General features: G+C 42.4%; 1 protein-coding gene across 1 annotated transcript; it reads left to right on the plus strand.

The window, feature by feature from the left end:
- The first annotated feature begins 12,607 nt into the window (after window positions 1-12,607).
- On the plus strand, window positions 12,608-96,406 carry dchs1b (dachsous cadherin-related 1b). The gene is made up of 29 exons (XM_071506037.1): window positions 12,608-13,212; window positions 26,625-27,464; window positions 27,572-27,769; window positions 28,229-29,002; window positions 74,156-74,344; window positions 76,033-76,264; window positions 77,112-77,348; window positions 78,231-79,289; window positions 79,535-79,722; window positions 80,105-80,201; window positions 80,331-80,488; window positions 82,539-82,979; window positions 83,074-83,369; window positions 83,492-83,607; window positions 85,776-86,015; window positions 86,606-86,731; window positions 86,888-87,097; window positions 87,664-87,920; window positions 88,058-88,264; window positions 88,392-88,788; window positions 88,896-89,009; window positions 89,126-89,337; window positions 89,476-89,627; window positions 90,118-90,248; window positions 90,446-90,732; window positions 91,255-91,396; window positions 91,546-91,717; window positions 91,804-92,213; window positions 92,330-96,406. Exons 2-29 carry the CDS (start codon window positions 26,643-26,645, stop codon window positions 94,375-94,377), a joined length of 9,912 nt encoding a protein of 3,303 aa, XP_071362138.1. The 5' UTR covers window positions 12,608-13,212; window positions 26,625-26,642; the 3' UTR covers window positions 94,378-96,406.
- The last annotated feature ends 24,968 nt before the right edge of the window (window positions 96,407-121,374 follow it).

Here is a 121,374-nt window from a genome sequence, read left to right on the forward strand (position 1 = left end):
GACCGTCACGTCTAATCTTAATCTAACTGTTTATTATTCCTTACAAGCAACTTCCACCCTCTCCATGGAAACGCTTACTAGCCCTGGCAATTTGCTGTCTAATCCATAGTCAGATTGCACCAAAATAGTCCTGTGTACGGTTGATTACAGAGCTCAGAAATCAGTGGTCACTGTGATGTGGACAGCCGGTGGGTAACCTAAGCGGTGCAGCAGATTTTCTGGTCGCGGTTGCAGACACACACACACACACACACACACACACACACACACACACACACACACACACACACACACACACACCACCTTGCTTTTCCATTTAGGGCTATCTGTGTGTGCAGAGAATGATGGGAAACACAGTGACCACTCTGTCCTCATGTAAGCCCCACTCACAACCGCCTCTATGGCATGGACATGATGGTGTGCATGTGTATGGTGTGTTTTAGTGTGATTGTATTAAAGCTGCTCTAGTTGAATAATAACTGCCTAATGTATGGAAAATTTGGGAATAAAACAGTGGTTGCCTGGAAGACAGACGAACGCGCCCCCTTTTTACCACAACCTCAATATCCCCCAATCTCGACTCCCCTCACCCGACACACTCCACCAACATAAAACACACTGCCTCTCAGAAAAAAGCATTAAGTCAGGGCTCTGAGGTAAACTCAGGGAGAAAAGCAACAATTAGTTTAAGAATGGAGGGGAGCAACAGAGATGGAAAAGAAGTTGAGAGCAAAACAAAATAAAGAAAAAGGGTGCAACTGAGGCCACGTGGGTTGTATAAAATACGTCTCCACACTCCAGCATCCAAGTGTACAGATTTCTCTGACTCTGACCGATTTTGAAAACCAGAGACAAGGCAAAAATGAAGTCATGATGATCTCAACCGTGTACTCAAAGGTGCCTGGCAGCCCACTGTCTGCCTGATAGGCACCGTTACTGCAGCACAGGGAACGGGGTAATGAATACTGCCTCATTAAGTTTCACGGAAGGTGCTGAGAAATGGGTGGCTTTCTCCAGAAGCACTCAGAATAAATAAAATGTGGTAGTTTTCTCATAAAGTAAGCATTTGAGATCACACACAAGGACACACATGCGGAAACTACAGAGCAAAATTAACACATTTTATTTATTTTTTTAGTCAACTTCATATTTCACGCCAGCATCAGAGCTGGCAGCTTCATCCCTCTGTGCTCAGTCGTCACTGTGTAGTGCAATGCTGAACCCTCCGCTAATCAAACACAGTGTACCTAAGTGTTAGCACGCACTGTAGTGATGTGGACTGATAATGAAAACACAGAGGTGGAACTAAAACCGTCCTTCTTGTCCTGCACCACAAATCTGATCAAAGAGTGTCCCTGCCAAGATGTCAGAAAACTCCTTTAAAGCAGTATTTTACTTTTGCTGAACCATGTAACCACATGTATTATATTCCAAACTCATATGAGAGCAGGCATGCTGGGGGGGAAAAAAAAGAAAAATTAGCTGCCAGTGTTGGCATCCTTTTACATTCATAGTGATCTCACTCATTTACTATTATTTAAAAGAAGTATTGTTAAAAAACATGCAGACACAGATTTTTTCTTTCAGGGTCAGGGTTGTGAAGAAGTGTTTTGGAGCATTTGAAAACATCTATACTGCAAGTTAGAAAGCTCACTATGTTATATCATGGCCTGCCTATTTATGAACTTGTGGAGGTATGCATGCTAAAATAACAAATGTTCAATAAAAGAGAAATATAGTTGTGAATTGGAAAATACCTCCCTTGTGGTAGGTAACTAGTAGCTCATACAGTGCTCTTTGTAAAGCCAAAGGCCTGCTTCCAAAAAACACCTCACTGCACTGTCGGCTCCAAGCAACGTACCTGGACCTTGACTCGTGCAAAAGTAGTGTTTATGATTTCCTCACCAGTCAAAATGGTTTACAGAGAGTATTTAACAAATGTCATACATGCATCCAGAGTTTCTCTCGGTCTGTTTTGAATCAAAGCCTTCGGGACTGTGCAGTTGTTGGTGGAGAATGCTCACAACTTGGCCGAGATCTGCAGAGCTCTTTTTGTCTCTGTGAAATGAAGCGTAATTGAATAAATATGTCATATAGAGAGGGTGTTTCGATGGCAGACAAGGCACTGTAAATATTTGGGTCTTACTGACTGCCGAGCTGCCAGGGGACAAGAAAGTTATATCCTCAGAGCGCGGACTCACCGACGGACAAAACCTGACCTGAGCTCAGAGTGGTTTTGAAGAGCATTGAAAGAGAACTGATGTTAACCTTGACTAATCATCATTAGAGTTTTATTACTGTATGTCTTTCCTCTTGTTTATTTCCTCCTGATAGAAAAAAACACAAAAACCATAAAATAACCCATAAAGAAGTGTAATATATGACATATACAGTATGTCCCCCATATCAAGAGTGATGTTAATACTATAACCCAACATAGGTGATATAATGTCATCATATATAGGCTACACATAGAGAACATAACTAAACATAAGCTATATGAATACCCATAGTAAAATGGCTATATGAATACACATAGTGAAATGTGTATATGTGGCCTCCATAAATCATATATATATATATATATATATATATATATATACATATGTGTCATTATATGAAATTGAACCAATTTGTAATAGCTTTGTATATGATTTTTACATATGTGTTTTTATCTTATTTGTACATATATTTCATGTGTATTAAATATATGTACATATGTCACATTTGTGTGTAGAAGGAGGACAAGGACAGTTAGCTTGAAACTGAGTTTAGAGAGTTCGTTTTGGGAAGAAGCACTGACTGTCAATCTGAAAAACACATGGTACATCATCAGTGGCTCCTGTCCGTCTCCAGCTCTTATCAGTGTGGAGTCTAGACTTAACCTTATTTACTTTGTTTACTATGCACCCAGGTCTCTCTAAATGTGTTTACAAAAATATGTTTGTCTGTGTGTGTGTGTGTGTCCCTTTCATGAACCATTTACTGAGGGGGACTGTGGATGATGTGGGCTCCACGGTCCAGGTCACATGTTGAGGGACAGCCACAGGTTACATCTCTTACATCAGCGGAGATAAATAACCCCCTGTGCAGTGGTTGACACGCATCGAAAGCAAAGTAGATCAAATAGAAACACTGCAGTGCTGAAGGGGTTTCAGAACCTGAAGTAAACCAGCTCTCAGCTTGTTATTTAGACAGTTGGAACGGCCTTTGTGGGTTTTATTTTGTCCTTCTCTTTTACCTCCACACGCAAACTCTGTTAATGGCTGCAGCAGTTGAGAGCAAAGAGGACTTTCTGTAACAGTCCGGTCCAAAAGAGATAAAATATGCCTTTGAACTAACATCCAGTGATCAGTTCCCATGGAAATTTACAATACTCATGTACAGAACCTGAGGTGCACCGGTTTTTCCTGTTTTTTTTAAACTGTGGCCTTAACTTAACTTCACTGTTGCTCCCCATCTTTCTCCAAGTCTCTGTATACATTTGTCATTTTGCCAAACTAGCCCAAACATCCTTATGAACAAATATGATCTTTGTTGGAGACTTTCCATCCCCTGGCTCTAATCCCTCTAAAAGCTCAGACAGCCCTTTCATAATGTAAACATACTGTGACCTGTACTGTGTGTGGCACCGGGGAAACGAGCATTACCTTATCTTGATTATTGTCCTACTGCAGCCGGCAATTTATTGGAAAGGAAAACCTAAACTCCTCCAAAAAAACAAACAATCAAACACAGTGGAAGCAGTGGGAGAAGACTGGACTCGACATAAATCACACTCTAGGAAGGACGAAGAAAATTCTCCAGCTTCTGCCCTGGCTCCAGCCACAGACAGCTGTGAGAGTTACAAAGGCGATTTTGGAGTTTTTCTTGACCATTTTCCAAACTCAAAGTGGCCTTAAGTTCCTGCTCTCTGATTCCAAGAAGATAAGTAAAGTTTTCAGAACACTGTATCGTAAAACCTTGAATATGATCCATCGGCTCCTTCTGCCTTCATGAAAACGTACACCCTTAGTTTTATTGAAAGAAAAACAGATTGTGCTAAAAGGATCGTTTTGTGCTCTGTATGTTAAAGCCAGATGACCAGTTGAGTTTTCAGAAGCATTAAAAGATCTCTTTGGGTAAAGACAACCAAACTGCATGAATTCAAACAAGCTGTGCTCGTTTATTTCTAAATGTTTGGGGATTTAATGTGTTAGGTTTCTACCTGCGGTGCTTTTGAGGAATAAATGGGGTTTAAGTGTTTGCTGTAAACCATTTATTCTACATCCAGCTTATTGTAACCATGCCCGCATTCGAGCAATGTTGGCACAGTTGAATCACGGATGGGGATGAATAAATGAAGTAATAATAATGACAAGGTACATACCTATTTTACAGAACAGCCATTCAGTCATAATGCTGCACTGTGACCCACTATGACGTAGAAACTGCCCAAATGTGAGTAGATGTGCGGGTCACAGTGATGAGTATGTGACAAAGCACCGAACAATATGGCATCCGTCGCAGGATGTGCTTCTATTCCGCCGGAGTCAAAAGTCAAAGCCTTGTTATCTTCATAGGACAACACTTGAGTGCAACAATAAACAGGAAGCAGCTGATCCAGAGGGCCCACAGGAGGGACGACTTATCTCCTCCCTACGCACTTGACCTTCTCATCTTCCTCTTCCTCTGAAGTCTCTGACATACACGTTTTACAGGCTGAGCCAAGGTTAGGACGTCCCATAACACACGCACCACACACGTATAGACATAAACAGAGGAGAAACCGCTGTCACATTAAGCTGCAAATTTTATTTTGGATGGACAAGGGACGGTAGAATAAGGACAGGGAGTGTGTGTGTCAGGTTTGTTCGAGGGACATGCATCCGGGCCAGAACATTAACCTTTGGCTTTCAAAGAAAGATCAGGTTATTTATGTGTAATGTGACAAAGCAAGATCCCTTTTTTCATCTCTTTTTTTCATTCCTCCCTGCCCAAAACACACAGACACACACGCACACACACACACACACACACACACACACACACACACACACACACACACACACGTTATCAATGTCATTCACTCTAAATATGGAATCATTAGAGGCACAGAGTCCAAACAGCACAAACACAGCATCACATCTGGCTCACAACATCCACTAAATCTGTCCCCGCCTCTGCTGCTTTATGTGTGTGGTGAGTGAGCGAGCGTGCAGTGCAGAGGTGAGACTCACTGTTTCCCACGATGCTGTGCAGCAGGCAACAGGAGGCTAAGGGTAGGGAAGGAAGCAGAGGAGATGGAATGCTGAATGGCACACACACACACACACACACACACACACACACACACACACACACACTGACGACACATTCAGGAACCCTGTGTGCCCGTAGTACAGAAGCTGGCCAATAGATGGGCTTATACAGGAAGTTCTCAGCTTTGGCCACTTCCTGTTTGCTAGACGCTTGTATTAGAAGCACATTGTGAGGTAGGGAAACCTTTCAGCAGCTATTCACCAAGTGTAATGAACCAGTATGAGAGTACTGGGAACAGGTATTCTCTAGCTGCTGTAGCTAATATTCTGCTTTCTGCACACATATAAGAATTTTTAGTAACAGTGACATTTCATTTTTTTCATTTTCCATTTCATTGCTGCATATTTGCATGATATACACATCTATATACCTTAATAAAAACAATTTGCTCTAACCACACACCACTGTAAAGTTGATATAGCAATCATACATATGGGGTTTTATATTTTTTATCAGTGGAACATATAAAATCAACACAAAAGCTGTTTTGCAATAATAAATTAGATCACATCTCTGGAAAAGGTTCATTTTAATTAATTCTAATCAATCCGTCGCCAAGATTTTATAGCACTATCAGCCAGCAGATATCGTTTTCTCACATCCTAAATAATAGGATGTTGATATACTGAGGCCATCTTGATTTATAATCTATCTGCCTGCTTAATGCATTTTCTTTGTAACAATAAAATATTCTGATAGAGGGAGGAAGAAGGAGGAAGGAAGGTGTCAAGGAGAGATAAATTAGTGAGGAGAGGAGTAGTGTGACAAGAGTGCCGAAGAGGAGGATGCAGTCTGCAGGTATTGTGTTGATATAATGTCCGGCTCATGCAGAGAAAGAGATCAGGATAGTGACAAGAAGAGGAGGGAAAGGGAGATTTGTAAAAGGTGTCATCTTAAAAAAAAAAGAGCCCTAAGCGAAGGGATGTACAGTGATAGCAGCCAAAACACGCTCTGGATCCTAAATTATACACACTGATATTTACACCAGCTGCCATAGCTTTTCGGAAATGATGTGTGATGATGTTGGAGAAAATCCCTGAGGCAAAATTAAGATTTGTGTCCTGGGTCTTGTGCAAGAACGAGCGGGATAACCACACTCATCAGAACTGTGATGCTGCTTTGTTTTCAACAAGTAACAGGGACAATGCAGGGTGAACCAGGATAACACCTCATGAGTTATATTCATGAGAGATATGACAGAAGTCAGTGAAACGATATTCCCAACGGCATGAGGAGCCTCAGATGGACAAATTTCCTCCTTTGTACAAAAGCTGGAAGCTCGTCAGAGGAACTGTTTAATCTCCTTCTCTGATATCAGCCTGTGGAGAGAGCAAAGGGGCATTACAACTGCAGCACAAAACACTGACCGCTGTTTTCCTGATTTCCCTCTTTACCTCAAGATCATTGCTCGATAAGAATAAAGTTATGACCTTCCTGCTTGAACATGTAAGATTAGTTTCTCAGCAAATGCTCTGTTAAATGGTGGGAGGGTATGCTTGTGAGAAACTTGCCAAGTGGAAATAGGCCAGCTTTTGATGTAGAGGCTCAGAAGTTATAGCAGTTCAGTCAGAGAAAGACAAGTTTTAACACTTCTTTCAACTCTAAGCATATTATGGAGATGACGTCATCCAAGATAAGGCTGAAATATGAAGCTCAGAAATCTTAGCTGAGTGAAAAGGGGATTTCAGGATGGATTTTGAAAGTGCTGTACCGTATGCAGCAGGTATTTCAGGGGTAAGTAGCTGCCATGATGATATCACAACTCAAAACACTTTATTTCAGATGTAATTTCCGTTTTGGATGTTGAACATTTTGTGTGATTTCATTTTACACAAGCTCTGGGGAAGCACTATCGCTCAGAGCTGAGCTGCTGATAACAATGCCCTTTTCCTGCTCTGTCGTCCTTCACTCTATTTATCCTCACAGTCTCCACCGAAAATAGTCCAAACGCTGCACATGTCCTCACAGACAACTCACACAAACAATGCACAAAATCACTGAAACGGCTAAAAAGGTCTGGAGGAAACCACACATAACCAACAGGAAATGTGATGCCAACACCCAACAAAAGGAAGCAAAACCTTTTTTTTTTCTTCTGTTGGCAGAACAACTTTGCCTCTCCCATAGATTCACATTCAACACAACCTTACTCCTATATACTTAAGTGTTGGTTCCCTTTTACTGACATCTGCAGAAACGCACAATGTAGTAGCTTTTGAAAGAACAGCCAAAGTCATTGGGCCAGTGTATGGATGGTAGGCAGAGTGGCCTCAGAGTAAAGTAAGCTATAATAATCTCCCTAAGAATACCCTGCAACCACAGATGAAGACAACTCTATGTGTTGCCAGAGGCATAGAAAGGTACTTATGAAGAAACAAAAGTGTCCATAGTTATAATAAATATAGTGATTTTGTAATGTCCAAGATTTTAAAGCTGCAACTGATTAATGGCTGTTCAACTTTCCTGAAATTAACAGCTAACAAGATTTTAAAGGCATTATTCTATATTCTGCATATTATAATACCATGAAAAGACCCAAAGCAACAATGTGCTATAGTCCACCTCTGAATACTTTCTGACTTCCACGCCCTGCCTGTGGCACTCAGCCCATTCCCACTGAAAATGCCCCTGTTTAAAAATGAATCACAAATACATAGTTTCACTTGATTTCACTCCATTTAAAATAAATGACAGCGTATGTGTGTTCATTGCAATGATAGAACGTGTCACCCAGTTCAGCCGTATGGCTCAGTGATGTGTTTTTAGTAGCTTTTGGGGCAACAGTGGAGGTCTATGTTATCAGGTTATGGCAACACAGGGAACACATTTCAGTAAGATCAATTCATTGTCTATTTTTCTTTTCATTAGATTTGTTTAAATAAAAAAAAAAGTCACATATTTTCCAGGCTTTTCATTAAATATATTAACTGTGAATATAAGGTAACAAGCTGTCTTCTCCTACAAGTGCTAGAGACTTATTTTTTTGAACGAAACCCTAATTGATGACACGTAGTGATATTTTGGCCATGGGAAAGGAAGGTCTGATTTAAGCCGCCACTCCTTCCGTTCTTGGCAGAGAGTCACCGAGTGGAGCTGTGACCTCATCGCATCCTGTCGCACAGGAAAGGTGGATCAGAGAGCAAAGGGGCTGACACCTGGATGGACACAAGGGTCAAAGTGTGTGCATGGCCGAGAGAGAAAGAGCGGTCAGAAATAAGAAAGTCAATGTATGCACAGCACTGGAGGTATGAACTCATGTGTCAGGAAAGGGACTGGATCCAAAGAGATGAAGTGATAACAGTTAAATGAAATAAGACGGGGTGGAAACAGGCACATTAAGCCCTTTCTTGGGATGAAGCTGCCAACACATATGGAAGTAGGATATTGCATTGCCTGCCAGTCAAAGACATATTTTCCAGGGGATTTTGCTCAGAGGAAGAATATTTGTTATGTTACAATATTCACCAGCTTCTTTTTTTTAAAGTGATGAAATCAAAAAATTTGTTTCAGACCACTGCGTATGCAAACATGTCAATTTGGCTAATTTACTGCCTCAGAGACATCACATTGCTGCGGACAACTGTGCGTGTTTTTGTGTGTGGGAGCGAGCGAGAGAGGCCCAGCCTGCAAGTCCATTTGTACGGCCAATGTAGACAGGCCCCTCCATTAGCTCCTAACGATGCATTTCAAAATGACCTTGCAGCTACTAGCTGTTAGGTAACCACCTCATTTCTTTGTTGTGTTCATGATGGACCTAAGCAGGGTCAGCTCCAGTATAATTCACATCAGTACAGAGTATAAGATGATCCTGTAAAGGCCAGGTTAAAGGTCCCTTGTTTTCTACTTTGTTTTGATATTCATAAGAGGATATATTTGTGGTTGTAAGTACCATATAAGTAAGTACATCTAAATGTAGTTTTACATCTCCTCTCTCAGCCTTCTCTCTGGAGCTCTAACAGCAGGTCAATGAGCCAATCAGACAAAAGGCTCAGAGTCTCTCTTCTGATTGGCTGACTGTTTTCTGAATGCTTGAATAAAACTAGACAAGATTTCAGGTAAACACTCAGAGAAACCAAATCCTGCAAGGCTGGAAGGTGGGTTTGGGGTATGGCTGAGAGTGGTGACTGTTTTGTTATGACATCACAAAGTTACAGAAATCCTGACGGCTCGTTTTAAGGCTCAGTTTCTGAATACAGGCTGTGTGTGTTTCTTTGCTTTGATACTTTCACAGTATTAATATAGAACCAAGACCTGCTTTATAATAAAAAAAAGACACGGAAATCTCACTTTATACAGTATGGGACCTTCAAGTAATTTCTAAAGGTGGAATTTACAGCTCTGTGACTAATGGTTTTGTTGGTTCATTTTGTTATGAATTCGTGGGGTTGGAATAAATATAAGGCTTATCTATGACTTGACAGAACATAAATCTTGGAGGTGTGCTAAAGGTTTGAGATGTGGAGCGGGGTTATCATGGTCAGGCTGTGGATTTTGAGGTTAGAGGGAGGAAAACGACAAACAGGATAGACACAGGAGCCAAATAAATCCTTTGACGCAACGCCATGTTCGTGATATATGTTTGTGTGTGCGTACATGTGAGTGTATGTGTATACATGTGTGTTTGTATTTGACAGAGAGGCGGAGAGAGATTTCGCGTTTATGAATGTGTGCGGCAGCGATATAAATCTTGCTCTGGTCTCGCTCCATCGTGGGGAGCCCCACCAGAAGTGTCACTCCTCAGCCATCTGCTCCTGGTTAAAGCTGTGTAATTGCTACTCTGTGGCAAGTTTTGACACAGCAAGTTCGATGCCGAATAAATTCGCTCACAAACACAAACATATGCAACACATTTACACACACGCAACCACACACCCACACACACATACACGGACAAATGCTCACAAGGACACAGATAAAATTTGAGAGTCTTACAGGGACTCTGGGGGCAGGAAAAGACATTTTATGTGTTTGCTTATCTATTTTTTCATTCACTCATTTTGGTTTTAGTGGCTGTTGAAACAAAGATATTTTCCAAACCTCAAAAGAAATGTGTTTATTTTCGATTGACACAGGTATTTCAGCTGTAAGGTCTTTTCCTGCCAACCACCCTTTCAGCAAATAATAGTCCTCATAAGTCACGCAGCAGGGGAAAGGCACAATCAAATGCTGGATCATTTTCTATCTCAACTAAAACCTGCATCTTTTCATGTTAACCCTGTGGTATGTTATCAGATACGCAAGCATATCTGAGGCCTTGGGTTCAGACGGGAGGTGAGAAACAAAGGGTGGGAATAGAAGTTGGATTTCATATTGTTTCAACTGGAACTCTTTTTAAAACACATGCAATGATCCAGAAAAAAGAGTAAAATTTTTGCTATGATAACAACAAAGACCAGCATTATAATGTTGGTTCAAACTGTGCTGTTGACAGGTTGTTTAAAAAACGGAAAAGACTTAACTAAGCTAATAATTTACAGCACAGAACATGAAAAACAAAACCAATAACAATGGCGTCTTTATGGCTTTGAGTAGCCGAATGGATGAAGTTATAATGACAGTAGCTTGGTTAAAAGTGGAAAAAGTGAAGATTTACAGCGCGCAAACAAATTGGACCTTTAATACTCTTCTCCTCTAGAGTTGTCACTGTGAATTACTCCAAAGTTGCACAGTTTATGACAACACTTAGCATGTTCTCAGCAATAAAAATGGGATATTTTTAGTTCAGCGACACACAGGCCACACAAAATATCTACTCAGTTACAGAGAGGGTAATAGATATCATTAATGTATGCTAACCTTTATAATTTTAGAAAAACAGTAATTGCCTCTCACTCCTCTTTAATTGGCTTGTTGCTCCCCTGGGATTTGACTTTATACTTTGCTCATTTTAAGAGGTAGCACATGGCCCTAAAGCTGCCATGGCCGGTGGTTCAATCCTCAAGTGACCACTGTCACAGTATGGATGGGAAAACAGGGACATGATGTTTGTTTTTCATAGATCATTGCTGTCTGCGTTCATTTTCTTTGATGTAAAATTGGTCTCCTGTAGAGTTAAATGAGCCTGAGTCCATCGTGTCTGGTCATCACGTCACGGCCAATTTGGGTCAATATATACACTCACAGGTAAAAGTGTGGATGCATCGTTCCCCATTTCAGTGACTGCAACGTACACACTCACTGGTCACTGGCCTCCAGGATTGATTGCTGTCCTTGTTCACTGCTCCCATCAGCCCCTCACCCCCTCCCTCCTCCGTGTTCACACCTCCCACGTCCGCACCATCTCTCCCTCCTCCACATCTCCTCCCCTCGCTCTGCAGCCATGCAGGTGGATGCTTGACCTAAAATATGGGGTGATGCATGACTCCCATCTTGCTGATGCTAGCAACCCAAAAGGGTGTGTGTGTGTGTGTGTGTGTGTGCGTGTGTGTGTGTGTGTGTCTGTGTAAGTCTGAACCTCAGCCGAGCCTCCTCTGTTGCTCCCTCTCTCTGGCTGGTTGCAGCCTTAAGCTTTAACATCTAGATACTGAAGACCTTGTTGTAAAATGAATAACTTGAATACAACTTAAATATTAGGCTTATTTTAAATAACTGTAAAATGCCTGTATGAAGAAGTTGCTGATGTATCGCTCTATCAAATCACCTTCGTACAAAAGAGAATTAGAGCCTGTGTTGTAAAATGTGCAGTTGACAAACTTTATGCATAAACCTACATTGTTATTCATATTACTTCATTTTCATATAAATGTCATAACACAATATACCACATGCAACATAAACATACTTAAACTTAAAATCTAAATGTTATATACTGTAGGTATAATTTATTATTATTATTATTAGGCCTATTCTTATGATTCTTTAATAAATATAAACTCATGAGATCAAATTCTGAATTCTTTAACTGTTAATAGGGACTTTCATGGTTTTGTGAGATTTCTGTGATGTCCTTCTGAATCATATCTTAATGTTAAGAGTCCACGAAGAAGGAGAAGGTTAATAATGTTTGCTAATGAGTCACATCCATGCTGTGCTGACTTAAACTCCTCTTTTGATCGTGCACGGTGCGCTCCTTTGTCTCACACACTTTTACTTCCACTGAACGGAGCTGGGGGGCACCAAAGTCTGCTCTCCAGCCTCCTCTCACTGCCTACTGTATCCCACAGCCCCCCTCTCCTCTGTCCCCCCCTTTTGTGTAGCTACCCGAATAAATTAGCAGCCCAAGTCAGTAAAGGGAGGAGGCGGAGGGGGAGGAGGAGGGTATGGGGGAAGAGTAAGCGGGGGGGGGGGCTGGGCCTTGTGGCGGAGGAGTCGGCTTTCAGTCTGTGAGGTGCACGGTGCCCTGAAGCAGCGGCTCTGTCTTTAGCGCTCACACACACACACACACACACTTACACACACACATATACACACACACACACACACTGTGTCTGAGTGACTGGATGCTGAGAGAAGGAGAAAGAGAGGAGAGGAGCGTTTAAGATCAGCGACAGGCAGAGCACCACTGCGGGGCTGGAGACGGCTCTTTTCTCCCGCAGACTGCAAAGACACCATTGAGCTTTCCAGCTGATCCAGACGCGCTCACCTGACTCCGGAGCGAGGACGCGAGGGGACCGGAGGAGTAATCTCATCTGGTGGCGGTCTACCGGATTAGAAAATCTGTGGAATTGACTCAACTGTCATTTTTGTGGATATTATGTAAAAAAAAAAAAAAAAAAAGAACAAAAAAAAAACCCCCAAACATACAAAAAACCTCAGTCCAGCTGGCCAGCAGGGCTCCATTCAGCATTTTGTCCTGGTGGCTTGTCTGTCGTTGAGGGGGGGGGGATTGGAAAAAACCGTTTGCATACTAATCAGTTTTTGGAGAGGATATCTACAGCGCACATCCAGAGCAGCGGACTGGCTCAGATGAATGTAAGTGACAGCTCCTTTATTCCCATCCTCACATTCTCTGATGCGTCTGTTCATGTGAAAGCACAAACGCACAGAAATGAGCTCCCGTTGGGCGGAAGCTTCTGGCTCCTCACATACAGAGGGGTGCACCCTGCATCTGCACCTTGCATGCATGAGCTGGTAGCTGGCCGGGCTACTGAGATATGGGGAGACCATACTGGAGAGACTACAATAGTATTACACGATCAATTAATCATGGTGATGCGGCATAGCCACATATTGATTACTGATTACCATTCACAGCCCAGTCAGCTAAACAGCCTGGTTGCAAAAAGAGAAAGGATTCCCATGTAAAGTCTTTGCTTTAACATGAAAGGGATGTTAGTCTAATAGGCCAGTATATAGGCTTATTATGACTTATGGAACTGTTTTATAAGAGCAAGTCAGTGATTTCTTCCCCAGGGTTTGGAAACTAAGAGTGAATACACTTTGCTTTGGAGGGAGGACAGAACCACTAAAAGGGAAACACCATCATGAAGTGCACAAAGTGGGCCAGCACATTTAGAACTATTTCCTGGAGAGACCGACTGATGTGACAGTGTGGGGTTTTAGAATGAAAGCATGGCATGAAGTACTGTTGTGAGCCTTTGAGCAAGGCATTGGACCAGTATAGCTGCAGCTGATGGTCGAAGTTTCCTCTTTTCTGTATGATTAAGAAAACAGAAGAAAAAGATCACAGAGGGGCTGTTTCAGTGGAGAGTCCAAGAGGATTTGAGGTAGTTTTGATATCCAGCAAATAGATTCTGACACAGCTATATGTTTTTTCCAACATGAGGTATATTTATAGCCACCACTTCTCTCTGTATATGTTTACATGGCCAAAATCTAAAAATGGGAACCCAGGGGCATATTTAAGCACCTCGCCACAATAGTTATTCTAGTCATATCTGGTGTCCGCTGGCGTCCACAGCTCCTGGTTTTCTACTGTAAGGAGGGATACGGATCTTTGCATTATTACACTATCCACTTACATGGTCCCGTGTGCTCCAGCTCTGCAGTATATACCGGCCTCAGCAGCCTCAGCCGTTGGTTTGCATTGAAACCAGTAAGAGTTTGGTTTCTTGCGGAGTGATGAGGCGTGCAGCGAGATGTTCTCTAACAGGAACCATATGGATATCTTTTGGTGCGCCTGCAACTGAGTAGAGCTTATGTTTGTACAAACAACTTATAATTACTCACATCAGCTGCTTACAGGAACAGGTTCTCTGCTACAGGAGCAGGGCTAACAAACTGAGGATACTTTCACGGTTGTGGAAATAAAAACATTCTGTCATATTTAGTATTTATCTTGGTTTAATTCATGACGTCCCAGTGCAAATTTTTAGAGCATAAAAAAGTGGACTGAGCCAAGACTAGAAGTTAATCTGCTCTGATGGCTGGGTTGGAGTGTGGCAGCTGTGGTGTCCACCTTGACCTTTGACCTCCCCATGAAAGATCTTCTTATTCATCTTCATTTATTTGTCAATAAGGTTCTGTGATGATAGATGTTGCTATTGCCGTTTCTGTCTGTGTTTTTAACATTATCAATCCTAAGTGTGTCAGGGCAGAGAGGACTGTTCATCCAGTCCAGTGACAACTCATTTTGTCAGGCTTATCAACAATGTAAACAGAGTGCTGTTAACCTTGCACTTCAAGTGGTTCTGTGCAGCTGAATGGATGAGCATGATGCTGACTCAGCCATGGGCCGGGGGCTCGATTCTCATCAGGGCCGCCCTCAAAACACATGCACTTCTTAGACAACAACATCTGCTGAATGACTTTATATTGGGGGAGGTGACTGAACAATACCCAGTACCCTTCAACCCCCATTCCCTTTAGTATATATCAGCTTATTTGTGGGTCAATGTTGGCATCACATTTGGCTTGGTTTCTGCATCTTGTTCTTCAGTTTTAATCATGAAAACCTACATCTGAATCAGGCTGAGATAAAGGCAGATATGCTTAAATCTTAGCTTTAAGTTTCCATCAATTTTATGTTCTTTTTGGGGTTTTTTTTCAAGACGAAATATAACACCACCATCCACAGTCTTAAGGGGCTTTTTTGTTGTTTATTCGAATGGCTGTACTGTAGGGAATGTCCAGGCTGATGCTTTATTCCTTTGCAAATCTCAAGCAATCTTGAGAGTTTACTTTAAACTCTGCAGATACACAGTGTAATCAAACTGCGTATTCGCCACCCACATTGACACTGAAATTCTGCTTGTAGTGTATACACCGTTGTCCGCTCTGTGGCTCCCACAAAAGCCACATAAGAGCAAAAATTTGTCTTTTTCCGTCAAGTTATATTACGTACATGATTTTATCCTCTAACTGCCTTGTCACAAAGTCAGATGTACAACTCCGACTTGTTAATTGTGAACACAAAGACACGACAAGTAAAATACAGAGTAAAGGCTTTTGTGTGATATCAAATCATAGAGTGCTGCCAACAGACAAAGAGGGTGAGGGGAAAAAGCAGAAAGCATCTTCCCACCCAAATGTTGCAGTTCAAACAAAAATCTCTCTAATTGTATCCCAGAACTGTTTCTTCCTGGGTTTTGTTTCTTGTGCATGGGAAATCAGCGTCTGAATACAAATATCGGAAAGTGACTCACAGACCCCCCCCCCCCCCTCTCTCTCACTCACACACACACAACACACACCCCTGCCCAACCTCGCTCAGTTATATTCCTAACCGTGACCTGTGCCCCAACCCAAACCAAATCCAGACTCTTTAAGTGCTAGAAATGCTAACCTTAAAAATAAGTGAGGCAAAAGTGACCATTTGTCCTCAAGTATAGAACAAGTATAGAAATATAACACACTCACTCATCAAAGTGTTGAATGGGTGGCAGATGACAACCAACTAAATAACTGAAGTAACATAAATAAGATTGTTTTCCTCTTCCCGGGCTCCACAAGTAGCAAGTGGAAATATTTACCCTAGCTCCATCTTTCACGCACTGCTCGCTGTTGATGCCTGGGATGCATGTTGGTGTTTTTATTTACCTCCCAGACCACCATCTGAGACATAGCGTAAACCAAATAGTCAATACTGAAGGGAATTTCATCGGATTTTGAGTTCGTAAGTCAGCATGTAAACTGTAACCGACGCTGTGGCGCAGCAGTGCGGGAGGGAGTAGCTTCGGTTTCCTGGAAAGCCAGTTGTATTTTGCATCATCCATCCACAGGAAGGCCTGGCGGTTATTAATAGCTTTAGTAGTAGAGTCGGAGAATAAGATTCCCATTGATAAGGAATCCCCCACTTTTTCTGATTGCGCCACATTTCATTAACTCCACCCTGAGGGCCTCTTGGTTGCCATGACAGCCACAATCACTGTGTCTGCCATCTTGCTGTGATTATAATCGTGAAATTTAATTACAACACTGAAAAATTGGAGTAGTGTCTGTGCTTACATGCAGGGAAAGTGGCATCTGAAATCACACTAGAATTAATATACAGCTGTGTCAGGTTGGTTTTTCGAAGACTTACTGTATGTAGAAGAGCTTTAAGCTTATACCCACCCATAACAACAGGAATTCCTAGTTTCTGCACAGTTACCATCCTTTCTTGCTTTTTTTTCTTCTTTCCAGCTGGAGCCACATGAGGAGATAATGTTTGAATTATGGGGCACAGTGTCATACTTTGAAATGTGCGGCCACAGGAACATGTTTGTGTTAAATAAATTCTAGCAGACCCTGATACATAATCATCCAAAGTGATACCTCATCTTTGAGCTCAGGCTGAGGCCTTTCCCTCGGGGAAATACCGATCTCAACTTCTCACGTACCGTATGAAGAGCCATGTATTTGCGGCTCTGGAGAAGATATTACTGCATGATTGACTCACCCAATCAAAGAAAATGACTGGACTCTGCTGTCAGATGCCGAATGATTGACTGGCTGGGGCTTGTGTCGGTGCAATTCCATTTTTTGTTTGTTCTGAGGCCCAGTTCTGAAGTAACCGCCTCCATCGTTTTTCATGGTTTTTATCCAGGCAGTGGGGATTCTGATAGTGTAATGATCAGGTCAGCTGGATGGAAAAGACTACAGACACTGGCCAAATTTAAGAAAAAAGCATCACTGCAGTGCAAGACAATAGCTACTGGCTGCAAGGCTGAGTGGAGACTCAAATGGCTCAAACTTGCTTCAGTGTAATCTTCAAATTTGACACCAAATGTTGCTCAAAACTGTCCAGCGTAGCCAGACCAGGCCTTTAGCAGGCTCATGATTAAGATGTGGGATAATGGTGGCTGGAAACGGGGGTTGTTTTATTCCTGGAGGAAGCTGCAGATGGAAGTCCTCTAAAGACTGCTGTTGTCTCGAGTTTCCCCCATCCTGTGCTTCTCCGCCGTGGGTTGGACCTGTGACACTGGCTCCTGAGTGCCAAAGTGTGGCTGGATCGTTGGAACTCTGGGTTTCTCATTATTTCAGTAGAAGCGTGTCTGTTCCTCTGCATGCACGTGTGCACGTGAGCCAATGTGTGGCCTGTGCCGTTGACAGAGATATGACAGTGGGACTGTAATGACAATTTCCAACAGCGATCAATCTCTCAGTTACTGTCCTGACTAATGGATGAACTGTTTAGACTACATCATGTCAAAAATGAGTAAAATGCTCCTCATAATTTCCCAAACCCAGTCCAAACTCACACTTATTCCATATACAACTACAGAGAACACAGTAAATCATATTTGCAGCAAGCGTTTGCCATTTTTGCTTGATAAATTAATTGTTGACTAATTTTCAATGGACAGACTAATCGTTTCTGTTCTTCCAGATGCCAGCAGGGACGGTCCTGCTCTGATCTTTTTTTTTTTTTTCTCCCACCGAGATGACAGCGATGACTGGCACAGGCATATGTGTGCCGTACACGCTCATGTTTCTGAATGAAGTGATGTATTAATTTCATTACTCACATGAAGATACAAATGTGGGAAAAGGCTCGGAGCAAAAGATGAATGAAATGCGGTAACTCCTGCCCATCTGGGTGCTTGATGGATGAGAGGTGCCTAAGCTCTAAAAAGCGAGCTGAGAGAGGAAGAGAGAGAGAGAGAGAGCGCCTGTCTGTGTAGCTTCTCATGTGTTTTTAATGAAGTAACCGAGATGATCTGAGCTTCTGGTAACTTCAAACACTCGCACAGAGCTGAGAGCTGCATGTAGGGCACCGCGGCTCAGGTAGAGCAACGTGTTATGCAAGTTAAGGGATTCAGAGGCTGGATATGTGTGGGTGGTGGAAGACAAAAGAGGGGGAAAAGAAAAAATTGGCTAGAAGAAAGTTTTTCTTCTTGGTACCTTAGAAACTGAAAGAAGTGACCTTTACTCATATCAAAAAAAGTTACTCTGTGAATCAAAGCGGCCCAGAAGTCAATCTCTTATTTCAACCCATCCAAAACCCATCTATCCCAACTCTGTCTTCTTTGTTCTTATCATGATTTCATTTGATTGTTATTAACTGATGAGTATTGATGCTGTGTTTGACTCTGTAGAACAAATTAAAACAAAGACAGACAGACTTAATTCCCAGGCTCACCACAAGAAATATAATGGCGTAATGTGATACAAAGGCATTCTCCTGGAGAACAGCTGTCGGCGCGCCACTAACCAGAGAGCTGATGGAGAATTTAATAACTAATAAGCCAAGTCACTGTCCTATATTCTGAGCTAGAGATGAATAATTACAGATTTTTGATAGTCTCTCAAATCTGTCAGCCAAAGGAAAAAAAAAACAAAAAAAAACAAACCCCCAGTCTCTCCCAGTGTGTAGTATTTCTCATAGGAAGATGCCGACCTCTTTTCACCCTGAACAAATTGTTCTGTTCGCTGGCAAAGTCTTCAACGAAACATTTGATCACTTTGATTAATATTTATGTGTTTTATGAAACAATAACATGACCTGATACAACTTTGTGCCATTTTCCCTGTCAGGCCATGTTGCTGATTAAAGGGTATGCTTGCCTGTGTGTGTGTATATGTGTGTGTGTGTGTGTGTGTGTGTGTTGAAGTTACAAGATGGATCTTTGGTTTCTCTTCTCCTGACCCTGTTGTGGCTATCATCTGAGTGTTTTGTCTTTGTACCTTTCCTCTGTTAGATCATTAACAGTTGCAGAGACTCTTCCATGAATCTCTCTCTCTCTCTCTCTCTCTCTCTCTCTCTCTCTGTGTGTGTGTGTGTGTGTGTTGTGTGGCTATCACATTGTGGGGATAAAAAACTCTTTATACTGCCCCATGTGGGAACCAGAATCCAGTCCCCACGGGGTTGAACATTCACTTTAGAGTTTTAGGTTCAGAGTTATGGCCGGGTTAAGGTTGGGGTAAAGGTTGGAGTCAGGTATTTAAGGTTAGGTTAACCCTCCAGGGAATTAATGTAAGTCAATACACTGTCAACACTGACAAGTGTAAGTGCTACAAAACCATGCACAAAATCCCAACAAGTAATCTAATAAATATCACCATGGAGATTTCAATTGATAATTTAATCATAATTTCAAATATAATTCTAGTACAATGTCTACATTACATTAACATCTGAATAGAGTGAGTTCGCAAATGCCATCACTAGAACTAGCACATAGCAAATACCAAAATAGTAACTAATAAATGACTTCAACTGTTAGGTGTGCAGCGCGTTTCCAAACAGTATGGAGCCAAAAGGACCCATTAAGTACTTGTTTGTACATTTTGACATTCAACGCTGACATGAATATTTCCTCACATTTAATTGCCTCCAGTTAATGTTCTGCTTTTCACTACTGAGGGCTCAAAGTGTGTTCTTAGACAGAACTCCCCATCAAAACCATGAGCAGACGAATAGTTTGTTTGAGCCACTACGAGGGTATTTATCTCAGTTTCACCACTGAGGTAATGATGTTTGACAGAGAGGCACGGACAATGGTTCGGGCTCGACAACTTGCCCTTGTGGGATATTAAACACGCTCTGATGGGGAGGGAGGGGTGATGAGTGATGGTGGATGGCAGCTGCTGCTTCACCTTCAGGGACATCTCGCCACGACGTCCCTTTGTTTTGTTGTGTTGTCTCACTCTTTCTTGTTCTCATTTTCTTTGAATTCCTACCTGCTCTCCCTCTCTTTGTCTCTTAAAAATAAAAGTTCCTACAAGCACACACACACAAACACACATACACAAACACACATAGTCATCAGAGAAACACAACTCACTGCACACTGACTTGGCAGCATGGCCTTTAAGGTTAAGAGGTCAGTTAATCACCTCCGGCTATGTTGTAACTTGCCCTCTGATGGTCCAGAGGGTACATTATTTATGTGTGTGTTTCAGCACTCATCCAGACTTTAACTTCATGTTTCTGTCTCTTGTCTCTGTATCAGGGTTTTTTTTTCTTAAGGAAACCTGACTCACACTCAAACTTTCCAGTAGTTGCACTTCTTCCTCTGCTCCTTCCATCCCTCCCTGCATTGTTCTCTGTCTCCCTCTGGCCTGCTGGGCACTAAAAATCTGGGACGTTTTGTCACAGGGGACCCGGTGCAGTTTATAAGTGTGTGTGACTATTCCAGCTTGACAGCCACTGTGTGGGTAAATAAACAAATCTGAGTCATCACACCAGCTTTGAATTGTCGCTGCTGCTGCGACTGAGTTTCAGAGTCTTGTGCAGTTGTTTTTCCTCTGCTAATATCCCAGTGGATTCAAGTAAGAGTGTTAGCAGAGAGATACAAAAATGAAAGCATGGTCTTGCAGCAGTGTGGTGAATTGGGACTGATTACAGTATAAATTAGTCAAATAAAGTATATAGCTCAATGCACAGATGAATTAAGATGCACTGACCCCAAAATGAGGACACATAATGTACAACTAGGACTGGTCTTTTATGATGGAGAATAAAAGAAAACTTAAACAACAAGTCAGCACTTTAACCTCATTCTCATCGCATCATTTCTCATCCAAATGAGAGTGTGGAGCCAAACCATGAAAAAAAAAATCTCACTCTCCAGATACCTTTGGATTGGAGCAAAAAATTACTCACATGCAATCAGCATTAATTTCCCTGATCAGGGAGTAATGAGAGAGAGAGCGTCTTCCATTTTCTTCTTTTGGATTCGAGCTCTTTTCAACTCTGCAGAATAGAAAAATAGAAAAAAAAAACTGTAATATGAAAGCAAAGTGTGGACCTAAGCCTCAGACTTTTGGTCTCGGTAGGGTCCTGGCACAGACGGTCCCTCTCACTGTGAACTGACTAGTCTCTGCGATGACGTGGTCCCCCCCCACCCCCCCACCCCCCCCAACACACACACAAACACACACACAAACACACACACACTTTCTGCAGCCTCTCTGATGTCACTGACATGGACGTTTATGTAGGAAATAAGTAATAAAATAAAACCCCAGAGCAACATTTCATGGACAGAATTAAAAACAAAAGCTCTCGCACAGTTGAGGTAAACTGGGAAAAATGTTACAGCTTGGTTCCTCTTTACCAGAGTTAATAATCACAGGTATAGCTCTGAAGTAGATAAAAAGAATGAGATAAACATCCAAAAATTCAAGTAATGATCAGTTTTGAAAAACAATGTTTTATAAGGCACTTGGATGAACCTCAGTCCAGTTTTACCGACTTCTTCTTCACCCTCCCTTATTTGTGGCTGGTTGAGTTGTCACTCTGTGTCAGATCAGCCCTTTGAACCGCAGGGAAAAGCAGCCAAGGAACCGGTCCTCACTTGATCATAATTAATTCAAACTAACTTACTTAGATTCTATCAGTCTCCACAAACCAGGTAGGTTCACGGGTCGTGAGAGCTTTTACGTCTGCAGGCTTCCTCTGGGTGACACAGTCATGAACTCTCTCTACTCTCTTTCAAATTAATATTGATTGTGCTTTGGTGCAGCACATGCATGTATATTTCAGTGTGTGTGTGTGCGTGTAACTGTGCAGACAGTAGTCGTCTGGCTGTCTGAGGGTCTGGGTGCTGCGGTGCTTCAGATCAGGGTTGATTCCGTTTTAATTGAGTCAGTTAGGGCAATAAATTGAAACTGATATCCACCTTTAGTGTAGAGTCTTAAGCTGATGGAAAAGGAAAAGAGGACCCGAGGAAACAGATGTATATGTGTGATGTAAATGGGAACTCAAATATACACACTGACGACACACACACACACACACACGCATATGCTCACTGCGCTGGTGACAGCTGGGTTTAGAAGTGGGATGTCTATATCCAGAGATCCGGGGAGAGGCAACTGAAGGGGAGACAGGGGGGTCATAGATGTCGTCCCCCTAAACACACACACAGCCCAAATGACATGAAAACTGAGATGCAAAGCATTCCGCCATCCTCTAACCCCCACCAGGACTCCCAGAGAAAGCTTTTTTACCACTGCAGACCGCTGTACCCAGTTTCACCACAACCTGTCCTAACCTTTCATTCTCAGTCATTTAAAGATTCGGCACTGCTCCAGCCACTCTGTAATTATACACTTGCTGGGAGCAGTCTTGAAAAAGAATTTTTCACACTTCTAAACTACAACAGTCTTGTATCTTAACACCATACTTGCACGACATGGATTACAAGAGAGCTGTTGCAAGATGATGAGAAAATTCCTCCAGAAATGAGATTTTTCCAGCTGGAGTCTTGAATATGCAAATGTGAGGTTGCATCCATTGTAGTAGGCATATTTCTGATCTTAACTTCTCTGTTTCATTTTTTCACCCTTCGCCTGTCTGACTTTACTGCGAATCACAGGATCAGGCCAGCCTTTGTTCTGGGTGACACAGAAGCAGTTGCACGGCTGAATGAGCGGCTGCCAGCTAGCTACGTGCAATGCCAGACCTCCCGACCTCTGAGGAACTAGATGAACACAAACTTTTGCTGTTCCATCAAAACACAAGAAACTTAACTGAGATAGAGGCGGTATGGAGTAGCCATTTTTAAAAATTCTTTTTACTTGGAACTTCGTGACTTTGGGTCCTGTTTAGCTTGGCCACGGGTAGCGATGGCATGCCCAACTAGATCTGCTAAATCCATTAGAGTGGATGGAGTGAGGGAAGGTGGGAGGAGGGGACACAGGAGGGATAGGAAGATAGAGGGGTCTGTTAAGAATTGCCACTGCATGAGGAAAAGCTGTTCCTCACAACTGTAATACGACAGCATGAACACACTCACACGGATCGTCATGCACACACTCTACTAGTACTTTAAATGCTCACATCCTATAGAAAACACTATGGTTTCCTATTATATGGTAACAGCACTTAAGAGCGGAGCCCATGTATTTGAGGCTTTGAGGCTTGTGCACAGCAGAAGCAGATTATGGGGGTGCAATGCCAGATATAATGTGGCTGAGACTGCATGGAGCCCTCTGGGTCTGTCCTGGCTGTCAATGTGGTCGCACATAGATGATGTCACTTTCTGCATGCGTTCTGCAGGCGTACAAAGACACAGACATATAAAAACCCATGTAACCAGACAGACAGGTTGAAACCTGTTTTTTTTTTTTTTTGTATTTTACTTATTCTATTTGCATTTCTTGCATGTTAGATGAAATTAGACACAGTCTTAATTCATTAAAACTATAGTAGAAACATAATTTTTCATAATTAGCAGAATGTTATCAAGAGTGCCACTAGAGGGAGCGTCTTTTCACTCCACTGACCATCTGTTTAAGCCAGTATCCTTTCAACATGAGCTAGATTTTAGCCCTTGCTCTCTCTCCATTCCTCATCAGCTCGTGTTATCCAGGACAAACACAAGTGTATTGCAGTACACGTCGAAAGGGAGATGATGTCATGGACCGACTGTTCATTGACAGTGACAGATCGCAGCCGTGAGATTGGTTCATCAATATAACCTTTCACTGACACTCGACTAAAACAATGAGGGGGGGAGGACACACACGTACGCACTCGCACTCTTTGGACTTTATTTTTCAATCAGAAGGTTCACCTACACAGCCTTGTGCTCCCTAAAGACAATAAGACCGTCAAGCCAAATCAAACTGTAATCATACCTCAGAATGTAACTTCTTCTATTGTTGCCTAAATCCACTCATTTCCATTCCTCTGCTTTGTTCTTTTTTTTTTGCTCTCAATGGCTGCATTGTGGTACCGTGCTCTGGGCTCATACAGTCGGAACTGGGTCTCAAAAGGGCCGAGCTCTGTCTCTGAATTCCCCTTTTAGCACAAGACAGTCTTCTTTTCATCATCACACCCTTAATTATCCCTACCAGACCTCTTTTTTTTTTTTTTACTTTTTTCTTTTCCTCCAGCTCTATTGAAGATAGCCCCATAGACAAACACTCGCCACTACACAGAAAACACAACAAAAGAAGGGTGTGTACTCTGCCTGTGCTCACTCTTAGCTCCACTTCCCTCTTTGTGTAGGAGTGGAGCAACTGTCCAGAGCAGCCGTCTGGACCAGATGTAGAGGTCAGTGACTGTACCAGAGGGTCTAGTATCCGTGTCCCTCTCCCTGTCCCAGTGGAGCTATAGACTTTATTAATCTCTCCTCCTCAGAGGCCTCAGAAACTACCGCAGGAGGTCAGGGTCAGTAGAAAGGCTGTTGGCTTGGGTGATTGCAGTAGGATTTATTACATATAAAATGATATTTTTTGAATTTGCTTTGTGTTATTTACACTTTAAAAAAACCTTTTAGGACCGTAAAATGATTAAGAGAGGTATCAATGCAGTCTTGCCATCATTCTGCCATGTCAGTTTATGACTTTAAAAAAAATTATTTTTTTTAAATTTGTGAGTGTGAATGCTTCAATTCAATGTATGTGCAAATACTTCAGCCGGCAGCAGACTGGTTTTCTCTCTAGAGGTGGCAGACATTCCTAAAGTTAACTGTCCAGATTATACATGCACTGTGGGAGTGATTGTCTGGGTGAATATGGCTGGACAGCAAGGGCCGACACCCTCCACTGACAACTAACCTCCTCTCTGCTACTGGCCCTTTGTCTGCAATGCAAATTTTTTGGATCATTTGTCCCAAACGTTAGAGTTTAGCTATTAACGTTCAGATCACTGTAGAAGATTGGTGCAAAAAAAGCATCCCTCTCGTCCCAAAGTGCCATGAATGAGTTATGCCAGGGCTGGATGGTTCTTCTCATTGTAGGATGTTTTGAGGACTTATACGCTCCATAAATCTTCCCTTATAAATACTAGAGGAACATGCATAAACAATTGGTCTCATTTTGAACATAATGTAAATATTTGCAGACCTCATCAAGGGGTAAAATGAGCATCTATCTCGTGAGAGTTTAGTGCAGCCGTGCAGGTTAATCTTGCCAGAACAGTTATGAGTGTATTTCCAGAATTTTATGGTAGTGTGCAAAAGTATGTGTGTCAAACCTGGGTCAAATACCATTTGCAAATAATTATTGGTGTTTGTTTTAACTTGCTGGAAGAACCAGATGGTGGCTTTGCTGCAGGATAACTCACATAGTGTCAGGTGAGTTTTAGATCCCCTGTTAAACTCTTGTGATTAACTTCCTTGCAGTCAGTGTGCCATCATGTGAGGCATCTCAAAGTGACACGCCAGGTTAAAGAGAATATCAAAAACTTTTTGGCAAGAAGTGTTTGACCCTGGACTGGTGCACAACTGTGTGGATAGTTACAGTATGTGTATCTGTTCATGATTAGATTCAGTCTTTGACTGATAAGATTGATTTAGCATTAGCATGAGGAGGGTATTATCTTTATGGATATGTCTATGATTTAGAGTTTGGGGAACATAGAGGCTAAGCTTACAGTCTTAAATGACTGCTTTTCCCCATGAAGGCCCAGCTGAAGCAGCTATATACTTACTTTCCCATGCATTCCATGCATTTGTGTGTGTGTCTGTGTGTATGTGTGTAGACATTTGCTATCGTTATCTGTGTTTGATATAAAAATCCTACAAAGGATCTTGATGCTCATTTCGGTGACTTTAATGTATTTTCTCTTGGGATTTCAGTGTGTGACCACTCTGGACACTTTAAAATGTTCTCACCCAGCAAATAAAATTTGTGATCCTTAGGATAAATATAGTTTATGATTCTGTCCTCAGTGTGGTTCAAGCCAATGTGGATCCTGGACAGACTTAGCCTTCCATTTTAATGTTTTTTCAGATCTTCCTGATCCAGCTGAGGAATTCTTTCCAAATCTTATGTATAGACATTTTATGGGGAGAAAAAGCTGAAATTCATCAGGCAGCGTCTTTAATACGGGTTTTGGATAGTAAAAGTGTTAACACATTGTCATGCAAGGATTTAAGATACAGGCTGCACAAAAGAACAGTTTGTTTTCATTTTGTGCTAACAGAGGAACCGAATTTTCAAGATGTTTCAGGGAGAGAATGAAAAAAAGTGACTCAGTTGCTCAATTCAGATATCATAAAATAGATGTCTTGTCTTTTCTCTTTCTCCAATTTTCTTTCTCCCAGGTGTAGCACAACCCAGCCATGCCGATAACAAGTAAAGGGTCAAGACGGAGGGCTTGGGTCAGCGGACCCTGTGTGTGTCTCTGGCGGCGGAAGCCACTCTTTTATTTCTGCATCATCCTTGTACTTATTCAGTCTACAACTGTCCACGGAGCGCTGGAGCTCCAGCTGGATGAAGAGCAGCCTGCCGGGACCATCGTTGGGGATATCAGTGCTGGGTTACCGCCTGATGAAACTGCAAGTCTTTACTTCATCTCAGACCATGAGGGCACAGGCGTTGGCAGCGATCTCAACATCGACGAAACCACGGGCATCATTACCACCGCTCGCCGTCTGGACCGTGAGCAGAGGGACCACTACAGCTTCATTGCTGTGACCATGACGGGCATCACTATCGAGGTGTCCATCACCGTCAACGACATCAATGACCACGCACCTGTGTTCCCTAAAAAGAAGGCTGTTCTCAAGATCCCAGAACACACAGCAGTGGGGACGAGGTTTTCCCTGGACCCTGCGACAGATGCAGACAAGGACCAGCTGACTACCCAAGGCTACGCTATTAGAGAGGGCAATGTAGGCCAGGCATTTAAACTGGAGACCAAGAGAGCTGCTAACAAGGTGCTGTATCTGGACCTGGTGGTCAGTGGACTGCTGGACAGGGAGAAACGCTCATCGTACAGCCTCGTCGTGGAGGCCTATGATGGGGGCTCACCTAGAAGGATGGGAACCATGAGCCTGGAAGTGATAGTGACTGACATCAACGATCATGCGCCGGTCTTCAATCAGAGCAGATACAGCGCTATCATCTCTGAAAGTCTTCCACAAGGAAGCAGCATCCTACAGGTCAGCCAAGTGTTGTCAGTGTTTGTGTAGTTTCTTATTACTCTGTCTGTCAATCCAGACTCACAGGGTCATTTTAATTCCACCGTCTGACTTTCTTGTCTTTGCAGGTGTTTGCAACAGACGAGGATGAGGGTGATAATGGTCTGGTGCTTTATGAAATCAACCGGCGTCAGAGTGACCCTGATCGCTACTTTGTCATGGATATTAAATCAGGGGTCATCACTCTGAATAGACCCCTGGACTATGAGCTAAAGAGGGTCCATGAACTGGTGGTCCAGGCCAAGGATAATGCCAGCCACCCAGAGGTAATTGCATTGTGGCTACATTATTACAGTGCAGTAAGCACAATATGCAGCATCTTTTTTTTCTTTATTTTATTTTATTTCATTTACAGATTTTGACACAATACTGAATGATTTTTTTAAAGGAGCAGACTGGTTTATATTGATTTTCACCTGTGTTTTATGTTACCATAAACCCCAAAATTATGTTTCCTGCTGCTGATCACTGAAGTTCATGGTAAACATAGTTGTCTTGCAGCAGTGACAGCACAGGAAATAAACATGGAGAAATATGAAAAAAGGGCTAGTGAGCTGAATGAGTGTTTAAATGTTTAAAATGTTTAAAATTGTACTAGGATTTCTGTTTTATTGATTATTTAATCCAATTTTCACTGCTGATAAAAGCTGTTTCTTGGAATATAAAGAACACAAATTGATTTGAGCACAAAGTAACATGAATCATGCGCCATTATTGTTTCCCAGGTGACCAACGCGTTTGTGACCATCCATGTTCGCGACTACAATGACAACCAGCCCACCATGACCATCATCTTCCTCAGTGAGGACGGTTCTCCAAGAATCTCAGAAGGAGCCCAACCAGGCCAGTACGTAGCCCGGATATCTGTCACCGACCCAGACTATGGAGAGTATGCCAACGTGAATGTGTCCCTTGAGGGGGGTGATGGGAAGTTTGCTCTTACAACTAAGGACAGCATCATTTACCTGATATATGTAGACCAAGTCTTGGATAGAGAGGAGCGGGATTCATATGACCTCAGGGTGATGGCCACAGACTCCGGCACACCTCCCCTCAGGGCGGAGTCATCTTTCACCATCCAGGTCACCGATGTTAACGACAACCCCCCTCTGTTTGACCAGCAGGCCTACAGACAAACTATTCCTGAGGTTGTGTATCCGGGTTCCTTTGTTCTTCAGGTCACTGCAAGGGACAAGGACCAGGGCCCCAATGGAGACGTCCGATATAGTCTCCTCAAGGGCAAAAACTCTCACTCTGATTGGTTTTCCATTGACCCGGACACGGGGATCATTACCACTGCAGCTGCTCTGGATTTCGAATCAGAGCCAGCACCTAGTGTGACTGTTGTTGCAACGGATAACGGCCGCCCGCCGATGTCATCCACAGCAAAGGTGGACATTGTGCTGCAGGATGTTAATGATAACACGCCTACATTCTCCAAGAGCCTCTACAGTGCCTCCATCAAGGAGAACACCCCAGCTGGGACCTGCTTCTTGGAGGTAGGAGAAACCCTGAAAAAGTTTTCTCTGTCTTCATTTATCTTCCTCTTTTTCTCCGTCTCCACTGTACTTGTCTTTAGCTTGAAGGGGAACTGCTGTCTTTAATTCTCATGGTGCTCAATCTTGCTGCGTGTTGGCCACAACACTACTGTCCTACTTACGCAGCCAAAACCAAGTATTCACTGTCTCCGTTGTCCTCTCATCTCTTTATTCACTCTCTCTTTTCACTCACACCCACCCCTTAAGCCCTCTCTGATTACTCCCCTGGCAAAAGCCTGATTTATACGTCAATGTAAATGAGTCTGGAAATCAAAGTCAAGTCTGAAGTGAAAAGCGGTCTCGAAGTTCTATTTCAGAAAAGGATGGTGCACTCATACATACACTGACGTTTTGTGATGTGATTCATAAAAACTGGGCTATAAGAAGAGAAGAGAGAAGACGTTTTCTCAAGGGAGGAGAAAAAAAAAAAGAAACATAGAAAAGCAGGGAGTGAGACTTCACCTGCATTCCTTAAGCTACTGTGAGGAGATTTACTCTGGTGCTGGTATGTCCTCTCTCTCACCTCGTAGGGTTGCCATGGTAACCAAGCCAGCAGCGTAGGGTGAGCCCTTGGTATCGGCGCACTATCTTGCAGCAGCTTGACTGGTCTCACTTTTATCTTAATACTAGCAACTCCTATATATGTAAGGAGGACCTCTCCTGAGAAATGAAAAAAGGATGAGTGGCCTTTTGTTTTCCAGGAAGGTCTTAACTTGGCACCATGCGCCGTTTAGACCAACTGTTTTTACAGGTTGTTTTTACACCTCTGCTGTAGAGCAGATGAGCAGAACAGTGTTTCTGTTTCTCAGCATTTTTAAGAAAAGCCGCTGCCTAAACTTAAAAGTACAGCCTTCCCTTGGACCTCTAATCATGCCAACCGAAGTGGAATTAGATAAATAGTTGAATTTCACATTCTTGCAGGTTCATTTAACATGTATTTGGAAAGGATGGCTGGTTGGTATTCAGTGGAAACTGGCATATGGGCCTGCTCCTAAGGGAAGATGAGAGATGAGAGAAGTAAGGGAATGTAATAAAGAGGAGTGATATGAGACGCAAAAATGAGGACTGGAGCTTGACTGAGCTGTGGAAGGAGTGAGAAAGACCTTGACATGATTTATTGTTTCTTTTCTATAGATACAGCCCGTCCGTTGCTCAATTCTTGAACCCTGTAATTTGCTCCCAATTAAACTGCTCTGTTAAATTATCATATCCTTCAACCAACTAAATGACCCCCTTGGACCACAATTCCAGTTGTTGCAGCAGTTGTAATCAAATGTTAGCCGTTTTTTTCTAATCCTAGCCAGCAGTTATTCTGGCACTTGGTGCAGGCGTAATCCCGTGCCAGACATCACGGGTGGTTTTCCAGTTTGCCAGAGCGGAGTGAGTAAGACTTGATTTGCTCATTCCGGCACGTTCCTCAAGGATTGCTCGGAAAAGAGTCAGGATTCTCCAGGCAGGGTAATGGTAGTCGGAATAAACTTTTTTTTTTCTAGGTCAATGACATATGTGTGACTTCTCAGACAGGACACACACACACACGCATTACGTTAGACCATAGCCTGATGGATGCCGTTCAAGATTTGCTCTGTATTTTCTCCATTTGCCTGCCAACCCACTGTCGAGATTGTGGAGCATTTTGGTATTTTACTCTGTCAAGATAGTGACAAAGTGAAGAACTGGGTCAGCTGGTCCAATAAGCCCAGTTTACATTTTTGTGTGATGTTACTTGGCATTGACGACTAGGTAGTGAGATTTTGTCACGTTCCTAACACAGTCGAGACGGAGAATGTTCTCAGAATTGTACTAATATTTACAATAGATAAAAATCACATTTGGCTTTTGGATATATTACACTGGCCTGACTGGCTGATTAAGATTTTGGATACATTGTGCAAAAAAATGGAGGAAAATCAGCAAATGTTTAATATCTAAACAAGGAAATGTGCTGAAGGAGTGGGACATGTATATACCTACATAAGGTAAGGACCAAAACCAAGTTCCAGGTTTGTTCCTGTCTCCATCTTTTCTTTCCCTCTCACTTGGTCTGTTTTTCTTTCATTTCTTTGTATCTTTCTCCTCATGGCATACACACACATATACATGCAGTGATTGTGTGTAGGAAGCTTCTTATCAGTTTTCGCCACTATAGTAATCTATAGTGTGCTGCACTGTTTATGTAGCCGCGACACAAAGGGGTTATTTATTTCTTGGTTTCCCTGCTTTCCTCTTCCCCTGCTTCCTTAAAGTATTTCCCAGGCAGGAGAGGTTATGGTGCCTGTGTGTGTGTGTGTGTGTGTGTGTGTGTGTGTGTGTGCACATTCTTCTGATTCAGGTTCATATCCTGAGAAGGTAGGGGTCATGAGAACTTGTGAATTGTGGCCGGTGATGAAAAGTGACGGGCACATTTAGAGTGGATCATGTTGTTTGCTTTAAAAAAAAACCTTAGCTTGTAAATGCTGCTGAAATCTTCTCATCTGTGTGGGGCCTAACTGAACGACCACTGAGCTGATTGAACGACTTTCAGATCCCTTGCTCTTTGTCTTGGGTATAATCTGTATGTTTCAGAGTCTTTTCCTGTGTGGGTCGAGCCTTGCCGACTTTCTGTCAAATCCAATGACATGCTCACTTCCAGCATGACCTGACTGCTGTGAAGCCGCTGCTGATCTCACAAGTGGCGACATCCATGCTCTCGCAGACGCTCAAACGCAGCAACAACACACATCAACAGACGAGCTGCAAGCTGGAAAAAAAAAAATGCGTTTGAATAAAAATAAATTACAAATAAAATAAATGCACCCTTACAAAAAGGAGAAATGAAATAGCTGAGATAGTTGAGCACAAGGCAGCAAAAAGGAAAGCAAAAAAGTTTGCATGTGTGCTTATACGTACATGTGCATGCCTGTAAGTCATACATCTGTGAACTTGTGTACACTGATGGAGCCAAGGACTTACTTCGACCAGGTGATGCATCTCCCCTGTGATGTTCAGCATGTGGTTTCCTGGTCAAGCCTGTTAAACAGCACTCAATCATCTCGACAGACACACACAGATGTGTTCAGCTGGGAGATACACAAAGAAGTGGAGAATAGCTTACTGGCATAGTATAATGGTAATGCAATGTCTGTTGTTAGAGTGCAGTTTAATACTGTGCTTTAAAAATGTTGTTGAGTAAAACCTGGATCATAGCAGCTTCGAACTTGATGATAGTGATGACTTTGCTATGAATGCACCCTTGCTAACATTGGGTATAAGATTTCTTAAGATTTATTGTTCTGAGGATGGTGCGAGCAGAAAGGAGCCATTAAACCTGCAGGTTTATCCCTGAACATGAATGTGCCACAGATTATGATATAACCTACAAATAAAGTCGACATTCTAAGCTGAGACTTGTCTAAGAGTGGTTCAGGAGAATCCAAAATAGAAAAGGTTCATCCACTGGGGAGCCCTGCGGTCGAGCCATGCAGAGCTTAACATTTTGAAGCTGATTGCTGCTGAAAATATTCCAGCAGAGAGAGATGGAGAAACTGAGCAAAGATGTGCTCAGTACATGTAATAGAAATCTGCCCATAAAATTAGAGCTCCCCATTTGGAGACCATGACTCTCCACAGCTCTCATACTCATTCAGCCAACTGCTGGTTAAGGGGAAATTTTGACCTGATGGTGGTGATTTCAGTCCAGTCTGGTGTTATCTTGATTTCACCTACTGAGCAGGCCTTGCTGTTAAGCATGTGAGAGCGGTGTGGCGGTGACTGAAATAGAGCAAAAACATAAAGAGACAGGTTTCTTTTGACAGGTGGAGTTACTCCTCCTGAACTTCCCACAGAACCACTTGGATAAACACAGCACGTCTGTCTGTCAGAGCAATCAGCCCATTTGGTGTGAAGTCCAAAGTTGGGGACCCCGTGGCTAAAGTCTATACGGCTCTATAAGGAAAGACTAATCGTATTTAAAACGCACACACACGCATGCACACTGAGACTAATCACATTTGATAAACCAATAGAGCCAGAGACATATGGTGACACACTCAAAGCAGGAAGGTGTTCAGTTCAAGCTTCCTGTAATTCTGGACCAGTCTCCTGCTGGTGTTGCGCAGAATCCGACCCCTGTGGAAACCAGAGCCAGACCAAACCACAGCTTCCACTTGGAGCTCACACGCTTCCCTCCAGCCCAAACTCACAACACACACACTCTAGTTTTTATTAAGCTTGAAAATGTGCGGGGAAGATGAAATTTATTGTCCGCTTGATGTCTTCCCTCCTGCTCGCTCTCGTACGGTGGCAGCTGCGCGTCAACGCGGCCCTGCTCTGTTGAAACTTTGTCTTGTGTGTTTTAATTAATCTGTCAGTGTGTTTAATTCGCCAAGATCGGTATCTGAGTGAGGGGGGACTGCAGGCCGGAGCGGTCCCTGTCACCACATGCCGCGGTTGCCTCTTAACAGGTGATCAGCGATGACAAACGGTCGGGCTCACACACAAACAGACACCAGCAAGATCGAAAATTCGGTGAATCGTTTCATGCTGTTAACAGCTGGCCCCTGTTCTGACACGCTCACTCTCTCATCTCTTTCTCCCGCTCTTTCTCTCTCTCTCACCGACTCACACGTCTCTCAGCTGCCAGTGTTGTTGACAGGATGGGTGTGACGAGGGCTCGGGACGGCGTCTCTGCAATGCAAACTATTCTCATAACATCCATCAACGCTCTCTGTGAATTCATCACCTGTTTGCTACTAGAGGCTCTGGTGCCATGAACGAAATCCATCTTGGTTTTACGGCTCAAGCCCTAAAGGTCCTAGATAATGGGATTGGCTTTATTTGTTAACATTATGGTGGTAATGGCTTTTTAAAAAGATCAGAAGGTCTTAACCTGTGTGAGAGTTTTTAGAAATGTTAAGGTTATAATAACCTCAGTTTTTGGCCATACTAGCAGCGTAGCTTGTGTCTGTCAGTCCGCTGCTTTGATCGAGACTCAAATATTTCAATAGTGCATGAAATCTTCTACAGACATTCATTATACATAGATGATAAATCCTACGGAATTGTAGATCTTCTGACTTTTCCTTTTTCCATCATGATGTGAACCTTTTTTTTGTTCTGACTGCACCTTTATGTCCCTGGATGAAGGATGCATTGTAATAACTGTTGATATCAAGACGTTTCATATAGCAGCATCATCAGGTTAAGTTTTCATTCGTCCAATCATGTGATTGATGACCCAATACCTGCAAAGAAAAGATCTTTTTGTTCTTTTGAATATCTGACTGAGTACCTTCAGAAGGCTTGCTGCCTCCAGTGGCTGGGGACATTATTATTATTATTATAATACATCAAGACTTCAAGTTTAATTTTTTTGGTGGAGGCAGCAGTTCAGAGCCAAGATTCTCTGCTGATCTTGACCATATCTCTTTCTGCTGGAATATTTTCAGTAGCAATCAAAATGCTTCAAAGCTTCAAAATGTTAACCTCTTATCAGACAGATTTCTCCTTGCAAGAGCATTTTTCAGCTCTTTGGTGGCTGGAGGGTTGTGGCCCCGGTTGGGTAAATCAATCTTTCTTCTTTCCCTTTTCCCTCAGAAGCAGTAGTTTGGTTCCATATCACTAGCTGTTGGCATATGCTGTGTTTTAAACCTATCAGAGTGTTCATTCATGTGTGATCTGACTGGCCGATGCCTCTGTGGAGAGGATGGCCTCACGCCTCATTAAGCCCAATACTCTGTACCATATGGCAGTGAGGGGTTTTCTTCTCTTACTCTCTCTTTCTGTCTCTCTCCAGTATGACTCCATTCCATTTCTTCATCTCATCTGTTAGTGAGTATCTTGCTCTCCATTCTTTTTTTTTTTTTTTTTTCCTTTGTTAAAGTTTTCACCTCATGTCTCGGGGCTGCTCTTGCATGCTCTTGGCAACTTTATCGTTCCCAAGGAATCAATCTCCAGTCAATCTGTGAGTGAGACTATCAAGTATGGAAAGTATTTCCTTCTTTGTTGTGTGTTGCTGTTGCCCATTTCTAAGCAGCAGAGCTCTGTGAGCACCAAAACATGCCAAAGTTTAATAACGATAATAATAAACATCATTTATAGATGGATACTCAAAGACACTTTCCAAAACAAGTTAAAAAGATTAGACATGCTAAAAGCAGGAGGTAGCACAGGAAATTAAAGGAGCTATATGTAAGTTTTGCTAGCCAGTATTAGAAGTTGGTGAAGAGGAGAGGTGGCTGTCGGGAGTAGTGTGGCAGTGGATCAGGTGAATAAGGTTGGAGGGGGCCTAGTTGTGGAGGTGCTTTGTGCGTGGGGTTAATGACCTTAAACTGAATGTTTTGTGGGAGCCAGTGGAGGTTCTGTGGGACAGGGTGTGATGTTGCTATGGGAGCGGGAGTGAGTGAGCTAGCAGGGAGCAGAGCTCTGGATGTACTGGAGTTTATTAAGGACTTTGGCTTATGTGTTGTAGAGAACGCTATTGCGGTGGTCGAGTCTGGATGTGATGAAAGAAAAGGGATCAGTGTTTCAGCAGCGGAGAAGGAGAGTTATGGGTAGAGAAATACTAAACTTAAATGATGAATCGTTTCAGGAATAGTGTAGATCTAACCAGGGAACACTGTTGGGTTCATGTGAGTTGCTTAATATCAGCAGATTTAGCTTCTCAAAAATAAGTACAGAAAAGACATTGGTGAAGTGCAAAGCTTGTCTTCCGTGCAGAGGGTTTCTTTCTTTCCACAGTCTGCAGCTCGCAAGGTGCACACATTCACCTCAAACAAGAACACAGCTGAGATAGCTCCTCTAGTCTGTGGAACACACAGATATGAAACAGCTGCAGGCTCAGGATCCTCCATAGTGAACCCAGACAACAGCATACATTCACACTCTTTCTATCTGTCTCTTCCCTCCTGCCTATCTCTCTGTTCCAGCTCTCCTGCGCTGCGTTTTGCATTGTGTCTTTTTTCAGTCGTATCTGCCCTCCAAACCAGACGTCCGTCCTCTCTATCTCTATTTAGGCCTCCACTTTGTTCCTATCTCGTGACTTAGTGCTTGAATCCTCCTTCTTAGTCGTACAAAGGACCAAACCCACAGGCATGTTCACACACACAGAAAGTGCACATACACACCACCACTACGCGAGCGGCAGGTGATCCTGCCGACCTTCCACAGCTCATCGGGTCACGCTAATCTAATTTCATGACACACTGAGTTAAGTTGGTGTAAATTAGTATGCTTCCCGTGTTTCTCGGGGTTGTATTTGCTTTGGGAGGGGTTCCACAGTTTGGGACAGCAGGTGGTCAATAAGTTTGGGGTGAAGGGTGGTACAAGAGCGTGTTTCCCAGTGTATCAGATTCTGCAATTTTGGCTTTGCAGGGAGTTCGATGTCAGGTTTGAAGTCACAGTTGGATGCGACCGAGACATTTCGCGCTGAGAGAAAGATATGAGTGATTTAAGTCGTTTGATTCATTTTTCTTTGTTGTCCTTTTTTCACTACTCTAGGCCATGATTTTCCGTTATTGTTTGTGTATATTTGCGTGTGTGTGTGTGAGTGTTGTAACAGCAGCAGCCTTGGAGCTGTTATCTGGCTGACTCCGCTCCTCTGGTGTTGTGTCTGTGTCCCAGCTCGCTCCACACTATTTATTTTCCTCTCAGGGGTCAAAGACAGTGCAGCTACAGATATTTGTGTTCTCAAATGAATCATCCATTTAATCATCTCGCTTGTCCTCTTCTTTTTCCTTCTCACCTCCGGAGCTCAGACGTGGAGAGATGCTGAGAGAGGCAGAGGGGGACATACATTACTATTCCAGATCTAGTGTTGCATCCGTTGTGCCAAAAGACACAATATTAAACAATGCTGCTGATCTCGCCTGGTCTATATGAGATCACAGAAATGGCACTGACCAAGTGAAAGGCATTTTATATTCAATATGGTCCACATCATGTCTCTCGCTTTCTTTACATCTCCCAGATGCATTTCTGTCATGCGTGCACCTCATATTGTCTTTTCTTTGGACTCCAGCTTTTATAAGGATAGTTCTCACCATGAGATGTCTATTAAAGGTTAGAGCAACATCAGAAAGAGGGAAAGAAAGTTTCCATTCCCCTATAGTGGAATCTTTTACAGGAGAATCTCTTACTACTTCCCACCTGCCCACACTAACCTCCGCTTCCTTTTCTCCCTCCTGTTTGATTACCATCTGGTGTCGCTGAGTGGTACTGTAGGGCATCATCCTGTACATATATACAGTATCATCTCATGCGCATTTGCTGTTGGATCACACTGAACGTACAGTTCATATTTAAATTCAAATAAATGCATGCACAGACGAGAAAAGAAGCACAGGATTAAACATGGTGCAGGGGCTTATGGGATAAAAACCACAGGAAAGTCGCAGACTTATTTTCACTGTGGGCCTCGGTGCATGTGAGCGTGCGTGCATGTTTGTGGTTGCTGGCTGCGGTCTGTCAGACAGGGCTTGGAAGGACTACAGGAGTGGAAATAACTTTACTGTTTGCATGGGCAACTGCTGTGATTTGTTTCGATGAACTGTACAAATCTTGAACTGCGAGGGGCGGCATTGAAAGAGCGATGACAACAAATGGAGAGGTGATCAGACAGGGGATAAGAAAAAAAAGAAGGTTGGAACACAAAATCAATTGACACTACAAAACTTGATTCATAGAGCTCGATTATTAACTTTTCTTTTTCCCTTAACACAAGCAGTTCCATCCTCAGACGTGTTTTGGAGATTCCTCTGCACTGGACTCAGTGACCCTGTACATGCAGAACAAGCAGAATATTAATTTAATAAGCAGCTTTCAGATGAAGAATAAACCTCAGTGTGTTATTTTCCTTTAAACTTAAAACCAGCTATCACTGTGTTTATTGCAGTCTCATACATTATCTAAATTTATACCTATTGGGCCAAGGTCTCATTTATCAATCATTTCTGCACAAACGGCTATTATATCCTTTTGAATGAACACTCGCTGTAATAATTGTAAAGCTCCACTGACATTAACTCTAATAATAGACCTATAAGTACAGTTTGCCATTCATCAATATGGCTTTGATTGTTTCTCTAAGCTCTTGAGTTTTAACGTTGTCGACAAGCAGTACTGGTTTCACAGTCTGGCCGTTCAACATCTTGCTTCAAGCCACATTCAGCTGCTTCAGGGTGGTCTATCCTTTTCTGACCAACCATACTGTAACTTGTTATTAGGGAAAAGAGATTCTTCATCTCTCCTGTCACTGTGACTTACAGTATTCCCACACTGCAATTTGAACAAAGCTCTTGTAAGGACTACGACAGAAAGTTTTTTTGTTTTTTTGAAGAGGGGCACGTCTTACAGTCAGATCACGCATGAGGTGTTTGTTTTGGAGTCGTGTAAGGACTCCAGGATGAATCCCTCTGACATGAAACAGTAGTCGCTACGTGTTGTTTTAACCTCACACTGAGTACATTCACAGGCATTTGGCCTGGGTGATAGGTGTTTGGCCGGGGTTAGGTAAATTAAGACAGACTTGGTCTGTCTCGCTGTTGTAAGTGATTTAACTGTTAGAGTAAGGATGAGTCAGATTTAATGTCAATTTAGGAGAACCAACATTTGTGGTGCACGTGGCCCAAATTCAGCTCTGTGGTTTTGGACCAAATTTACTGCGGCCTAACACACCCTGGTGTGCAGTTTAGGAAGTTCTTTGTACTGCTTGGAATAAATCTCTTGGTTCTGAAATAACACGTCCATCTCGCAGAATTTAGCAGTAAAAGTGCTACTAGACGATGTTCTCAAGCCAAAGTGCACAGGCGGGAGAGACAAAAGCAGGTGTACGTTACTGCAGACGGAGGAGCACTCTGCTCAGACTTGTGACAGAGACACATTATTGCCATCAAAAGCTCCACAAGCTGCCGTTGCTTGAAGACGTTGCTCTTTTCCTAAGGGATCAAAGGAACTGACAACAGGAAAAGTAGCGGGGAGTTGCACGAGCCGTTGTTAAATGTCAACATCTGGAGTCCTAGCTGCTGTCACTCAAAGCGGCTTAATGTTTTCACATCATGGCTCAGCAGAGCGGGACTGTTGTGGTAAGCAGGAGCAGTTGGTTGGTTGAAAGATGAAAAGAGAAGCATTTCTTTATTGAATCTGATATCCTACTCACTTGTTTTCCAACAGGGAGCCATGTTGTAATAAAGAAGGAACAAGGAGGGGATTCGCCTTGGTCATTCCCCTCGTCACCTTATAAACCTATATAACTATAACTATGTAACTATAGATACAGATATTAGTACAGGAGATACTTACCTGAACCTGGATGCCAAACATACAATATTGTATGTTTAATGATACACATACATGCAATGCAATGAATACATATCACAACTGTGGGTGTAAAAGACCCTCTAAAATATTATGTGGAGCTTTTAAATGAGTTCTTAATCGTGGTCCACAGGTGATCCAAATGTATCTTATGTGTGATAAGTGGAAGAACCAGTGTAAACACAGCCTGCCTTCTAATGTCTGCTAATGATTGTAAAAATCATTCTTCTAACGACTGAGTCAGGCTTGATTATCAGTGGAGGAAGCCTGTTCTGTTGGTGATGAATGGGATATCTACATCTGTCTGTATCTTTAGTAGAGGCAGATATTGGTATCTTGGCTAGCGTCCTACTCTCTCGAGAGGAATAACAATTTAGAAAGCTGGAAGTGCTTTCTACACATATACTGTGTATATATATATATAGTGTATTCAGACACACACATACACATTTATGCATGCATGGACTACAAACCCACAGACACATCCACAGTGGTATCCCCACAACACTGGGGGGCTGGTTGGGAGTACTTTGTGCCCTGCTCCAGGGGATGATTATACAGGAGCTGCTTGATTGCACGAATCTTGGAGTGCCGGATCTGCTGCTCTAATACCGGATACAAGGGCTAATGTGAATCCATCGAAGGATATTTTCTCCTCTCGAAGCCTTTGTTTCTTATCTAAATAATGGTTCTTTCAAGTCGTGCAGATGGAGAAAGTGAGATCACAGTAAGTGCCGAACAGATGATACTGTTTACTCTGAATGACGTGTAACGCAATGCACACTATATACTGTGTGTGGTAATGAAGCGTGCAGTGATGGTAAATGAATTGCAAAAGTCTCATCCGAACTTATCAAAATTTGGTATCTTACCATATACTTCATTTGTCATAACTGCATTTCATTTTAAGGAGATCATTGTGCACATGGGAGATTAGAGAAACACATTTACATCAGTGAATAATAGACCTATAAATGTACATTTTTTTCAAAGCAATTTGCAATTTTTCAAGTTTTTACACATTGAAGTTTTACATATTTTCATCAAGTATCTCCAGCATTTTGTATTCTCTTGATCCATGTGATGCTCCACATCATGCTTTTCAAAATCTAAAACTTCACATTTTCTTCTTCTTCTTGACTGTTTCTGTTTCATTTTCCTGTTAGGTGCAGGAATCAAATCATAATGCTTGTTAACATCATATATATGTAGCATGTTAGAATGCCATATATATTGTAGTGCACCATTGTGGGCATAATTGCCTTATTGCACTGCATAATTTGCAGTGGGATACTGTTAATCAGGGAGTAAAAGGAACAACAGTTCGTATTGAAATCACACCTCACTCATGCTGAATACTGACTGATGCTATGGCAGACAGAGGAGGTGAGGTCAGTGTGGCAGCAAGGTGCTATTACAGACCATTAAGTGAAAAAACATCTCGTCTATGTAGGTTTCCGGAAGGGTTAGACAGAACGTGGATAATCATATTCAAAAACCACAGAAGGCGCTGCAGAGCTAATTGTATATATGGTGTAACATACGCAGGGAATGTAATTTTCTTGCTTGAACACTTTAATATTTCACAATAAAGAGCTAAAGGTGCTGAATATATGTAAAGAAATGAAGAGCTCCGGAAAGACCAGGACTCAGCAGATTTTCAACAGAGACCGAGGGTGTGAAAAAAAAAAAAAAACAGAAGGAGAGGGAGTGATGAAAAGGCTGGCTGCTCGTGGTGTGAAAGCATGAATGCAGGATGTGGCGGAGGCGCTGATGGTTACCATGGCGATGAGACAGTAGAGAGAGGATGGAGGAGGTGTGGCCGGACCAATTCATCACCACTTACTCTCGTGTGTGTAAGTGTGTGCGTTTGTGTGCATGACTTCACCTCTATCTGTCTGAGCACGCCCTTGAAACAGGCTATTTCTCTCCTGCACACTTTGCTCGAACACACATTTACACACACACACACACATGTACATTTATTAAAAGAAGTAGAGCAGCACAGCACAGCGGAGACGCGCTCGGGAAGCAGACTGGTAGTGGGCAGACCAGCTGTGCAGCTCGTCTGACACAGAATTTTCCATTGATGGAGAGAGAGAGAAATGTTTCTTCTCAGTCCTCTTTTGCCTTTAAGCAGCCTGTCATTCTCTCTATTGTTTACAAGACATTATCTTTGACAACATGCAGACTGAGAGTGGTATCACAAAATGCCACGAGGCTGCACTAGAAATGCTTTTGATTAGATGATAATGGCTGCAATGAGGGGATGCTATCTGTCTTTGCAAATTAGAACAACGAAATGGGTGCAGATTACACTGTGTGTGTGTGTGTGTGTGTGTGTGTGTGTGTGTATTTTAAAGGGAGGAATCTTCCCTTCCAAAGGTATTTTTCATTGCTGTCAGGGGGAGAGTGGGGTCATGTTATTGTAACTGGGCACAGAGAGGAGCAGGCAGACAGTCTTCATATGAACACTCACCCATGTGAAGGATGACGGCCATTACTTCATACAGATAGCATGTATGTGTGTGTGTGTGTGTGTGTGTGTGTGTGTGGATTGGTGGGGCGAAGCATGATGGGTTTCGAAGGGTTGGAGCCATCGTTCAGTGGTAACCATGGTAACAGGACTCTCAGGACCACAGGGAGCGAAAAGAGAAGAGGAGGGTGGTTGGGGGAAGAGGGAATTATGGGGAGTGGGGTTGGCGTCTGTATCTTATAAGCGATGATGGAAATCTGGGCATCACTGATCCAAAGTGAATTTTGAAGCAAATTAAAATCTAAATTAAAGGAGACCTCACAAGGACTGACATTTAAACATGTCTCAGAATTAGAGAAATTACAGAACGAGTGTGAAAGTACACGGAAAACTGCAGAATTCAATCTGAATTGATGCTGGTTGGGTCATAAGTAACATACATAGAGATAAATGCAAAAACATTTGCTTAAAACTGTAGCTAGAATTACCTGCAGTTGTTTCAGTAATAGCTTAATATCCTTGTAACAGTTCCCATAGTTCCCTTTAAGTGGGCTACAGGAATTGATTCTTTAAGCTGAAAAAAAAAAAGGAAAAAAACTATGAATGTGTTTATTTACCTCTTAGGAAGCATGATTTAATCCCGCAGCACTGTCCTCATGTAGGAGATGTGCTCTGTTTCGTGTGCATATATGTGCGCCTTGCCTGTGTAGTATAATTTCATGCACATTTGCAAGACAGATATTGTGTGTGTGTACGTGTGGGAGTGCTCAGCATGCTTTTCCAACACCCAAAGTGTGACTTAATGTGAGGTTAACGATCCTCAGCCAGCTAAAAAGAAACACCATGTGTGTGTTTTATTTGCATCACCTTTAAATCCCTGTGGTCTGCCGCTGCTTTGAGGTAAACTGAGGTAATGCTTAAACTGGCTTTTTAACCCCGCTTTCCACAACTGTAAACGCTCCGCGCATGAGCCAGAGCGACTGGCACAGCAGTCGGTTCGGCCTAGTGGTTTGAATTAGCAGAAAGGCAAATTCCTGTTTAAGGTTCATTCTGTTCTTGCCTGCTTTTACTGACGGCTTCTTTTCTTTTCTCGCTTATCTAAACTGACAGTTCAGGTTTGCTCCAGCTTTTTAGGCTTCTGCATCCACAACACTTCCCCTTCTGTCTCGCTCGATTCAGTAGAGACTCTTGACAAGCGCGCACACTTACACAATATACACAGCCTCCAACTGTGGCTCTAAATGGAGTTCTTTGTTTTCTTAATTGTCAAATTAAACATGTCACTCTATTTGAATGGGACACACATATGCCAGCTGCCAGCTTCACCCAATGGAGAAATGGGGGGTTTAGCTCTTATTCATTAAAGACACGAGCCCCACTCACCCCCCCCAAAAACTACTTGAGCATGCTTGTAAAATCTCTCTCTCTCACTTGTGCACACAAACACACGCACGCACACACACACACACACATGCACGCACACAATGAGGAGAGGATGAAGAAAAGTCGGAGCAGTCTTTTGTCTGTCACAGAGTGCGGCTGGATGGACGACCCCCCTCATCTGGTAACAATCACCTCACAGGCTGCTTGCTTATGTGTGTGTGTGTGTGGGTGTGTGTGTATGTGTGTGAACAAGTGAAGCACTTGTGGGTGTGTAGATGTCAGGACAAGCATGTGTGTGTGTCTATGTGTGTTTACTTGTGTGTTTCTAATTCCTGAGTGCCACTAGAAACCCCATCCATCGCTGGCCTGTCTGTGAAATATGAAGGAAGAGGAGGGAGAGACCTGCATCCAGAATGGAAAACTACAACATGGAAGGGGCACTTTCTTTCTTTCTTTTTTCCCTCAGGGTGATTATTCTTTTATATTTATTTGCTCAGCAGACGTCTTGTTCTCGGTCCAATCACACATCCTCCATTTTACACATTAGCCAGGCCTTTCCTCCAGCTGCCTCTCTCTTTCACAGTGGAGTGGATGTGAACCCTGTTGCGCTGTCCAGACTGCCCACGGCTCCATACAACTCACACCTATATTTCACGCTGCAGGAGCAATTCTCCCGCTTGTTCCTTGATGAATGCTGCGAGATGTTTTGTCGAGGAAGGATCATTTAGCTTAATTAATGTCCTCCTGCTGCACGGCCCCCAAGAACCATGATTAAGGCTCTGAATTCAGAGCCGTCTTTATTGGTTTAAGATTGAAAAGAGCGAGGACTTGAATCTTAGCTTGAGGTCCAATCAGTGGCTCATTTTCTGAAGCAGGTGTAGCTTCTCTATTGGAACAATTTTGCGGGGAAGTTAAAAGCAAGTCTTGAGTTTTCAAAAAGGCAAATAAATCACAGAGTCTGGCAAATATAATTTGTCAATGAGAAACTGAATTTAAGTTATATCCCTCAGTTAGATTTACTGTACATTTATTCTTAAAATAAAGCAGGTTTCTGTTTTCCCAACCGCACTTTTTCACATCATCTCTTTTAGGTTTCAGTCACGGCTCCAATACCACTCAGCCTGTGCAATGTGCAAAGTGATTTGGCTGCTTCTTCCCCCTGCCATTTCATTCCAGTGATTTAGAGGGCTGTAGTCAGGGCCATACATTTTCACAAGGTTAGGTTGGATGAATAAGACTTCTTCTGGCACAGCTCTCTGGGCGTCTGAGAGTGCATGTGTGTCTGTGAGCTTTGCTCCTCTCTCTCTTTTCTTTTGACTTACATCAGCGAGGCATGATATACTCCAGAGAATATCTGGCTGAAATTCTTAATGAGATACACTGAATCACTGGGGGACCAGATAAATGCCTCAGTCTCTTCAGGGGCGAGTGAAAAAAAGAAAGGTGCCGGATAAAAAGCGAAAAATCCTGATCCGCTCCAAGTACAAAAACTGTGTTTGAGGTTTTAAAATATTCAATCAGGATGAAAAAGCCTACACTTTACACACAAAAGAAAGAGAGCGAGGATTGAAAGATGAAAATGAGATGGACAGGCGTGTAGGTGGACTGGCAACACGCACATATTCAGCTATATACACACAATTTCATGCTCTTTCTGTTTCAGTATCTTGGTATACGAGGTTAATGCAATGCTGGTGGTCTGTATGGACTTAGCGTGCTGAGTGTTCCATTAATCCCGCTATGTTGCACATTGCCCACTCCATCACACACACACACACACACACACACACACACTGAACATCCAACAGAGATCTGCAGCCAAGATAGAGGAGCGCTGTGGCAATTATACACCTAATAAATCAGTCATTCACTCATTTCTGTATGTATGCGCTCACTGTGCACCCCCCCCCCCCCCCCCCCCCCCCCCCAAACTCAACACTGCTGACCTTTACACACACATTCATACACTCACAGACCCACATATGCAGTCTCACAAATATAGAGGCTTGTATAATTATGTTCATTCAGAGGTCACCTTGGCTAGAGTGCATGCACACACTGACAAAAAACACACACTTTATTTCATGGCTGACAGCTGGCTTATGGAGTGACTTAGCTGTGGTACCAAAAATGCCACAGTTCAGACTCCGTCCACTGTCGGGGGTTGTCCCCAGGCCGAGACAGGCTCCTTTTGGATTCCACAGTTGGGTGGAGGAATGGAGGACTGGGTATCTGAGCCCTGGATCAGGGGCATCAACATAAAGCCTGGTTTAGCCATCAGTCTCTCCCACTTTTTGGAAGCCTACAGTAGAGGAGGGGTGGGGTTCTTGTGTCCGAGACTAAGCCAGGGGTTGGCGCTCAGCTGGGCAAAAACAGGATGACTGTGTCAGACGTACTTGGGTTTCTCAGGTGTGAGAGACAAAGGTACATTTACATCCCAACACGTTTGAGAATATTGCAGCTGACAGCTCCATCCCCGAGGCTCAGCCACAACTTCCACCAGATTCATATTCATGGTGGACAAACAGGGTCGTACTCCAAAGTTTTGACTGACACGCAGGAGTTGCCAGCTTTAAAGTCAACCCAAATTAACGCAATGTGGGAAACATTTTTTCTGGGCAACTGTATCCAGCAAGCTACATGCAAGAGATACAGTAAACAAAGCGAGACAGATGGTTACATATAGACATTCAGTCATGTGCAATTGAGAATCACTTGTATACAGTAGTTAATCATCCCACTTAAACATGAGTGGGACTGGTTCCACTTTTTACCAAGTAGTTAACTGTAAATTTTGCATTTGGTTTCCAATTTTTTCTCAGTCCGCAGTTTGATGTTTCCATTCACTGTAGTGAAAGTGGTTTCCTTGGCGCATCTGGGCATCTTAAGGACTTTTAATTTTCATAGGACCTGATTGGTCAAATTCCAATACAAAAAGAGTAATTTTCTTAATGTCTCTGATTTTTTTTGTTGCTGTTTTTCAGCTGTTTCTTCTGTAATTATTGTGTTTGGGGAAAGAGTATTTTGGGCACAAGTGAATCAAATGACCGGCAATTCCCACTGCGGCAATTACTTTCACTAAAGTTGGAAGGTTGGGAATCAGATAGAAAGGTAATAGTGCCGAGACCACCACAAAAACAACTTTTTATTTTCTTTTATATTGTGTCTTTTGTGACCAGGGAATGTTATATAAGTGATTAATTGTTCCTCATCTTATTATGGGCCCCTTAAGCCACTCTTGTGGAGTCTGGACCCTGGTTTTGGAGCCCCTGATCTAGGCTTACTGCTACCTTGAAGCGACATAGGAGTGAGGAGTCAGGTTTGGTTAGCCGGCAGACCACAGAGCCAGGACAGAGGTAATGTGAGATGCAGACTACAACAGCCCTATGGAAACAGGGAGACGTCCGTTTATAGTCCAGCTATAGAGATTTAATCTGTACTATTAAGCTGGCCGGCGGCGTCCCTCTGCTGCTCCTCTCTTATGGGAATTTTTAAAGAGAACTATTACTGTGATTTACTGAGGACAGGTCTCAAATAGTCCACACTCTTCGTCTGCGTCTGGTCTTTTTCCTCGTTTTGCTCTTCTCCCTCACTTTGTCTGTCTTATCATACCTGTACACCGAGCCAGACACAAACACATGCCTGAGTGCAACACTGAAACCATCATATATGGTACAGTATGTGCTGTGTTTATACATGCAGTAAACCTCTGAGTCCCTGTGTTCACACATGGGTCTATGTAGTATTTCCCTGCAGGGTCTCTGAGGTTAGGGTCAGAATCTCATGTAACCCACCACTCCCTGTTTTTAACTTCAGCCCCCCCCTCCCCTTCACCTCACTCCAATGTCCTGATCAATTACAGCTACTATAATCACATGAGGTATCCCCCCCTTCTCCCCCCTTCTCCTTCCTCAGCCCCCTACCTGACCCTCCCTTCTCACTCCAGCTCCTTAGACCATTTTGCTCATGGTGAAGTTGGCAGTGTAGCCCAGTTTCTTGCCTAATTTCTTTGTGATGAAGGATCTGGACAGGAGTGTAGCTGAATGTTGGCTGCCTATCAGCAGAGCGTGCCGCATGTGTGCCATGGCACTGCTTTTGCAGTATCGGTATTTAACTATTCTGCTAATTATTTCCATACATGACGCTCATTTTTCCACTTGTCATGATCTGAATTAGTCATTTTCTGTTCTTCACTGGTTTATTTTTCAGTGAGAAGACATTCCTTTTAGGTCAAAAACTAATTTGCGATAAGTAGCTGAATATTTTGGACATCTTTGCCCCATTTTCTCTTTCACTTTTTGACTTGCACACTTGGAAGCAATCACACACACACACACGCACGCACGCACTCACACACACACACACACACACATACACACACACACACACACACACACACACACACACACACACACACACACACACACACACCACCACCACCACACTAACACTCCCACATGTTCCATTGCTTGGCGTTACTGTTCGTTTGTTGAATGGTGGGAAAAACTGAATTATCAACAATGATCTCAGCTCAGTGTAGCACTGTATTCTCCATCTGGCATACAGTTTAAGACTGACCGCCTCCAGGGTGAGTCAACTGTGGGGAAATTAGTCTAATTATTGGACTGAATTTGCCACAACTAACTGCTGCAGCGACCCGGAGGACAGAAGAAGGGACAAGGACACGAAGAGGACGGGGCTTTGATCAGGTTTACAAACTAAATATTTCTTTGGTCTTAGCTCCACCCCTCGTGTCAATCTATTTGTCTGAGTGTTTCATCCTCTCAGTCCCCTCTCTCCTAAGGGATAGATTTAGCAGAGGTATGTAAATATCCACATATGTGTGTCTGTTTTATCCATCCCTCTGATTGGGTTAACTGGGCCTGGGGCAGAGACTGGGGTGAGAGCAGGGTCTGAGCCCTGCTACTCAATGTGAGGTGCTGAATTGGGACCCTAAGCCATCTGTCAGCCCTGTCTCTCTCACATAATGTAGACACACAGATGCAAAAGGAAAGTGAGGGCGACCCAAACCTTGAGACAAAGCTTGTGTTACATAATGCTACTATTTACTGAGAAAAAAAAAAAAGATTTCAGTTTTGAGTTTGGTCTTTTTCCTGGATTGAAATGTTACCAACTGATTAAGTTTCATGGCCACGATGCCTGTGTAAACTCATTTTGCAGGGGATGTCATACATTGGCATCAGTGAGATTTTTACCCTCTCGAGTCCTGGATGCTGGCTTGCATCTGTCATCAGCGATATGATGAACATGCAGTGCACTGAAGGCTGCTCTTGTGAGAGGAAAAAACAACACTAAATGAAAAAAAAAAAAAAGCTGACAGGTAGAGAAAATTTACAACAAGAACAGAACTTTTGACACTTTGGATAATGTGTCTCATATGCTTTGAGAAGATGAACATGTGCTTGTGTTTCCATGTCCCTGCTGGAGGCCGTCACAGAGCCACGCAGGTTAAGAGGGTTGCAGCAGAGATCATAGATTGGGAAATGCAGAATGTGGGCTGGGATGTGAGCAGCGAACTAGGTTTCACACGTTCACTTGTCTGCTCATTCACTCACTTTTTCCTAAAACTCTCCTGGTTAAAGAAAAAAAAATCTGGTTTATTACAACTTAGGCAACAGTTCAGGGGGGTTGAAACAGTTATGAATCATACTTACCTGTAATTTTAAATATTGCAATATATTTTCCATATTCATGCCTGGATCTTGTAGAATCTTGCACTATGATTTCAGAAACCCCTAAAGTAGACCATACCATTTCTTAAAGTTGACGTTAGCTAAACGTGCCGTCTGCCTGCCTCACCCCCATCAGCGTTGCAGACACTGTAGGTAAATGTAAGTAGCAGTTGCTCACTATCTAGCTTGTTTATTAGCTTCACTTTCTAACCCTCTGAGTTAAACTGTGTCAGGTATTCATGCTAATATTAGCTAGTTTTATAAGTTGCAGTTAAGCTAACTAATGTTAGCAAACACTGGTGCTCAGTCATGAGTAGTGAGACAATGAAGAATTAGTTGATGTAAAGATACGTTTTGAAATGAATATACAGTTATTGTTTCATTAGTCTTTTGTGTGGCTGTGGTGGTGTGGTTAGTCTTTACCTTTATGACTGGACTACATCAGCCCTATAATGGTGAATGTCACCGACTGACTGACTGATTCATTTCAAACATTGGTCAGCAAAATGCCATGTGAGAGGAAATATTGTACTTTCTACCCCACTACATTTATTTTATGGCTTTAATTAAAAAAACATGATACCGTCATAACGCTTCATTTCACTGTACGGGGTTCCCTTTCGCCCTGTAAAAAAAGGTTATTGTCAGTGTATAATTCACTCTCTGAAGTTAGGTATTATTTTCATAGTTGTATTGCTGACAGTAATTGTATTTCAAAAATAAGCTCAGTAAACCTGGCTGATCAAAATAGTTTTTAATATCCTCCTCTCCCTCTGCCCAGCTTCCTGCTAAGCCAATATCAGTTTCCTTTGTCATAAAAGCAGCCTATCATGTTGCCCCTGTCATAAAGGTAGTCTCACAAAGAGGCCCAACTTCCACTCCCTCATCCCCAGTTGTCATTTAACACCCGTAGTAACCTGAGGTCAGCTCCGCTTCCGCGCACTCGGTTGCATTTGTGTTTACTCCAAGTACATAATGTCTGTGCACAGTGCATACAGTAAGTGTATGAGCAGGCCTGTTTTGGTTTGGGCTTGTGTGTGTTTATACGTATATAGGTTCAAGTAAATCATGTGGAGCCTGGGCTGAGTGGAGTGTTTGTAAGTGTGTGGGAGGGAGGGAACAGGAGTGGGTGAAGGTGATCGCTCATGTCTGCGGTTGTTGAATGGGAAGCCAGAGACTGAGCTATGTAATGGTTTATATGTAAACAAATTATACATAATCTCCTGAGTATGTTTGTGTGTGTTTCTCTGTATAGTCATGTGAGGACAGACAACCTGACCCGTGATTGCCTATGAATGAAATATGGTTTATCTTCTTATCAGAGCACCAATCACTTCCCAACTTCTAGATCAATGTAAACTGGTTGAGAAACTGTTTTAGACTACATTGCTGTGACATTTACAGTCTCTCTTCCCTGTCTTTTTTTTCTCCCTTCATACAAACACTCGTGTAGAGTGACTGATAGGCTACTTTATAATGCTGGCTGGCTCTCTAGTGTTACCCCCCCTCCCCTCCTCACAAACCCACACAATCCCTCCTTCATCCCGCAAGGTTGTGTTTCACTCTGTTGCTTCAATATTTTATGCCCCTTGTAGCGCCAGCGCCGAAAACATTTACCGGCCTATTGATCATGTATATGAAGGGGCAGTTTAGAAGACCACCCTCCTAAAAACCAGACGCAAGGCATCAAAGCTCTGACCCTGGATGTTTACACTATGTCTCCTCTTGCTGTGGCATCTGTCTGTGTTATTCAGAGTGCACGTACATCACACTGCGTAGCTCTAACCTTGGCAAGTCAAGTACCAGGATTATTCCCCATCCCTCTGAAGTTAACCACTCTGGAAATCATTACTTGGAACTGCCCTTGCTTCAAAGATTTCGCTTGCTCCAAAAGTGTGGTGACAAGTCAGCCTGTTTAATTTCTCCCGGCTCTGTGTGCTGCCTGAGCTGATAGGACGAGGCAGACTTCGGGTGTTTTGAAGAGCGAGTGTTCTGTCAGGAATGTTGAGCATCCTTGTTGTGCCCGGAGAGATTTATGGCACAGAAACAAACAGAGCTCAGTCTTTACCTGGGCAGGATTGTTTGTTCCAAGATTCAACATCATCTGACGAAATCAAAGTTGTGTTACATTTCTGTTTCGTGTCTCATTCCTACACTCGTAAGCCGCATGCTGAGGGAAGCGCTTTGATTTGTAAGTTTCAAAAACTTCAGAGGATCAGTCCTCAAACACCCTTGTAGTTCCTTTGAATAAATGACAGACGGGTGTCAAAGAACATCACATGTAGAGAGAAGCTGTTGTATAGCGATCAAATTATTTTCCCAAGGGGACGTCGGGCTCATAGAGAGGGAGGGATTCAAACCAGTATCATTGGTTTAAATTATCTGCTCCAGTACCTCTGCAGTTTCCTTACATAACAAGCTCAATAGAGCAAAAGGGAAAGAAAAAAACACCACTGTGAAGAGGGTCCTGCATGCAGTCTTTATGTCTTGATAATAATACTGAAATACATTACATAAATGCAATTGTTGTCTATATAATACAAGAACCTCTGAGAGAACTACATCTTCAGGGCAGTTCGGAGTCAACAGTGACTCACTGTTGGAAAGTGATGAGACAGGCTAATACAGGGCGGGGCTAGCTGGTTAGCATGTTAACTTCAGTAGAAGAAAAGAAGTGATAGAAACAAGAGTTAAACTGGTGTTGCTTGTTGTTGGAGACAGCTCTTGGAGAGGAAAAGTTTAAAGTTGCATGCTGAACTCACAACGTGTCTTCTAGACTGGTAGGTAAACAAACCAACATTGACTATGTGGCGATAGCAGGACTTACAAATAGACTAGCTCCTTTAAACCCCAGTGGTAAGTGAGATAAAACAAACAACCAAGGGAAATGAAATATATTTGCTAATACTATCTGACCCAGTTCTCTCCCATGTATGGTTTCTCTGTGAGACCATCGTGTTGCCATGGTAACAAACAGGGAGACTGGGTGATCTTCTCTTCCATCTATAAATTGACTATCATAATTAGTTACAGTATGAAACTGCAACTGTAATAAGATGACACAGTGACACATTAACTTGGTGAAACCAGTTGTACTCGCAGCCAGCTGTTTGATTAAGGCTGTATGAATAATCCAGATGTGTTCTCTTGTGACTCTGCTCCCATAATGAACCAATGAAAAGCCCATTTCGTCTCAGCCTCTGTCTGCAAAGCTTTTCTTCTTTATTATTTCACAGGGCTTTGGTCACGGCTGGTCGAGATTGGTTTTTGTACCTAATCCCTGACGCCTCTTACAGTCTAGCTGTCACTGCTGGGCACTCATATGTCTGCATGCACGTTTTACACGTTTGCGTACATGTGTGCACACGTTCTCACGCGCACAGTCTGTCTGTCGCTGTGGGCAGCATGTGAAAATCCCATGTAATCATGATTTGATTGACAAGCGCCCCTTTTGTCTTTGTTCATATGAGGTTTTCCTGGTGAGTTCAAAAATGGCAGATCTGTTAGAAGTAAGGTTAAAGTAGACCCAAAGAGAAAGGCGCACAGAAAGATAGACATTGGATTTCTTGAAGCCATTTGAAGGCCCCATGATGTGCTTGCCCGTTATATTTTCTACATGTCTGTCTTTCTGCCTGTGCGAAATAATTTTGGATGTTGATAAGGAGTGGAAGCTCAGATGTTTAAATCAGTGCCGTGCTGCACAGACACTTGGATGTAAGAGAAAAAACGTTTCTGTCACCAATCCTTTTATGTGTGTAGCAGGGGGGATGTGCGTGCTGCTCCTGGGGCGATACTGTAAAAAGGTTTAATTGAATCTGTCGAGGAGAGGTGTGAAATGCGTGTCAGCAAACTGTAGCGATTGTTGAGTCAGACCAGAATAACCGCCTAGCTTGTCATCCTGAATCTGGGGTTTTTTTTAAAAAAAGAAAACAAAGACGTCATTGTGTGTCTGCATGTGTACTGCTAGGAATTGTTGTATGGTGTGAGAAAATAAAAAATCTAATTTATTAGTAGACCCACTCATCACCTGCTCATCACCTGCTTATAACCAGGTTTTCTTCCTTATTAGCAGGGCCACAAAACAGCCACAGCAACAGATCATTAAAACAAAAAAACTGAACGAATCATTTTGTTATTATTGTTCTGTATTCATTTTTTGTAGTTTTTATGTGATTCATATTTTGTCAGAGCTTCAGCGTGCTTGAACTTCCTCTAAAATTGTTGCAGTTGTTTATCAGTATGTTATGACCTCAGTGTTTCCACTTGATTACGTTCCAAAGCGTGAGAAATGTCAATGAATAGCTTTGTCACAGGTGTTGTGGCAGCCAGTCTTCATCAGTCAAATACATCTAAAAGCAACTACAGACTTGGTAGATGTGTATTCAAATGCCTAATGTGAAGTTGGAGGAAGTTATCTGGAAGAAATCTAACTTAGCTTTATGTTGAGAAAGAGCGTGTGAAGGCATGTGTGTGCTTTCTTGTGTGATTTCTGCATAGATGTCCAGCTCCTGAGCATATCGTCCTGAGCAGAACTTCCGTTTTTGGTCCTAACAATAGTGGCAACTTCCTGGTTTATCGCATCATTTCCTGTCTTGGTTCTAATACAGTCTCACACTGCTTGTGTCTGGTCCAAGACACTGGAAAAGTCCACCTTAACCCAGCGAGTAATCAAAGACAGGGCCCAAGTTGAAGGACAAGGCAAAACTGATTTAATTAAATTGGTGATTTTATACTCCATAAATCATTTGTTCTATTTCCTCAATAAACTGCAGGAAAATATGAGCTCATGTCCTTGTTTCTATTAAACATGGGAACATATCTGGTCATCTTCAGGGTGTCAGCTCCCCATAAAATTCAAATGTTACACTGATCCTGCAACAATTTCCTCAGTATCTCATATTTGAATAGCATCTGGCAGTGATGAATTGGGTTGTAATTGATTGATTTAAGTCAGCTTTTTATGGCAAACAGATAAATAGGGAAAGGATAATGGTCAGGTTTTTCTTCTTAAAGCCAAATTTCGGTATAACACAGGTACTGTGGTGTTATATTTGATATGTCTCTTAACGGGATAGGAGGATTTGTTACATTAAAATAATAATAAAAATAATAATATTAAAATTTCCAATATTTGTACATACTACTGGATGCAAGCTGTAAAATATATGCCTGACTCCTCTGCACACACAAGAGTGACTCCACTCATTTGTACTATGTGCTGAGGTGAAATGACCAGATAAGGTTTCTGCTATGTATATGTGTGTGTGTCTGTGTGTGTGTGTGTGTGTATGACTGATCTCAAGAAGGGCTTTCACAGGGATTATCAGCCATCTTCTTGTTCTTGTGGAACAAAGGCCACTGCTCGGGTGGTCTAGCCTTAGTGCGTCCGGGAGAACGAGTCAGTCTTCCAGTCCAACTCCTAACAGCTTTCCTCTCCTCCCTCATCTATGGTTATATTTCAAAGCCCATGTAAGGCAAGCGATCAGAACTACTCAACAATGACAAAACCACGGTGCTCTACAAAGCTGTGTGTTTCATCATTGTTGAATTAAGTCATGCCAGTAAGGCTGAATCCCTCTGTAGGGTTTCACTGGGATGTCACTGGATATACCTGGCCCCGAGCCTTGTTTATAGCAGCTGCGGAGTGTGATGAAGCCGGCAAAGACGAGCTGTGTGCTGCGGGACATAGTGCAGGCAGGTCAGAATGGGACAGGGCCTTACTAACACAACACTGACAATTCAATCTAGCCTTGCTCTTCATCCAACACTCGCTCCCACTGCCAGCGGGGTATGGAGGGAACTGAACCCAGGGGTGATGACGTGGACTTGCACATTAAAACTTGAGCTGGAATTGTTGTGCTGCTCGGCTCAGACTTAATTTTTTTGTCATACGTTTCATCTTGCCTGGGGACCCCGTCTAATGAACACACTGTTGTAGTGCCATGTAGCAATGATGCACTGATTGTGTGTAATCTCCCTGGCTGATTTTAGCTTCCATCAAATGTAATCATAAAGTTTGGCATAAAGTAAATGTAGGATCACTTGATTGTATTTTGAGCATTTAGCTGGATCATATAAGGGCTCATCAGAATCAAGCGAAGGGCCTGATCCCAAAATGGCTCATATAGGATGACAAAAAAATACGAGTAAATTATATGCAAGTGAATTTATCTGTCTCTATGATACTATAGAAGAGAGCAGTTTAGTAAGTAAAGGCCTTAAGGCTCTTTCAACTGTAAGAATTACAACACTGGGCTTCAGTGTAAAGGTAAAATTCAGCCAAATACATGATTTTCATCTTGCTTTTGCAATGATTGATTGATTGTTTATATCCACGACACCTGTCTGCCAAAGACCACCAAGACTTGAATTGAGGGTGTCATCAGGTGACTCTTTTTTGTGTCTGTTAGCACTGAAATAGTGACTCACAGTGTGCTCATAAACTCCTTTTGCATCCAGCTGTGGAAAATGTTCCTCATATTCCAGTAAAACCAGTGCAGTCATATTGTCCTGTGGTGTTCTTGCCATTGTTCCATTATTCAGAATAATATAAATTACATTTTTAGCCAGGTGTTAGCCAGGATATAAGTGTTTTCAAATGGTGGATATCTCATATTTTATATATTGTATACAGTTCTCTGTAAATGTGCCATCTTATGTTGGCCCAATCAGGAACTATGATGATGATGAGTAACTTTAAGCAAAGTAATCAGCTGCATCTGGGTGTGTGTGTGTGTGTGTGTGTGTGTGTGTGTGTGTGTGTGTGTGTGTGAAAGAGAGAGAGAGAGAGAGAGCGAGACAACACTCAGTCTTCGTTCTTTGTTGTCTGAACCTGACACTGCTCAGTTTGCTGCTCTGGCAAAACACTGAGCGAGGGAAACACAGTATTTACTGATGGAGCCAGTTTCTTAGTGAAAGGTGCACTGCAGCTGGAGTTCTGCTGTGGTAAGCCTCAGGATGACTTCTCAATATGCATCATGCTGATGGGAAGATCAGATTTTTGCTCCATTGCTTTGGACAGAAATTGTTCACTTATGACCACTGATGTGATTGTGTTTAGTCTTACTGTACCTGCTGTGGGCTGAATCAGTTTCTTTCCTTTGTTGTACTGTATGTGCACAGGTCTGCGTACATGTGTGGAGCCTGTGCGGCTCTGTGCCAGTATGTGCCACAGTGAGGCCTGGAGATTAGCGAGAGCACCAAAGCGGTGAATCAGTGAAGCGGCGCTACAGCAATGGCTGAGTTTACTGCCCCCTAGCCTTCTGTCATCGACCACACCTAGCGGAGAACAAAGGGAGCGGAGGCTGGCACCGACTGGAGTATGGAGAGAATGAGAGAGGAGGAAAGTGGGGAGCAAAAAACAAGAGGGAAAAACAGAGATTAAAAACTGAAGGAATGAAGGCTTAACAGGGTTTCTCCTGTTTTAAAAGGGTTTTTTTTGGCCATTCTTTTGTCCATCAGGGCCAGATGATATCACATGCAAATTTTCATTTTGGCTTTGGCATCAGCAGCACCAGTGCTGAGTTTTTTTGATTCATAAAGGTAAATTTAAGACTTTTCACGACCTTGTTAATGTCTCATGGATTAAATTATAATGACAGTATCACCACGAGAATGAAATAAGACACACATGTCATTCAAGGTCATTTTTTTTCTCTGTTTAAAGAAAAAGCTGCCAAAACCATGTGCTTTTAAAAGCCATGAGCTGTTAACTTTAATAGCTGTTAGACTGAAGCTACTACAGAATGCTGGTCCAAGCAGCATTTTGTGAAGAAGACATTCAAAATAAAGCTGAAATTTGTGGAAAAATTCTGAAGCAAAACTGAACATTTCCATCTGCTCATCACTAAAATCCATTGTTTACAGAATGTGTGTGTTTTCTTCTCTTTCTTGGAACAGCAGGGTTGGAGTCAGTTTTAGTCTGTGGTCCATTTGTGAACCACATCACTTTCAAAGCTTGTTGCAGTTCAGAAACACAACATATTTAAATGTTTATTATGATCAAAGTAAACACACATAGTGCTCTTGCATGTGTTTCTGAGAGGACAATGACTCTGAAGATGATGCAATTTTGATTACTTTACAATGATGCGGTGCCACTGTACAGCTGAGGACACACAATGCACACTAAAGTAACTGAAGTAAAATAAAAATCAACCACAAATATTTCTGGGTAAGTCAAAACCAAAATGAGAGTGGACTGTAGAGAAAAAGCACATCCAGAAATGAATGCGACACACCCTGTCTGTGAAGTAACGGACAGTAAACTGTGACCAAAATTGAAAACAGAAGATAAAATGCGGATGAAAAAAAATATACATACCTAAAATGTAGAGGCATGCATGAAGATGGAGTTGGACAAAAGGATTTAAATTCCAAAGTAGAGATGAATTGGGAAAGGGAAAAAGGGGAAAAGGGAAAATACATGATTGCAGTTAAGTTACCCAGGCTTTCTAGGTTTAGCTCTCAACAAAGAATATTGCACAATTTGAGTTGAAAGCTCGAATTGCCAATAAAACAGTGTCAGGAGACGGGGAGAGGACACTGAGATGAGATTGAGGTGACAGGGATGGAAAAAGGGTGCATGCAGAGGAGAGGAGGAAGTAGCAAGAAGGAATTGGAAATGTAAAAAGGAAGCCGGGTTTAAGGAAAGTATCCTGTCCTGGCAGAGATGGGCCAACCAGGGTAACCTGGGGGACGTTTGGGTTGGCCCCCACACACAAGGCACCATTGTGCATCTATAGTGAGTTGCTAACTGGGTTTGACGGGGCTGTTTTGACTGCCCCCTCGGGGAGCAATGTGTTTAAGATAGAAATTTACAGGGGCATGTTGTTTCTACATCGTCCAACAAGCTGCTCTCCTTTCATGCTTCACTCAGAGGAGACACAGGAGGGATGTTTACCCTTTCGTCTCACAGAAGCAAATCTCTGCTGGCTGGAGGTTTGCCACCAAGTGGGACGTCCGCTCCACATTGATGTTCTGCTGCTGGAGGAAGTATTTTTTTCTTGTATTTGTCATTGTAGATTAAAAAAAGAAAAATGACTGATATACAGTGCATAATGTCAAAATAGAGCGGTGCATAGGCTTCTACATGCGTGTTTCAGTATGCATATGAGTCGGTGGTTTGCTGTGTGTGTGTGTGTGTGTGTGTGTGTGTGTATGTGTGTGTGTGTGTGTCTGTCAAGGCAAGCAGTGTGCAGAGTCAACACTGTCTCTGTAATGAAAGAGAAAACCAATAAGACTTTAAAGACAACAGGGACCTCCTTTTCCTTTCCTCCCCTCTCCAAGCTTTACATACCTCTCCCCCTCCTCCCCCTCCTCCTCCTCTGTCGTTTCCATCCCTCCGTCTCCGCCGCTGTATTTTGTCCCACTTTTTCTCTTGCACTTGTATCAGTTGTCCCTCTGTCATCCTCCTTTTTTTAAGTGCTGAGCTGAGCTTAATGTGACACCTAGAGATGGGGAGCTTTGCTGGCTAAGATACGATGCTGCTATCTGAGCTGAGGGGGGTTTTTCGGGGTGGGGTGGGGGGGGGTGGGGGGGGTGGGGGGTTGGGGACATCATCATATGGATGCCTCTTGGAGGTCAAGTAAATACATTAAAGGGGTAAGCAAACAGAGAGGAAGCGTGGGCAGAAGCTGCTTTTGGCAGCAGTGCAGTAAAGTGGGGGTGGGGAAAGAGGGGGGTGGGATGCAAATCTGTCATAGCAGGTGCATGATGGAGGAAATGGTGAATGCTGTGTGTTTAGGGGTGTAGATGCAGAGGAAAAGGTTACAGTTTTATTACTTATTATTAGGTCTTTAATTGAAGGCAATTAGAAAACAAGATCTGGGTTACTGTAAAATAAAGCTCACTGTATCTTTAGATCTCTGCCCCCTCCCTTCATCTTACACTCTGCCCCTGTTCTCCACCCGTTTCTGAAACCCAAATCCACTCAAACGTGGCTTTGATCTGAGTAATAATCTACGCCACCACCAAGTCCACCTTCCCCCCTTCTCACCTCTCTCCCAGGCAGCCTCGGTGTGACCAGCCATGTGATAGCTCGGACCCCATCATTTCCCATTACTGTGTGGCTTAGTGCGTCTTAGTCAGCGCCTCCTACCTTCAACCCCCTTGGCTTATACTTTGCTGGAGGTCTGTTTACCCCGTGACTTTAAGATAATCTCCTCTCTAGCTCCCAGCTAAACCTCTCACCCTTCACCGCCTGTCCTCCCCTCTTTTATGGGGAAAAATGACGCCCCAATGGGGAACTGACATTTAAAGAAGATTCACAGAAAGTGAACTCGCATAAAACCATAAATGTTCCGTCGTCATCTTTATGTGACTAAGTGCTAATTCTCCCTGTCCGTCTATCCTCTCTCTTTGTCTTCCAAAACACCACATTAGCTCAGCTCTCCCTCCCTTATACACACCTTTCTTAACGCACACTTCTCGTCCTAACAATTTCCACTCCTCCCTACACACACTGTACCCGACACTCTCACAGCACATCACCACCTCATCTCTCAGTACCATACCCATTAGTGTAATCTCTCTTTCACCCCCTTAACTCCCGACTTCTGTTAGCACCTCTTTCTTTCTCTCTTGCTATGTGCGATGGAAATGACAGGTGCATCGTGATCTACACGGCAGAGCGCAGCTGATCACGTCCATTGAGACGTCGACTCCGACCGGAAAGGTTGGAAGTAGCATCTCTGTTGCTGCTGGCGATCCTCCCTGTTTTTCACTCTGCCAAAGACATTGTAAAGTCTGTCCAACTGTTTTTTTTTTTTTCCCATTCTCTTTCTGAGGATGACGACATCTTTTTCTATCTCCAGTGAACATAAATTAGCTCAAACTTTCTGCATGAGAGATGAGGTAATCAGCGCTGCGTTGTTTTTTTGTTTTTTTTTTCTCTTTGCTGTGGCTAATCACGTCAGAGATGCTGTGGTAATGATTCAGCACAGTGAATGAAAGCAGCAGAGATACAGATAGCAGAAAAAGATGAAGTGATGAGGATAGAACAGGCCCCTCAATTAATCAGTCACTGGAATCTCATTAATTCCTTCTTTGAAGCCAGAGTCTGTCTGTGTGGGGACGACTCAGCTTTAAATTAATCTTCATTCCCACTTATCTCAGCTTCTTCGCCTCTGTTTAAGCGATTTTCAGTTTCCCAACATTCAGATTAAGCAACTAAGTATTCAACATTCTTTTCAGTACCTGTGGTATGTTGTTCAAGTTTTTTCTATTGGAGAAAATAGAGTTATCTGTAGCTCAGAGCCCAGTCTGCCCAATTCATGTGTGCACTGTTTGTGTTTGAAGTTACTACCGTGCTGCACGGTGCTCGCAGTGTGTCTTTGCGTTGAGAAGTCATTTCCCAGTGAATTGACTGATGAAGTGCGGACACGCAGCTGATTTAAGGCCTCTTTCAGCACGTCTGTAGGTGTGCAGCGCTAACCTCCCTTCTCCCTCTTCCTCCTTTTTTTTTTCTCTCTCTCTCTCTTTTCCCCTTCCCCTCATCCCTGCAGGAATTGGCTGTGTCTCTGACCCCGGGGCTGCATCATGCATAGCCAACCTGTTTTTCTTGGAAATTCCAGTTGGCTGAGCTAACCATGGAGGATGGGATGATAATGGGGGAGGGAGGGGATAGGCACATGTGTGCTTGTATACCTCTTTGCACATGGATGTGTCTTTAATAGATGCACTAAATCACTGACAACCTGGTTTATCAAGTGTGTTTTGGGGGGTTTTTACGAGGCCTCCGGTGCTCACTTTAATCTGATGGGTTCCCTGCTGGTCGGCTGAACCTTCACCATCTACAATGACAGCCTTTTGTTAGCACCGAAATCAGAGGGACAGAGAGACAAATGAGAGAGAAAGTTCCCGACCCATAGGAACAATTAACTTTAATCCCTTCTGGAGACGCCGATGAGAGAAGATGAAGAGTGGGAACCGAATAAAGGAAAGAACAGAGAAAGACAAAGATGATTTAAGCAGCCGAGGTAGCTTTAGACAGAACAGTTTATCCCCAGAATAACTTGGCTGCCGCTTCTAAGCACGGTCAAAATTCTGGGGATCAGGCTTTGGTCCTGCATGAACTGTTACTTAACAGGTGCTTTAAGAATCAGAGATTTTGTGTTTCTCACCACTTCCTCATATTCACCTCACATATGCAGAGTCAGGAAATTAATTTAACGAGGATAAGCTAGTTTTTCGCCCCCTTAGGCTGTGTATGAATATGTAATCACAGTGTCTAATATCACCCCCCTCCACACACATAAGCCTACACTTGGAGGCTCCTCGTGTCTCTCTTGGTCCATTAAATGTGTGTGTGTGTGTGTGTACAGTAGACAAGAGTTTGGCTCCTGAACCTTCAGCAGGATAAAGTTAATCAATAGTGTTCATTAAGATGTAATAGCTTTGACTACAAGCTGACCATTCAGCAGTTTGCACGACAGTATGCCTATACCGTGTGTCCCTGCTTGTGTGTCTTAATGAGACTTATACGTTTCAACAGCACCTATCAGTCTTTGCATCGTCAACGCGCATCATGCATAGCTGCTGGAGTTCGTGACCTTCAGGGTCTTGCAAGGGACCCAGAGAGTTTAACCTTCCCAACATTAAATTTGCTAACTGTGTTAGGTTTCATCTTGCCGTTGACCCCCGATGCTAATGAGCATTAACGTACACAGAACAACCTCTTTATGTTTCTCTCAACAGTCACTGACTGGGTGACCCATCCCTGACTCTCTGGTTGTGGTTCAGGCCCGGGTCAGTCAGAGGCTAATTCGGTTATCATAGCTGCCTCTTTCTCCTAACTGCACAATCAACTAGCTCCATTGTCAGTATAAGGTCTAATATTAGCTGCCATTTAGCTTTGCTGCTTGTTCGAAATCTTCTCGTGCACATGACTACAGAAAAGCACGAGGTCAAGGTGATGTCAAAGTAATGTAGTGCGCTTCAGCCCTTAACAGAAATGATCAGATATGCCCTTGTAATGCACATAAGTTTTGGGTTTTACAACATTACTGTAATCTGGTGAAGATCTTGTCCACCATGAACACATGTGTGCATTCATTCAGGATACAAACATCTGCTGGGAGGCAACAACACTGAGGGATCATCGACAGCAGCAGCAGCAGCAGCAGCAGGCAGGAACATCTTCAGAAAGTGTCAGTTTACTCTGCAGAGAAACATTTGGCTGAGACTAGATAACGGCTGCAGCCACAGAACATCCGGTTATATCCCACAGCGTCACCCAAAAGCAGGTTTTGTACAATTCCACCTGTAATTCATAAGCTGATAGTTTCCAAGAGAGCTGAGAGCAAGTCATATGTGACAACTTGCTATTTTTCATTTTATCCGGGGAAATGTTGTGACAGGTTTTCATGGGTAGCTGTTGAATGGTTGGTGAAGTTTCTCATATCAGAGGTTGTATTTTAATGTTGAAATGAACACCAACAAAATCAGAGATGTTTTTTTTTTTTTTTTTTTTTACTTTAAAGTTGCTAAACTGGCAATCACTTGGCTTAATTGGCGTGTTTAAATATCCTTCATTAGCTCTTTAAGGTTCATTTAATTAACTGCTTTGGTTTAATTGGGTTGCCTGTTTTCAAGTAGCTCTCAATTTGTATGAAAATCTGTTTATTTAGGTCAAAATATGCCTGTGGTTGCATATGCACACCTGCAGTATATGTGTATATTGCTGTGTGTGAATGTGAGGCAGGTTGGGAAAGATGCTGCCATATACAGATGTGTTTCTGGTTTACCACTTTATCCTGACTTGTGTTTCTCTCATCTTCAAAAGTGTGACTTTTTAATGCTATATATACCGTAGGATACTAAAGGATCACAGATCCAAATTGTTATATATTTGGTAAAGCCAAATATATAACAATTTGTTGGAAGTGTGTTGGGTCGGTACAAAACCGTGCACAAACACACACAAGGATTTCATGGTTTGGAGTTGCTATGCCTCTCTGCAGTCAACAACCATCAGAGTAACCCAACACCAGATGTAAACTCAAAGCTCAGGGGGTGCTGCTGCTATCTTTTACTATTATCACCTCCCTGAGGAGGAGGTCGCTAACCGCCTGACCTCAGGAAGAATCAGGGAAAAGAGAGAGCGACATGGAGAAACTACAGACATAGATGAAGGACGAAAGCTGACAGACAAAGACGAAAGAAATAGCACACACACTCACACACACACAGCTGGTAAAATCTGTTCAGCGTGGAGATCTGCCATTCTTCAAAAAAAAAAAGACAAGTGAGATTAACCCTGCTGTCACACAAACCTCTTCTTCCATGACCTTTTTCTTTGTGACAAACGTATACAAATAGATTCCCTATAATCAAGGCTGCCACTCTTCTTTCTCTTATACAAAGATAACAGGTGTCCCTCCAATGTTGTCCGTGACACATTCTTGTACCGTCACGGGTGACCTGTTACACACACACACACACACACACACGCATACACGCCCACTCATCTTTAGGGGTCAAGGAAAGAGAGGCGCAGCTGGATGTTTGGCTCACCTTTGACCCTTAAGACTCTCATTGATTTAATCACAAAGATACAGACACACACACACATGCCACACACATGTGCACAGACACACAGTTTGTAATGACCCTCTTTTCTGAAACTAATATTATCAGATGACTATTGGCTCTTTGTGTAACCCCCTCTGGAGGGCAGAAAAAACCGTGGTTTAGTCTGTCCCCAATAAAGCTGAGCTTACTTACAATGATAAACACACTCTGCTTTATTAGTGTCAACCTCCCACATAGCTGCGTTTTTAGTTTACAGATCCAGAAATAAAATGACACTGAAACATAAATGTTTATCTGGAGAAATTCAGGCTTCGATGAGGCTGGAAGCCTGTATGCATTTAAGAAAGCTTGCTGCTCCACAGAGGGGGACTTAGTTTCAATCAGATTTACTTTATAAACCCGTGATTTAGTTTCAATTGGAAACATGTCAGGGCAAAATCCTTTAACTCAAGTTTGGCTAGATTTATTGTATTCTTAGCCCCTGGGCAGAGATAATAATAGATAAATAATGTAATAAGTCTTTGAGTTAAAGGCTTCCATCTGGCAACGTACGACAATGCCCTAACCACGGCAGTGCCGTAGGCGTAAGATACAAGGGATCATTGTGGCAGAGACAAATGATTTTTGGAGTTTACCTCCGTGTGCGCATGAGGTCAGCCATTTTTATCTGCCATGTTTTGAGCTTTTCGTGGAGCATGGGGAGTGGTGGAGAAACTTCTGTGGTTTTTCAATGAGTCATGTTTGGGTTTGCTGCTCAAACAAGTCTGCACCCTACAAGAAACAAGAAAGACAGATTTGTCCACAGTCAATTGAAACATCCAAAAAGTCCCAACTTGCTTTGACATTTTATCAGCCTCTAACATTTTCAAAATAGTCTGCCACCAGGGCCGGGCAATTTGGTTGAAAATCACAACATTACACTTCTCTAATATCAATAAATCAATCAACTTCGATTGCACTTTTCATACAGCTTAGTGCGGGGCAAATCAAAGATACCAAAAAATTGATTTTAAAAGCTACAACAGCATTTAAAAAAAGCAATATACTGCAATCAGAATAGGCAGAATGTATTAGAAATATATTAAATAAATCTAATGATACTCATTGCAACAGAATGTGATCCAGAAGCGTTTCGCAACAGATGTGTAAAGCCAAATCTTCAGTAAAACAATGTGAACATACACTGTCATCATGATATCATCACAGTCAGTCATGATAATATTGAATTATTGCCCAGTCCTCATGTCTAAATGCTTTTAGTAACCCACCACTGTGACTGGTAGAAAAACAACAAAATGTCAGCATTATTTAGCTGTAGTCTGGTGTTAATTAATTTACCCCACTGCCCTTAGCGATAGAGCTCGCTGTTGACGAGATGGCCGTGACGAAACTGACCCGTGGCCTCAGGGATCACATCCAGGAAGCACGACCAAGTGGGTGGAGGGCTACGGAGGCTTAGAGACACTATTTTGGTTTAGTGGAGCGAAGCCCTGCAATCAAAAGGGATAAGCCTGAACCTTTGTGTAGTGTGTGTTTATCTCTATTTGCGTATGAACTTGAACCATATTATTGAGAGGGCAGGAGTTTTCCCGTTGGCCCCAGATTAGAAAAGTTTGTCTAAACATTTCAGACTAATATAGTGATGGTGGTAATATTGTTTATTTAAAGACTGTAAAACATCAGCTTTTATCAGGAAAAACTCGCCCACAGAATATAAACATGGAGATAACAGAGTGTTTTCTCAGCAGCACGTAGCTGATTTACCACCAGTTCAAAGTTACATTTTGTCTTCCCTTTGATAAGATTTATAGTCTTGCTGATGAGAAAACCTCTTATACAATATTTGAGCTCTTAGCAGCTGTCTTCATGATGGATTGTTTAAATCACACCTATTGATCTCCTCCTCTCTGTGTTTTTTGCTCTCACAGATGGACCAATCAATACCCATAATCAGAACTGCTACCCTTGTCTGCCCATGTAACACACACACCTACAGCAACATTTGCCAATTTGCAAATCCCACAAACGGAAACATTTTCCAGAGAGCTTATTCCTGTGCTTCAGCCTGAACCATCTTGTACTGTAGCTTCCTGTCTTTCCATGTAGACATGCTTTGAACATAAAATACAAATTGGAAACAATAACCATCGACAAGATGCTAACCCTCAAATTCCAAGTGCCCTCTCCCAATGATATCCTTTAAGATTGGGCAAAGACTCTCACACACTCGTCAAAGAGAAAATAAAAATCCTGCGGTGTCCCAGAGGAGTAAAAAAAAAGCAAAACAGATTCCACACTCCACATCTCTTTGTCATGTTTTTATTGGATAAACCACGAAAATGCCCAAAATTTATATATATATACACACACACACATGTCTGCTCCCATTCTTGCAGAAGTGCTGCAGCAGAAACACAGATGCATCCTCTTAAACACACACTGCTGTTTTAGCTAGTTAGAGGATTTGAAATTACCCAGAGTGGTGTCCTCGGGGCAACAGTGGTCCGCTCACCCCTCAGTCATTCATCGTCTCATTCATCCAGAAAACCCAACAGCTCAGACAGTCTCAGACAGCAGTGCCCCATCTAAGCTCCAACTCCAGCCCGTCTTTGTGCTCCCTCGCTCCTTAATTACTGTTTTCTCCTCATCTCTGGAGCAAAATTACAACTGGGAGACAATAAGCGATAATCATCGCTCACTTTATATTACAGATCTCGCTGTGTAAATCAAACACGATGGCCCGGAGGAAAGTTTGCTTTCAAGCGTTGTGTTTTCCCTCTTGTAGCAGGGTTTTCACGTCGTCAGAAAACATAAAACAGAAGAGCTGCACTGATCATCAGCAATGTAACAGCGTTGAGCCTCATTACGCTCACAAATGCCTGAATTTGATTGCTGACCAAGGATCACTTACAGGGGCGCAATGTCCATTTCCCTAATTATGCTTTTAAAAAAAAAAAAAAAACTCTTCTCTTCTAAAAAAAAATGCTTCTATTGCTTCTATTGAATCCAGACTTAAGACCATTTAATGACCACAACTGTGAATATATAGCGACAATTTTTATTCGTCTCTGTGGGTGGTAAATGTGCACACTCACCCTTCAGCTCTGACACTTGACCTCAAGCTCCTCATTAGCTTCTCTGTTAGCAGACAGCGGCACTAAAATCTCTGGTATTTCACAGATATGCAGATCTGCCGCTAGCAGCTGCTTCTGAGTCTTGCTGAGGCCTCGGACACAGACAGAGAGACGGGGGTTAAAATGGCTATAAATATTTAACAGTAAGTTTAAAAAAAAAAAAAAATAGAGCTGATTTCTGCATTGATTAGACCAGCTGTCAGTCAGAGCTCAGAGGATTCACTTTGAATCTTTAAAGGGGGGTGGGTGGCAGTGAAGCACCGAAATACACATACAGTAGACAGGCACTTGCACAATTGCACACCGGGGTTAAGAGAAGCCACATTGCAGGGCTTTGTGCAAGATAGGATCACTACCATCTAAATCCCCTGCGTCCCTTATCAGTCCTGAGAGTCCAGTAAGGTGATGTCATCCCTCATTGTTGTCCTCCAGCCCTCTGTCCATCCCTGTAACCAGCTTTTTATCTCGCTCTGACCTCACTCTCCTCCTCCGTTCTCAGTCAGCTCCCTCTACTTTTCTTCTCTGCCTGTTTTCAGAACGGAGATGACAGGTTGTTCTCGATCTGTAGAGCGATTGCACCTCTGGTAATTTCCTTTTCCAGTTACACAATTAAATCTAAGGGACTGTTCTGTGTGTGTCCGCAGGGTAAAACATAGTACTAGATATTATAGTGCCTAAACAATCAGTCACTTAATCAATCGGCTGAAACCATAACTGAAAATTTAGCTGCCGGCCATTTGATAATCTCATGTTGAGTTAAATATTAAGTGGTTCCAGCTTCTCTAATGGCAGAAACAACTGCTTTTAGAGCTCTGTAAAGTGAATCCTATCAACATAGTTCATGCTTGGTCTTTGGAACATTTTGATGATCTTAGGTTTAATCTTGACTCCCCCATGACTCAGATTTGACTTGTTGCGAAACAGAGTCCTGGTCCCATTTTTAGCTGTGTTTTATTTCAGCCAAGCAACGTGCACACTCTCGCCACTTGCTGCTGGGGGACAGGCGAAGCAAGTTACCTGCAATCAGAGTATCGGATTGCTGCTGAGGTCCATCTTTTGTTTGCTGCTAAGCCTCGAGTATAAGCAGGCGCAGAGAGTGACAGCATGTTGTTAAACCAATGTGAGCGAACCAAGCCTTGTGTTCTTTAACATGAGATGCAGCCCAAAGATAAACTTCCTAACACGCACCACATGTCTGCACGTTGAACCCCATGGGCTAAAGCTGTAACTCTACGGTATAGTTTACTGTATAGCTTTGAGTGTGAGCATCCTGCTGTGTGTGTGTGTGCATGTGTGCACAGCTATGCACATTTGTGGGAGACAGAAAGAGAAAAAGTGAGCTCCAGTGGCCACCATCCTTTATTATGATCATTAATAATATTAGCATTCTTTCTTCCAAATATAGAAGTCAATCTCTCCCACTCCGTCTCTTTCACCTCCCTCTCCTTCTCTTCCCTTCAGTGGTTTGATGTTCCTAATCATTTCCAGCCGTGAACTCCACATGAAAGACAACAAGCATTTGCCATAATAGGGTGCTGAAAGAACGAGCGAGGGAGAGGATAGAAAAGAGGGGAGACGCTAAAAAAGAAAAGGGGGAGGTCAAGGAAGGAACGGAGATGGAATAAGAAGCGAGATGAAGTCTTGGTCCTCCTCGTTCCCATTTCAAGGTCTCGTGTTATCATTAGCCCTGCCTTTTGTTCCTTTGCCAACCCCCACCCCTCCCACCCCTTTTTTTCATTCCCTCTCCCACCTTCCCCTCCCTTCTCTCCCTTCCTGCCATATATCTTAATTGTACCCATAGTGCCTCAACTCATTGGCAACAGCGAGGCAGAAATTGATTTGGAGACTTGAGAATGCCTAATATGAGGAATGCAGCTCACTGGAGAGCGATGGAATGTGTCAGTGGAAAAAAAGCAGCAAAGTTAAATGGGTGTTTTAGCTCTATACAACACCCCAACACTAGCTATTACTTTCAAATCCAGACTCCAAACAATTCCAGTTTGTTGTAAATAACTTCAGCTTGTGTGCAATTATCAAACAATGATGCATTCAGTTCACAAACTTGAGGTCTCTTGTGCTCTTTTATGGTCATTGCCACTGCTTTTAAAGGATAATTCAGGTTCATTATTCTGCCATTTTTTATATCGGTAATAATAATAGCATGCTCATCATTGATTTCTGAGATCAGGGATTACAGTGACATCCCAAAATAAGTCAGATGGAGAAAGACACATAAGCAGTCATGATAAACAATCAACCAAGTTTTAATCGACCTCCCAGATTTGCCAACCTTAAAACAGAAAATGGGAAAAAAAGATAGTAACAATACATTGTAAAATGCCCAAAGTCATATTTAGAAACTATGTAATCAAAGAATTGGTACCAAGCAAAGTCTCAGCACTTTGGCGAGCACAGTGTTATCATAACCAATAGAAATGATGGTTAAAACTACAAAAATATGCTGGTGGAACTACATTTGCATCAATATAGGCTTCATCTTGGCCATATTTGACCTCAGAGATGATGACTGCTTTATTAACATTCAGGCTTGGCAACAATCTGAAGGAAGAAGTAGATTTGTTCGGTATAACTCTATGTGTTTTACAGGTTTTACTGTGAAAGCCTATAGAATATCTCTCTCCCTCTCTTTCATGAGAAGCCATAAAAGTCCAGAAGTGCAGCTGCCTCTGAGAATCTCTGCGCAATCTTCCTCTGACACTAACTGATGTTTTACAGAGACAAACTGCAGAGAACAGCGGGGCCAATCTGGAGCAGCGCCCACATCTGGAGAAGATGAGAATAGAGGAGAGGAAAGGGGAGCAGAGACACAGTACAGCAAAAGGGACAAAGCTATGAGTATAGTGAAACAGGGAGAGGAAATAGAAAGGGAAAGGGGTAATAAAGTAAACAAGGAGAAAACAGGAAAAACACACTACAGTATAGTAAAAGCTAATGAAAGTTGACTAGCTGATGTAGGCTGCATAATAAATGCTAACCTGCTGGAATCATTAGACAATACCTGCTTATCTGCACCACATCACAGACAGGAGACCAGTCCTTCTCTGCAGCATTAAATACCACTGACAGATGGGTGTGAGTGTTGAGTTGTAGTTAGTCAAGGGTTAGGTGTGTGGCTTGAGTTCTAAGTAGACCCTTGGAGAGATATCCGCCCTATCTGAAAGCGAACGAGGGTGACAGTGGGAGCGTACAATGGCGAAAGGCTAAGTGGAAAGGTAGAGAGACAAAGAGGCAGAAAGAGAGAGAGCGTTTGTGAGGCAAATGAGTGATGAGGTCTGGATCTTTGCTAATGCTCCAGTGAGTGATTGTTCCTCTTCTGTCCCAGCCAGGGATGAATGGCTCTCTACGGGCAAAAAAAACTCCGGGCCTGAGTCCTGGCAGAATCCGATACTCTGCACGCTCTTCCTGACTGTTTTTCACATAGTCCTTACTGGGCTGACGTGAACTGCGTAGGACTTACACTATGTCTTTTCGCAGATATATAGTAGTTGGTCAATGAACTGCACTGTTTGTAAATCATGGTACTGTATGAAAATCTTAAGCTGCAGGCATGCAGGATGAATTTATGTTTCATGTATTACAAGTTCAGATGGTTGGCAGATGCTTAACTGAAGCAGTAGATTTTAAAGTCGGTTTGCGTTCTGAAGGTTTTTCCACTGATAAATGCTTGGAAAGGCCAGTGCATATGATCAAAGTTTAAAAAGAAACGACACAGCTGGTACCTCAGATACTCCATATTAGAAATGATGATCAACTTTAAAGGAGCTATGTGTAAGTTTTGCCATTGCTACTTAGCCAACGTGAGCAATAACAGCTGATTACTTAGCAGCCTAGAGGAAACATTGCAAGTTCAGCATCAAACATCCTTCCTTAAGAGCTGTCTCCAGAGGTGGAAAGCTCTTGTCCCTATCACGTCTCTTCTTCTACTGAAGTTAGCATGCTAACCAGCTAGCCCCGGTTGCCTCATCCGAAAGCAGCTCACTGAAGCCTCCAATCTGTCCTAAAGATGTAGCAGTGAATGCAATGATGGCTGAAGCTCTCGTCAAGAGACAATCACCACCACATAGTTTGGATCATGGATCATGGATCACAACAAGCCAATAATGGATATGGCCTCACTTTTTATAGCTACAGCTTATTGTGCTGGAGAAATTAACTGATCGTTTTAGTAACCTTAATCACTTTCTTGTTTTGTTCTGTTCCATGCCGTTTTCTCCACACATTTCTAAAATTAGTGGCGTCAGGTGAGATATCAGCACCCCCACACAAAAAGTACCACATTGCAAGTTTTGCAAGTTTTAGCTCATTAACTATAAATTGTGTATTGTGCATTGCTACATTTGCCACCTTCCAGACAGCCATTAGTTTCAGTTCATTCCAAAACACATGGAAATCAACTTGCAAAACCACCATTATAGTACTTTAATATATTGACCACAATAGGATAAGAATTTCTTTTTCTCTGCTGCAGCTCATATCTGTAAATGCTACGTCATCCAAGACAACTTGCAGTGGGTAATGAGGCACTTAAGAGGTTAGGACCAAACTTTTGACCTTTGAGTTAAAAAACAGGCCCTCTAACAACTAGACCACCCTGCCACCAACAATACACCCCAATCCAAAAATCTGTGTAAATGCGGAAGAGCCATATGGCGTTATTACCACACAGAGACAAGCACAATGCAAGCGTACTGTATGCTTTAGAGCAAGAGAGATTTGGACGCTGACAGGTATGGGCTGCTGTCTGTGTTTGTGTTGCTATGTAGTATGTTTATCACAGCGGGATACCTCCGGAGGAGTACGATGAGGAATAGGTGTGCAGAGCTGAGCCTGGCTGGCCGGTCATGGATGAGAGAACTAGGGGGAGGAATTTCTCCCTGGCAAACACCCTCGTCTGGCCCACCAGATCTCTTGATTTAAGAAGACAAGTCGAGTGTGTGTTTACTAGATTACCTAGCTGTACTCCTTTTTATTTTATAGTCGAGATGCGTGCTGTAAATGCAGAATAGGGCCACAAATTGGGAGAGGAGTTTTTGGTATTAAATCGGCATGTCAGTTTGATCCAACCGGCTGGCCTGTGTAGTGGAAACTGAACATTGGTGCTTTACTGTCAGATGGATTGACAGGTGGGAAATGTACTGATGACAGAGTTGATCCTTACAAGCTCCTGTCTTCAGGAGGTTTGATGTGATTTTCTTCTGCTACACATTTCAAACCGTTGTGCTCTGACAAAACTGTCATGTATTTCATCCATGGAGTTTTGCCTCTGTCTCTGTTTTGTCACTCATTTTTTTTTTTTGTCTGGAACCATATAACCTCTGTACTGTGTGTAGTATGTTGCAGCAGGAAAACCCAAATCATAACATCTTTTATTTTATAGCTCCCAATGTTTCCAAATAGACGTTTTACTGTAGACCCTCCTTGTGTTTGTATTGCATATATTTTCTAGCATGAAGAATCCATACTGTTGAGCGTTTCTGAATTTTAGAGTGTGTGGAGAATCAATGTCTTGCTCTTCTTCTTGTTCCCAGCCTCTGTGCAAGTCCTTTCCAGTCCAAGTCTCCATTCAAAACTACCTGGATTCATGTACGATGCCCAACCCTGTATTTTTAACAAACTACTTAACAAACACAGTCATGTCTCCTTTGCTTCCTTATTCATGGTAGAACAACCTTTCCCTCGCCTTTGTTTGTGATCTACAGACTTTTGTGTCGATGAAGTCACCCTATGACCAGGTGGGCGGCTATGGATGTTTAAATTGCTTTAATTAGATTTAGTGAAAAGGATGGGGTCATCATATATGCAAGTGTCTGTGTATGTGTGAGAGCATGTACATGGTCATCCGGCTCTCATCGCCACAGGTGGCTAATCCATCACAGACAGACAGAAAGATATGAGGAACACCCAGACATGAGCCCAGATCCCAAAGATAGTGTCAGTCTCAACAGTGTACTCTATAGGAAGTCCCAGCAATGATCTAAAACCCCCAGCTGTAAACACTGACCAAAGGAAGAGGTATAGTTTGACCCCCTCCACAACCACAACCGTCGAGCCATGGTAACACTGTGACTAAAAACCCAGAATATACTGCTCTGATAATCCCATGTTTTAATGTCCTATAGGACCAACAGTATGAGTCAAAGTGGTGGTATGTCTGTCTTTGTGTCTGTCTATAGCCAGTATGTAAGTGTAATGGTGAAGACATGTGTTGGTGGGACGGAAGGAAGGTTGTTGCCGGATGTCTGCTACGGTGGTCTTGTGCTCTGTGGGGTTCAGGGCCGGGTTGAGTTCAGATGTAAGATTCAGACGTATGATGAAATCATTAAACAACAAGCACAGACATAAGAAATGTGTTTTTTGAGAAGCTGATTGGGGTGGGAAACACAATATTCATCCTATAGCATTTGTAGTCCCCCTATGAGAAAAGTCTCACACCTCCCCTTTTCCTCTAAAGTTTACTTGTTTACTTACTACTTAATCTTATATTGTTTAATTTTGACACAAAACAATATCCTTCCTTGGTCATTAAAATTGTAATCAGTAGTCACATACTGTGAAGTCAAACACTTCAGAGATCTTACTGTTGCCTTATGAGAAGTGACTGTGTGGCAGAGGAGGGGGTGATATCACGAGGCCTCCTGGATCTTGACTCGCTTTCAAGGCTTAGAGATCTGAGGTAGACTGCTACTTTAAACAAGCACCATAAACGCCACCAAACAATGTTATGGACCAGTGTAAAACTCCAGTCAGAGCCAGGAGCGCAGAGCACATTTCCCTTTTGTGTTTTACGAGGACATTTTACAATGCAATTATACAATGTATATTTGTGTGGGTGTGTTTTTGTTGTGCGTGCGGTAGAAAGGATGTTAGGTAGATGGGACGAAATGGGTCAAAGATTAGGTCGGGACCTCTGTCTGTTGTGTAAACAGTCTGAAGTCAGTTCTAAGAGAAAAATGGAGGCGTATGGCTCTCCCAGTCTGTATACGATAGGTCTGTATCTCATTTAAATGTCAGTTGAAAACTAGTTCGTGTTGCGTGACCCTCCAACATTCATTAAAGTGCCTCTGTTGACCTCTGAACCAAACCCGCAACCTCTGTCAACACTCTCCGCTCCTCCTCTCCTCTCCTTCACTAAAGGTTACGTGTCAGTTCCCTCCCTGCGTATCCATGGTTACACCACACCACCTGTTCCTTTGCCAGTTTTTTTAAACACACCACTGGGGAGATCTGTTCATCTTTTTACCCACTGCATGTGAACTAAAGATCTAAAACAGTGAATTGCTCTCCCAGATGCTCGTTTTTTTTTTATTTTTTATTTTTTATAGCGCTCTGGAAATCATAACAAGTAGTGCTATGGTGTGTGATATTTAGACAAGTGCAGATGTATGGGCTCGTGAGGTGACTGTATTATGGGACATCACTGTGATAACAGAAAGCCCCTTAGCTCGTATATAATCACAATGACACGTGCAGGTCTTCTTTCACGCAGATTTTGGAACTAGCTCGGTGTGTTTATGTGATCCTAATGTCTCACATCATGTTTGATACCTTTGGACCGTCCGCTTACCTCATGCCTCTTTTCCCTCAGGTGTCAGCCACAGATGAGGATCGTGGTTCCTTTGGTGCCATATCCTACACTCTGGGCTCTGGGTCCGGAAGCGTGGTGCCAACACACTTCACTCTGGACAAGGAGACGGGCCAGCTGTGCACCAGCACAACTCTAGACCGGGATGAGGGATTGGACAAGTTTGACTTGACTGTCACTGCAACAGATGGAGTAAGAACATTTTACCCCTAAACTATAAGGAATATATTAATTAGTTGATCCGTAACTTTTTCATTTTCCCAGACAAATCAATCCTTCAAGGAATACTTTGTCCTTTTTGAGAAATATGATTCGCTTTCCTGCTAAGAGTCAGATGAGAGGAACAACCCCTTTTATGTCTGTATGATAAATATGAAGCTATAGACAGAGAATGAGCTTAGCACAAAGACTGTAAGATGCAAGATAACAACCCAACCATAAAACCACATTGAGTTGTTTTTTTAGCAACATATGCTGTGTTAATTAGTGAGCTTTGTGTAGATAGATTGTGTTACTTTTGTAAAGAGCTTGGCTAGCAGTTTCCCTCTGTTTCTCGTCTTTGTGTTAAGCTAACCAGCTGCTGGTGATAGGTTCTTAACAAAGCAAATAAGTGAATTTCCCAAACAACATATTCATTTAACCTTTGCATCTTTCATACAATCAAAGGCTGATCAATTATAACTGAAATGCATTTCTGAAGAAGACCAAAACGTCCGACTAGACTGAAGTCAAAGCATTGCTTCTTTGTGTTGCTCTATGACCACACTGATTATCCAGTGTGTAATCCTCCATCTGATCAAAGGCTCAGGCTGAAATCAAATTAAAGATGTGGACAGCTGAAGGAAAATAAATCTGATCAAAGACACATTCAGGATATGTTTGAAGAAGACAGCATCCTGTCCCATACCCAGTGTCTACAAAAAAATCAAGGAGAACCGCAACAGCATGGCAAAGCAATCAGAGCAAAACAGGAGTGCAGGAGGAAAAAAGTAAAGAAGTAGGGAAACAGATCCATTTAGACAGTCCATGTAAATTACCTTTTATTATAGGATGATACAATTTAAGTTAAATATAATTCCTTACCTGACCAAATTTACAGTCTTCGTTCTAGGATCATCCTAATGGATCCATGCACATTTCGTTCATCAATTATACACAATAGATGTACTTCAGTAAATTCATGAAGCCTTCATTCTCTTGTATATACTTGGGTCACATAAAGAAGTAGATACATAGCCATTGTTATACATGTAGTCGTTGTAGTGGTGGTGTTTTCATTTACTTTAATTAGCCCAGTTCAGGTAAAGATTAAATTCAGGTCTATAATTTACCATCCAACCCCCGCAATGCATCTTCCCTTGCAGCCCCAGCACATTCCCCACTCGAGCCAGCTGGTGTCTGTTCCCTTCGTCTCGACTATCCCTGTTTTTAATGGTCTTGTAAAACTAAAGCCCACAGATGCAGCGTAATGAGTGCAAACTCTTCAACTCGCTGGCAAATGCATATAGCCGTTGGTTGGCTCCATATTTCAGGGATGTTCAACAGAGAACTCATCTTTCTGTCTTCCGTTACAGCTGCTTCATCTTTACAGTATGACATAAATCTATTGTCATGGTTTCAAGACATGAAAGTCCTGGACTGTCACTGTCACCAAGGGATAGACAACAAGTTGAATGTTGTCTTTGGGGATAAACTGTGTGGGAAGGGAGGAAGGATGTGATTCAAATGTCCACTCTTATGATTTAGCCTCCTTTTATTTCAATAGCAAGGCCCATGATATCATTTCAGCATTGGCCAGCTGTTGTGACCATGGTGCTGACATATTTTAATACACAAATCTTGAATCAAATCTAATTAAAACATTTTCTTTTCTTTTCTAGGGTGGGCTGAGCTCAGTAGCCCGTGTGCATGTCTCAGTGGTGGACATCAATGACAACCGGCCCACCTTTTATCCAGTGCTCTACACAGTCAGTCTCAGTACCCATAGTGCCCCGGGAACCTCCGTTGTCAAGGTAACAGCCAATGACCCTGATGCCGGGGAAAATGGCAGGGTGACCTACCGCACGGTGCCTGGAGGAGGCTCCACCTTCTTTACCCTCAACAAGGACACAGGTTTGTGTGTGTGTGTGTGTGTGTGTGTGTGTGTCACTATACCATGTAAAAGCATGTGCCATACACACCTAACAAATATGGATGAGCCATTCTACCAAAATGTAGTAGAAGTACACTTTTGGTTGAAATTGTGTCAACACCACAGTCTGACACCACAACTTTACCTTACCATAAAAAAATTTTAACCATAGTATTGTGTCCTTTTTGTGGAAAAAAAAGCAAAAAGAAAAGTAGAAAATTCAGCTAGTTGAGGCTAACTGGCAAGACAACTAGGTTTTCATTTTTTGTGGAATATGAATGTCAGTTTTGCTGCAGATCTTAGTAACTGAGTTTGTTAAACCATATAAATAAGCCAGTAGCTAAAGTGTTAGATAATACAGAGAAAAGAAAAGTAACAAAACTAATCATTTTAACAGCTCAGCTTAGCTAAGCTTAGCTTAGTACTGTAGCATCTAACTCTTGCAGAATTCATGTGATTCCAGGTGGTTAAGCTACATTTAAATCACACATTTTATCATGTAATCCATCGTTAATTAATACAACTAGCTCCTTATTACAAATAAAGAAGCGATGAGACGAGATGAAAATACATTTTGTCGATAGATTTTGTGTTTTCATGCACTCTTTAGATGGTCTTTAGAGTGCAGTTTTGTTAGATTTTCTATGGTCTGTTTAAGTTTTTCAATCTTAGTATCTGTTATACAGTTTGGCTAAAGCCTTCGAACTTCAACTTTTTCTGTAGTTATTGCTCTCTGTCTTTGTTAGGCAGTATTGCAACCACTTTGGAGTGTTCAAAAATAAATGAATGTAAAGTATTTTTTTGTCCCTATTTTTTCTTCCTCTGCAGGTGTAATTTCTCTCTCTCGCTCCCTCCATGGCAAAGCCAACACTGTAATCTCTATGGTGATATCAGCTGAGGATGGTGGTGGCCTGACGGCGCCAGTCAATGCCAGGGTGAACGTGAGCGTGGTGGGAGGCTCAGTGGCGTCTCCCGTGTTTGAACAGGCGCAATATTTCTTCACTGTGACCGAGGACGTTCTCAGGGGGACGGCGGTGGGAGTTGTCCGTGCTGCTACCAAGACGGGTTAGGACTCCTGTACACTTATGTCCTCTGATGAAGTAGTTTTTCTCTTTACTCTACTGTAGTGTGTTGCGTGTGTTTTTGCAGGCTTGCTTTCTATCAATTGACTTCACATACCTCACCACTGGGAACCTGTTTTATGTGACTTACCTGTTTCCATCTTTCTGACAAGTACCGGGACAGAAATGCACTAATGGGCTGCAGAGTGCATGATGCCTTACCTCTCGCTCCAGCAGTTGTACAAATACACAAGCAACAAGAGCATACACTCCATTAAGAAATCACATTCATCACACAGCGTGTGCTTTAGAAGGGATTATATTCACTGTGGCTGGACCTTTATATTCTCTCACTATTAATGATGGAGAAATGGATTTGGATGATGCTAAGTCTGAGTAGGAGTCAAAATGAAGTGTTCTCAGTGGTGTAGTGGATAGAAGCACACTTATCTCTGTCTGTGTAGCTGAACGAGGCTTTCAGTGAATCCAGACACTCAACCACTTTGAGTGAACCCAGTCCTTCATTTACACTTACATGAGATATGAGCTGAAATAAACACACCATATCCCCGTATACTAAAAGTGGGTTTGGATCTGTCATGTGAATTTTTTATGTGTCGGGTATATATTCACTTACGTAAAGTGGAGTGGGAAATCAACAATCTCTCCTCTCTTTTAGTGCTGTTTAGTGGTGAGACCTTTAATGGATTTTTTTTTTTTAAACAATTCCTTTAGTCATTTATAGGCAGAAATACCAAAGATAGGTTGCTTCCAGCTTCTCAAATGTAACTATTTGCTGCTTTTCTGTTTTATATCATTGTAACTTGAATACCAAGCATCCTGGGAATAATTGTGACATGCTTTTTTACTGTTGTCTTCCATTTAGGTGTCTCTAAGGATATCTTTTACTCCATCTCCTCTGGAGACCCTGATGGCTACTTCACAGTGGACAGTGCTTCTGGTACCATTCGTACAGCCCTTCCTTTGGACCATGAGACCTGCACCAGTCTTGACCTGGAGATCCAGGCACGTTCTGGCTCTCCTCCAGCGTACGGAACCAGCCGGGTACACATAACCATTTCAGACATCAATGACAATGCCCCCACCTTCCTTCCCTCCTCATCAGAGTCCCTGCTTTTACCCGAGATCACCAAAATGGGGACTGTTATCTACCGCATTCAGGCCAGTGACAAGGATTCTGGTCATAACGGTCAGCTCAGCTTCGACCTGGTCTCTGCTGGGGCGGCAGGCAGCAATGGCCAGAGGACATTTGGTGTTGACCGGGGCAGTGGAGAGGTACGTCTGATTGGGAGTCTGTCATACGAAAATGTCCCACGGTATGACCTTCAGGTGGTTGCCAAGGATGGTGGAGCACCTCAGCTTAGCTCCACCTTCACTCTTGTGGTCCACATCCAGGCACAAGACGCACAAGGCCCCAACTTTGACACCCTTACTTACCGCGTGGAGCTACGGGAAAACACACCTCTCAACACACGTTTCCTCCAGGTTCGAGCCCTCAACAGAGAGGCTTCTGGGAATGGTGGAACCTCTTCCTCATCTTCTTCCTCCTCTATTTCTTATCGCCTTAGGCCTGATGGTGATGCTGCCGGTTTTGGCATCATGCCAGATAGTGGGTGGCTGTTTGTTCGTAGCTCTCTGGACCGAGAGGTCAAAGACATGTACCTGCTGACTGTCCTGGCCACCTCAGGCACCGGGGGAGCAGGGAGAACTGGCAGTGCCACTGTCAGAGTGACAGTGACAGACGAGAATGACAATTCCCCCAGACTGAGCCAGGAGAGGGTGTTTCTGGCTGTCAGAGAGAACCTGCTGGCGGGGACAGGCTTTGGCAGGGTGTCTGCGACGGACAGAGATGCAGGACTAAACGCTCGACTGACCTACAGGCTGCTGCACACTGACAGACACTTTCAGATCAACTCCCAAACAGGTGAAGAAAAACACCCTGACTAAGCTTTTTTAAGCAGGATTTAAGAGCAGCAGTGTTACACTACATTAAATGTAATTAATGCAGTTAAACGTACTCATTAACCAACACTAATACCAGCATGATTTCCTTTAATGAATTAATGATTTGCTGTTTGTCAATTAAATTAACATGCGAATTAATCCCTAACTATTGCAAGCAATCCAAGCTGAGGCTTTCGCTCAATTTGTGTTCCTCTTTCCCCTCAGGTGAGATCAGTACCCGCCTCGCCCTGGACAGAGAGCAGCAGTCCAGTTACCAGCTTGTTGTGGTCGTACAGGATGGGGGTACGCCGCCTCGCAGCGCCACCGGCACCGCTCATATCACCGTGCTGGATGAGAATGACCACGCCCCCAGCTTCACTCACGGCAGGCCGGACAGGGAGCTGCTCCTTCAGGTGAGAATGAAAGGAGATTAGGTAGGTCAGGTGAGGACAGACAGAGATCCAGCTGCTTTAGGAGATAAATATTATATAATGATGAATCTTATTTGCCTGGGTTTCAGCTGGATTTCTGCGCACACTGGGGCCTTAACTAATATTGTGAGATTTCTTTAATAGATATTTGAAAATAAATGACAGTTAAAGTTATTTTGCATTTTTGAAGACTCTGGTCTAATCCCATACTGTTGAGAAATAATTCTGTTTCCTTGCACATTAATCATAATGTTAAAGAGGAAACAAGGACATGATAAGAAACATAATGTAATACTGTACATACCCAAGACATAGGATGTTGAAAAAAGATATTATTATGAATAACAATCTTTCTTGATTGTAGGTGATGGAGGGGCTTCCATCTGGGACAGTCCTAGGGACAGTGATGGCTAAAGACCCAGATGAGGGAGAGAATGGGACCATATACTACTCTTTATCAGGTATCATAAATCCTCCTACACGTACATTTCAACATTCACATTATCCAGTTGTTAGATAATGTTTATATAGTATTTCATCATCATTGATGATCTTTGAGCTGACATCCACATCTGTTGCATCCTCTGAAGGCGCCAGAGCAGAGCGTTTCTCCCTTAACCCGACCAGCGGCGAGCTGAGAACTGCTTCCCCTCTGAGATGGGCAGAGCGAGCAGAATACACCTTCACTGTGACTGCAGCTGACCATGGGACACCCGGCCTCAGCTCCACCTGCCAGCTACGTATACAGGTAAACATAATCAGTGCATTTTCCAACCTACGTCTGCACGCACAGCTACACATTTGTTGCTTCTCAGGAACATTTCCAAAGACATTCAACATATTGAAACAAAGGCCAGTTTGGTGACCAAGCCAAAAACTGTCACATGTACACATTACCTCAGTCCTTTTGCATTCCTTGCTGCGAGTAATTTCCTTACACTGTGCACGAAATGAACAGTATAACTGTCAAAGGAATTGAAAAAGCGGTAAATATGAGAGGGAGAGAAACTGAACCTGGGCCTGTACAAACATAATCATCTATCCAATCTAGTGTGTGTTTCCTGCTCCAAAGGTTAGCAAGGTAACCAAAACCGAAGGTGAGAAACCCCAAGCTGCAGGAGGAAGCTGGTCTTGACTGAGTTATTGTTCTGAACTTTCTGTAGGAGGGTCAGTCCTGCATATCAACGTACAATATCAGGAATTCGACATCAGGAAAGAAAATGGTCTGCCGCAGAGGCATTTGGCCAGAGAAGGGTGTTGGTTTGCTTTGACTATGGAGCTTTTAGCTCAGTGTTTTTATGTGATATGATTTCAGAGAGGAAAAGGATGCTAATTACCGCAGGAGCGCTCGCCTTAGATGTTGCTTGCGCCCTGCTTGTGCGACACTGAGATTAGACAGAGGGGAAACAGGCACCTTGGAATCAAATGCTCCCAGATGAGATCTGATGAGAGCCAGCTGCATCAAATCACACAAAAAGAAAGGGAATACACCACTATACGGTAGCAGGCGGGGACACATACATGCACACAGACGTGCTTGCTGCAACGGCACATTTCAGTGTTACTCTCATGGGGTAACATTCCCACATAATGATTTTGAGATAACATTTCAAATAGCTGCGGGTGAAATCAGACACAGGGATATTTGTACACCACAAGTACTTCAGCGCTCGTGCTAGCTGGCTTGTACTGTATGTAAAAGCACTTTTCCTTGGAAAGCCAAGGAAAAGTACAAGTGGTACTGGACAGTACAGTTTCTGGCACCATCTTGCACATGAAAATGGGAATTCAAAACACCTGCTGTCCTGTCACCCTCTATGAGAACATTGACAGATTAAACACACCGCAAACCTCAGTGAAAGGCAGTCAGTTCTTGCTGAATTTCACTTGAATTTTAAAATCACTGGACCGTTTTGTTTTGTGGTGGACTGTGACTGGTTTGCTGCATCACTGCAGTGAAACACAGAGGAAAGTAGAACAGGGCTCTATTTAGAAAAAAAAAGATTCACTTACATCGACATATGGTCTGTAGCACATTTGAGCTGCAAATGTCTGCACATATAGTGTCAGTCTTCTTAGTCAGCACATCACAGCACAGGCCAAATTATCCACATCACTGTCCTCTTCAAGTTTTTCCTTGATATTTATTCTTAATTCAGGCACCAGAAAGATGCAATTCATTGCAAGAGATCTTGGTGACGAAAGCAAAGGATGGTGTGTGTTGATTTTTTTTTTTTTGATGATGAAACCAGACCAAATCTGCTTATATTTGCTGTCTCCAGAGTTCTTTGATCTATCCCAAAGCAAAAGTGAACCCTTAAGCTCAAAGTGGCGAAAGCTCTCTGGCACGAATTTGTTTCCTATCTCACCACAACGCTGCATATGGAGGCTGCACTTCTTGCCCTGCATCATTTCAACTGGAATATTTACAGTTTTCCCTCCCATCACACCCTTCATTATTTTGACACAGATCGCAAATTCTGACTCTCATCTTGAAGCCAGAATGCCACAGTGTCAAGATATTTACTGGAAGAATGGAACAGATGCCTGTGAGGGTTATTATAGTAATAACAACAAAACAGACACAGACTACAGCCCAAGGCTATGTTTAGGGTTGGGCTCGGGTGAGAGCCATATAGCTGCATTGTCTGCAGAATACCAAAGGAAATAAGATCCAGTAACATGCAAAGCACAGCACTCGCCTTGACACTTTTCTCCTACGCTTGGTTACAATAATACAATAATATTATATATAGACTGAAATGTTTTCACTGGATTCTTTCGCACACTTCCTTCAGGTTCTCAGCTCCTCCAAGTCCAGCCCCAAGCCCAACATGCTCTTAATGACCCTGAACACAGTCGAAGGGGCTGACCCAGGCTCCATCATTGGCACAGTTCGACCACATGACAAGCATGACTCTGCCATATTGGAAGGCCAGGTGACCTACCTGGTAGTAGGGGGAACAGACCAGGATGGGACTTTCATGGTGGACCGTTTAAAGGGCGATGTGTATCTGGTACGTGAGCTGGATTATGAGAAGGGGTCGAGGTACACTCTGAACATCGAGGTGTCTGACTTCTCCCAGGCGTTTCCCAGCAGCCACCTGGTGCAGCTGGATATCAACGTGCAGGATAGCAATGACCACACCCCCCAGTTCACAGAAGACCCTGTTACCATCGTGGTCCCAGAGAATATAGAGCCTGGGGCTTCCATATATACCTTCCAGGCTGTGGATCAGGTGGGAAATTGAGATTATTTATCTGCTACAGAAGAAATTGCAATGTTTACCATTGGCTGAAATTTCTTCTAATTCATGCTCTGTTTTTTTATAGGATGGCAGTGGACCAAACAGCGAGCTACATTACTCCATCGAGCACTACTGGCCTGACACGCCGGACCTCCTGACCCTTGACCCCTCCAGTGGAGTCCTGACCCTCGGGCAGAAGTTAGATCGTGAGTCCACACCCTCCCTCTACCTTGTGGTGCGGGCCACAGATCAGGCAGTGGATCCCTCTCAGAGGCGCTGGGGTTCAGTCACTGCCCGAGTGTTTGTGACAGACGAAAACGACAATGCCCCAGTCTTCAGTTCTCCGTCTGCAGTCAGCGTCATGGAGGACCAGCCTGTGGGGTCAGTGGCATGTCAAACGCTAGACTGTTTTTTTCAGTCATCAGACCACAAAGGACAAGAACATTTACGTTCATGGCTCCGAGCTTGAAAATTAGCTAATGGTTGGTATCTTTTTTTACCAGGTTTGTGATTTTGTACGTGATGGCTCGAGATGAAGATGAAGGTGAAAATGGCCGGGTGTCGTACAGAATCCAGACGGGGAACGGTGCTGGTCGCTTCAGTCTGAACCCCAACACTGGTAAGCTTATTTTTAGAGTGAGACACAAGATCTAAAAATAATATTAAAGTCATATAACAGGAGTCTGGGGATTTCCCCAGTATATCCAATTTACACTCCATCAAGGGATGATTAGAGTAAAATTCACCACATAATTTCATGCGTTTCCAATCCTGTTTTGAATGATTTAACGCTGCAGGTTTAGTATGTGTCTTTTTTTCTGTGGGATTTCATGATTGATAGATAATCAGCATCCCACCCATGGAAGCCCCCTGAATGAACAAAACTTTCCAGAAGATCGTAATTACCCACTGAAGTGCTACGTCTACTGGGTCTCAACTGCTAAAACACTCATAACCCTCATAACCCTCTTTACTAGATGATCTTTCAATGCCTTCAAGCAATATGTCACTTGAATAATGCTTTGGTGTTCTTTCCTTGACGGATTTGTTCATGGGAACAGATCTTTATTTGGGCTCGGGACGTGGACAGCCTTTGATATCTTATATATGTGTATGTGTAATCTCTTCATCAGTGGAGCTGGGGGGTGTGGGCGTGCTCAGCTCTGTCTGAGGTGGGATTAGGAACCATAAGACAGAACATTAATGCAGCTTCCAGATGGAAGAAAGTCTTTACTTCATTACTGTCAAGTGTCCGGTGCACTAGCAGGGGCTGATTTCACTTCTGGTTTGTTTCTCAGACTGCGTGGTGCTCATGGCTTAAGCTTATGGTTAATATTAGCTGTAATAGCAGATTAGCATTGAATTGTGAAGACATTTACCAAACTGCCTGGCTAATATGGTAGGTATCATTAGCCTGATTATTGCCTATAAATTATATGTCTGGTCTGCCAATATTACATTTCTGTTATTTTATACTACAGCTGCTTAATTTCTGGTTTTATTGACCACTTGAAAGCTAATGTTTCCTATATGTTTCTGCAATTCTTCTCAAGTAGTTTCAAAAGTAGATAAAGCATTTTATTCATGCTGTTTGAGAACATTGCATAGCAGCAGTGCATTATGAAAGATTCTGTCTAGTGCATGATAATATGCACATTTCCTGACATGCAGTATATAATATTAGTAGTATTTCCTTTATTATTTATAGTAGTATTTCTTGACTTGTTTTTTTGGAAACATTTTAATCTTGATAAAATGTAACTAAAGTTTAATGTGATTTTGAACATAGATAATCTAGAGAAAACCTTTATCATTTGACTGATACTATATCAGTGACACTAAATTGGCTGCAGAGGAGGATGTACAGCCAGTGTTTTGCATCTGTCTGTGTTTTGGCTGAAGTGCGGGAGCTAGCAGAACTTCACAGAAACATCAGAGCGATAGCCTCACAGAAAAGGCAGCGCACGGTGTATGTGTTTGGCACGCTGTGGCATTAATACATAACACACATCTCCCACGCACAGCATGCCAGCTAAACTTGTACACTTTCTGTGAACAGTACACACGCACACATTTCCTATTTCCTCTCACGTTGGCTGACCCTCCTTGTAGGCAGGGTGATGACAGGGGTGTGGGATGTAGACATAAAAGGTAGGAGAGTAACTGGAGCCAGAATCTGAGTGGTGGAGGTCTGACTCACAGACGTATCTGAACCAACATGATTTACATAAAGTACACACACCAGCTAATGCCGTACAGATTTAAAGGCTAACAGATACTGTAATGAGAAATGGGAAAAAGCAATAACTTAATTTTAGGGGAGGTCATAGGTTGATTTTAGTTGGCAACCATGTAGCTCCAGGCTCTAGTCTGGATACTGCATGTCTTTGCTTACATTCCTGTGCTTGTGCTTTGCAGTAATCATGCATTTGAACTGATGAAGCTCTGCATTACAGTCTGATTCACATTTGAATGCATAGTCACAGTGCCAGAAGTGAGGAGCTGGCATGAAGTAACTGTGGTATCTTGGTTACTGTGGAAACTCTTATAAAGCAAAGCTGTAAAGGTTTTAGTTTTTATTGGTCCTCGAGGGCTACAAATACTGCCTCTCTCAGGTACTCAAAATTACATGTTCACAAAAACTAATCACATTTAGATACAAACACACTTGCACACACATTTCAAGACCAAAAGATTTAAAAGATTCAAATGAGAAAAGATATTTTAAGTGAAGTAATCAAGGGAAGTTCTTATTCACTGCTCATTGAGTATTTTTCTCTTTTGTAGGCTCTCTCTCCATCCTTAAAGCCTTAGACCGGGAAGAGCAGGAAGTCTTCAATCTGACCATTGTAGCAGAGGATCATGGGATACCTCAGCTATCTACCTCTCAGGTGCTGTGCGTGCAGGTGATTGATGTGAACGATGAAGCTCCGGTGTTCCAGCGAGCAGAGTTTGAGACCCAGGTGATGGAAAACCGAGGACCTGGAACAACAGTGCTGACAGTGACTGCCACCGACAGGGATCAAGGTTGGTTAAATGGGTTATTTCAATATATAGAATAAGTGTAGTCAGTGAGCAGGAAATAGAGGCTCAGGGAAATCAAACTGTACACATACTGTATTTTACTCAGATTTCCTGCTTCATATTTCCATAATAAAGTCTGTAGATTTAAAGAACATGTTTTTTCTTTTGAAGAATTATGGGTCATTTCAAGAAGGAAGGATGTAGAACAAAGTCAAGATCTGAAAGCGTTAAAAGAAGAAAGGTTTCAGAATTTAGTGCAGGAGGAACGACTTAAAAAGGTACAGCTGATATACAGCACTTACGCCTCCAGTAGGAAGGCCAGAGAACTAAACGAGAGACATTAATGGTTTTGAGAAACCACATGACTTTAAAACAAACCACAAGCTCATACTAATGAAAATGTGTGGCTACAATCATTGTCCAGAGCCGTATGTTTCTGGAGTTTTTATTAGGGTTTGCTAATGGCTCTATGCAGCTGTGGATTCATCATATTATTTCCTTATTACATTGAATGTAGCCTATTTTCTTGAATGCTTGTTTTGTAGTTTGCCCAGACTTTTACTTTTTATTGTCTGTCATGTGTTTTAATGCAGGTTCTAATGGCCAAGTGACGTATGGGGGTGTGACAGAGGAAGGCTTCATCATCAACCCTGTGACAGGAGTCATCACCACCACAAAGGAACTGGACAAAGAGCTACAGGATCACTACACTCTCACTGGTACTAAACTATCTATTGTCTTACACAACTCTACTTGACCTGTTTTATGCTAATGGAGCTGAGGCTGGTTTATTTCCACAGAGCGCCTCACATGCATCAGTTTAAACTTCTGTATGGGATCCAACATCTCATCATCTTAACTCTATCTCTTATCAGTGTATGCCAGGGATGGAGGGCTGCCTCCTAACTTTGCCAAGGCTGTAGTCCGTGTGGAGGTGCAGGACGTAAATGACAATGCTCCGGTCTTTGCAAAGCCATGGTACGGACTGGAAGTGCCGGAGAACCAGGCCCCTGTAGAGCTTTGCTTTCTCAAGGCTACAGACCCGGACTCGGGTCCTGGTGGAGAGCTGGAGTACAGGATTACTGGTGAGAAACAGTGTTATGTGTCTATCCCAAGTATTTTGTTAGAATGGATTTAATGAGGGATTTAGTTTACCACAATTACTGTAATTACTGTTTCCTGGTGTGACTGCTGTGAAAATAACAATGTCTTGTGAAAAACAATGACTTTTTCTCATTTTTGGTGTTTGTCAGGCTCAGTGTGGTCATATTTATATTTATAGGTTGTTGACAGATTATTGCGGTTGACACTTGGACATGGTAATATCTGAAATTGTACTGAAAGTTTGCAGAAATGTGATACATGCAGCATTTGGACTAATGCATTGGTTTTGACTTGGCTCTATTCCTCCCATATGAAAGATCAGATCTGCATACAGCTAACGCAGGCTCGCTCCTTACATTCCTCTGTCTTATTTCAAATGTAGTGCATTCCATGTCACTCTCTGGAGAGCATTCAAACTTTGACTTAAGTGCAGAGCTGGCACAGATGTTCTCCGTTCTTGTCTTCTTGTAGCACTCAATCCACAGAAAACTCTTCAATTTTTAAAGACTTTTCTTTTTTTTCTATCATGTGACCTCCTTCCATTCAGCGGGAGACCCTCGTGGAGATTTCCAGCTCCACGCCAGCACAGGAGCCCTGTCTACCTCGCGCAGCCTAGACAGGGAGACGAAGGCAGAATATACTCTGGAGGTGGTGGCCACGGACCGAGGCAGCCCTGCTCTCAGCACTACTGTCACTGTGGAAGTCAAAGTGCTGGATGTCAATGACCACAGCCCTGTCTTCAGCAGAAGCAGCTACTCTGTGGAAGTGTCAGAGGATGCTGCAGAGGGCACACAAGTTTTGGAGGTAAACAGAAATTGGGATCAAGATGATCATAGACTGTACATTTATCAAACGTTTCACTGTACTTTACTTTTATATCAAAGGTGTTCATATGTCAGTGATACTAATTTAATCATATGACCTCATTTGTCTGTTTCCAGGTGTCAGCCACAGATGCTGATGATGACCTGAATGGGAAGGTTCTGTATTTCCTTAGCCGAGAGACGCACGGAGCGTTTACTGTGGATGAGAACACTGGTCGTATCACCACAGCAGCACCTCTGGACCGGGAAAAGTGGGCGTCCTATAGCTTCCAGGTGTTTGCTGTTGACCTTTCACCTGCTGCACCCAGGAACGCCTCTGCTCAGGTAAATGAGGTTGGATGTTAAAAGGTGTTCAGTTGAAAATAATTCATTATTCTCATGCTGGATTTATGAGTATTTTTATGCTCATTACAATGGCAATAAATTTCCCACTGTGACCTCTACCTTCTAGGTGACAGTCACCATCCTGGATGTCAACGACAACACTCCTTTCTTCATCCAGGATCCACTGGTCATCGAGGTGTCCAGCAGGCGTTCCCAGCGCGTTCTAGCCACGATGAAGGCCGAGGACAAGGACTTTGGAGCCAACGGTTCTGTGTTTTACCGTTTCGCTATGCCAGTGAGGGGTTTCAGCATCAACTCCCTGACTGGGGAGATCCAGGCCACTGAGCCACTGGGAGATCTGACCCAGGCTCAGAGGACCTTAATTGTGGAGGCCATGGACCAGGGCAGCCCAGCTCAGTCTGCACAGGGTGTGGTGGTGATTTACGTGAAAGAGGTGGAGTACAATGGTATTCGCTTCTCTAGGAATGCCAGAGATGTCAGCCTACAGGAGAACGCTGCAAGAGGTTGGACATTCATAGATTGTTATTTTTATTGTTCCATCATAACCTTTTGAGATTTCTCTGTTGTCACAGTTCTGGAATATTTTTGCTTTTCTTCTTCCAAAATTCAGGCACAGCCGTGGCTCAGGCTCAGGCCCAACACCCAGATGGCACACGTAAGGGTATCAGCTACAGCCTCTTCAGTGGGAACAGAAAGCAGGCCTTCAGCATCAGCTCCTCAACAGGTAAAACTCACAATAAGTGTTTTTTAAGTAATAAACCTTAGCTTGCCAATAAGGTGTGGACTTTTAGAAGCTGTATCCACAAACAGAAGTTTGATCACATCCTCATTTTGCTCCAGGTGAAATCTTGGTGCAGAGCTCCAAAGGTCTGGACTTTGAAGACACCCCCAGACTACGTCTAGTTGTGAAGGCTGAAACCATGTCCTCCACATCTTTCATGGCCATTAACTTAATCCTGCAGGATGTCAACGACAACCTTCCTCGCTTTCAACTGCAGAATTATGTAGCCTACATGAAAGAAGCACAGGGATATGAAATGCCAATTATACAGGTACTTCCAAATTTAAAAACTGCACAGTAAACTGCACGACAGTGACAGACTGGGACTTGGTCTACAGCCGTTTCTTTAAGGGTATAAATAAATTCTCATTCCTCCTTTTTCCTCCCTCACCTCCACCTATTTTCCCAGGTGGTCGCTGAGGATGTTGATCAGGGCCAAAATGGTCAGGTGACCTATTCTATCCAGTCCTCAGGCATGAGCGGCCTGTTCAAGATTGACCCGATGACAGGAAGCATCACCACAGCGGCCATCATGGACCGTGAGATATTTACCCAGACCAAGTGAGAACAGAGCTGTGGTTGAATAAACCATTCTATGTGCTCATTTTGAGGACGGATATATATTTTACCTGTAATAACTGTTACTGCATGGTGGTGTACAGAAAAAAGCCCATTTTATTTACACACAGGAAACATATATAGAGGGAAAAATGAGACTTAGCACATCGTGAATCATATTCACTCAGCTAGATTGTGTTTAGATAGCTGGTGAGGAGGTTGACATAGTCTGCTGAAGATATAAGCACCATTACAAACTGATATCTGTACGCCAGATGTATCAAAGCTGCAATGCAAACTGTAACGTTTCATAACTTTTAGTGTTTTTGTGTTTCATAACAGCACGGAATGTGTAACCGAAGTAGCTATTCATTCTTTCATATTACTTTTACGCTCTACCATCACCAACATTACAATTAAACTATTAGAACTTGACATGTAATAAGAGACATGAGAAGGCTTTTTGGCAAACCTCTTCTGTGCCCTCCTACAGGCTGGTGGTTACAGCAACTGACAGAGGAAGTCCAAGACTGGCTGGTTCGGCCACACTGACAGTGATTATTATTGACCAGAATGACAACAGTCCCACAATCCCCTTGCCCAAGGAAGTGCGCATTCCAGAGAGTAAGTACTTTATTCGCAGGAATGTTGCAGGATTTTTGTGCTTTCCAGTTATGTATTTTATCTAGGTCACTTTAAGCAATTATATTAAATTTACAAATCAAATTCTGTCACTGCGCATGTCTTAGGATGTGTAGTTGAATGTTCAAAGTTGAATGCAACTAACAGGTTTTTGTTCAATTTCTCTCTCTATCTCTCAGATACGTTGATTGGCACAGAGATCACGCTTGTGACTGGTAATGATGTCGACTCCAGTCCTGCTCTCTCCTACTCCTTACAGCTGGACCCAACAGCCTTAGGCAAGTTTGGGATCCACCGCTACAGTGGAGGTGTGTCACTTACTGCCCCTCTGGACTTTGAGGAGAAGACGTGGTACACCGTTACCGTCAGAGCCACAGACAGCCAGCACCAAACTGAGGCTAACATTACAATATTGGTGGAGGATATTAATGACAATGCACCTGCATTCACCCATGATCTCTACCAGGTAGGATGACTCATAAATCAAACTTATGTTCTTTTGTTTAGGCAGTCACTTTGATTTCTTTTAGGGTGTGTGTTGTGCAAATCTGTTTCTCGCAAATAAAGTTTTTAAACATCTTATAAAGTTTGATAGTGAGTTGTATATTCACTTTAGAATCAGTTTCTCTCCAGCAGACTACTTCATCAAGAAGTAAAAAATTGTACTTGTAGACATGTGCACACACAGAAATACACATGTACATTCCCAATGCGCGCACAGTGGGGGTAATAAAAGTTAACTACCTAATATTGACTGGGGAAAGGTTTTAGAGGTAACTCTGCATAATATTTACTACTCTGTCTCAGGAAATGATCTCAACATGAGCATAAGTTCAGGGAAAACAGGAACTACAATATAAAATGCAAAGTTTAGCACCCGTCTCTCCTCACCATGAGAATTTTATACGCTATTTATGTGAGCTGTTGTTTATTTTAAAATTCTTTGCACAGATGCTCAAGTGTTGTTATTGATATCGTTGCACCACAGGTATCTCTGCCTGAGCACACGCCACCAGGAAGTGCAGTTGTCACAGTAACAGCAACTGACAGGGACTCTGGAGAGAATGGAAAGATCACCTACAGAGTGATGTCATCAACCCAGGAGGGTTTCTATATTGATGCCAAAAATGGTAAGCAACCTTTTGGCTTCCTTCCTGATGATTTTTTAGCTCACTAAAAACTTTCTAGTGTTAATTGAAAGCAATATGTAATACATAACATTTTGATATTGAAGTAAAAGCACAATGTCTGACTTCCTCTCATTGACTTCCATATCCAGGAACCCTGTTCATCAGTCACAGAGCTGAGTTTGACCCTGAGCGTCCGTCAGTCAGTATTGTCATTGAAGCTCGTGACGGAGGCTCACCTTCACTGTCATCCCTCACTACCGTCCAGGTTCAAATTTCTGACGTCAATGACAATGCTCCTGTGTTCCACCAGTCTGAGTACAGGTCAGTCTACATTCATTACATGCTGGATGTTTTAGGGGGTAACATCATCAGCTGTTCTTACATATGTAATATTCCTCTGTCTGCAGGGCTACGGTTGCTGAGGACACCATTCCAGGGTCAACAGTATTGACGTTTGAGGCCTTTGACAGTGACCTCTCGCGAGAAAACTGTGGCTTTGACTTCGCTATTGCCAATGGAAATGAAGGAAATGTATTCCAGATTGAAAGCAGTGTGCGCTTCCTGGAGGGACGGGGCTTTCAAACTGTCGGGACTTTGCTGTTGGCTGAGGGTCTCGACTTTGAAACCAAGCAACTTTACAACCTCACTGTGGTAGTTTCAGACCGTGGTGTGCCCCAGAGGAGCTCTAGTATTGCTGCGGTGATAACCATTGGTGATGTGAATGATAACCCTCCAGTGTTCAGCAGAGCAGAATATACTGTGTCACTGAGTGAAGGAGCTGCTGCTGGGACTGAGATCATACGACTGACTGCTACAGGTGGGCAAAAGTCTTCTCTTGTTGTCTAGGTATCTCATTTTATCCCCCTTTGTCTCTGTCACTTTCTTAGTTTTTCTCACAGTTAATTCATTGTACTGTTGTTTTCCTTTTTTCAGACCCAGACTCCACTCCCAATGCTGAGATCCAGTATACTATCAGCTCTGGTGATGAGGTGAACTTATTTACCATGGACCAGTGGACTGGAGCCTTGCGGCTTCAGCGTGCACTTGATCGTGAGCACCAGTCCACACATGTTGTCATCATTCAGGCCACAGATGGACAGGGACACTTTGCGCTAGCTCCAGTCATTGTTGACGTCAAAGACATTAATGACAATCATCCATTCTTCCCCGTGGAAGTCCTGACAGCTAGTATCAGAGAAAACCAACCAGCTAACTCAGCTGTGACTGTTCTCCATGCCATAGACCATGACACAGGGGTTTTTGGCCAGCTGAAGTACTACATGGTGGAGCGGTCCAGGCCGGGAAAAGACAGCTTTACTGTGGACCAGAACTCAGGAGAAATCAGAAGCAAAATTCCCTTTGACTTTGAGAAGGTTAACTCCTTTAACTTTGTAGCAATTGCAGTAGATTCAGGCAACCACTCAGCCACTGTAACTGTACAGGTGTTTGTCACAGGTGAGGATGAGTATGACCCAGTCTTCACATCCTCTGATTTCACTTTTGAAGTCCCAGAGGGAGCCAAGAAAGGCCAAAGCATCGGTCAGGTCCAAGCAAATGATGAGGATGGAGGGGTGGATGGTATGGTTCTCTATTCTCTTCCCACCAGCTCTCCATATTTTGATGTAAACAAAACCACTGGGGTGATTTTCCTAAAGCTGGACAGTTCGGGCAGCAGTAGTAGCAGTGGGTCCGGCCGGGCCAAAAGGGAAACCAGGCTGATGACTCTTGATGTTAAAGCTCACAGTCCTCTGGATACATCTCGCACCGCCACAGCCCAGGTCTCCGTCGATGTCACAAACACCAACTTTGGCCTGGCTCCTGATGTCAACGTTCTGCTGATTAGCATCATTGCTGTGTCCCTTGGTTTCATCATATTGCTTGTGGTCATGGCTGTGGTGGTGTTCCTAGTCAAGTCACGCAGGAGAAAGAAGGAGCAGGATTCAGGAAACAGAACTGCTGCCTCAGGAACTGCTCTGCAGAAACTGGATGATTGCAGCTCAGGACCTGGAGGAGAAAGGATCTACCACCAGGCCTTGCCAGGCTATGCTGGAGATCAGGGTGGGGCTGGTGGTGGTCCCTACACTAGAGGAGGCTCTCTGGATCCCTCTCACTCCAGTGGAAGAGGATCAGCTGAGGCAGCGGAGGATGATGAGATCAGGATGATAAACGAGTACCCCCGCGTTGCCTCCATCACCTCGTCTATGCAGGAGCACATCTCGGCCAGAGGACCAGACTCTGGAATTCAGCAGGATGCTGACCAGCTCTCAGATATCTCCTGTGAACCTGCAGCTCTGGAGGGCAGTACCTGGTTCAAAGGAAAGAAACTGGGAGGCAGTCTCAGTGGGACTTTGCTCTCTGGTCAGCTCCCAGTCTATAGGGATGAGGGAGGTGGGTACCTGGGAGTGGGCCGAGGCCTCAACATTTCCCTGCCCAAGGATTATGCCTTCCCAGAGGATGGTAAACCTTCAGTGGATGGTTCCCTCACAGCTATCGTTGCCAGTGATGAGGAGCTCCGTGGAAGCTATAACTGGGATTACCTGCTCAACTGGTGCCCGCAGTTCCAGCCTTTGGCTAATGTCTTCACAGAGATCGCAAGGCTGAAAGATGAAACTGCCCAGCAGAGCCAGAACCCTCGCCAACCCTTCCAGCCCAAGCCCAAAATGGATCCCAAACCTAGAATTGATCCCCCACCACTCATCACATCAGTGGCCCACCCAGGGGCCATGTCAGTTCCACCCAAGGTCCCTGTGATTGGACGGACATTCCCCCACTTGGCTTCACTCCGCAGGTCCCCTATCAGTCACGAGGGATCGATTTCATCAGCAGCAATGTCCCCCAGCTTCTCCCCTTCTCTTTCTCCTCTGGCAGCTCGATCTCCAGCTGTTTCTCCCTTTGGAGTCAACCAAGGGCCCTCAGCATCCATGATCAGCACCAGGGAGCCCTCACTGGACCAGAGTCCTGATCACGAGATGAGAATATGATGGACAAATTGTTTTAAGACAGACAACCTAAACAATGCATGATAGAGCACTCCTCTGACTGTTTTTTTAAGAGAACAAGTGGAGGTCAGTTGTACTGTCATTCTCAGAAATCATTCTCATCACAAGAATGAAGGTTTCACAAATGTCCAGTGTTCAATTGTCTGGCCAGAGCAATTCTGGACAATGGACACACCAACAAATACATACTTAACCTTCTTCTGGTAGAATATTTGCATTCTTTGAAGTACTTCTGTTGGTCGGCAGTGTTACAGGAACACACAAAAGTGGAACATGTGCCTGGGTTGACCGGACCAGCCCACTCTTCCACAGTGACGCAGGTCTCCATGAACTGATCAGGATTAAGAGGTAAACTGACCTCTTCATGGGAATGTACATTCTCCATGGCCTGCAGTCAGAGATCCCTTAGTGTGTAGATAGATAAATGTGTAGTGTTCATGTTACCTCGCTGGCTGGCCAGAGAGTTACAGATCTTGTTCCTCTCTTTGTGTCTGTGGACATTTTTACACTCCAGTATTAAACTCATCTAGTGGCTGCTTTTAAAAATGGCTGCTGGACATGTACTGTATGTGAATCCCATGGACAGACAAATTGGTGTTTGTTCACAAAGACGCTGATTCATTGAATTGCCAATGCATCACACAGTGGAAGAGCAATGGAGATTGTTGTTTTTCTCACCAATTCAGGTGACACTTCTTCTTCTTGATTTTACTTTTATTTTTATATATTTTTATATGAAATTATGATTTCAGATTTCCAGAAATGCCATTATTCCACATGGAGAGGTTATTGTTTTTGTGTATTTGCATATATGTATATTTGTATGTATGCAGACGACATTATGTACTGTACGTGTCTCCTAGGTTTTTAGAAACTCTTGTGACAGTTCTGTTGTGAGTGAGAGGGAGACTTTTGTGTTTTTAGCATTATTTATATGAAAAGAAGACTTGCTGCCCCATGTCAACAGTAGGAAACTGAGCACAGCTCAATCTATGCTGTGTTGTTACCTTTTCTGTTTTTTTGTCAAATTGTAGATCTTTCCAAATCCAAAACATCAACTGGATGAAAACCTGTGAAGCAATCTAAATGCCTGCCTCTCCAGCAGTTCAGCACTCTGTTGTTGTGTGCAGTTATGCACACCAGCACATCCCCTTTGTTTTTCAGGGACGGCTCAGTTTGCTGATCACCTCTGTGTCTTTGAAAAAAGTGCTTCCTAAAGTCAGTTACATCAGTCATTTACTTAAATGCATTTTACTGTGAAGTTTTTCATCTCAGCACTATGGAAGTAACATGCATTGCACAGGCTGGGATTCTCGTAGAAGGAAAGTGGCATAACTTGGAGAAATGTAACACAAGAGCCAGAGAAGTGGGAAGCAGAAGCCTGAATGCATGAGCCCTGATGAATGTACACAGATTTAGAAAACCAGTGCAGTATTTATTTCCATGTTAACTCTTTGCTCTGTGCATTTTATTTTCACAGTTCACACATCAAGGTTGTCACTGACATGATGAGGTGTTTTCAAGTTCCATGTGTTTAACTCATCATCTACACCTTCTCTCTTTTCTCTCATCATTCAGATCCAGTTTTAGCAATCTGCTAGCACAGCAAGAGGCAAAAGGGTTCATGAATGTCCTTTTCATTCATTTTCATTCTTCCATGTATTTTTCCCTCTGGCCTGTTTTTAATCTTTTGGGGTAATTGCAGATTTGGATGTCCTCTTGTTTTCAAGAGATGGCTTCTACCTCTGTTCTTTGTTCAGCATAACCCTACAAATCACCCCATGGAAAGCCGGCACTGGTTCAGCTACACATGCCATGAGCCTAACTCCAACACAACATATTCTCGCCTCATAATCATGCTGTCTCAGAAAAATTTCTGTATTGGTGGACCTCCATTTGGAGTTCAGTTTGAGATGAATGCCAGTGACTGATCAGTGGAGCAATGGCAGAAAAAAGAGCTGTACATGTATTTAAAGCAAATAATAAATTCCTACTGATCTCTTTTGACAAACTGGAGTCAGACTTCATCTTTTTCAGAATTCAAGACTTTGAGCGAAGACATTATTAAAGTTTAACACTGTTCTGGTTATCTGGGCTGTGAGAGGTGACTTTGAAGATTTGGAATTAAATCCAGTCATTTATGAGGAGACTATTACCAAAGGGAGGGGAAGATTTAGGTTTGGGCAAGCCTTATGAGGACAGCAGGCCTTATGAGGACAGTAGGCCAGGAGACAGAACTGTATGTCTAGAATGGTCACTATCTAGGTTTCAAGAGCAGCGAATATTCACCTGACAGTGAATGAGAGTTAATGGTTGCAAGATGTTGGAAACCAAGTCAAACAAAAAATAAAAGACACAATAGAAATGATGAAAACTAAAATTAGATATTTGCAAAGTTAACAGTGAAATTAGTTAATAAATATAAAATAAAAAACAATAACAAAAACCTATTGATGATTGATTGATGTCCTAATGATGTGCAATACACAATGAGAACAAATAGTTTGAGATCTGTACACTGAACCCCTGACTTGGCAAAAATGTGTATACCTCAGCATGATTGATATGCTAAAAAAATTTACACACTGTATGACATTTAAATTTCCTTTTATATTTAGTAAATTGTTATCATGAATTCTGATTTTCCCATCCTGAAAAATGCTCACTAACAATAACGCCCTCCCATATTTGTTTCTTTCTTTATCCGTGGTAAAGTTGTGTGGGAAAAGAATTTTTCTCTCACAACACACAGTAAAGGTTAGCCTTTATTGGTATCTGAGAAACCTGAGATCTAGTAGCCAACATCCAGCATTCAGTTCTTCCAGCTCATATAAAGGCATATGATGTTGACATAGCTGAATAATTACAAAATGTTTATTTCATATGGAGCACAGACATGTTTGCATAGCTGCTGGGGATTTCTGCCTCATTTGGTCATCACACACAGTCGTGCCATGTTTTATGTACAGAAGGAGCTGAACATAGATTTTGACAAGGTGTAAGAGAAAGAGCCAGAGACAGAAGCTCTTGTGGTACAAGTGGGACAAGCAAGACATCTTGTGAAATGAGTGGTGATGATGAATTGCACATTTTAAATGCAAACCATTGCATTTGAAAGTTGACATAGTTGTGTTACACACACACACATACTATATATACAGTATATATACAGTATGTATGTGTGTGTGTGTGTGTATATATATATATATATATATATATATATATATATATATATATATATATATATATATATATATATATGTATATATATATATATATATATGTACAACGTGAGAATGTTCTCAAATTTGTACTCAGCTGAGTTACAACTGTACAATTTTGTGAATGGCTATAGGTTTTGAATGGTTATACATGCATATATGTTCATTTTGTATTATACAATTGTATCTCATCAGGCTTATTTAAAAACATATGAACTACAGTCTTGCCTTTGAGAAGAAAAAAACTGTTGTTACCTTCATTTCATCTCAACACAGCTGTGTTTGCAGCCTGCTGTCCCAAGACTGCTTTTGCAGCCGGCTATTCACTAACCCCACACAACTCCAAGTAATCACAAGCACACACACACACACAAACACACACATGCACACACAACCGTAGAGGCTACTACACAGTGACACACATGGCCCACAACAATCTCTCCAGCTGATTTTGGCCCAGGTCCAGCTCTTGCAGGCAAAATCTGGAAGAAACCTGTCTGAAGCAGAAGTCTATCCCCTGAAGACTTCAAGAAGATGTAAGAAATATGAAATTCTTGGTAAAGTATGATATTTGTGTGTGAGTGTGTGTTTTGTTGTGACGTATTGTCAAGGTAACACCTGGAAAGAAACTATTGAGTGCCAAACATCTCATACATCATTTCATCAAGTGATAGTCATCCAGCTATTGGATACCACTTGAACCCTTTATTTGCTCTCCAAATGCTAAAATGCTAAATACATTAGTATTAACATCAACTGGACTTGGTAATGTCAGTAAGTCTGTAAAGGAAAGTAAAGAGACAGGACCGGAGTGGGGCTAGCTGGTTAGCATGCTAACTTCAATAACAAGGAAAAAAAAAGTGATAGAAACTAGAGGGCTGTTTCCACCACTGGAGACAGCGTTTGGTGAATAAAGGAAAGAAGGTCGATGCTTAATTTGCAACACAAATTTGACCACGGACCCCGATTTGATAAGATTTTGTCCCGAGGTCTAAGATCAGATATATTGGAAAACTGCAACTGCTAAGTTTTAAAGGGTCTATAAAGACAATTGTCACCTAATTTAACCTCACATGGCGTATAAGAGATTCAACACATGAAGGGTAATCAAGACATAAAAACAGATACCATCAATCCACACTGTTTCCACTGTCACAATGGAAAATAAAGATTTTTTCAAGGAAAAGCATGACCTTTAATGACAGCTTTTGGAATTAGTTTGAGCCTAATTGTCAGAAATGTCATCTCATGAGTTTGGAACAGAAGTGAAGGCTTTGGAGAAACACAATTATGTACTTTGATGAACTTTATTCTCCTCAAATGTCAGCACACTCTGTTAAGGAGCATGTTTTCTGTCCTGTGGGTCTGGGTAATCTGCAGCTGCACTCTCTGGGAATCAATCCTGTAAACATTACAACATATTAAAGTTGGCCCACACTGTAGTTAGTATCCAGGTGTTCTTTCATTCTGACTTTGATCAGTTCAGTATCATTAAATGATGAATCAGTGTGCGCAAAGCTACTACAGAGCAAAATAGCCAGTGCAGCTGTTAAGTATGAAGTCTTATGCATGGTATATTAGAGAAAATGTTGCTGCACTGCACTGGTTTATAACAGTATTCATGAGTGTAGGTCAGTGCACAGAAAGAGAGCAGAAGAGAAAATAGGAACAGCCCTGAAAGTAACAGTCATTATTGTAACTTTTAACTGAGGTGGAGGTACTGCAGGGATTTCTTGAAGTGCTAGTTTTGTACCGTGTGATGTTAGTTTGAGTAAAAAAAAATCTGCAAACATCAGAAAAATAAGAATAATTTTCCCCAGAGGATTCCCATCTTAATGCTTAAATTTATTTCATTCTGATGAAATGGTAATGAAACTAAGCTTTAAACCAAAGTCTGTTTTCATTTTCAGTCTACTGGAACTTATCTTAGATGACTCTTCAATTTTGTATTTCAGCTTGAAACAAAGTAATTTCTTTCCTCTAAAAAGTAAATGGAAAAATGAGCAAAGTTAATTATGCCAATGGTACGCTACACTGATCATAGCGTTGGATTTCATTCTTTACAGGAAGAGTTTTCATATGTGTAGCTCACTGCTTTCTCTTTCTTATATCTTACTTTGCCTCTGGAAGGCCTTTCCAAAGTTTAAAAAACTATTGTGTAACGTAAATATTACTTTAAGAAGAGGGCATTTAGCAGGCACATTATGGGAAATGTAGGATCCAGCATCATTGCTGCTTGACCAATACTAGGGACTAAAAGTCACGATATGTCGGCCTCTGCTGCACATATTTTTTTTCTCTTCTGAGTTCCACATGGAAGTGTATGAAAGTGTAATAATTAATCACAGGGATACCCCTTTAAAAATCTTTCCAACTAAAGATTTTTAAGATATTTCAAGAAATAGTTCATTTAGTATCCATTCACAAAGATGCCAGGAACATATTCATCATTTTGCATTTCACTTTATTTGAGTCAACAATGTGGTGCTCCCATTAAAGGTTAGAAAAGAATATCTCAATTCAAAAAAACCTACTCATAGTGTCCCATTCACTCAGAAATCTCTTTGAACAGATTCCCAGAACTACAAAAAGGACCGGTGGAAGTTGGCTAAAACAACTTCTGCACCAAGGTCAGCTTGGCCCCAATGAATTTGTTCCCCTACCCCAAGGAGATTACCATGAACACATATTGTACATCCCGACACAATGACATTTAAAGTCTCAAATCAGTACCTCTGGTGCCGAGATCCAGTTTCATGCTGTTTATCAGTTGTTATCTCTGCTGGCAAAGGAAAGGCTTCTTGCTGTTTTCCACTGCTGGGTTGTTAGGGAGATATGTGTCTATGCGTTTTGTACACATGTGTGCTGAAAGAGTGTGATGTTTGTGCAGACGTTATGGACTATGCCTTCCCATTTGTGGTCTGTTTGCACATTGATACTGTCATGTGGTCAAGATCCAGATAACACTCTTTTTGGAACAGCCTCAATTGATCACCATGAGCCAACTGGTTTTCAGAGGGTTTCATTAACCCAGAGTGTTGCACTATTCTCTCAACCCACATTGCAAAGGAAAGCTCTGAGTCTACCTAAATTAATGCAACTTAAACCAATACAGAGTTGATTTCTGCCTCCGTTTTGTGCTGGGCCACTTGCGTGACTCACAAGACTCATGCTGGAAAAACAGTCAAAGGGGCTCTTTGGCTCGTGGCCTTTCGATTGCTATTTTTAGTGAGTTTTCACTTTTTTTCTGTGGCATCAAGCAGAGAAAAAAAATGACAGGAGAAAGGAGCCAGCTGAGTCAGTGTGAGCCTGGTTCTCATTTGTGCTGACCTTGAGTTACAGGACTCCTTCACTTGTGTCACTCACGCTTCACACACTACAGGACGGAGGAGGGGCAAGAATGAGGCGGAAGGGAGTACGGTAGAGATGGCAGGGGAGAACAACACAAGGCAAAACAAAACATAGTTTACTGCCGAACTTATGTTGAATCAGATTCTGTGTTACACAGCCAAAATAATAGGTCAGTGTTTGAACTCTGCTACGCTGTTAATTAGTAAGAAATTACAAAAATTGAAGGGAATAATTCTGCTGGGAGTTTGCTGCCATTTTAGCCTTTCTAATTGCCATTTTGACTGAGTGTTTAATGCACGTTGTTTGTGCATTGTTTAAAAATAGCACTATTAATCAAGTTTTTAAACGTTAAAAAAATAAATAGTTCTCTCGATTGCAGCGCAGAGCAATCAGTCCGCAAACCAAAGTATAAACGTATGAAAATTACAGTGTGCCTCTAAAAAAAAAAAAATTTCCCCACAGCTCCTGAATGTGTCTGCGTGAGAGTGTGCAGGTGTCAAATACACTGGTGAGACCTTGAATGTTTCAGTTTATAATCAGTCAATCAATCTGTTGCTTTGACGACTGAATGTCCCCCAAGCAAAATATGAAATATAAGCTATGTCAAATTGATCCACATGTACAAATGTTGAGACTCTGTAGCTGTTAGGCTGCATTATTACTATTAGAGAGGCATCATTAGACTTTGATGCTGGAGTGTAAATATCAAGTAATGAAATAAACAACAGAGAGACTTCCTGACTTTTTGTGAAAATAGGTTGAGCCTAAAAGGCAAGACAATGTAACTTTTGCTGAACAGCAACCCCTGTGGATACAAGTGGTAATTACAGAAAAATGGTCATGTGAGTTTCCCTCCATTTTCCAACATTTTCTTGAATCATTTGCTTTAAAGGATTTTTATTTAAAACATTCAAAGATGAACTAAGATTATCGTAAGAATAAGAAAATAAGTGTTATGTTAGACATATTTTGTTGCAGTGATATCTACTTAGGTTAGCATGCTAACCAGCTAGCCCAAACCAATGCCGTCTTGTAATACCACCTTGATACCTCAAGAGGCAGTACTGAGTCACTGTGGCGTCCAGTCTGCCGTCAGTCCGACATTCCTCAGCTCTCTCCTCAAGCTCAGCTCTTGGCGCTGCTTGTTGCTCTCCCTTGTGTTTCTCAACCTCTTGTGCTGCGTCCTCTACTCCTGTCACCACTATGTCTTCCCCGTCTCTCTGACTGGGCAAAAACCAGTTAGATAATCACATTGCAAATAGAATGGGATGAGAGGGTGAAAAGCCTGGTGACATATCACTTCTTTTACCACTTTTGTTATTAACTGCAATTAAATGATTTTTTTTTGTTGTTGTTAAATGCTAAACATACTGTACTGTACCAGTAGCAGTAGAAAAGGCAGTCACATAAGCCAAAACCTCCTGTTCTGACTTGAATAAGGAGGTGTCTAAATTCATTCACATGAGTAAGATTACATTTCATTAATTATTCAAAAAGACGTTGAGCTCAAAAATTGCTCCTGACAGTCTGGCCACAATATTGCATAGTAGCGTGCTGCCATCGATGTATGAGTGTGTGTGTGACTGGGTGAATGAGCAACAAAGTGTGAAGTTCATTGGAGAAAAGCGGGTCTGGTTATTATCATAAGGTGAGTTGTTTTGCGATCATAATTTCCTTTGGTACAACAAATTAGAGTTTGTCAGGATAAGTTCTAATTTTGTGATGTGTTTATTTCGTTTTTCTGACTGCAAGGCTGGGGAAAACAATATTGTGTTATCTGCGGTGAACATAATTGCAACATCAGCGTATCATTACAGTAACATACATGAACACCCTGTCACATATTTTTTATGTTCTCTTCAGGGATTCTTCATTCTCTTGCACCGACTGCATTATGAAAGAGCCTTGAATGGACAGTGAGTTTATTAAAATAAATTCTGGCACAATTCCTCATACAAGACGACAGGATAATTACTTTGCGATCTTGAGCTCATGAACCTAAATAAATTATCAGTTATCACAGCTGCTCTCAGTTTCCATGGTCCACTGATAATCTGACTTTTAAACTACTTTTCTTTATTGATAGCATTTTAAATAATCTTGTGCTACTAATCTTGTTGTTTGTTTTAGAGAGACGGTATATGCAAATTCTACATGGTTTTCCACCTACTGTGTGATGTAAATTGAATTGCAGCTGGAACAAGGTCGGTATCAAAACCAGGTACATTGTGGCAGAACCCCAGACAGATTAAACCTTTGACATCACAATCCTGCATGGTTGCCATCTACTGCCTTTACTGATCGTGAAGAATGAAGAGCTGTAAGCCATTTACATGATCTCATGTTCCGAGCCTGAATGGGCCATTCAGCCCTGCACAGGTTGCGGTGCCGCCAGCCAACACATTATAGGGTGGGGTGTCTTTTTAGTTAGTAATTCTTTTTGCATGAATTACGGGCCATGGTTGCTTAGACGGAGTTCAAAGGTCATGTGGATGGCACCCAGTTGGAAAGTACAGAGGAAAAGGGAGGGAGGCTGAGTTAGCGTTTGCCAAGATTATTCAATCTTCCCCGCTCTGCAAAAGTCCTAATGGACTCCATACCTTTCTCTCTCCCTCATCTCTTCACTTTACTCGCTCTCATCTATTTCTCTGTCTCCCACTGTGCATCTCTACAGTGGGCAACTGCAGCAGGAGAGCTGGTCCTTGTCCGACTGCCTGTCAGCCTTTTAGTCAGTGAGCATTGTCAGAATGTCAGCACAGCTTAGTCTGAGTTCACAGAGAGGTTCGGCGTCCTTACTTGCCTTTTTTCTTTACTCTATGTTTTTTTTTTTGTCTTGTGTTTCTTCTATGTTCATGTGTCAATTATGAAACCTCACCATTTCTCCATCTACTTTTCTTCTATCCATCCCACTGTCACAATAACCACCCCCCCCCCTTGTTCTCTCCCAGCCTCTTCTCTGCCCTCTATATTTGTGTCCGAGATGTGAGCCAAAGGTCTGACACAGATACCGAACTTAAGAAAACACTCTTGGCCCTCAATCAGGAAGGTTAAACCAACACCATACGCAATGAAGGAAAGGAACAGGACAACAGTACCACTTCTTTTCAGTACTGCAACACCAAGCCTTTAAAAGGGAAAAATTGTAACTGTGGTGGAGGCAAAATATGTTTCAAATTACAAGCCATTATGCTGATTTATGATTGATAGATTGATAGACTGCGAGTCAAACTTTCTTAAGTGGAAAAATTCAATCTATAATGCTGCACTGAGACTTTTCAGCGTTTTAAAACACCACAGTTGCCCGTTTATTTCCCCATGGCTCTGCGTTTCACGTGTACACGTTTTTTCCACTGTGTGTAGCAGCATATCCCAAAGCTCTGTAAGGAGGTGCAGGTCGCTGACCCCTCGCTGTCAAGGAAACGTTAGGCGTTATCCTCCGCAGATTTTTCAAATAAAAACAATAACGGCGAGCTTTACAACTGACATTCCATTCAGATTATTTGTCTGCTACTCACTCCTGAGTAAAATCTCACGCATGCAAACCTCTGTAATAGATTCAGTAAGAGCAGAACAAATCAGCAGAGACATCTGATCTCAGAGCATCCACTTATTGTTTTGCATTTTGGCCATGCAACATAAAAACAATCGCAGCAAGTAGTCAGAGAGTTCTATGCAAGCTCTTTTTTAAATTAATTTCCCATTTTATTCTCTTCTCTCATGTCTGACAAGAATTATTCAAAGAAACTCCAGCCACGCATAATTTGTTTCCCGTAGTGACCCATCTTACGGTGCTGTTTTGTGGAAACTTCTGTTCCCTCAGTTCTGTTATAACTCTTCTCTAATTATTTGATTTATTCACTGGCATTTGTAAACAGCTTCTGTCTTTATTTAAATTTTCTGCCTGGCTGGTACGTTGCCCGTCGCTCTGAAGCAAGAGTCTCTCCAGGAGACTATGAGAAGTGCAGCTGTTTTATGGCTTGGATAATAGTGCAAAGTGCTCACAACATTCAAAAGTTATATTACCAGGGGCATAGCCAGTAGTTCACCCTGTAATCATCATAATTCACAAGTGTGATGAATATTCCTTGATAACAGGCCATAGTGGGCAGTTAGGCAGCTCTTATACAACTATGCTTGGTGCAGTTGATGTACTTTTCTGACTTTTATTAACTTTGACATTTGAATCCTTCAAAAACAGACCAGTCAGTGTAGCCACGGAGATGCTGCTTCACATTCAAACCACATCAATATTAAATGTGAAACTACCATGTGTTTATGATGATTTGCATTTAAAAATGAAAGCTAAGTTGGTCAGAGTTCTGTTGGAGTCGATGTTTTCTCATTCACTTCATTTTCTTCACTTCATGATTCATGATTCTCCTATGAAGTACATTCATATGCAGCTATTCTGCAGCAGCTATTTTACATCTATTGGCAGCATTCACAGTGCAGAAAGTACTTTGTGACGTTCATATGATGAAAGGCAGGAGTGGTTGGTAAGTTGGGAGGACAGTTTACAATTCATTTCTTGATTTAGACCTTGAAAATAAATGAAGCACAGTCATTTAGAATACATTTTAAAAGAACACATATACTATAATTACAGTTCAATTTTCAGTGGTGCTAACAAGTGTCCTTTCTGTGCCTACATCAGAAACATGTATGGTATATAACATGTAGAAATTCAACATCTGCCTCATATAACACAATAGAAAAAATATTATTTTGACACCCTTCACATATCATAAGGTGTTTCCAAACTTTCTCTCTCTCACTCCTCACTACAGACAAGTCTTTGCTTCAGATGAGTCTGCCCAGGGTGGAGAGGTAAAACAGGGAATTAGGGAGTATTTACAGTAAGAGGGAGCTCAGTTATATGCTGCTTTTTGGCCATGAAGCGACATGGATCAGGCTTATCATTGAGACAAGCCAACTGCTTGTCATGTCAGCTTAATGTGTTGGACTGCTTAAGTACTCTAGGCACAGAAAATTTTGCTCAACACTTTGTTTAGATTAAGTTGGAGGGAAGAAGTATTGCTAAGCAGCGTGGCTTATAGCCACTATTCGCACTTCAATAAATTAACTGGTGGTTTTTTGACAGACAGAATTACAAGCTGCAACATCATGCTCCTTTGCAGAATAACTGAGTTGACAGCTGAGGAGACTGGGACTGATCTGACAAAGTGGCATAGCTGGCTCTATGGTATATGAACAATTTTGATCCACTGAGCAAGTTTTTACTTTCTACTATGTAGGGCAAATATTATATTGTTTATTTGGTTTATTCAGTTCAGTTCAGTAAAAGTTTATATTATTTGTACTGTGCCAAATTACAACATACATTATCTCAAGGAACTTTACAGGGTAAGGCCTTACAATATTTTAGACTGAAATCCATCAGTTCCCACAATAAGCAAGACAATGGAGAGGAAAAAACCTTTTACCGGTAAGAAACCTCTAACAGAACCAGACCAAGGCTGGGCCACCATCTGCCTTGTCATTTCCAGTTTTATTTTGAAAGAGTAACTCTCCTCTCGTTTCAGGTGTCTTGGTTTGATTGTTTGAGTGTTTCCACCTGTCCTTCGTTACCATGTGTTTAAGAGTCTGTCTCCCCTTGTCTTGTGCCAGTGTGTCGTCTATGTCAGTGTCTGTATACGACCATTCTAGCCATCCACAGTCTTGAAACAAGTCGGTACCCTGTACCTTTTGGTTTATTTTTCTAGTTCCTCATCGAGTGATTTTTTGTTATAGGTCTCTTAGTTTAGTTCCTCCAGTTTTCAGGAGTGATTTTTGTTTGTTCAAACGTGATTTAGTAATAAAGACCTTTTTGAGAAAGCTATCCTGCATCTGCGTCCTGAGTCCTAGCCTGGTTGTGACAAAACCTACATAAGTCATAATCACAATGATTGCTTATCTGCCTTAAGTACATTGCTAACAAATGGCATACAACATAATTAAAAATGGAAGTAACGGAAATAAAAAGAACAACTTTTTTTCCCTTTTGAATCACATTTGGCATTATGTTCTATGAATGTCTTGTCCCGGTGGATTGGTCAGTATTACATCCAGCAGACATCGAAGTATTAATAAGCATTTCAAACTGGCTAATTACTCATTTTTAAACGCACTACTGTTTATACATTTCAACACTTGCTATGTTGGACACATTAGTGGAGCTGCTGACAGTTCAATCAGCCATTTTGGATTTGCCAATTGGAAGAGGGGTCCACAATCCAGTAAATAGATGTGGTCCCAGTTCAACTGAACAAAAATCCCAGGCGAGGTCTGATGATATCAAAAGTACAGTGTTGATGCAGGTAAGACTATCGACATGGAAACGTGGCACTGCCTTTAATAAAATCAGCAAGGAAATGGAGTGGTCCAGGGTACTCATTATATAATAAATCATTACCGCAAATGACAGCTACGAGTTTCTTTGAAAAGACTGAGTCACTGCAGCTGCCAGTAGTAGTAGTAGCTGAGTCAGGATACTGTGGCTCCTGTGTTTGATTATAACCCAGTGTCTCAGGGCTCCACATGTCTCCCAGGGTGTCTCTCACAGGCTGTTTCTGTGAAGAAAATAAGAAAAAAAACAGGACAATCTGTTTTGGCCCGCATGAGTAATGAAACCACATTTCTTCTCTCTTGCACGGAAAGGAGCGAGAGAGGGTGGGATTGCAGCACTGCAGGGACATAAAATCATATAAATTAACAAGATTTAGATTTTGTTACTTCCAAAAATGTTGTTTTTTTGGCTGCTAAAAAAAACCCCCGGATTACTTTTACTGATTTATAGCAGTGTTAAACTTTGCATGATGCTTAATCCACAGCCATTTATGTTTTTGAGAGGTCAAAGCATCTGAATGGATTGTCCCAGTCAAAGTGGGTGGCGTTGCTGTAGATATAATGAGTCACATTTGAATGAGGTTGTTTTTTGTTTTACCCTCATAATGAATGGTCGGACTGTGGAAGAATTGGTTTGGCTTCTCAACTGATGACAGCAGTGGACCACATAATAGAGATATCAGGCATAGTGAGTTGTGAATGATGAAGATTTATGGGGGCGCTGTGGATATCTTTGAGGTGTCCCCCATGGCTCCCACATTTCCTGTCATGTCCTAAAGGTAGACTCCCTCCATTATCTCAGCATGAGAGTTCATGCTCATCACTGCCACCTCTCCCTACTGTGTCTTCTCCTGCTTACTCCCTTTACCTCCCCTCTCCCCAAACTTTTACAGTTATAGAGATTTAGACAGATGCATCAGGGTGTTGCACCTTTCCAAAGACCCTTTCTGTCATACTTACAGTGCTCTGTCATTATGAATTATGTCTGGTGTGGAAAAACACTTGCTGATTGAGGAAAAACAAGCGCTGGCTGAGTCTGGCGGCGGGGAAGGAGGGAAAGAATGTCATCATAAATGTGACGGTACTTTCTCAAGTCGCTGTTAGTGTAGCTGTGCTGCTGGGGATGTTTGATCCGTTATCATCTCCCTCTGATTCACCACAGTCACTTGACATTGGCTGGTTTCATCTCAGTTAGGTTTTATTTTGAAGTCTTTACACAATGAAACGTGGCACTGGTCAGTGCTTCAAGGTTTGTATTCCAGTAGTGTCAGTATGAAAGATGACTGCACAGAAACTCTTTTCCCCTGGAAAGACAGGGGATATTTGGATGTGGGCTTTGTTGGCTAAATCATTAACAGTAAAACATAAACATGACTCGCCCAGCGAGTGGATACACAAAGCACAGAGGTCTGTGTATCTATTTTATACTTGATTAAACTATTTGTAGGTCATGCTGACATGGAGAAAGTTGGAGGAACATTTATATTTACTTAGCTGACAAACTAAATTCTCACTTCTGTTAGAAAAATCATTCAACCCTTCTTTTTCCTGTAAGACCCCACCCAGTATTTTATTTAAAGGAGCTATTTGTAAGTTTTGCTATTGCTACGTGGCTAACGACAGCATTAACAACTGTTCACTCAGCAGTCTAGTAGAGACGTTAGGAGTTCAGCATCAAACTTCATTCATTTACTTGCCAAGAGCTGTCTCCAGTGGTGAAAAGCAAACAATGTTAATTCTTGTCTCTACTGAAATTAGCATGCTAACCACGCTAGCCCTGGCCTGTCACGTCACTTTCCAATAGTGATTCACTGTAGCCTCCAATCTGACCTGAAGACAAAGATCTGCTCAGAAGGTGTATTGAAACCTTTTCTCTATGGCCTTAGTGTCAATCACCACCACCCACTCCTGGCAAGAAACCACACCCAGTGGCAGAGAAAATGTACAAATAGCCCCTTAAAGATGTATCCAGCATGTCGATATAGTGTCAAAATCGTGTGCTTAAGTCAAGTGCCAAACTAAGACTTTTGTAACTTTACAAACAACTTTTGCTGATTAAAATGGTCTGATTTGAGTTGTCTGTCACTGGAACAACCTCGGATTTCGTTCATGTTCAGATTTGTTCAGTTAAAGCTGTGAAAATCCATTCGGATCATGAACATAAAGGTGCTGTTGAGTTTCGAGGTCACAGCATCTTCTTGCTAACTGCAACATAACATGATTCACCCTCCATGGTGAACTCCCCTATTCCACAGAAAAGTGAAGTCACAACATGATCTTAAAAATGAGTTGTCGCGCCCACGTCAGGGCACCGTTCGCCTTTTGCATTGTGTAGTGTTCCCAGCTTTAGAGGAACATTCAAATCGCTGTGTCATTGGTGATATTCTTTCCAGCTCTCTCTATTAGGCAACAATCAGAGCACCAGTGCTCAGCACATGCGGTTGCCATTTGTAGCTATATCTCTACATACAAAATACTATCTCCCCTCACATTTCAGAATAACTACAGGAGGGATTTTTGACGGGAGGCAGAAGGTTTCACCCCCTCTTGGTGTGTAACCTCCATCCGCCTCCTTCTCTCGCTTCTCATGACCCCCGCTGTGTGAGTCGTCCAGGTTGTAAAGGATACGGTTTGCGGTTGTACATAGCTCAGATGAACTGAATTCCTGGCAGTGTGGCATGTCACTCGGAGGAATAGTAAGACGTCAAGGCCTGTAAGCCATGAGTGAGGGAAGGGAGAGGGAGGGGAAAAATCAGCCCAAGAGATTGTGTGTTGGAATAAGATGGATGAGGTGTGAATTCCATTTCATTACAGAAGCCGGTCAGAGTGAACCAGTTTTTTTTTTTAAATTATGATTTATTTTGTTTTACATAAAGAATTTTCTAACTATGAATTTCCACATCCACATCTAGTGAACGTCAGTGGCTGTGTTTCGCCATCAGGCGATTCCAATATTTTTGTCAACTTTGTCTATGACACTGTACGCCTGGAAGTGTCCATTACACTGATATATATAATAACTATTATGGAGATTTTCACAAATCCACCCCACTTTGGGTGTGGAGCTTTGTCGTCACGGTTACGATGTGGTTAAGGTTGTGGAAAGGTCATGGATAAAAGGAAAAAAGTTCATTATTGCCTTGACAACAAAAAAGAGCAGCGTTCTCTTGTGTGACAGTCCTGTGATCGACTCATCCATCCAACCCAACTTCCTCCTAACATGTCACATAACACAATAATAACTTCGACATCATGAGGTTACGGTTTGGGAAGATTAAATTGCCCAAATACAACTAAATGTAACTGCAGTACAAATACAAAAAAAATTCTATATTTGAAATATACGAAACAAATAATATACTATGGCAGCAAAAATATATTTGGCCTATTTAAACATGGCTTTAAAAGTTGTAGTTTTTCATTTGGGTTATCATGCCTAACAAGCCATCTCCTTCACTAAGCTACTAAACTACACTGTTGCATCTTTTAAAATGGCAGGGAGAGGAGAACAGCCAAAGCCAAGGTTGGCATCGAACACTTTAATTCTGGCCCTTAACATGGAAAGAAAATCAAGGGGTGGAGGACAATGTAATCCTCGAGGAAGCAAACTCTTGGGTGCAGACTGTGAAAAATGCGTACTGTGAGGTTAATGCTTCAACTGAATCCAAGTTGACCAACCTCGTGAAAGGTATAGTGTGTGAAAAGAGTTGTTGAGTGTGAATTCAGATACTGGGCAGCAGAATTATTTTGTGCTTTTGTTTTCCACTGAATAATGAACGTATGGGAGACTGCTCACAAAAGACGGCCTTGTGCCATTAATCACTGGCTAAAAATAAATCTTGCACAAGCACAAGTCTAAGTGATGGAGAAGGTGACCAAAACAGCAATTCTCTGGAGAGTACAGCTAGAGATGTTGAAAACAGCTTAATCATTTCCTACACTATGTGTACGTCTGCATGTGTGTGCATATGGCTATACAATGCACATACAGAAAATGTGTTTCAAAGAGCCAAGCTGCAGCGCTATAAGTCATGGCCCAGCCTCTGTATGTTTGGAGAGCCCAACAGGCGTTGATTGCAACTTTATTTACAGTTGGCTATAAATACATATAAGGATCTTTTTACGGTCAACTCAAAGGTGAAGGCAGGCTCTGAGACACCCACACACTCTTCAATCTCAGGCCTGTTGGACGAACGGGAGTATGTCTTGCCTGTCAGATGGAGGATGCAGATGGAGGACATATAGATACTTGTTTTTGGTTCGCTGTGAGCTGAGATCACGCAATCGGCACTTTGTGCAGCTTGATGCCAGAGCACATTGTGCTTTTACACGAAGATAAATACTTTGGTTGGTTATTTGCCTGACTTTGCTTCTCAGGGTCACATTACAGATGTGTATGTTGCAAACATCATTCTTGTCATCTAAGGGGGGGAAAAAAGAGATAAACTACCTCGCCATTGTGAGCCGTTACTGTAAGTTATTGTGTACCAGTTCTGCAACTGTCAACTGACCTCTCATGAACCTCACACAGCATTGTTTAGCTGCAGCGCTCAGCCAGACGTCGTATTGTTTTTGCTTTTGGGGTTTCTCTCACGCTCACCCTGTCACTGCAGACTTTCCAATATTGCTCAGCTGACCTCACACAGCCAGCTCTCGCTTGGTTAGGAGGCTTTATGCTTACTGCACATCTTTGTACACACTGCAGAGAACACTCAAATGTCTGTGTACACTGTGCGCATACCTACGCTCATAAGCTACAGGCAGGATTTGTGTGTATGTTCCTATCTGTGGTTAAAAACCTCTTGTTGAAGGACCAGAACACAGGTTGAAGAAAACTGGGAACGGGCTCAGAAACAGCGAGCAGAGCAAACTCACGTCCAAGACTTCAAGTGGAAACTATTCCAGACTGAAGTCCCATCTGCTTTCACTTTAGAGTCTGAGTCCTAAACTAAATAAAGATCCCTCCTGAACACTTTTATTGCCCCTCTCTTTCTATCCATCCTTCTTTCTCGTCCTAGTCTTTTCTCTGTATCACCATCGCTAGCACAGATTTTCTTTATTGTTACTTTGTTTGAGCGTCAGTGTTGACTTGAATGTGAGCGGGCCACATTTGCTCCGCTCTTTCTCTCTGGTTGCGAATAAAACTGTCCTGTGGTGTTACAAGTTAAAATGTCCCCAGTAGAGGCCAGATCTGATCCTGCTCTGTGTAACACTTGGGTTTGTTTTTACTTGTGTACTGGAAAGGTTTTTAGTTTTTCTCTAAAATGTTGTCTCTGACTTTTTGTTGCTGCAGGTATATATCTAATGCCCTAAAGTTTTCTATTTCTTTTTGTAAATTATACATCGCTTGATTGTTGCTCATCTTCTTGTGAAAATGAATGTCCCATTAATGATTTGGCACAAATAGCTACTTAAGGAAAGTTTGATTGATAACAACTTAATCAAATGAGACCGTGAAAAAATGGGACAATGTCAAATGGGTCACTGGCTGTGATGAACCTGCAGATAATGCCAACTCCATTTGACATTACAGAGTTTTATAGTGAGGTTTAGCTCATTGTTTAGCTGCTCAGTTCAACTGTACTGTTTTGGTTCACCTTTGCCTCTCTCATTGTGTTGTTTTCAGCCACAGCAGTTTTCAGTGAAAAACTGACTCAAACCCACTGTATGCTACCTGCTCAGTACCAAACAGCAAACAGACACAGTCAAAGGTGAATAACTGGTGAACACAGTGGAGCATTTAGCAGCTAAAGAGCCAGATATTTCCCTCTGGGGTTGGCAGACATTACTGAACTACAGACTTCCATTCGCCAGCTGGCCAGAAACACAACACCATGTAACTGCTGGATGTGTAAATAAGCAAATGTTTGCTAAGAAGTAAAGCATGTTAACGTAAAGGTTGATGACAAGTCGATGATGTGTTGGCAGCTTGTTTCCATTGATCCCAAAATCAATCAATCAAATCAATAAAAAGAAGATATATGTATATATCCCATTTTTTTGGCCGTTTCATGCTTTTATTGCGCATTAGAACAATGAAGAGAGACAGGAAACCGGACAGAGACAGACATGCAGCAAAGGGTCCAGCCAGCTGGAGACTCGCCTGCTCAGAGAATTTGCACCCATGTAGTACTCGCCTTAAGCATTTGGCTGTTGGCGCGAATGCATGAATGAAAAAATATATTCTAAAATTCGCATTTCAGTACATTTCTTGTTTCATCCTTTTGTCTTGCCACATTTTTATTTTTGCTGAAAGCGTACCATCATTGAAGGATTCACAAATGTAAAAGTCAGTGTTCATGCATACGTGTTTCACATCTGTAGTCTTGGCTCTTGCCCTCTCTTCCTACTGGACGCTTATTGATAGATAGGATAAGGGTTACAGTTATGGTTAGGGGAAAAAAAGAGGGAGCAATGAAGGGAAACAATAAAGAAAGAACAACTGAATTCTTAGGCTTTTTTTGGTTATAATATCTGAATCTCGGGGAACAAAACAAACATATTTTCCCAGGACAAAGACATGATTTACAGCCCCCTTATTTAAGAGCCTTGAAGATCATTATCTGATTAAATGAAGTTTAATTGTCTTCACTGTTTCTGAGGTTGTCATAAAAATGCTTCTCTCTGAGGCCAAGGCAACATTTATCAAAGACATCTTTGTTTTTAACTTTGTGTTCTTCCCAAACAACCACAGAGCAGCATTAAATATTCCAATTAATTTAACAAAAAGAATTGTTGAGTGCTCACAGGGTCCCACCATAATGAATCGTCACCACACTAAACTAAGGCAATGCGACTGAGTCAACACCACAGCTCGGGGCCCCATTAAATTATCACTGGGCGAAAAAGTGCTGCGGCTCTAGTGCTGCTGGAGGAGGACCAAGAGACGTCTGAATCCATGTTTAAGTGTCTGTATGTTCAACATTGAACGAGGGAGCTCCTGCACGATGAATTATATCCATCTGCTAATGTCATTCCAGCGTGCTGCCTTCCCCTGCCTCTCCCTGCATGGTATGGTTTGGATTGTCACACTCTGCAGCCAATGCAATCACCGGGCTAACTCCCAGGCATGCGCTGCAGCCCGTGGCCAACGGAGGCCATGTTTTTGTTTGTCTAAACAAACACTGTTCATTTTTGATGTTAGGTTTATTTGAGTTTCAAATAACATACATCAGAGGGAGGGATTGCAGTTGTTGGGCACTGAACAAAGACTTCACCATCCATACAAATAATTCATAGAATGAATGAAACACTCTCTAAGTCCACACAGATCTACAGAGGCATCTGCTGAACAAAGAGATGATGAGGAGTTTGTGGCCGGGCTGCATATCCCAATGAGACATTTACTGTGTATTTATGGGGATGTAATTCTGTTTACCAATGTGCAGTCCAACCGTCTTGGGCTAGGTACCACGGGTCAGTGGAGTGCAGACTGCGTTCAGAGAGCTAGGTCACATGTGACCTCATAGTCCTGGAGAAATGGACAGACTGAATGCACTGCCTCCCGTCTTTCTAATTCTTCCCATGGGACTCTAACCAGCCACACAGGGTGCATGAATAAGTCATGAAGATCTTTTTTTGTCTGAGTTGATGCTCCTCTTTCTCATCACCATCCCTGTCGTTTTCTCTGCCTTTTGCTTATTTAAATTCAATCAGAGCACCTCTTCATTAAAGCCAAGCTGGCCCGCGCCTCCTTGCTTTCTTTTAAATGATGCACACTTGCCCTTCTCCTTCCCTCTCCCCTATTCCTCCTCTGGGTCTTCTTGTGGTGAAGAGGGCAATTTATTCCTCTATTGATTTACTCGTTTGTATGTTGGTCCCATGTGAGGGAGGATGATTTCTCTGTGGGCTTCTCGGTTGGCTACAGTTACTGTAGCTCAGATTTGGCCAACCGAGTCAGACCAAAAAGATGATGCACAGCTGAAAACATGTAGAATGAAGAGACAAATGGTGAGTATGAATTAGTAATTCCACTTGTTTATTAAAGCACTGTTCATTTCGGTCTGGTTTATATTTTAGTCTGGGTCTTGGCTAAACCCCTCAGAGAACAAGATCTGGACGATGTGGGTACAGAGGTCAAAGGTCAAAATACAAAGTGCTTAAGAGGGGTGAGAAAGGCTTCAAGAATGATTGACTATGAGAGAAAAGAAAACAAACTAGAGTGGTAACCTGATGCCCCTTGGAGCTAATTTATGTAAAAATGTTCAGAAAAAAAGTCAGAAAAAGCATTAACCACCTTAAAGTCCAGAATGCAGCATGACTGAAAAAAAGAAATACTGCCACGCCATGTTCCTTCACATACCAGAAAAAGGCCTCACACACCTGACTTTTCCTATCACATGTGCTGCCTCCAATTTGCAGGATAGGACAATTTTTTTTCTCCTCTAAGCAAAAAAAAAAACCCTGCAAATATCAGGACATGATGAGTGACTACGGAGAGCTTGGCTTAAACATGCCTGTGGCATCTCTGAAGCAGTTAGTACATTTTGTCAAATTTGTAACAGATGCACATAACCAATGAATCCAAACCCTGTACTGAGCAGCAAGAAAACTGCAATTCACTGTTGGGTTTGTAACCATACACAGTATGAGAGAATGTGAAATAATTATATTAGCTGAGACAAAACCTGATCCACATAGTCTTAACTTGTTTTTTGTCATATTATTCTTTCTTGCTGTGTGATTTTATTTGTCTAGACATTTGCTGGCTTCCTTTCACTGAGCAGATCAAATTCTGCATATGAAGACATGCAGCAAAAACACAAGTTCATGAAATTCTGTAGAATTTTAGAACAAGGAAGAAAATACGTATGAGCTGGTCCGGAAGAGACGAGAATGGCGTGTACAATCAGGCAGACAGGAGGTAGTAAATCAGGGTTGTAGTAAAACATGTGGCATATGCTTCTGGTGTGTGGTATGGGGTGTGTGTACATGCGCATGTGTAAGCTGGTCACAAATATGCCCATCCTAAAACACATTCATAGCAAAAAGGAAGACTGTGAGGCAACATGTGCATCTATTTTGGGTGGAAATTCTTTGCCAAGTGTGACTCACGAGTAAAAACACAACCTGTTTTTCAGATTTATGACATTTAGTCAGCGGGGAAAAAGGAAAACTTGCTCTGGCTGTTATTTTGCGCATCGTGAATGTTGTCTCTGTAACTAACAAATACGTCACTGTGTGTCTGCACTTGTTTCCCCTGTGAAGCATTTATCAAACACCAATGCAAGGACTCAGAGAAATGAAAAAGGATGACGATCCCAAGGTTTCCAACTGATGGATGATATCTTGCAAAAATAAGAGGAAAGCCCCAAGATTAGAAGATAAAAGTTTCCACAGCTGATGGTCATTGGTTAAACATGGTGCAGACTGTTTTCTTTTTTGGCCTTTTGACCCCTCTTTAAGAATGAGAAGAAGATGGAGAGAGAGAATTCAGAGATGTATAAACTCTTTGCTGTGGCTCACACTGTATGTCTAAACCTACTGGAGTTGAGCTACAAGCAGTCCAAGGCATTAAACTCATTCTTAAGCTTCCACAGATGGTTGTACAATGGTAAGACCCTTTCCTGGTTTACCCTAGATATACTGTACGCTCTCTTGGAGTAGGTGGATGTGACAGGGGGCACAATAAACACTGAGCTGAGTATATTTCTTAACTGTGAAGTACAGATGTCTCAGTAACATCAGCAGCAATTGCAGGGCTAAGATGAGCAGCTTTCACAGTAAGCCACAATGAAAGGCTCCGAGACGCCAGGATGAGCCGTGTTATAAGCTGCACTCGCCCAGAATAAAGTTGAGGCTGTTTTCTTTAACTTTCTCTTCCTTCAGTAGGAGCAGGATTTGTGAGAGAATGTGGAGATCACTCAGCTTTTTTTTTTTTGAGTGGTTTAATCTCTACATTTGATCCAGTGAACACACCATCTCTGTGGGGTTTCAGAAGGTGCAGAAGAAGGGAGATTTGCTAATGATGGATATTTGTGATCAACAAATAAAAATGACATAAGCTGATTCTGAGCTCACACCTGACTAATGTAAGCTTTGTTTTGAGCCATAAGTAATCAACACAGGTTTGATCAGCTGTGCATGACTACACTGACACACAACTGTTCAGCCATCATCACTTGTAAGAGTTGCTGTGGTGTCTTTTGCTCCTCACTTCTTCTGCTAACCCACGTTCACAGGTTTTCATAAACTCTCTAGACACATGGAGATTTAGTGCAGGCTGCAGCACCAGAGAGAAATTACACCATGACCATATAAGGACATTATTTCTCCTGATCTACAATCTCAAATGCAGCTCTGTGTGTGTTTGTGTGTATATATGTGTGTGTGTGTGTGTGTGTGTGTGTGTGTGTGTGTGTGCACGCACGCTCTTGTACTTTGTAAGCACAATTTGAGTTTTAGACCTTGAGAATGAGGATATTTTTGGAAAGTGAGGACATTTTTGTCTGACTCTGTTACTTCTTCAAAGGCCAGTTGAGGGTTTAAGATAAGGTTTGAGGGTAAAGGTCAGAAATAGAAACAATGATGTTTTCATTCAGGTCAGGGTTAGGGTTGGGGTTGGGGTTAGGGTTAGGTATTGTGATTGTTAATGGGATGTCCAGGCTAGAGTTGGGGGCTCAGGAATGCAATATGTCAGAGAATCTATTTTATGATATGTTTATTTTTAATGTCAATTATAGTGAATGTTCCTTTTCATCACTTGTGAGATACACACCCATGTGCATGTAACAGTATATAATATAAGGCTTTCATGGAGCTGGCTGTAGTGCATTTCTCAAATCTGTATTCCGCCCAGTATAATAAAATATCAACTTTATTTCCATTTTTCCTGACTTTCCTGATTATTTGCAATATCATGTTGCTTTTCCAAATGAAACAATGGGGGAACTTCTCAGTGTCTGCCTTGGTCCCCCCAAAAAGGAATCAATGAATACTGACATTGTGCTATAACTTCACCATTTTACAATGTCACATGTTGTGCTCTCAATCCAAACATCATGTCAAAATAGTGCTGTAATGTTTCAAAAATGCAGCCGTTTCTCATCCACTAGAAGCTTTTCTGGATCTTCTCTGCGCCCCGTTTCTTAAAGGAGTCCGGGGATAAAACACGGACCGGGTTTGGAGGGAGTACAAAAATGAGGAAAACCGAGAAAGTGTAAAATCTGCAAGTAGGAGAGAAAGCAGGTGGGCTGAGCGCTCATTTCCGACCTGTAAAACCTGCTTCAGGATAGCGGCGGCCCACTGTGCCAAACTGGACTCACTTTCGCTTAATGCTGAGGGAGCTAAAGGTCACCCTGAAATTCATCCTGGAGAGGCAGACCTGATGCAGGCGCAGTGACACAGAGTCAACATTTTGGAGGCAGAGGATGTCAGGAATGTGGGGTCAATTTTTGTGACCTATTAATCTGTCCTTTATTGGACTCCTATTTTAATAGATTTCACAGGTAAGTTCATTTTGATGAGTAGTCTTATCCGCAGGAGAGAGGAAGTGGCTATTTGGGTGGCTGTAGCCCCCTGCACGTTTAAATCCTGTAAGCTCTCTATAAATGAACCCCCTTGAGGAATTCACATCCAGATGAGCTTGTGTGTGTGTGTGTGTATGTGTGTGTGTTCCAGTTAAATATACGTGAGGTCTTGCTAAGGTCTTGCTCCCTTGTTACAGGTATCTGTCAGTTTTTATATGGCGATGCACCAGTGCCTCCAAATTCCAGTATGTTTGTAGTTTTTGGCCCAGGAAGTATTCATGATTGATTTTCCTCTTTTAAGTTCATTGTCAATTCTCTGGACTTGATGATTTCAAAACACGAACCGTGTGCGCAGATGAATGCCAGCGCAGTAAGTTTCTCTCTTTGCAATCACTTCAGCAGCAGCTAAAAGCCAGAGGTCAACAACTGGCTTTCACTTTATGTATTATCCTCTCCAAGATGTTGTCGCTGAAATTAGGAGGAGGAAGAGCAGGGGACGAAAGATGAGGAAGGCAAGGAAGAACAGGAAAGATTATTTGCTTTTTTTTGCAGAAGGGGGAGACAGTCTTGTCATTTTAAGGGGCTGCGAGGGGATGTTTGTTCACCCTCTTAATGGCTTAAAAGGACTGGAAGCATCTATCTTTCTCCCCATGCATTTCAGGGGGGATAAGCCCAAGAGGAATGGACCAATTCTAGCCTGTGACTGATTGCACAAGCTCCAACAGATATGCCCCAGCACACATGGAAAAATACCATTATTAAAGTAAATATCACAATGGAATTTCCATTACGCCGACATCAAGTGAAGATATACTCCATATTAATAAAATCTTATGAAACCAGTTTACATCTTAATCAGGAGGAGTATGGGATTTTGTGTTTTTATAGAACTTAGCAAAACATATTTCAGTGCTTGGTGTATAGAAATAGTTGAAGAGAACAGAACAATGTCAGATGTAAGCAGACGTTGAGTGCATCGTTGATGCATACTTTACATTCATCTCTTGTCATATTGTGTACATGCACTGTATATGTGGATATAAGCTGCACATATGGACTACTGTTAAGTCCAACATGTCTCTGGGGCTGCATATACTGTACTGCAAAGGAATGTCAATGTGCTGTGAGAGTTTGTGAAACAAAAAAAAAAAAAAAAATAGGCCAAAAAATAAACACAAAAAGATGATAACAATAGACAGGAGAGTTTGCTACACGCACGCATAAATCATCATTTAAATCATTTATGCAAGCCGCCACTGAGCATGCCTAGTGACAGCAGTCTGTCCGCTGCCAGGCCTCTGTCACGAGGAGCCGGGCAAGGGGGGTTGACAGCTGAAACATGAGGACCAAATGGACCTCGAGGTCTCTGAGGGGGGGTGGGGGAGTGGGGGGTTGGATAGGATCTTTCTGCACCTCTGTGTCCCGCACATCTGGCCTACACTGCACTGTTGTTATGGCTGGAGGTACACAGAGTTGAGAGAGGTGAAGGGAGGGTAGAAATGGTGTATTCAGGGGCAGGAGATAAGTCTCACACATTTCTGAGCCGTGCAGCTGTTCTGTGGTTTCTTTTTTTTAATTCTTCTTCTTCTTTTTTTTTTTGCGCAGCTCTCCTAAGGACTTGAAGATTTAGTTGCAAGTAATGTGTGCTTCATTCTGTCTGTCTGAGGAAAAGTCGGATTCCTAATCATTATTTATGTGTATATGTATCTATGCAATTGAATCCTTGCTTGTTAATAGCTTGTAGTGCCTTTACTCACATTGTACATGTCAGTGGTGTGTTTGACATAAATTTGGATGTTGCTCTTAAAGACATGCGCTCCAGTGAGGCTCATATTGTGCTGTTTCCTGATAAACAGACACATTCTTGGCACGTTGGGCACATTACTTAATGCAACTTTGGATTTGACATTAAATGGCTTCAGTGTACGAAGCAGTATATCTTATGACTGCCTCTACAGGGGTAAATGTTGAATTTTAAGTTCAGTTGCCACTCCTTACCCCTGCCAAATAATTGTGTATGTTTTTAATTAGTCATCATCGTGATATAGCATGAGAGCTGGTGTTGAGGTCATGTATTTAGTGTGTCTGTGGTGTTTGGATGTCTTCAAGACTGAAAAACTTTTAGAGAAATTCACACAGAACTCTTAAGCCCTCATACATCAAGCCTACATTTGCATCTTTACCATTATTTATCTGTCCTAATTCTGTCTTACACTTTTTTTCTCTTTCCTTTTTTTATTTCCCCATGAGCATCTCCCAACAGTTCCAGCTGACCAGCGTAATGGAAAGCTCCACACCAAACCAGACTGGGCTCGGTGCAGCACAGTCAGCCTAATGGGTCTCATAAGGCTGAATAATGTAAGTGTCACCAAGGGGCTCAGACAGAGACCACAGACAAATACCACGAGGGACAGCGTCTGAGTGCATGTTTCTAAAAGGACTGTGATAGGAAAAAAAGATGCTTGGTACTGTGCTCAGAAGTGCAGAAATATTTAGAAAAGAAAATAGAAAAGCAAGAAGTATGATGATAAATCGTCTGTCATAACACGGCATCAACAGTATAACAGTAAGACAAAACACAGCCAGGAATGTCT

This window comes from Trachinotus anak, unplaced genomic scaffold (assembly GCF_046630095.1).
Source record: "Trachinotus anak isolate AG129_WGS33_773 ecotype Australia unplaced genomic scaffold, CSIRO_AGI_Tana_v1 ptg000020l, whole genome shotgun sequence".
Lineage (NCBI taxonomy): Eukaryota > Metazoa > Chordata > Actinopteri > Carangiformes > Carangidae > Trachinotus > Trachinotus anak.

Bases quoted from the DNA above. Each gene is read 5' to 3' on its own strand.
- dchs1b (XM_071506037.1), top strand. From the start codon at position 26,643: ATGCCGATAACAAGTAAAGGGTCAAGACGGAGGGCTTGGGTCAGCGGA. The intron at 74,345-76,032 runs GTAAGAACATTT...TTTCTTTTCTAG, and splicing joins CTGTCACTGCAACAGATGGA to GGTGGGCTGAGCTCAGTAGC. The intron at 91,397-91,545 runs GTAAGCAACCTT...TTCCATATCCAG, and splicing joins CTATATTGATGCCAAAAATG to GAACCCTGTTCATCAGTCAC.